Source organism: Lemur catta, chromosome 20 (genome assembly GCF_020740605.2).
Source record: "Lemur catta isolate mLemCat1 chromosome 20, mLemCat1.pri, whole genome shotgun sequence".
NCBI classification, from domain to species: domain Eukaryota; kingdom Metazoa; phylum Chordata; class Mammalia; order Primates; family Lemuridae; genus Lemur; species Lemur catta.
Window position 1 is genome coordinate 6,607,657 of NC_059147.1, and position 138,926 is coordinate 6,746,582.

Here is a 138,926-nt window from a genome sequence, read left to right on the forward strand (position 1 = left end):
CCAGCTAAACGCCATTTTGACTTGAAAGAAGAGACTCATGGAAGAATTGTGGTTATTCCGGCTCAGGTATTGGTAGACATTTTCTCGAAAATGTATGGAGTGTGCCTGTCACTTTGGGGAATACGATGCACCATACTTGTTGCCAGTGAGAGAATTCGAGGTTCCAGGATAATGGAGAAAAATGCCTGGGACAGAGGGATGTCTAGTAAATGCTGTCTGCCCACTCCCATCTCTCTCCTTCCTTCCTTCCCTCCCTTGTTAGCAGAGACTAGCTCCCAGGCTCTGGCTGGTGTGGGGTCTGAAAGGTAGTGTTGAGGACACAGGGTGAGCTGTTGTAAGGACAGTTCCCTAAATACAGCGAGTTAAACATGGTAGGAGGTGATTTCTCTCGTGGAAAACTCTGTGCTAGGAGGTGGTCTGGGAGCGGAGGGCAGTCTGAGCCCATGAAGTGCATCAGGATTCAAGTGGCTTCTGTCTTGTTCTCCACCCTCTCCGTGGCTGGAGCTGGGTCTCTGCACCGCATCTATGTGGAGGGAAGGAGGGAAGGGCCAGCACAGGTTGCTTCTGCCCACATGCCACTCGCACGTGGCCACACTTAGCTGCTGGGAAGGAGGGGGCTGGGAAGTGTGGTCTCCAGCTGTAGGGCCGTTCTAGAACTAAAAAGGATAAGGGGAGAATGGTTACTGGGGACGGATAACAGTGTCTGCTACAGTTGGAACGGGGCAGGGTCAGGAGAGGAAAATGTGAGAGTGGCCAAAGTGTGGAACCCGTGGGGCTCTCAGCTTCAAAGAGATGCTCAGGTGAAACCCAGAAGGGCCTCCCTAGACTCAGGGGCACTGCTACCTCTTCTCACCTTGTCGGTCTGTACGTGGGATCCAGGCCACGTGTCCTCACCTTTTCTCCAGACATCTGAATATGTAGCTCTGGAAGGGACCTTAGAGATCTCCCTGCAGTCTATAAAAGGGGAGGCTGAGCCCCCGAGTGGGGAGACTCTTGGCCAATGGCATACAGTGAACCAGAGTCAGGTTTAGGACTAGAACGAAGCTCTCCTGCCCCCGGGCCCATGGGTTTCTTGCCGTACCATGCAGCTCTCTCCATGATCATGTATTAATATCAGACCCATTCCCTCCGGAACATACCAGATAACTCCCCACCTGAGCCGACTACCTGATTCCTCATCCTTTAAATAGGGAAGGCATGGGGCAAACTTGTATCACACAGTCCAAAGGAAGAACAAGCACAGGGATGTAGTTTAAGGATGATTATTCAGAAAAGGGGTTTTTCCATCCTTTTTCATTCATACATCAGTTGGATGCAGTGCAAAAATCCCACTGAAACTGGCTCACACAATTAAAGGGGAGTTATTGGCTCATATACTCTCCAATTCCATATTTTTAGCATGGGATGCTTTCAACACCCCACTCCTGGTACTAATTTCTGCATCAGTTGGGATATCTTGTTGACAAGCAGCAACCACATGCTCTGACTAACTTGACCCTTCGGGGATTTTATTGGAGTAAGCCTAGGGGAGCTTCAGTCAGAGCATTGGAGAAAGGGCTGAAGAATCAGATCTGAAACTTGTGTCTCAGAGGATGTCTGCAGCAGAGGATCTGCCACCTAATGGTACAGCCACCTTCCAACCCCCAGTCTCTATACACGGGAATTCTGACTGTATGCCCACCCCTGTCTGATCATGACAGACAAAAACATCACGGTCACACCTTTCAGTTCCCCCCATAATTGCGTACTGTCATTATCCGTGTTTGATTAATAGATTGGTTATTTTTTCTCAAGTTTTAACTTATAGAAATATGTATAGACCTTATTGATGACATCTTTCTAATGCGAGGTAGTACATACAGTGGTTAGGAAATCTTGGCTCAATGCTTATTAACTACATAACCTTGGGAAACCTACTCAAATTCTCTTAGACTTGATTTCTTCGCCTTTCAAATGGGGATAAGAATTCCCAGTAGGGGAACTGAGATAATTAAGACAGCTAATGCATGAAAGGGTCTTGCAGGAGGGTGAGCAGTTGAAGTAAAGTGGCCATTTTTATCATTTAAGTTTTCCTCCCTCTCTCCTCTTAGGCTGGGCTCCCAGAAGCAGACTCCCAGAGGAGGAGAAGTGTAGGGGTGAGAAAGTGGGGCAGGAAGGGAAGGAGGCCGTGCAAGGATGTGACAGCAAGCAGAGTCCCACAGAGATCAATTTTGGCTCAATTCCACATGGGAGCTCTGGAGACACAGGAATCACAACTCGGAGTTGTGTGAGCAGGGAGCAAGGGAGCCGGGGCCCTGGTACCCCTGTGCTGCCTGTCATTGGTTGGGGTGTCTGGCAGGCTGAGGGCAGCCTTCTGACAATGAGATGCAGGTGCTGGCTCTTGGGAGACCAAAAACCCTAGGGGCCAGGAAAGGGGGCAGAGGGAATATGAGTGGAGCTCCCTGCCTGTCCTCAGTGGCTCAGTTTTATTCACATGACAGACTTGAAGTGGGAAATGATTTTTACACAGGAGCCAGGGCTAGAGAGGGCATTGAGGTGAGCTCAGCAACCTGTCCCCTGTGGGTCAGGCTGTGCTTGGAGCTGCCAATTTGCAAAGCACTTCCAAGTAGGAGGCTCAGCAGACCTGGGAAGGTAGTGCGCTCAGCTCAGAAGCCGGGAGCATTTGTGTAAAATCCCAGGCTGAGGGATCAGGGACTCTCCCCTGGAGACCTTTTGAACTTGGCATTTCACCCACAGCCACTGGGCTGGGTCAGGCTGCGCATACCGGCTCAGGCTCACAGCAGTAGGAAAGAAATGAGTGGCTGTCCCCACTGCCCACGTCCTGAGGGTCTAGAGGCGGTCTGGGGTTTCACAGCTGGCAAAAGGCCCACTCGCTCAGGTATTCTCTCAGCATGTCCTGAGTACCCGCAAGGCCCCGGCACTGGCCTCGGCCAGGGGGAGGCCTCAGGCCTCACGAGTCCACAGATGACTCTGGTCCCCTCTCTGCATCAAAGGAGACAGGGCGATCAACTGTGTTGGCAGTGCTGGGGGAAGAGACGTCACTTTCCACCTGTCATGGAAAGTCTCAGGGAAGGGGTGGCTTTTGAGTTGGCTTCGAAAGGACCTGCATTTACTGAATTGGAAAAGAACGTTCAAAAGGGCCTTATTTAGCCCATGGTCTAGAAGTTATATATGTTAATATTTATTTGAAAAACATTCATGTGGCATTTGCCACGTGCCAGAAAAAGTTCAAGAGCTTTGTGAGTACGAGCTGAGTTACTGTTTGCAGGGAATGTGAAGCTACAGGGACGTTTGTGGGGTTTGGGCAGCCTAGTGGGACCCTTGTCCCGTTTTGGACTCTGACACCTGTTCTCCTTCTGCATGGTGGCCAGGGTGTGGCTGGGCCACATGGGTGCTTTCCTCTCCAAAGCCTCAGGGCGAGCTGAAGCTTCCTGCCCGGCACGTGGTGGCTTGAGGAACCAGTGCCTGGTGTTCGGGTACCCAGGCGATCTCTCTCTGCTGCGGTTTTGTCCTCTTCTTGCCCCAGTCCCAGCTGCCTGACTTTTCCTGCTTTCTGTCCATTTTTCTCAGTCTGATTTTACAGCTACTTCTGAGTCCCTTTTCTTTTAGGGTCAATCAGGGTTGGATTCTGTTTTAGTCCCCAGAACCTTGACTGGTTCAGAAGAGGAAGCTGCGAGCTGAGGCCAGACATAAACAGAAACCAGAATGAAGAAGGTCTTGACTGCTAGACTGTTTGTGACCTCGTCCTTTGGTCTAGTCATTCTTAATCAGGGGTGTGCTTCAGACCCACCTGGTGTATTCATTAGCTATTACTGCAATAACGCTGCATAATAAGGGACACCCCTGACCCTAACCAGGGTTGACAACAACAAAAATTTATCTTTCTCACTTCAGGTCTGTAAATCAGCCAGGGTGACACTGATGAACTTGAGTAATACTGGCTGAGCTTGGGTCTAGGCTGGGGGCTGGGCTCAGGTCTGTTCTGTTTGTCTCTCACTCAGGCTGAAAGGGTAGTGTCTGTCTGGGCCAAACTCTCTCCTGGGGGATAGCGGAAATGCAACACAGAGAAGTGGACATATGCAATGCCTCCTAAGGCCTTGGCTTGGAGCTGGCACAGTGTCACCTCTGCTTGTATTCAACTGGGCAAAACAAAACACATGGCCAAGTCCAAAGTCATCGTGTAGGAGTGTCGCCTCTGCTCACAATCATGCTAGAGGGAGGCAAGGAGAAATTGTGGATAAATAATTTAATCTATCACACCACATTCTGGTACCCCGATTCCAGGGTGTCAGAGTGGAGTATCTGCATCCTGAAAAAGCTGCCCTGGTGATTCTGATGTTCGCTCTCATGCGACAGGCACTACTGCTGGGGACATGAGAAGCCGTTGGAGGCTTCTGAGCAGAGAAACGGTACAGCAGCACTGGGCTGGGAAGACAGCTTTGGGGAGCAGGTGGCTGTGGAGGCCGGGAGCTTAGTTAGTTTGCAGACGGTTGCGACTGACCCGGAAGGGGTGATGAGCACTTGGCCCTGGGGTTCTGGGCACCTCTTGCCGTGTAACAAACCACCGCGAAACTCAGTGGCTCAAAAATCATTTGTTTTATTAGCTCTTGTGACTTTGGGGGATGACCGGGCTCGGTGGGGTAGCTCTGCTCCGTGTGACACCCACTGGGACTGCAGTCACTGGGGACTCATTTGGGCTGGACATCCAAGACAGTGCGCTCCCATGGCCAGCAGCTGCTGCTGGCTGTCTGCTGGCAGCTCCGCTGGGGTTGTCCACTGACCCACACACGTGACCTCTCCACGTGGCTTGGAATTCCAGCGTGGCAGCGGCACTCTGAGAAGGAATGTTCCAGAAGTGAACATTGCAAGAGGGCAAAATCAAAGCGCCTTGTCCTCTTAAGTGCGAGGTGCAGTGTTTGCCCGGCTGCTCTGCTGGTGCGGCGGTCACAGAGCCAGCCCGCATCCAAGGGCTTCCTAGGGGGAGAGATGAATCCTTCGTGGCCACTTTTAATCCGTCACACCTGGGCGGTGGCAGTGTTGCGGGCAGGGATGCGGATCCAAGAGAGATTTAGGAAGGATGGATAGAACTTGGCGCCTTATTGGTCATGGGAGGAAGAACTGGGGCTGCCGAGAAAGTCTTGCCCTGAGCATGTGTCAGGATGGCCACTTCGAACCCTGGAGACACTGTGGGCTTCTGACCTGGGACGGCCCCTCGGCTAGGTATTGAACGCTCTGTGGGAGAGAAGGGCTCAGTGCCTTTGCCCAGGACACGTACAGTCACGCCAGCAGCCGGCAGCCAGCCACGTTGGCCGGCTTGTCACAGAGCACTGAGCGAAGAGGACTCCTGCAGAAGCCAGAGCAGGCTGTAGTCTAGGCGGGTCAGCGAGACAGACAGAGACTGGCCTCTGACTACCCTGAAGTGCCAAGTCCTTGCAGACGTTACCAGGGACTGAACTGTCCCCCTCCTGAGCAGCACTGGCCTCCCCCCAGTGGTGTCAGTTGATCCAGGCGATAGGGAAGTCTTGGTGACAACACTGCGTCATGGTTTCCCTCTGCCTTGGCAGCCCAGGGCCGCCTGGTGAGACGGTCCCATGGCCCTACTCAGTGGGCGAGAATCCGAAACTCACAGTCCTGGGCATCACCGAGACCAGGCCTTGGAGGGCAGTTCTTGGTCCGTGTGTGGTTTGTACTTTTCTTTCCTTTTTCTCTGAAGTGTCATTTCCTCTGGCTCTCTTGCCAAGCTGGCTTTCCTTCAGCTCTGGGGCTTCTGGTCTCAATGTCACCTGTATTTTGGGGCCAAGCGTGGTTGATAACGTGCTCCTTGATTGTTCAGTCTCTTCTTCCTCTGCCTTGACCAAAAGGTCACGTGTGTGCATGGAAAGACCTCCCCAAAGCCCGGGCTTGGTTCTGGGTGTGACAGGACCAGCTCAGGCAGGCAGCTGACTCAGCCACGTGCAACGTGAGCACCTGCCCGGGGTCCATCTCTCCCTCCTGGGTGCCAGGCCCATGGGGGTGAGATGTGAGGGAAATTATGGGGGTAGACAGTCCTTCTGAGTCCCAGGGCCACCAGTTATAAATCAGGTGACCTTGGGAAAGTTGGTTCGTAAAATGTGGGACATACTTTCTTCATCCATGAAGTGAGACTCAACCCCTCCAACAGACCCTGAGTTCTGCGCACTTGAGGGGTCAAGTTATGAGGACACTCTGCCTTCCTTGGGTGAGATAATGTCCCTCTTCCCCCTTCCTACAGGGGACTTGATCCTTCTGGTCCCATACTGTGGTTGGGGTGGGGCTGCCAATCAACTCCATCTGGCTGCAGGGATGGGCATCGGACTCAACTTGGACCAATCAAACTCCTGTAGTGATTGGTCCAGGAATATGCACAGGACCCAGGCTAGACCAATCAGAGTCCTTCCCCAAGACTTTTCCCAGCTGAGCTGGGGAAGAATCATTTTCTGTTCACTCTCAACACAAGGTTGTTAGATTATAAGTCTGAGGATGTTGGTGATCGGTCCTCCCAACACCTGAGTTATATTAGTTCACAAGTTTCTGTTTTGCTTAAGTTAGTTTCAGCTGGGTTCTGTCACTGTACCTTGTAATCAGACAGTCCTGAAGAAAATGCTGCTTTTTGATGCTTTTATAACAATAATAATGATGATGATGATGAGAGCCACTTTTATAGCACGCTGCTGTTTGCTAGACTGTACTAAGCACTTCCACCTGTTTGTCATGATGTACCCATCTGTGGCTGTCTGTGTGCCTGGTGGCACTCCCCGACTCCACCTACCCTCCTTGAGGTTGGTTTTGTCTCAGCATTGCCCAGAGCACCCAGCTTGGTGCCTGTCCTGCACTAGGAACACAGCAGCCTAATGACAGCCCCTCGGAGGGTCACACAGGACTTAGCATCCGTGTGAGACGAATGGGGTGGTCAGTGCAGCCCTGGGAGGGGCACAGACAGTCTGTCACCACACAGGTTCTACAGGCCACATGGAGTTGTTCCTCTGGCCGTGGGTTGGCAGGGACTAATCTTCATGGGGTGGCATGAAAGTGGGAGGGGTCCCTGTTCCTGCTCATCCTGCAAAGCCCAGCCTCAGCCTCTCCTTCCCTCAGCAGCCTTTCTCATTATTACCCTAACAGCTGCCTCCGGAATTCCTTCTGGAGCTGGGGAGAGGGGCGGTGAGGAACTTTCTGCTTCCACTAAGGCCCCTGGGGTGAGGGGAGACCTCCCCAGGGCTCCGGCCGGCGTGTGGAGGAAGAAGTGGCCTCTGTGCTGGACTGAAGGACGGGCAGGCGCCAGAAGTCGGGACAGCAGAGAGGGGAACGGCATAGAGACCCCAGACTCACCAGGCAACGCGGGGAGATGGCGGAGCCCAGGAGGCCTGGGCTGCGGGGTGGGGGGAGTGTGGACATCCCGGCACTAGCTCTCAGTACTCCAGCACACCTTGCTATTTTTTAGGAACAGAAAATCTGGCATTTTTACTGGTAATAAAAAATGTTTGAGATCGGAATTATTTTCATCTGGAGCTAGAGATATGCAGGATGTTGCATGTGCATTAAAACGTCGAATGGAGTGAGGGAGCACTGGTTTTGGAAGTGACCACAGCTCTCCACTGCGTGAAGCCCTTTCAAGACATCTTAGTGCTGTTTAGTTCCCACATCCCAGGTTTTTAGTGAGGGTGAGGAGCTTGGCAAAGGTTCGCTCGGCCCCAGAGCCATTTGGGGCCCTGTAGTTCCAGAGGACCCCATGGCATCCTCTTACAAAAAGGAAGGTTATGGGTTTAGGGGAGGGCAGGGAGGAAGAAGGGAGGGGCTCCCAGGCCCCATGCTCAGCCCTCCCCTCCCCTCCCCTTTTCTTTCTGAGGCCAGCTCCATTCTCTTAGGGCCTGACCTGCCAACCTCAGAGAATGTGTTGTCACCAGGCCTTCTTCCCCCCAGTGTCCTCCCTGGAGAGACCCAGGACAATGGATGGAGGAGCCTTGTCTCTTGTCCCTGCCCCACCAAGGGAACAGCGTCTGAGGGTAGTGGGCGGCAGGCAGCGTGGGAGCGCTGGCCCTTTGCTGCTGTGTTGCAAACGCTCCTGGAAAGGTCAGTCCTGCCGTGCTGCCCGGTGAGTTCTTCAAGGAGTTGGCCTGATGCCTGAAGAGTGCAGGAGCCATGGAGGGTGGTATGCAGGAGAGGGGCACGGCCCCTCCTGAGCATGTTTCCACTGATGGGAAGTCACAGAGACAATGATATTGACAAGACCAACCCCTCCCGAGAGCCCACTCTGAGCCGGGCACTGTGCGCCATTTGCAGATGAAGGAAGCGAGGGTGAATGGTTGGCCACGACCATCCAGCTGGCAAAGGAGGAAGTCAGAGCCGCCTCATTGGGCCTAGAATTCCTCTCCAATTGCTTCAGATGTATTTGATTCATTTCCTAGCAGTAGCTCTCTGAGGACAGTGCTATAATCCCCATTTACAGATGAGAAAACTGAGGGCAAATGGTGGAGCCAGGAAATGCTAATGTTCTACAAGGTCTTTGCTTCTCTCAGATACCCATGGAAGGCAGAAGGTCTAGGCAAAGAAGGAACAAGTTTCTTTATCAGAAGCAAGACTTGCTTCTGGGAAGAAGGATCTCAGGGGAAGCCTCAGTCTTGACATTCCTGGGCTAAGCCCCAGGGCTTCATACATACCTTGATGGTGAGCACTTAATGTGTTGTAATTTGTCTGTTCTGCCACAGGGTCAGCATGTACAGTTGTGCAGGTTATGCACTGTGCAATTCCAGGAGTTACATGGCATAGACCTGGGGGACCCATCTTGCAGCCTGTGAGACTGTGTACAGTGGTGGCCGCGTGCAAGGGCTTGGCTGACAAGCAGTGGGGTTTGGATCTAGTCTCTGCGACTTTGTTGAGTGGCTTTGTTATTCGTGTTGAGCCCATTTCCTCATCTGTAAGGTGGAGATGGTAATCACAGTCTCTGCTTCCTAGGGACTGTCAGAGTCGCTGGAGATAACAAACCCTGTACAGCCCTTCACACAGGGCCTGGTGCTAGTGAGGCCTGAGTACAGTGTAGTTTCTGGAACCTGCATCTCCCTGTCTGGACTTGAGGGCAGGCCAGGGCCCTGATTCATTCTTGCATCCCTGTGCCCAGCCCTGTCCGCACGTGGAAGGGACTGGTCGCCCATTTGCCAAGGGACTGGAGGAAGAATGCTGAGGGTGGTGAGGGTATTTGGGGGATGCTGGTGCAGCAGGGACCAGTCTGGCACCACCCCCCTGTTTCCCAGCGGCCTGGGGCCTGGTCGGGTTCTTTGCCTTCCCAACACCTTCCCTGCCTCCGACATGTTCTCTGGGACGAGTTCACCCACCAGAGTGGGTGCTGAGCACAGGCTGGGTTCCAACAGAGGCACGTTTCATTTGGCCTGCACCATGACTTAACATTTTTTAAATAATTTGGAGATTTCACCTAGAAACCTGGATTTCCAGCTATTCTTGAAAAAAATTGAAAGGTCTAGCAACCCTGAGCCCTTGGCCCATAGCTGATGTGGAGCAGCAGCTGTCCTTTCGTGCTGGGCATGTGCCAACCAGTTTGCCACCAAGTCTCTGTGCTCTACATCCCTCCTTTACGTCGCCCCCCCTTCCCCTGGTGAACCCGCGACCCCTGGCTCTCTGGAGCTCCCGGGCAGGCCCAGCGACCTCTCAGGTCTTGGTCTGGCAAGTCACGGCCACGCCAGGGTCTCCGTCTGTGGAATGGGTGTACCCCGCCCGGGAGGATCTGTGGGTGGGGACGCCCTCCAGACGTGCCGACGCTCATGGCCAGGACTCCGGCGCAGCGACCTGCCCACTTTCTTCCTCCCCCTGCCTCCGCGAGCTAGCGCTAGCGAGGCTGCTGCCTTGTTTTGGGACGCAAACATACACACGGTATTAGAACCCCAGATCAAAGGCGGCGTCCCACGGCCTGCCTCTCAATGGTCCCTTTGTGCAGGCGGAAGCCTGCGAGAGAGTTAGAATCCAGGCAGAGCGGGAGGGGCGGGGGGGGGGCTCAGTACAAAGATACTTGTCACCGGCAGAAGTCCGCAGAAATGATGTTAAAAGAGGCGCCAGGTGGACGAGGTACCCCAGCTCGCTGTTGGAAGATGCAAATGGAGAATTCTCAGCTCTGCGGAGGAGAAGAAAACACCTGTCCCTTGTGGTCTCAGAGGAAAGGGAGGACAGTGGCTGGGGGCATGGGCTGCAGGCTGCGTCTGCCCTCCTGCCCTCGCTGGGGGTGGGTGTGATAAGGGCAAAGACTTCTTAGAGCCATAAGGTGGTAGTGACCTTCTCTTGGGTCATAAGAAACAAAATGACCTTTTCTATGGGAGGGAGGGGGCCTTGGGGAAGGCCAGGAGATGCCGTGGGGGACAGTGTCACCTCTGGCCTGATGGCCTGTTTGTTCAGCCATTCAGGCCTACAGCAAACGTTTCAAAAGCCCCTACTGTGTGCAGGCAGGGCGAGGATTAACTCGGGGCCAGGCCCACAAGCCGGGCGCGTGCCCGCTACAGCCGGCAGGTCAGAGAGAGCTGGCATCCACCGCGCCCTCGCGGTGCCCTTGCGCTTCACACACGTTGTCTCATCTGTCTCTGGGGCTGGTTTGAACAAAGACGTGCTTTGAGAGTTCAGATGTGCGGGGAGAGGGGTGGTGGGCAGGTACTGAGGAGGGGCTTCTCCAGGAGGGGAGGAGGAGTTAAGAGGCCGCCGTGGTGCTGAGAGGTGCAGGAGACAGGCAGAACTGGCAGGTGTTGGCGCTTGCTGCCCTCTAAACTGTGCAGGGCCCAGGGCTCTCTCCTGGGCCCTCCTCTCCTCCATCCGCACTCACTCCCCAGGGATCTCGTCCAGCGTGGGGCTCTCCGTTCCATCCCTGGGCTGGTGACAGCCAGTGCACACCTCCAGCCCGCAGCTCTCTCAACTCTAGGCTCACAGATCCAACTGCCCACTTGATCCCGCTGCTCAGAAACTCAACAGGCCTCTCAAAATAACATGTTCCAAACGGAGCTTGCGTCCCGCTTGCCCTGTGGACCAGCTGCACCCACAGGCTTCCTCGCCTCGGTCAATGGCAGCTCCATCCCTGCCGTTGCTCAGGCCCGTGACCTTGGAGTCTTCCCTAACTCCTCTCTGTCTCTCCCACCCCACGTCCAGTGAATTAGTAGATCTGTCGCTTCTAATTCCAGAGCATATTCAGCATGCAGCTGCTTCCACCTGCCCCACTGCTATCACCCTGCTCTTAGGCCCCATCTGCTCAGGCGTGGCCTCCCACCATCGCCCCACAACCCACACTCTGTTCCCCACACCGCAGTCCAGTTGCTCTAGGTCACGACTGTCCTGTAACGGGCCCCGTCTCCCTCAAGGAAAGCTAAAGCTCTTGCCGAGGATCACAAGGGTCTCATGATCTGGCCCTGTCACCTCCAACCACATCTTCTTCCACCTACTCCCAAACCCTCACTCTCTCTGCTTCAGAGCCTGTGGCTTCTTTGCTGTTCCCAAACTATTCACAGCACGTCCCTACCTCAGGACCTTTGCACTTGCTGCTCTCTCTGCCTGGACCCACTGTCCCCTGACATCCTCATGGCTCCCTTCCACAACTTCAAGTCCTTGCTCCAAGCCTACCCTCTCTGATCTGTCTACCTGGAACTGTAACCCCCTGCCCTGATATTTCTTCCTTCTCTTTCCTACTTGATTTTTCCCCCATAGACACACCATCTGTTTCACTGACTTATTTATTTATTGTCTGTCTTCCCCACTAGAATGTAAGCTTTATGAGGACAAGGATTTTTGTCTGTTTTGTGGACATGAGAACCTGGTATAAATTAGGCTCCTGGAAAAATCTCTGTTGAATGACAAGATTAATAAAAAATGACACCTTTATTTCTTGGTTCCCTCCGTCGTGACATCTGTCTCTCCCGCTCCTCCCCAGTGTTACTCAATGCAGCGTTGAGCAACATGACCCCATTAGCTGCTGGGAAAGGTTAACGCTCTAGAGCCCCACAGTGCGCATGCTCCACAGGCCAGCCGCGCCGCCTCTCCGGGGAGCTTGCTAGCAATGCACGTGCCCGGGCTCCACGCGCGCTGCGTTTTCACCAGGTCCCAGCGGATTCGCAGGCACGCCAAATTCCCCGGAGCTCTCTGACCCCACCCAAGAAAGAGGGACTAAGGGTCTTCCAGGGACCCAGGGTCGGGACACACGGGCAATAATATTAGGGACCGAACAGCCTGTGTGTCTCTGTCCCGTGGTTTACTATCCTTCCTTCTTTCTAACGGCTCCTGCTCCTGCTTCTTTCTGCTTGCTCGTGCGCCCTCTCGGGGACCCCAAGCGGCTGCTCCAGCCTCTGGGACTGTAGAGCCCTGCAGCTTTGGAGACCCCCCGGAAGTGGACCCCAGGCCCTGGGCCTCTCTGTTCAAATTCTACAAAGACATCCTGATTGGTCAGGCTCACGGGCCAGGCATCCAATCAGCTGTGGCCGAGGAGAGAAGGGGTCATGGGTCATGCCTCACCAACCCGGTGGCAGGCACCACCCTGAAGCTGTGTCCCGTGTGACGGAAAGAGGAAGAGGAGGAAGCCAAGCTGGAAGGGAAGGCGGGTGATGCAGGCGGGTTACCCATGAGCTTCGCCAGTGACTGCTTTTCCTTCACTGCTTAGGAAGCCCCATGTTCCAGTGTGGAGCCTCCTGCATTGCAAGTGTCCACCTGCGCAGAGGCCTGGAAGGGGACGAATATGTCTTAAAACACATTAAACGCACACCACGGACACATGCGGATGTTCTCATTCAGGGAGCTCTTTCACACTGGCTCCGTCCTCACGGGGCGCTCCTTCCTACCACCCTCTTAGTCTAGGCCCCTGGAATTGTTAGGGCAAGTGTTAGCGGGTGGTCCCGAGGACAAACCAGGCGGCACACGGAGAGTCGGAGAATCAACGTTTATTCGCCGGCGGGCTCAGAGGGGTCTCGCCACCAAATTCTGAGCACCGTCTACCCAATTTTTTCCATTTTTATTAAGTTGGGGTGATCCAAGTGGAGGGGGTCTCAGGTGACTAATGCCCGCCAGGCAATAGGTTAGGTTAGTGTTTTGCACCAGGTAATTAGGTTTAGTGTTATGCTGATGTGCTAGATGTTAGGTTAGTGATATGCTAATGTGCCAGGGGTTAGGTTAGTGTCTTGCACCAGGTAATTAGGTTTAGTGTTATGCTGATGTGGGTCTTCCGTGAGGGGTGCGGGTCTCAGGTGGCTGCTGTGCCAACAAGTAACAGATGGGGGTTTTCCTTATCAGAGTTAGTACTTAGAATTTCTGATTGGAAGAAACCTGAGAAATCATCTGGTCTAGTGTTTCCCAAAGCATGTTTCATGAACACTTGAACTTTCCAAATAGAGGTCCCCGGTCTGGTTTAAGAAACCCTGCTAACAATGCCCTCTTCTTAGAGAATTACAGAGCTTGGCCACTCCATGAAGGCTCTGACAAGTCCCGCAGAGAAAGAACTTGTCTCCCTTGGCTAAGCCAGGGCTGCCCAGAGTTTCTCATGGAGCTCCCTCCTCCAGCCTCCCCAGAAGCCGATGCTCTGAACTTGCGAAAACACCCTAGATCTGGGAAGAGTTGGCGGCACAAAAATTCAATTCAATTCGACCGGCATTTAGAGGGGTCTCAAGCAGCTGTCTTCTGGGGCCTCTCTCCTTTAGGACCCAAGCAGAGTGACCTGGGACCGCATCCCTTGTTCTGGGGGAAGCCCAGCCTCCCCTGCCTCCTCTCCGAGGCCTGGTGGCTCCTCTCGCTGGCTGCCTGTCCCTCCCACCCTCCTCCTGCCGAGCATCCCCACTCTGCAGGTTGCCAGTGGCCTGTCGCCCCCTCAGGAACCTGTGTGGGGCTGTCTTTCTGCTTCCTTCCTCCTGTCCTGTGGCATTAACCTGGGGATGTGGTTAGGATTTTGCCAAGGACTTGGGGGAACGGAGGGAGATCACAGCATAGAGCTGAACAGGTGACAACTGCCCTTCGCATGTCAGTGCTCACTGTCCTGAAAGTGAGCTGGCCGCTCCCCACCTCACTGGATGTGCCCTTCTTAGGCCTGTACTATCACAGTCTTCTCATGCTGGACACCTCTCTTCCCTCCCTCCAAAAGGCCTGCTACATTCTCATGCAGAGCAGTTCAACTCTCCCCTCGTCATCTGGCCTCCAGGCCCCTTAGCAATGCCGAAATCACCAGGGAACTGTGAAGAAGCAACTCCAGGGACCTAGGAGGAACCAGCGGGAACATAGGTGCTAATTTTTCCCTTAGTATGTCCCAGATCTTATTCTTGGCAGCCCTCCCCTCCTCTAACTGACCACACACACCCCTGGGCCAAGGTGGGGCAGGATGGGGTTCTCGTCTTCCATGCAGAGCACCTACAGGCGGTGCTGTGTCGGGCACTGCATCCAGCCAGGCAAGTCAGGTGAGACGTCAAGAAGGCCGGACCCTGGGAGGGAAACTTAGCTTAATGGTTAAAAAATAAATGGAGATAGGGAGGGGGAAGGGAAACCTTGGCAATTCAGAGCAGAGAAGAACTCTTCAGGTTGGAAGGTCAAGGAGGGCTTTCTTTAGGAAGTGGAATTTGAAGGGGGCCAGGTCAGATGGCTTAACTTGGGGACAAGTGGGGGGGGGGGCAATCAACCAGGGTGATGTGGTTTAAAAAAAAAATCTCCCAGCGCTACATCTGACAGATTTCACCTAAGCCAGTCTTGCTAAATCTCAAGCCCCATGAAACCCGTTTCTGTTATAATCTCTCTCTCTTATCTCCTCCTTGCCTTCCTTTCCCATTCTCCTCCCCCCAAAGGATGGGAAATCTTCAAAGAAAAAGATGTGTCACTGTTAAGTATACAGCCCAAGAAATGGGCCAGATAAATTATTAAAACACATAAAAAGACAGTGAGTTGTGGGGTGGGAAGCCCTTGGAGGCCGAGTAGCCACCCCAGGTGGACAGCACTCTGGTGGCCTCTGGGGAGCCCCTCCGCAGAGCACTGGACGACATTTCCCCACAAGGGCCTTGCCCCAGGGGCGGGTGGGGCGGGGGTGTCCCATTCCAATAGCAGCGTTGTCCCAGGCGCCTGCTGGGCGGGGAAGCGCCAGGGTGAAGGTGGAGGGGCCTCTGTGTCTGGGCTGGACATTTGGGATTTGCTCCCCCCAAGACTCAGACTGCTAACTGCAGAGTTTTAGTTCTTGCTTTTATCTCTTTTTGAACTGCAAAAAGAAATTCCCAAGGGGAAGAGGGGATACTTTTTTCTCACGAAAGAAGAAAGCCACGACCGGTTTAAGAAAGTAACCAACTTTCTAGGCAGTGTGAGAAAGAACTCTCGGAGTTTTCCTTTGATTTAGATGTATCCGGGCACAGGTGAGGAGTAGGGGTGAGAAACCCAAGCAAATTCTCTTTCCTTTTGAGGGGGTCTGAAGGAAGGCTCCCACTCTGATTCAGAGACTCATAGCCCCTGCCTTCCTCCTACTTCTGACCCCAAAATTTTGCTCTGCTTTTCATGTTTCTATAGCTCAGGGGCTCTCACTTTGTCACTCTGCCACATCTGGGGCTGGGTAATTCTTTGTTATGGGTGGGCTGCTCGTGCATAGTAGGATGTTTAGCAGCAAACGTTGCCTCTCTATCCACTAGATGCCTCCAGACATTGCCATATGTCCCCTGGGGGGAAAAATGGCCTGCTGTCAGCTCCTTATGGGATGGAAAGAAAAAAAAATTGCCCATGGTAGCTGGTGTTGCCTTCTAACCTACTGCACTATTTACTCATTCATTGTGTTTATTGTTTCTTGCCTATCTTCCCCCACCCCAGGAGAGTATGAGCTCCATGAGAGTGGCAAGTGTCTATTTTGTACAGTGATGTATCTTAAGGGCCTTGTCACATACCTGCCACTTAATATTGTTTCCAAATGGGGAACTCTCTCTCTAATGGTAGAATGTTAGCTTTGGACAACTTGATACAGTGGAAATAAACATGGGCAATGAAATCAGCAGATTCAGGTTCAGTTCCTAATTGGGCCACTGACTAGCTGTGTGACCTTGGGCAAGTGACTTCACCTCTCTGAGTCTAATAGGTTCTGTCCTTTCTACAGTGAGTCTGCATCAGAGAGTGGTTGTGAGGTTTCTACATGATACAGGACAATGACTGGAACATAGTAGGTACTGAATAAAGAACTGCAATATAAAAATCACAACAGTAATATTTTCTTCTGGTCCCAGCACTCCACAAATGAAACCACCCTGCCAATAGCATTAATGTACCTGCTTATAAGATCAGCCTTCATTTCCACCAAAAACGGTGTGTAAAAAAGGAAGCTTAGAGGATGAAAGTAAGACACTGTGGGATGAAGAGATTTATGACTCTGGAGGGTCACGAGTTCCCAAAGTCCTTTTGAGACAGGGAGATGCTCCAGAGCTGTGCTGCCCAGTATGGGAGCCACTAGCCACAGATCACTTGCAAGGTGGCTAGACTGGGTTGAGATGTTTTAAGTGCAAATAAATACACACTGAATTTTAAAGACCTCGTGTAAAACGAAGAATGTAAAATATCTTACTATATGTTGAAATTATACTATTTTGGATATACCTGTGCCCTCAGTATCTGTGGGGACTGGTTCCAGGACTCCCTCAGATCCCAAACTCCTCGGATGCTAAGTCCCTTATATACAACGTTCTGTGGCATTTGCATATGACCTGCACACATCCTCCTGTATACTTTAAATCATCTCTAGATTTCTTAACACATACAATACATTGTGTTGTATGTGTTAAGAAATCTAGAGATGATTTAATGCTATGTGAATAGTTGTTATGCTGATTTTTAAAATTTGCTTTATTTTTTATTATTGTATTATTTTTAATTTTTTTCCCCAAATATTTTCAGTCCATGGTTGGTTGAAGCTGAGGATGCAGAACCCGTATACAGGGAAGGCTGATTGGATTGTAGTACATAAAATATACTGTTAATACTAATTTCACCTATTTCTTTTTACTTTTTAAAAATGTGGCTGCTAGAAAATTTAAAATTACAAATACGGCTCACATTATATTTCTATTGGACAGTGCTGCTCTAGGGAGACGGCAAAAAGGGCAGAATTGAGCCTCTATTTTACAGATCGTAAAACGGAGGCTCACACAGGGAATTCACTGCAAAGGGCAGGGCTGGTCTCCTCGCTCTGAGCTCGGGTTTTCCCTTCCCAACCCAAACTGCCTGGTACCAGGATGAGCTTAACACAGGCCCACGGGTCCCCGGCAGAGCAGGCGTGCTCTCTGAGAACCACGAAGGTGGGGTGGAACCCCTTGATGTCGCCCTCCCCTCCGCAGAGACCTCCCCAGACAAAACAAACAAGCCCTGGGGTCTGGCGAGCTGCAGGGGAGCGGAAACCAGGGAAGATCAAAGGCCCAGCGGTTACCCCCTTCCGGCCGCGCAGCTTGGCAGTGCGCCCCGACCCTGGCGGGCACCCACGGGCCTCGCACGGACGAGGACATGCGAGCGACTGGCTGACTCGGGGCTTTTGGACACTTGTCATCGCCAGGAGTGCGCTGGGCCCACACTGGCCCGAGGTGTAGCTGGGGCCTCTCCTGGACTCTGAAATAAACTAGAGGGGTCGTGGAGGGAGGGGGCGCGGGGAGGGTAACGAATACTTTTTGTAGAAGGCAGGTCCTGGGGAGACTGGGGCAGTGCCATACCGCGGGCAGCAGGCGCGCTGCAGCTCGGGTCTCCTCTCCTGACCTCAGTTTCCCCAGCTGTAAATTGGAGCCTTCAAGTCCCGCCAGGCGCGCTTCGAGGGAAGGCGCAGTACTGTTGGCGAGGGACAGGCTGTCTACAAAAGGCAGAACCCAAGAGGTGTGTGTCCCAATACGCGTCCTGCACGGAGCCTCCGCACCGGGCCCCGCCCCAGCCCTGGCCCCAGACCGCAGCCCGAGGAGGCGCGGCGCTGAGTCCCGCCCCGCCCCGCCGGCCCCGCCCCTCGGGCCCCGCCCCGCCCCTCAGGCCCCGCCCCCCGCCGCGGCCGCCCGGCCTTTGATGCGCCGCGCCGGCCAATGGGCGCGCGGGGAGGCGCGGGCCGCGGCGGCGGGCTGGGGGCTCGGCGCGCCCGGGCGTCAGTCGGGCCGCGGCGACGGCGGCAGGAGCGCGTCCCGGCGCCGCCTCGGGCTCCGCTGGGCTCGCGGACTGCTCCGGGAGGAGGGGCCGGGCGAAGCGCGGGGCCGGCGGGCCGGGCGCATGGCTTAGGGACGCCCCCGCCGCACCCCCAGCATGGGGAAACTTCACTCCAAGCCGGGTCAGTGCCCCAGCCCGCGCGCCGGCCCCCGCCCCGCCGCCCGCAGCGCCGCCGTTGCTAACTCTCTCCCTCTCCTTTCTTTCCGGCTCCCGCCGCCGCCGCCGCCGCGCGATGGTGCCTGCAGCCGCCGTGTGCAAGCGCAGGGAGAGCCCAGAAGGTAGGGGCGCGCGGGGCACCGGCCCCGGGGACGGACGGGGAAGCGCCGCGGACGCGCCGAATGGCCCAGCCCGCCGGATCTTACTACCAGGGCCACCTTCCACCCCAACTCCGGCCGCCAGTCCCCCAAACCTGTTCCCGGAGCAGCCTCTGAGCCCCCTCGGCTGTCCCTCCCGCCCGCTCCCCGCGGTCCTGCGCTCCCACCGCGGACCCTCAACCCCCTCCCGCGTCCCTACCCACCGCGCTCCCTGCGCCCCCTCTTCAGACCCTCAAGCGCCTCCCCCGAGACCCTGCTCCCCTCTTTCTGGCCCCCAGAGCCTTCTCCCGAGATCTTGGCTCCTGCGCCCCCTCTCCTGACCCGCAGCCCTCTCTCCTCCGCAGTACTGGCCTCCAGCACTCCCTCCTCCGACCCCCCAAACCCCTCCTCCTGGGGTACTGCTCGCCCCTCTCCTCGCTCTTGGGGCTTCTTTGAACCCCCTTCTCCTGATTACCTGCATCTCTCTCTTGGATTCTGTCTCAGCTCTCGAACCCCGCTTCAGGCCCCGGATGCCTTTGCCCTGCGCCCTCAGCCGCGCCTACTGCTCCCCTCCGCTCCCTCTCGGGTAACTTTTGGCCCCACGGCCAGACTCAGGGGCTTTATGTTGTCCCCGCCCTAGGTGACAGCTTCGCTGTGAGTGCTGCTTGGGCTCGGAAGGGCATTGAGGAGTGGATCGGGAGGCAGCGCGGCCCGGGCGGTGTCTCAGGACCCCGACAGCTGCGGTTGGCCGGCACCGTTGGCCCAGGCACCCGGGTACGATCCCTACCCCACCCCGGGGAGTGAGTAGGGTCTCCATGCCTACTCACCCCAACTTTTAGACTCTCCTGCACAGCTTCTGGGTCTAAAAATCCCTTCTTCGCTGTCCCCTGCCCCATCAAGATGATGGTGTACACTCCTCCTCCCCCTTGGGGAACCTAAAGGCAGGCTGGCACCAGTCTCCTGCCCAGTTGGGGACAGAGGGATGCCTGGGGGGAAGGTTCTAGGTGAGGAGGTGGTGCAGGTCCAGCTGATGGGGAAGCTTGGCTGTGCTGGAGGGATTTGGGGGCCTGCTCTACCTTCTTTCTGCAGCCAACATTCAAAGGTGGAGCTGGAGGGGGGCTAGGGAGAAAGGGGAGGTATCGGGGGTGTCTGGGGGAGGGCAGGGTTGTACTGGCCCCAGGATCTTGTGATCACCTCTGAGCGTGTTCCGATTGTCTGTGGCATTCATCCGTGCCAGCCATCCAGGAACCCCAGTAGAGCAGGCTGCCTTCGGGGTGACAGAGCCTGGGGGGCAATGAGATCCGGCACACCCCTTACTTGGCCCACAAGGAGAGAGAAGGCCTCATTCTACTGTAGCCTGGGCCCACCCCTGAGCCTTCCCCCCAGGGGTCCCCAAGGTTGGAGTTGTTCCCGGAGGAGCAATACGAGTGATGGGATTGAGTGAGTCCAATCCCAGCTCCTGGCCTGGGACTGGTGTTCACAGATGTCCTGTGAGCTCCAGAACTCTGCACGGGGCTTTCAGGTGGTCTGCGTGGAACTCTCGCAAGCTGAGGATCAAAGGATGAATCAACTTTTTGATGTGACATTTAATTTTTTTTTTTTTAACTTAGAGGGGGAACAGACTGAGTCTCAGGTCTGGTTAGTTCTTTGGTCTTGTCCATGGGCTGGGGAGAGGCCAGTGGAGTCTTCAGATGTGCGTGTGTTATTTGGGTGACGGGACCTGGCAGGTCACTTGCAGAGGCCAGGTGGGGAGGTGGGCCTTTGGATAAAGTCGATTCCTGTGTGTGTATGAAATAACCTCTGTGTCGGGGAGAAGCCCCCCTCTGCTCCTCCGCCCCTACTGCTTAGCTGGGGGCTTTCTCTTCTCCATTCTTCTTCATCTGTTGGCTGGGGCAGAATTGGAGCTGCTGTCCCCAGTAAAGGTCAGAACTTGGTGGGTGGGGGGCGCTGCCGTTGAGGCCCTTTAAAAACAGAACTACAAACTTCCCCTTCTTCCCCGACCATTTCTAGTTTTTGATCTACTTATTTATTTAAAGGCCAATGAAAATGATCCAATTTAGCCATATGAACAAATGCATTTGCAGCTCCAGACAGAGGCCAACTGAGTGGATTTCCATTAATCAAGTTTTGGGTTTTTTCAGCCTGTTTATTTTTACAAAGTATTCCTGCAGAATGACATTTATTTGCAGTCCCTTTTTTTTCCCTTTCCTAAACTGCCCAGCAGCTTGCTCCATGCTAGAGGGGAAACTTGAAATACCGCGAGGGCTTACTTCAATTGACTTTTATCTTCAAAGCCATAACAAATGTTACCCGCATGTTTTTGGTGGGTCTCCTTGGCATCCAGTCTGGGAGGATGGGAGGGAGGAGGAAGGAAGGAGAGGAAAACAAAAGTCTGTCGTTTTTAATTAAATAGTAGTGTTCCCAGCAAGAGGAATGTGAGCCTGTAAAAGTTGCCATTGGGGGAAGTGCGGGAGGGTGGGGAGGGGGCCCCAGCTTAAGTCTGTGGCTTTGGTGAAGTCACGGAATTTTGTTGCCTGGTTTCTTCCCCCAGCTGAGGACAGCATGGGATGTGCTCACCACCCCCCCTCGTCCCCTCTCTCATAGAAACGCTGAGGGGTCATTAGTGTTTGTTCAAAGTACTTTTGAAGATGTGAGGCACTGAGCCATTGGCGTGACATGTGTCAGGTGGTGGGAGGGTGGGCCCCAGCCATCAAAGCTGTTGGGGGGGAGCCTCTGCCTCTTTGAGAGTGTTCTTGGTGACTGGGACCCCGGACGCCTGGTTCTCACTAGCCATGGCCCCAGATGGCCCAGCTGGCCAGGCTGCAGAGGGGGGGGGCATAGCACGTCCACCCAGGGGGAGCCCGAGAGTGTTGGGGGCCTCCAAGCTGTTTCAAGTACCTGGAGGAATATTTTAAATCTTCAGAGTTACCTATTTTTTTTTTTTTTATTTTTTACTGGAAAAAAATAACTAGGACATCCAACCCGTGATTTCACAGATATTATTGCTTAGGATGAAGCTAAGTAGAAAGAGATAGTCCAATCTCGAGTCCACTCAGAGAGAAATGTTCAGTGCAGGCGGTCGGAACTGTGAATGTGGGAGGGGAGTGCCTGCAGCCTGGGGGGCCGCACAGCACACAGCGGGCAGCCCTCACTCTGGCTGGACTTAGTTGCCATCAGCTCCGCGAGGCGGCTGGCAGGTTCTTCGTGAGGTCGTCAAGATGTAGGAGGGCGTGGGCGTCTGCTGGGGCCCGAGGGCTGGCAGAAGTCCTCCAACCAGCCCCAGGCCCATTTTGGGGATCTGTCTCTATTCCATTACCTGGTCTGTCACCAGGGTGGCTGGGGACACATTAGTGCTCATCCAACTGGCGTTATTGTTATTGCAGTGATAACTGCTATTTATTGAGTGTCTGTATATGGGCAGCACTTTGCTTATGTTATCTTAATCTTCCCCATAACCCTCTGGAGCTGACAGCCGGCTGGTGTGGACTGTGTTTCTCCCTCTCTGGAGCACTTTCTGGGACGAGGGAAGTTGTGTGTGAGGAAGCCCTGTACCAGAGCATCCGCCTGGAGGGTGCTGCATTCACTAGTTCCTGGAGAGTCGGTGCCACCAGTGCTGAACGCTTTGAGAGGAGCTGGGCTGGGGCAGGCAGAGGGCAGAGTGCCTCCTGCGTACCTGCCTCCTCCCCTCTTGGTAACTGTTCTGGGTGGGGCCAAGTTGCATGCAAGGTCTGGGGGTGTGAGAGGGTGACCGCACTGGCACTAAACTAAGCCTGTCCTAAATACAGAAATGAATGTGGTCAGGCTCTGTCAGGATTAGTTGTCACCTTGTGCAAGCCATTTGATCTTTGCATACCTCAATTAGCTCATCTGCAAAATGGGTGTAATAATAGTCTCATCCCTTGTAGTGTTATGGCAGATAACTCTTCAAAGAGAGTGAAACCTGGGAAGGAAGGTACTGGGAGGTTCTCTGAGGCATTTGTAGGGGTGGAGATGGGGCCCCTAAGCAGGGAGGGGTAGGGCTGAGATGATGAAACCAGAGGCTCTCTGCCCCTCCCCCCTAACGTGACAGGCTCACATGGAGGGACACAGGCTAAAGCCTGGGCTTCTGCCCTTTCCATGGGGACATGGTGGAGTACAAGGGAGTATGAGCTCATGAGAGGCGTACAAGTACCGTGAAAGAAGACCAGTAAACTGAGCAACATACATGGCAGAGAACAATGTGCTAAACAGGATTAGAAAGTAAACTAAGTACAATAATCTCAAAGATACATGAAGCTGCAACAGGCAGTTACAAAAGAAAATCAATTGGAAATACCGGGTGTGGAAAATAGAATGAATGAATAAAAAAGCTTGATAGATGGGTTGAATAGCATAGTGGACGCAGGCATCAGGAGGAGAGCGTTTGGAGGGGCAGAACCTGCGTGTGTACGTGTGTGCATATGTGAGCGTATACAACCAGATTTAAAGCAATCCCCTCCCTACCCCCTGGGTTGACCCTTTTGTTCCTTTGTAGCAGAGCTGCCTCAAGAAATAGGCTGAGAGCCGTGGTGCAGGCAAGCCCACCTCTGGATCAAAGGCGGCTGCCAGGCGGTTTGGTAATTTGATTAGGAGGCACCTAGTGCATTTTGATATTTGGGAAGATTAGGAGGGTGCAGGCCCCGTTGGAGCCCGCAGGGACGTGTGGGGCTGGGTGACAAGCTTGGAGGCTGGCCCAGCTGCTGCCCGAGTGCTGGATTCCAGGGGAATTACCCTTGAATGATACCAGTTGGCACAATTAAAAGGCCCCGTGTCTTCACCATATGGAAAGTGTTAGGCTTCTTTACGTGGTTTCAAAGCTATGTGCTGGGAGGTGGACTTGACATTTGAGGTAGAGCATAAATATTTGGTGTTTCAGAATTAAAAGATGATTTGCTTTGGGGAAGGACTCAGGGTGGAGGTGTTTGGGCCTCTGCTCGCTGGCGTCGTTAAGTTCTCCATGGAGGGTCTCTGCCCACCGGCACCCAGGGCCAGATTCATAGCCTAGTCCAGGCGCTTTCTGTACTCTTGGAGTGGGAAGCAGAGCCCAGGAGAGCTGCAGCTGGGCAGAGTACCAGCTGGGGCTCCTGGTTTTCAGTAGGTCTGGGTCCCTCAGGATGGGTGGGTGGCAGGGCAGAGATGTCACCTTCCTAGTGCTTTAACTCATCTGTGTGGTGTGGTCTCTGGAAGAGGCTTGAGGAGTGTCTTGGCCTCGCCTTGGAACTTTTCTTCTTTGAAAAGGAGGCTGGATCGATCCCCAGAGCTGGCTCTGTGTGTGACCTGTCCCCTGGGGTGCAGGGGACAGAGTTTCAGGATCTGTTGCCCCAGTGTGTTCAGGTTTTGGTAGGAAACCTAGGGAGAATCTAATCCAGGAGGCATCCACTGTGTGTCCTGCAAGGTCCTTGAACTTGGGGGACGTTTCCTCCCCTTGTCCAGTGGGGATGTCAGAAGTGGGGAGACAGGATGGGGATGGAAGGAAGGACAGTGTTCCTATTTGTACCAGGAAGCTCAGACACCCTCAGGGAGCACACTGTCCCCTTGTGGGCTTAAAACTTCAAGGCTGAAGTGTAACAACAAAAGGATCGCTTTCTGAATAAAACTTCTTCCCTGCGTTCTCCCCAGGGCAGAGTAGACCTCACCGTGCATCAAATGATGGAAGGAAGGAAGGAAAGAAGGAAGGAAGGAAGGAAGGGAGGGAGGGAGGAAGGAAGACAGATTAGGTCACTGCCCGCCTCCTCCTCCCCAGCTCCTCCGCCCCACCAGCTTGTCCCCTCACTGCTGCCTCCAGGCTCCATCTTTTTCTGGGTCCCACCGTCCAGAGTGGAAGAGTAGAATCAGGCCTTTTCTTTCAGGGGCTCAGCTCAATTAATTAATATGGATGCATTATTCTCAATAATGGATTATTATTAATTATTAGTTAACAATTCCCTAACCGTGCCAGGCCCTGGGGATACAGTGGAGAATGAGAACGATGTGGTCCCTGTGGGCCTGTGGCTTCCAGTCTAGCAGAGGAGACGGAGCAGCAGCGGTACCAGGCACACGTGTAGGCGCTGACGCCTGGGAGGAGCCACGGGGGGGACTGGTGGGACGTGCAGGAGAACTGCTGAGGGGTAGGGGAGACAGCTGAGGGGCAGGGGAGACAGCAAGGGGGGAGGGGAGGGAGGGGAGGAGCGACTGGGGCCCCAGGCTGGCCGCTGCCCTTGCAAGATGGGGTGGTCGTGTCTGGGGAGGCCTCTGGGTGAAGTTGGGCCAGGTGGTCAAGAAGGGGCTGTGGGCCCCAAGGGCTTTGTAGCCTGTGGGGACTGGAAGTTCTTCCCGGTACCATTTTCTTGGAGAGCCCCACATGTTGGTGGCTCTTGGCACGTTTGAGCTACTTGTCCCTCTGGACAAGTGTGGGGTAGAGAAGGGTGGGCAGTCCATGTACTTCCCTGGTGGCCCATGGGGGGACTTGGGAGCATCCCCCCAGCTGGGTGAACGGGCTGAGAGCCCCTGCTGCTGTGTTGGAGGGGTCAGCTGTGAGGCCAGAGGCTCCACCGTGGGGGGTGTGGAGGACCTGAGCAGGGGGTGGGCTGCTCAAGGGCCGGGGGAAAAGAGGCAGTGACAAGCCGTCCCCAGAGAGAACTCATCCTGCCCCAGAGCAGCAGCGAGCCTGTGCCTGAGGGAAGATGACCCTTGTGCTGGCTTTCCCTATCCGAGAAGGGACGTGAGGGTGACCTGCAGTCAAGGTGCTAGTGCAGTGGCCCACGGGGAGACCCCCGGCATTGGTGAGCCCAATACCCCAGAGGCCTCCCAGCTCATTGATCCTGCAGCCTCATCCAGTGGCTGTGGATTCACAACGGGCTTTGCTTTAGAAACTTTTGGAATTTTTAGGTTGCTGGTTGGATTCCAAAGCAGGCACTTCCGGCTGCCTCCCCGACTTCCCTGCTCACTCACACATGCTCCTTTAGTGGCTCTTGTCTCTCACAGACATTCTTTCCCTCCCTCTCCCTCCCTCTCCCCTCCCCCTCCCTCTCCCCTCCCCCTCCCTCTCCCCTCCCTCTCCCTCTCCCCCTCCCTCTCCCCTCCCCCTCCCTCTCCCCTCCCTCTCCCTCTCCCCCTCTCCCTCTCCCCCTCCCTCTTCTCCTCTCCCCGAGGAAGGAAAAAATTCAGTCTGTCACAAACAAAATATCTGCCATTCCATCGGAGGGAGAACTGAGGCAGGAGCCCAGAATATCCTGGAAGAAACGCCAGGGATAGCTGAAGGCCTCAGTTGTTTAATCTGGAAGGAAGACTTTGATGTCACCCTGCTCCGTTTATCCTGGGAAGCTGCCTGCTTCTTTATGGCCTCAGCCTCTCCGCATGAAGAATGGCCGAGTTGCTTCAGGGGCTGGCGGGGCCTGGTGGCTCCCGAAGGGCAGCCTGGTGATGTTGCCGCCAGTGCCAGGCCCAGGTGGGGTGGGGAGCCTTTTCTAAACAAGCACTTCCAGGGACATAAGTGATTCTTTGATAGCTTCCTGGGAAAGCAGAGGAGCCTGTTTATCCGTGTGGGCAGCAGTCACGGGGCCCTGGGAGGAAAGCCGCAGGTCCCTCCACTGAAGTCATCCTCAGCCTCAGAGCCGCGGCACGCACCCAGGGGCTCTCGCCAGCGCGGCTCAGCCCACCGGCGTGGGTCCTGGGAGTGTGTTTGTTTAGAGGGCTGCAAGGAATTGGTCTGGGCTTTGCTTTCTTGTGGGGCTACATGGGCTGTGGGGTGTGTGTGTGTGTGTTTGTGTGGCCTTGCGTGTGGCCGATGCCTTTCAGAGGACCCCAGGGTGGGCCCCACAGTGGCGTGGCATCAGCTAATGGCACTTCCCGCCCTTCTCTGGGCTTTGGATTCTCCAGCTGAGAAGTAGGATCAAATTATTATAATTTAGCAACTCTGTTGAATGTGGTCTAGTCAAGTCATTCATGCATCTGTAGTGGGTACCGAGTGCCTACTTTAGGCCAGGTATACATTTGGTCTGTAAATATAGTCCTTGTTTTCATGGAACTTACAATCTAGTAGGAAAAGATAAATATTTTCATAAATTGTACAACTTAAGTTGTGATATGTGGCTTAAAAAGGTACTGGGTGTTTTGAGAACATATACTAGGGATCAGAATCCATCAGGGTGGTTATTCATTCCAGAAATACTTGACTGCCTTCTCTAGCCCAGGCACTGTGCTTAGGATGTTGTAGGAACGGTGAGGACCAGGACATGGTTCCTGCCTCAAAGAAGTCAGAGTTAGTGGAACTGAACTCTCATCGTTGTCTCTCATCTGTTTTTCTTCTCTTATTGCATTGGTTAGAATCTCCTGTACTCTGTTTAATACCATTAAGTATGCTGTCATGATAGAGTCCTCTTTTAAAATGTGGCTGTATTTGATGTGGTACTATTTTACTTTGGATCTTTGCAAGGATGTTTGTAAGTTAGAGGCGCTCTTAGTTTGGGAAGATCGATACTGAGCTATGAAGATGCTGTTAAGGGACGGTTAAGGGACCCTCTGGGGGCTCTGAGAGTCTCAAACAGGGAGTGCCAACCGGCCTGGGGTCAGAGGTGGTCTCAGGGGAAAAGCCAAGGCCCAAAGGTGAATGGGGAAGGGGCGGTGTCGTGTGTGCACCCAGCGTGTGCGGGAGAGCTCTGGAGTGAGGAGGGCAGTTTGTTCGAGATGTTTCTGAGGTTCAGCAGGCTGAAGAGGGGTCTGAGGGCCTTCTCAGCTGAGGTGTGGAGCTTGGTCTTTGTCCAGAAAGGAGGCAAGTGGCAGGCTCTGTGTTGAGGGGCCAGCGGGACGGAGGTGAGCCCTGTGACCTGCCATGCCGGGGAACGAGGAAGGAGGGGAGGGGAGGGGCTCTCAGTTGTAAAAGTACTTGGGAGGATAAAGAGGAAGCAAGTACTAGACTATATTCTGTGGGCTGGGTGATTCTGGAAGGTCTGCAGTGGGCCAGGCACTGTGCTCAGTGCTCTGGGGGACATCTGAGGGGCTCCTAAGAAGGCTGCAGGGAGGCAAGGGACAGGGAGAGATAGAATAGGATGTAAGGTTAAAGAGCAGGGACTCTGGAGCCCGGAGTCCTGGGTTTGAATCCTGGCTGCACCACTTTTCTCACTTGGGGATAGTTAGCGGGTCGGGGGTGTTCCTGCGGAAAACAGATGCACTCTAGGTAGTTTAATGAAAAGACTTCCAGGGCTTCGAGAGGTGAGAGCAGGGTTAGGGGAACCCTTGTGGGGGTTGAGGCCCCCAGGGACTAGCAACAGTGGGAGCTGTTACTGCTCCCGGGGCAGAAAGGGCCAGGGAGGAAACTGTTGGTGGATCCTTGTGGGGGCCACAGCTAAGGATGGAGGGGCGGGGGCAGCAGGAGCTATCACCGTGGAGGATTAACTGTCATCAGAGACATGGCGCGGAAATTCTCCGGTTTCTTGCCAGGGCCCCACTGGCTGCATCCAGAAGCCAGCAGGTGAGGGAGCCCCGGCGAACTGGCCCACAGGGGTTGGCTGCCTGGGGCACAGAGCGGCACAGAGGAGGGTGGGGGTGGGGAGGGCTGTAGAAGAATCAACTCTGTGCCTCAGTTTCCTCATCTGTGAAGCCGGGGTGACAACCACCTGCTTCCTAGAGTGGTTGTGAGGACTCAAACTGTAAAATGATTATAACTGCCTGGCACATAGTAAGCGCTCAGTACTAGCTAATTATTAAAATCGGAAAACCATCAGGCGCAGGGCCGTGGGGATTTGGCGACGACTTTTTGAAGGAGATGGGAGTGTAGTCGGGCTTTGAAGGATGGTAAGATTGAGATGGAGTCAGAAACTTGAGGACCTGCAGGGGCCAGAGAGGTCGTATTAATGAATGACGCAGGCTGAGTGAGAGACATCTGGGAGAGGTGGGGACTGGGGCACCCCGGGGAACATGTGCCCTGCCCCAAGGGGGCAGTGCCACTCAGCCCCAGCCAACCACTGCCATGAGGGAATGTAGCCTTGGCGTTGCCACCTCATCTGATCATTACAACCAATTAAAATTTTGAGACAGTTCTTTCTTTGGGTGACACAGATGGCTAGATGTGGCCTGTAGTACCCTGGCTTGTGATTGCCGATTTTGGTGGTGGCGGTAGTGGGGTCAGTAGTGGTGACAGCTCATACAAGTGCGTGTTCTACGTATGAAGTACTGTGCCTGGAGTCCATGCGTTTCTTGTGGAAGCCCTGCCACCGTCACTCCGCTACCATGCAGGGGAGGAGACGGGCTCGGCAAGTTAAAGGCACTCGCCCAGCCAGGAGGGCGGGATTCGGGCTGCATTTGAGATGGATCGTGCAGCCCAGACAAAGCCTCAGTCCCGGAAGCTGTGGGCAGCATGCTCAGTTTGGTGGGCGGGCGGGGTGGGGCAGTCGGGGGCGGGTAGGGTAAGTACAGTAAAGATGTGGGTTCTGTGACTTTATACCAAAGACCAGCATGTGCACTTGGAAGCTGCCAGAGGCATGGTTAGAACTCCCACAATCAGATTTCCTGGGTCTGAGTACCAGGTGCACCTCACTCTAGCTTGGTCGCCTCAGGCCCAAGCGATGGCTCAGCCCTGATCCTCAGTTTTCACATCTGTGGAATGGGTAGAGTAACAGTTCCTACCTGGCGGAGCTATTCTAAGGGTGAAAGGCATTTATTTCAGCAAACTGGAGGAGGAAGCAGATGTCGGCCCTCCTCCTGCCGCTTCCTGGTGTCGCTGATGATCACCCAGAGGTGCGCAGAGTGTGGTGGAAGGAAAGAACCCGGCGTGGGGAAGGAGAGAAGTGGGGATTCTACTTCGAGTTAGGGAGTGACGTAAGAGTTGTTGAGACCCGAGGAATAAATCGGAAATAGCCAGGTGACGGCGGGCGTATTAAAACCATTCCAGGCGAAGGCATGTGTGACTAGCGCGGAGTCTTCATCCCACTCTTGGGTGTCTGACCTGGGGCCGGGTTCTAGTCCTGTGGTCCCCAACCCCCAGGCCGAGACCTGGTGCCGGTCTGTGGCCTGTCAGGAAACAGGCCCGAGCTCCGCCCCTCCCAGTCCGTGGGAAAATTGTCTTCCATGAAACCAGTCCCTGGTGCCAAAAAGGTTGGGGATGCTGCTCTAGTCTCTGAGATGTTAGGGCAGCAGTGTGTGGTCGGGCAGAGGGGTGTGGGCAGCGTCTCTGGGGGCTGGGGGTGCTGCTGTGCACCCACCCTGGGTCCTTGTCTACCCGATGCAAACCTTCCGTGAGGTTTTATTAACGTCTGTGGATGCCACCTTCCCTCCTTTCCGGCCAGGTGGAGGAGGCAGGGAGGAGAACCTCTCAGTCACAGGAACAGTGTCATCCTGGAGCTGACTGGCTGGCCCGCGCGTGCTGCCCCAGCCCTGTCCTTGGGTGTGGAGCTGGCCTGGGCAGGTGCAGGCAGGGCGAGCCGACGGCGGCCGGCCTGGCTGCCCTCAGGCCGCAGCCTCCCGTGTGGGCACAGGCCAGGAGGTCTCCCAGATCCAGAAGGCCGCGTGGGCCGGGGGGCCTCCCGCAGAGGCCATGGCTTGTGGGGGCTCGACTGAGTGGGCTTTGGGGTGCTGGGTAGTGGTGCCACTCCCTCCCACGCCTGCCTTCCAGAGGAGCCTTGTCACAGGGCAGTTTTTGACCTTGACTTAGTTGTTTTCCCTTTCTTCCCCCGTCAAAGGCAAAAAGATGTTTGAAGAAAACTGTGGCCCGGGAGCGAGGTTGCCTTTTCAGCGGCTTCCTCATCTTGCTCCCCAGCCCGGGACGGCCCGGAGCACCCCTGCCTGGGTCAGCCCTGGGCCGCCATCCTGGTCCTTGGTGTTCCGCGGCTGCAGGCGCAGATGTCTGTTAGCCACCCCCTGTGTGCGTAGCCCCCGCTGAACCCTGAGTGCGGCAGCCCACGGAGGAGGTGGCAACAGCGTCGCTGCGGCTGCCGGTGGCGCCTCTGCTGTGGGCCAGGCCCTGGCCGGGCGCCGTCCACGCCACCCAGGTGTCATCGCACCTTGTGGGGTAGGCGTCATTATCCCCACTTTACCCACAGGGAAACTGAGGCTTTAGAGAAGTCTGCCACCTGGCCCGAGGCCACTGGGACTTGGAAGTGGAATCTTGCTCCAGCAAGGTTCAAATTCAGGTCAGTCTGCTTTTAGAGCCATCTTAAATCAGTATAGAGGAATTTGGTTTTTTTTAAACCGTATGTTACAGCCCCATTCAAGGCTCATGAAGTCAACTTAGTGACCAGCATTTAAAAAAGGAAATAGAAAAGAGTAAAAATATCAGAAAATATCATTTAAGTCAGAGTAAATATTATTTTGTATAACTTTTTGTTTTAGTTTAAAAAAAGATATATATATATATATATATATATGTATGTGTACACACACACACACACACACACACACACACACACACGCGCACACACTCGCACACACGCCCTGTACTCAAACCCCCATGTGTAGAGGTCATGATCAAACTGGCAGAAGAACACTGGTGCAGGCCCTGAGCCCTAATGCCTGGTGTCAAGCCCTAGTGGTAATTCTCACTAGTGGTGTGACCTTGGGCAATTTCCTAACCTCTCTGTGCCTCTGTTTGCTTTCTCGGCTCTAGAGCCTTTTGGTTTGTTGACTTTTTGGCCAGGGCAGATGCCCTAGGACTGCCGTGGGTGCTTTCTTGCTGACCCACTCCCTTTGCACGGGGAATGAAGAGAATGAGGAGTCCCTTGGCAGGGGGTCCATGGCCTCTCACCTGAGAAGCCATCATCTGAGCCTGGCCAGCAGCAGCTACATCTTGGGAGGAAGACATGGCTGTGTCTTCAGGGACAGGACAGAGCACTGGGCTGGGAGCCCTGAGCCTGGGGGTGGCCTCAGCTTAGCTATTGGGTATCTGCTGTGACCTCTCTTGGCCATTGTTTCCTCCTCCCAGAAATGTACTGAAGGAAAGGAGGGTGCTTTGTTCCTACTGCTGTGAAAAAAAAAGTCTAAAACTTACTCTTCAATCACATGAGGACTTGCTTAAGAGTATGCAATTTGGGCAGAGCTTGGCAGGGGCAACTTGTCTGTGGCTCCTGGTGGCACAGTTGGGGTGGCTCAAACAGCGAGGGTCCGACTGTAGCAGCTCCACGTGGGAGGCATATCTGGGGCCTCAGTTCTCTTCCATATGGCCTCACCTCGTGGTCAGCTTGGGCTTCCTCATAGTATGGCGGTATCAGGGTAATCAAGTTTACATGGTGGTGAGTTCCCCAGGAGTACAAAAAAGTAGAAACTGCTGCCAAACTGTGGATCTGGAATTACCAACAGTACATTTTCTTCTGTTAAGCAAGTCATAGGTTCAGCCCAGATTTAGGGGCAGGAACTACACAGGGGCATCCGTACTGCGGAGTGGGATTCACTGGGGGCCATCAGTGTGGTCTGCCAAGAGCGTGTGCCCTCCTGGAGAGAAAGCCGCTGAGAGGAGTCCATTGGGTTTAGCATCCTCATGGCCACAGTGGGTTTGGCAGGAGCTGTCTGGGTGAAGTGACAGCAGAGGTGACACTTGGGTGGGTCATGAAGGGACTGAGAAACATGTGCACGTGAGCAAGGGCATAGACTTTCAAGGACATTCATGGCTGCATCATTTGAAAGAATGAGAAATTTGTGACAATCCGAATATCCATCACTAGTGGACAAGTTCACAGTGGAGGAACCTTTTCATGGAGCTTTTTGCAACTGGTCAGAGCAGGGTGAACCAGGACCTCTCGTGGTGGCGGGAAGGAGGCCCCGAGATGCCGCTGAGTGAGCAGAGCATGTGCAAACCGTAAGGAGCCCGTGGTTCTGTTTCCTGCAGTGTACAGAAGTGTGTTTGGGGTATGTCTCTGTATGTTTGCAGGTGCAAAGGGGAAGATCTGGAAAGATACAACGTCAAAGACTGTTTCCCTGAGTAGAGAATTTCACTTTCATGCTGTACGTTTCTATATTGTTTGACATTTAAAAAAAATGACTACTTTTTGTATTTTTCAAAAAGCCAATATACTTTAAGTGTAAGGAGAGATGAGGAAGCAGCGTATGCAGACAACGCTGTGGAGAAGCTTCGCTGGAAGGGGTGGGGAGAGAAGGTAGCTGGAGGGGTGTGTGGGGTTGGGAAGGACTCGGGGTGTGGCCTGAGGACCACCCACGTCTGAACCTCCTGGGTGCTGGTTAAGATGCAGAGTCCCTGGGTCCCACCGAGCCTGGGGTGCTGGGTGACAGCTGGGCTGCCTGGGTCCTGAGGCAAAGGGGAGGGGAGGGTGCAGGGGTGAGGAGAGCTGAGCAGCGGGTGGCCCTCCCCATCTGTAGAGTAGTGGGGTCAAATGAGGGGCCCTGCGGAGAAGCCAGCACAGTGCCTGACTCGTGACAAGCTCCTAATCAACGGTTCTGTCTCTCTCTTCCCACTTCCCTGTGGCTGTGGCTCCTCAAAGCTGCAGTGGATTTCGAGCTTTACTGACCGTTATTGGCATCTGGACTGTCCTTAAAGGGCTGCCAGGCACCTCCTTGTAGAACTGGCAGGAAGAAGGGGATGTTAAAAGGCCCTTGGGACCGTGCTGACCAGTACGGCTTTCTGATGACGGGAGGGTGCTACGTCTGCTGTCCAGTCTGGGACCCGCAGCCACCTGTGGGTGTTGAGCACTTGGAATGTGTCTACTGCAACTCAGGAAGTGAATTTTAATTTCTTTCTTACCTGAGTGAATTTAAATATAAATTTAAATAGCCCCACGAGGATGGTGGCTCTTGCATTGAACAGCGCAGCTCTGGGCCGAAGGAGAGGCCCCTGTGCTGCGCCTGGCAGCTACGCCCGTCCCCAGGGAGGGTCGAAGGCGATGTTTACGCCACGCGGCGGTGGGAACAAAGCATCCCTCCCCAGTAAGCACGGGTTCAACCCTCCTTGGAGCCTATCCAGAGCGCGCTCCTTGGAGCATGGCTTTGTTCAATCCTGGCGGGATGCAGTCCCGGTTGGCCGCTGTCGCTGTCACAGTTAGGTCATGGCTGAGAATGACGGTGGACTTCCTTCTGGATGTGTGGATTGGAGCACCTTGTCCTGATGCCACAAATCAGGGCCTTCTTAGCCTTCTTGACCCTGGAGGTGCTACTTGGCAGCTGCTTCTGGGGTTCCAGGGTGGGGACTTGCGGCCCTGGCTCTGGTCTGGGGTGCTGGGAGCCAGAGCCTTGCTGGGGCTGCAGGCCACAGCTGGGGCTTGTCGTGAGGATTAAATGAGATCATCCCTGTCAAGCGCTGACCCGTTCACTCAGCCCCTGGTGTTGGCGCTGATGGCTGGGAGTCAGGGAGATGGGCCTTCCTTCATCCACAGCCCTGGACCAGCTCGTCCGCGGCTTCCTTTGCTTGAGTGCAGGGGTCAGTGCTGGGGGAGATTGGAAACTGGGGCCAGCTTTTCCCCAGCCAGTGTTTATCCAGGGCTTTATGGTTTGCAAGGCCTTCCTCACAGTGACTTGTCAGGCATTTACTATTCATAGAAACCTGGCCAGGATCAATACTATTACTATGGGGAAACTGAGGCCAGCCTGCAAAGGCCATGGGGCGGCTTCTGAGTTGCTCCCTACTGTATTCTCAGGGCCTTTGGCACTGCCTGGCACAGTGCAGATGCTCAAGGAGTATTTGCCAGGTGGGTGAGGCTCAGAGCACCCAGCAGCTTGGCCAGAGGGCGCACAGGGCAGGGGTTCAGGGCCTGTCCCTTCCGGTCCTAACCCCTTTTCACAGAGCCACGCTGCTGTGTGCCTTTGAGGAGAGCCTCTGCCTCCTCTTCCCCTGCCCTTCATAAAGGGTCCTCACCTTTTGAAGCCATGTACATGGAACAAATAGAAAGAAAATCCAAAATAGTACTAAAGGGTGTGCACAGGAACCCTCTCCCCGCCTCCATCTCCCGGCCCCCCTCTTTAGAGACGCCTGCTGTGACCGGTTCCCTGCGGTGGCCCTGGCCGTGCTCTGTGTCTGTGCCCACTTATCCCGGCATGGACAGCAGAAGAGCCCTCTGGGCCAACACGATGGGGAAGCGTTGGTATTTGTAGGTTAATTGGAAAATTCGTTTAAGGTGGGAACCATAAAAAAGTGATACAGACCTTAAACATTTTCTTTGAGCTTAAGACGCATGTTGTACGTCTGGTTCTGCACCTTGCTATTTTCCTTAACGGTGTATCTTGGAAATCATTCTGTATCAGTAGGTTTAATCTTATGGTTCTTCATGGCTGTGGAGCCTTCTGGTGTGAGGATGGCCTGTAATTTGTTGCACTGATTCCCTGCTGGGCATTTAGACCGTCCGTGGGCTTGTGGCTGTCGTTGGCTTTAGATCCGTGGTGTGCATTTCTGTAGTTGTGCTCTGTCCCTCCGCCCCCTGTGCCCCTGACATACATGCTTCACCCCATCATGTGATCTCCAGGGGTGGCTCTACTGTTTTTCTGGCAAAGCTAGAGTTTTTCCCCCTGTTGGTGTCTACAAAATTCAGGAGGGAAGCAGCTTGAGGGGGAGTGTAGTTAAGTAGCTGACTGTTGGGGAGAACTACTCATTGCCATAGGAACTTGGAAGAGCCTGGGTGGTCTGCCACTTCCTCCATGCAGCCCACATGGGTCACAGCCTTCCTTTCAGGCTCCTAGCCTCTCTGTGGTGATCGTAGGTCAATGATTCTTAACCCTCAGCGGGTGAATGACAAGGCTTTTATGGGAATCCACTGAATCTCACGGTCTCTCCTCGGATAAATGCTCTTACATCCTTGACTCCAATTTCAGGGCACCCACAGCCCCTGGGTTAAGAACTCTTGCCTTAGATTGTATGGCTTTATTTTTTTCTACCTCATCACATTATTTAAGATGTGGCTCTTCTCCTAATTCAAGGGGTCACAGAACTCTGGGCCTGGGCTTCAAACCTGGGTTTATGCTGACCAGTGTTAATGGTGGGACTCAGTTTCCTTACCTGTAAAATGAGGAACAGAATGTCCACCTCTTGGAGTTGTTTCAAGAATTAAATGAAATGATGCACAGAGACGCTTAAGGCTGAGCATGCAGTAAGTACTTTGTAAATGTAAGGCCGCTGGGGCTGCTGATATGTTCTGGAGGATTCCCAGTAAGCTCACTTCCATCTCTTTGGGACCTAAACCAGCACCCGGTTAGGGGCTCGATTGCTGTTTGATGGGTGAGAGGTTCAGAGGGGACATCTCATTAGTTTGCTCAGGAGTTCCCCTGAGATGATAATTCTGCATTTGCAGATGGTAAAACTAAGCCCTAGGGAGGTTTCAGCGACTTATCCAGGTATCTTGGAGTTAGTTTGGTTTAGTAGTGAGTGCTTTTACACTCTGATCTTGGGACACCCCTCACTTATTTTATAAGCTGCACCTCCTCCCTGGCCAAGGAGAGGCCACAGGTGACAGCTCCCTGGTGCATTATGGTCCCTTGAAGGAGTTTCCCGATCTCAGCTGAGTCCTTTTCAGCCCCTGAGCCCAGCCATGGCTCTGCTACCCGCCTGGCTGGACACCAGGCTCAGGGTGGGGAGTATTGTTCTGGTAGAAATGTGAACTGGTGCTTTGCTTTGAGTGTATTAAGACACAAAGTCCCTGTGGTTAACAGCAAATTAATCACAGCGTTAAGGAGGGAATGTCTTGGGTAGACATGACTTCATGAGCTTGTCATAAAGTCTGCCCCTGCCATATTTCACTCTCCAAGATTTTTGACTTTCAGAAAAAGAACTGCAGATAGAGTTACCAAGTTTTACAGAAATATTTTTACTGGGCAGAAGATTGCTTTATGGCGAGAGCCAGTTATTTCAGGAGACAAGCAAAGAGCCCTTTATTCTCACGTTCTGTGGGAGGAAAATATTATGCTAGAGAGCCAGCTTCTTGGATGGGCTGTTGGGGAGGCGGGGCCGCATTTCTGAAGTTGGGAGTGGGTGACATGAGATGGCTCTGGGAGGCCTGGGGTGGGGGGGCTGAGCTTCCGCCCACCTTCTCTTAACCCTCCCTGGGGATTTCGGGCTTAGTTTGCAGGCAGAGGGAAGCCTGAGGGCGCTGGGCAGGGAGGGAGGTGGTCAGCGCTGGGCTCCGGCCCGGGCTGTGTGGCAGAGGGGGAGGAAACTGGGGGTGGTGCACCAGCGGGAGGCCCCAGCGGGAGACAGGAAGTCTGGGTCAGAGCTGGTTCTGCCATTTACCAGGCACGTGACTCTGGCTTTTCTATGGGTGAATTGGGGATGACAGCAGTTCCTGCCTCATGGGCTTGTCCTGAGTGTTAAACGAGATCATCCATGTCAAGCGCTTACTCGTTTACTCGGTCCACGATGTCCTTGGTGACAGCCGGGAGTCAGGGAGACGTCCTTCCTCCACACCCTGAACCAGCGCATCCCTGGACTTCCTTGGCTTGTGCTGAGCGCGGCGGCCGTGCGGTGGGAGATCGGAGATCCAGGCTGCCCTGGCGAGCCGGAGGTTTACGGGCCTCATTCCCTAAACTCCAGTCGGCACCTCAGTTCGTGGAAGGGAGCGTTCTCGCCCGGAAATCAGGAAAGAAATACTGGCTTGATTGTACTCCGGGAGGATGGCTTTGACCTTTGTGGATGAAGGCTTTGTTCAACCCCCTTCCCCGACGTGGAGGCAGGACGCCGGCCAGGGGTGCGCCGTGCCCGCCGCGCCGTGTGCCTGATAAGGGCACAGCCTCGCCGCTCCCCTCTCCTTCTGAACATAATCCCTTTTAAGTCGGGGGGTTGGAGCAGGTTGATTTATTTCCTTCTCTTCCCCGCCTCCCTTTCATTATTTAGAATGTGAGGGAGAGTTTATCTTGTTCTCCGGGAGATCTATCGTTTCAGCTTTGGAATGGCATCCAAGTTTACAGAACGGAGTCTGGTGCCCAGAGTTTTCTGATAAATATTTTGGGAAGGCGGATTCCACTGGCATTATGGCCTATGGGTTGGGCAGTGGGTGCTTTTCCTTGACTAGCTGATTGAACTTGGACTCTTCTCAGACCATGCCCAGTGCACGAGCTTCGCGCTAAGACATCTTAGCGCCCAAAAGTCTTAGCTCCGAGGTTCTTCTTGTCCATCGGGAATCTACCCATTACTTCTGCACTCCCTGCAAGCACACACGTTCCTTGTTTATTCTGGGAACTCTGCTTCCTTCTTCCTTGTCACACTCCCTCCCTGCTCGCTCACTCCCTCCCTGAAGCCTTCCCTGAAGCTGCTGTCCTTGTTCTTAAAAGCGGTTGGCATTGCTTTGCTGACACCTCCTTTGTTCTGCCCTGGGTCCACCAACTCAAATAGGTGAGCCCTGGGCAAGATCCGTGGTCGCTCAAGCCTCAGTTTCCTCATCAAAAAATGGGATGGTAACAATAGAACCCATCTCCTAGGGTGAGTATGAGGATTAAAAGATAATGGGGCCAGGCCCAGTGGCTCACACTTGTAATCCCAGCACTTTGGGAGGTCAAGGTGGGAGGATTGCTTGAGCCTAGGAGTTTGAGAGCAGCTTGGGTAACATAGCAAGACCCCATCTCTACAAAAGACAAAAAAAATTAGCTGAGTACAGTGTCAAGTACTTGTAGTTCCAGCTACTCTGGAGGCTGAGATGGGAAGATCGCTTGAACTTGGGAGTTCGAGGTTGCAGTGAGCTATGATCAGGCCACTGCACTCCAGCCTGGGTGATAGAGCGAGACCCTGTCTCTCAAAAGAAAAAAAAAAAAAAAGAAAAAGATAATGGGTGGGAGGCCTCAGGGCCTGGCATGCAGTGGGGTTTGCTAAATATTTCACTCCCCTTCTCTTTAGGTGTTAGGCTGCATGAGGCCAGAGGCCAGTCCTCACTCGTCTTTGTGTCTCCTCATGAGCGTCTTAGTGTGATGCCTTGTCCATGGCGGGTCCTGAGAACCCGATAGGTGGAACCCGCTGCGTAGGGGTGGAGGTGACTCTCCGAAGCATTCCTTAGGTGGAGAAAGTCCCTCAGCGTGATGCTCGGGAGCTCTGCGGAGGACGGACCACGTTGCTTTGGCACAGTGGTTAGAGCCCAGTGGGCACCAGCCACCGTGGTGTCCTTTGTCCTCGCACGGCGACTGGGCATGTGCAGTGTGGCTCGCCCGGGTTGTGAATGCACAGGGCATTGCGAAGGCTTAGTGCGGAGGGAAAAAACAATGTAAAATTTCCTCTTAATAATTAAAAATGTTTTAACTTGTAATGATAGTATTTTGAAATGTCAATATTTTGGATACATTGGCTTAAATAACATTTTAAAGATCAATTTCACCGGTTTATTTTTTCATGTGGCTACTGGAAAATTTAAAATTACATAAATGGCCTGTATTCTGTTCCTGTTGGACAGCACTGGTCTCAGCCTCATCTTAATGAGGATGATATTGTCCTCAAGGAGGCAAAAATTGGGTTTTGGGTGGCAAAAAAAAAAATCTTATTCATTTTATGTATATGTGGTATATAAACATACATACAGATACGCAGAATATCTGTGGTATTAAAATTTCATGGTGGGGTAATTAGGAAAAATAAATACCTAAATAGGCTCTGTATGGGGGAGGGGATGACGAAAATGAGAAACACTGCTCCAGAGACGATACTGGCTCTGCCACTTGTTAGCTGTGTGACCTTGGACAAGTGCCTTAACCTCTCTGTGCTTCTGTGTCCTCATCTGTAAAATGGGAGTAAAAGTGGGCTTTAGCCCACAGAGCTGTTGTGTGGATGACGTGAGAGTGCCTGTGAGACACTCGGCTTTGTGCCTGGCCCACAGAAAGCAGGCAGCACACAGGACAGTCATTGTTATTCCTCTTATGTGCAGTAAGCGTGGCCTTTGGAGGCAGCACAGGGTAGGACTTCCCGTCCTGGAACTTACAGAGTGACCACAGCGTCTGTCAGCCTTGGCTTTTCTGTGGGGAGTGTGCATTGCGGGGAGAGCTGTGACATCTGTGTGCACTGTGCTGAGTGTGGAATGTGGCCGGAGGGCATTAGAGCCATGCAGCCCCCACCCCCGGGCATCACAGCCCCGCACAGGCATGGGAGGTTTCCGAGGGCAGGCTGGCGCGGCCCTTGCCGGGCTCACGGTAGACCCTCCTGGGTGCACGAGCGTCCACCTGTCCGGGCCGGGGGTGCTGGGCATCTGCCCCCTGGGGCTGACTTCAAAGGGAGGAGTGGGTGGGGGGAAGGAGGGGCTGCCCATCAACAGCCCGACACAGACAATTGGATTAAAGGTCCCTTTCAAGGCCTTAGAAATTGTCGTGACATGGGCTCTGGCCTGGGGACCGGAGACAGCAGCCTCCCAGTGTCAAACCCAGATTCCCTCTTTGGAGATGGCCATTCGAGAGGCACAGAGGCCTGGGCTCTGCCCCCCGTGGGAGGAGGGGATTGGGAGGGGGCAGGTCAGTGTGCAGCTGGGTTCACGCAGGAGGCTGTGGGGGTCGGACGGGCTTTGGGGGTTGTGAGCAGTCTGAAGACCTGGGTGCCTCTGCCTCCCACCTGTCCCAAACCGCCTTCCCCTTCACACTCTCATCTACCTGTTGCTCAGGCCAGAAACCCGGGGTCACTCCTAACCCCTGTTCCCTCCACAAAGAGCCACAGATTTTGCAATCCTGTGACTGTGTGAATCCCATAGTTGTCCATGGCTTGACACAGTCCCCATCTCGTCCTAAGCCACCGTTATATTGCAGCTGGAGGACTTCAGCAGCTGGTGACTTTGTCTTCACATTTCAGCCAGGCTGATTTTACAGTACCCAATGTGATCACATCATTCTACTTCAATCTGTCCTGTGACTTCCCATGTCTCTTAGAGGAACATGTCGATTCTTTCCCTTAGTCTACGAACAGAACACGATCTGTCCCTTTCCTGCCTCTCATCCCTGACTGCCCTTCCCCTCACTCGCTATCCCTGCCACCCACCCTGCTCCCACCTCAGGGCCTTTGCACATGCTGTTCACGCTGCTTGAGCTGCTTCACAGTGCTCTCTCCCTGGCTCTGCCCTGCTCACACTCAGGACTCAGCTGAGGCCCCACTCAGCTCCAGTTTCCTTCCACGCTGTGTGTAACACCTGCTCCTGCCACTTCCTTGGGGTGCTCGTCACCACTGGTCCTTAGCAACTTATTCATGTGGCTGTTCAGTTACTGCTCACCTCCAAGGGAACACACAACTCTGTGGTGGCAGGGGCAGGGCATTGTCATTAACCCCTGGGGCTCCATTGTCTAGCACAGTGCTTGACATATAGTGGGCGTCCATTAATAGAGAGTGAAATTGCTTTGCTGTGTGCTTTCCACAACTCCCTCCTCCTCTCTGGGCTTCAGTTATCCTGTCTGTAAAATAGGGGGGCAGGTAGTTGGTCTACGGCACTTCCAAGTTGCTTCCACGTTGGATATTTTTGCAGTTAACCCCGTATGTTACTTGGGGCTGGCAGGCAGGCTGCTGTGGGGGGTTGTTTGCGTCACCCTGTCCTCTGCGCTCTAGCTCTGGGAGGGGACTCAGGGGATCTGCCCTGGCCCCCTGGGAAACAGAAGTCCTCTGCGCACCAACCAGCCCATCCCCCAAAATGGAACCGCCATGGCTCCTCCTCTTAACCAGCTTAGACACAGCACAGCGCGGGGGCTGAGCGTGTCTCGGAGGCAGACAGACGGATCCGAGGCCAGTCTCTGCCCAGCCCAAAGAGTGCTGAGGTCAGAAGAGGGTAGGAGAGGAGGCTCTGGCATCAGATGAGTTTGAGTCCTGGGCCTGTTACCTAGCAGTTGTGCAACCTGAGGCAACTTCCCTAGTCTTTCTGAGGGCTCAGTCTACCCATCTGTGGACTGGGACTAGCAGTTGAATCTCCTTCTTGGGGTTGGTGTAAGAATTGGGTGAGATGTTGCATGTGGACCCATGTGACCTGGTATAGATGAAGAAGAGCTCAATAGAGCTGCTCTTACTATGAGTAAGTATCATTCCCTCCAAGAAGGAAAAGTCCTTTCCGGAAGTCCCTCCCCTGCCATGGAAAGGTCTTTGTTATTTCTTTCTTTGGTGGCAACCCCCCACCCCTACCCTCAGCACCACCCAACCCCCATCCCTCCTGTGTCCCCGCTGCACCTGTCTTGTCACCAGGTAGCTCAGTTACTCCAGCTGGAGGGTTGCCTTGGAGACCTGGTTATGCGGAAGTTGTCCTGTGGGCAGGTGGAGCTCCCTGCCCCTCCCCCATGAGGTTGCAGCAGGCCTGGGCCTGGAGCTCTTCCCTGTCCCTTTGATCTGCCCCGCAGTGTGAGCCCGCGCACTGGGGGAGAGCAGTGAGGGGTCAGATCACAGTTCTGCCTGCTCTCACCCCCTCAGGGCCTTCCCTTGTGGACCCTGCGTCTTGGCTCAGGGCGGGGAGAGGGTCCCATCCTGACAGCCGTTTGGAATCTGAGAGCCTTTGCAGATGTGCAGCTTCCCGGGGTGGGGAGAGGTTTACTCCGGCTCTGAGCACAGCCCCTGAGCTTGCTGAGTTTTCCTGGCAGCTGTTCCTAAGGCCGCCTCTTGTGTATCAGAATAACTTGGGGAAATTAAATAAATAACCTGGGTTCAATTCCTGGTGGTTCTAATTCAGTCGGCGTCTGAGAACTCTTGCAGCAATGGACCAGTCTGGCCCCGGGTCACGGGGCTGGTGGGGAGGGGTGGAGTATCAGGGTGTTGCTACCACCAGATGGGGGAAGGGCACTGAGCAGCACAAACAACAGCTGTGACTATATATGTGTGGGGTGCGGCCTGCGAGTCTCCTTTTAACATACATACATATATGTCTATATACATGTATGTGTGAATGTAGAATACATGTATATGTATATACACATAGACATTTTTAAATTCTATTTGTGTCTTCAAGAGTTTTTGAAGAAGGCGTTCTCACTCCCATTTTATAGATGGTAATAATGAGGCTCCAAGTGACACAGCACCTTCTTCCCAGTCCATGGGTATTGGATCCAATCTCAGAACTGCCTGTGCTCATTCTGCCTCACCACTGCATCTCTGTGGACTCAGTGTCCTCGCCTGTCACATGGGCATACTTCACTTGCCTTGCCCACCTCCTGGATGTGCAGCACTTGGGGGGGCTGGGGATTGGAATCGTGTGCACGCGTCACCCCTCCCCACTTGGGGTGATCTTCTTGAAGTCAGGGCTTGGGGTGGAGGTGTCCCAGGAGGGTCTGTTTGGTTTGGTTGACATTTCCAAGGGATGCTGGGCCTCCCTGGTGCCCCAGCTGAGCAGACGCAGCCGTCTTCCCCCAGGGACTAAATTTAGGATTCCTTGGGTCTTGGCGGGGGCCCCTCTTGTTTTTGGAAACTCTCCATTTTGTTCCTCCTGCTGTTGGTGGCTGAAGCCCAGCCACCGCCGGATGACAGCCCCTCGTGCTCTGTGCTTGCAGAGCTCTGGCCTGAACTGATCTCCTCGGAGCTAATTAGCAGCTGGCCTTGCAGTCCCCGCCCCCAGCAGGCAGGAGGGGCTGTGCCTGGGGTGTGCCAGGAGCCAGGGGGTCCCCTGCCCGCACCCCTGCCTCGCTGCGTCTCAGGCTGAGGCCCTCTGAGGGAGGCACTGGGGTTTTCTTTGGCACTTGGTGAGCAAATGGCTCCTGCTCCCTTTTCTTCTGAGCCCTGTAAAAATAAAAAGTTAAAAGACCCTAAAGTTTGAACAGTAAAACCAAATACATGAAACCAAGCTGTTTCCATGTGGGGGCTACGGACTGTGAACACCCAAGTTTGAAACTTCCTCTCCTCGGAATTTATGGAAGCCTTGGAAACTTTTTCCTTTTCCCTTTAAACGGCAGAATTGGCTGAGGGATTCTTTAAAGGCCTAACCCTGGTGCTTCGCACAGCTTGATTTAACACAGCTTGAATACAATAGTAACTTCTGAACCCGCGCTCTTCAGAGAGCGCTGGAAAGTTGTTTCGTGACACCAGTAAGTAGGTGTTTTTTTTTTCTTCCCTTTAGCCAAGGAGTATATTCTAAGATTTATTAGATTCTCCACTGCCCTCCCCCTAGTAACCCAGATTTTCGCTCGAAGTAAAGGAAACTTGCTCAGATGAAGTTCTTTAACTAGGGGCTAGAAGACGGGGAGGCCGGCCTTCTGGGGGATGTTGGCACTGAAAGATTCACCAGCGCCCAGAGGCCGGCTGGTTTCACGGCCGGTGGTTCACAAGTGGTTGCTTTACAGACCAGAGTGGGCTTGGGGCCTGGGCTTCAGGGACGTGAGCAGGAGGGCCATTGTATTTTGGGGGAGAAGGAGCCAAGTGGGGGTGGGTCCCTACAAAGCTTCTCGAGGGGCGTTGTCAGCCAGTGTTCCTGGGAGGGGCATTTGAAAGACTGTTAGACAGGTGACGCTGTGACAGCGCGACCCAGAGGGAGCGCTTCCTTGCCTGTCTCTTTGCTGTGTGAGCATCACCTCCCAGGGCTCCTTCCCAGGGCTGTGGGGTCGGGTTTGGTCTTCCGGGAGCTTGGGGGCTCAAGTGTTGACAAAGTGGGTTGCGTCCTTACTCATTTCCATCTGGACTGAGCAGAGGGCTTGGCAGACGCTGGGGCTAGTGATCTGCACACATGTTTTTTGGCTTTCACAGCATAAAAAATTTTAATTAGTTGCCAACATTTAAAAATTGAGACATATCCCATACAAATCCAGATAGGAGAAGATGGAAGATCTGAAAACATCAGGCCTAAATTTTGGCATGGCCGCCGTTTGTTATTCCCTTTTGGAACAGGGATGCTCTGTGGGAGCGTGGGACATTTGGCATTGTCTGGAAGCATCCTTCATTGTCACGAGTGGTTGGGGGTCAGGGGCCGGGGATGCTGCCAAGCATCCCACAGTGCACGGGCAGCAGAGAGCGTGCAAGGCAGGGAGTGGTTTGTGGGGGGAGGTGCAAGATAGTTCACAGCAGGTGGGATTGGTGGGAGGAGAAGGGACTTATGTGAACCCAGCTCTACCCCACGACAAAGAATTATCTGGCCCCAAATGTCAATTGTGCCAAGGTTGAGAAACCCTTCTGTAGGGCAGCATGTGGGCTGCAGAGCCCACCGAGCCCACCACCTGGACGTCAGAATATTCTGGAAGATTCCAAGTTCCTGAGATGAGTTATTGGCTTCTTAGCTTATTCCTGCCTTTTGTTCAAAGTTGGGACTGTGTGCTATTTTGCCTCACTCCTCCAAGTATCCTCCCCAGGCCCTGAACAAGCCCCGGACAAATGGATGCTTGGTGGCGGACGGATGTGTGTGTTCCTAAGCCAGCCCCGGGGCAGAGCTGGGAGAAGCTGCTGTGCTCACCGCCAAGTCCCGCTACGCCAAGCCATTTGGTCCCTCCCTTTCCTCCCCTCCCGCAGACAGCAAAGAAGATGCAACCCCCCCATGTTGACAATTCCTGGTTTAAATATTGATAGTTCATGACTCGTAAGATTACCCATCCACTGCCAAACTGCCGTGACCGAGTGGTGATCGTTCGGGAGTGGAAGCAGTCAGTGCCTGTTCCTTCTGACATTTCTGATTGTGCTTTGTGGAGAGAGTTGGGTTGCAAGGCAAGATTTGGGGTGTCAGCCTCCTGAGTGTCTTCTGGCCTGCGAGCTGCTGCAGGGAGTTCTGGGGGCCCCCGCTGGGGCGAGTCTGCTCTGATGGATGGCCTGAGCCCCCACCTTCGGAGGGCACCCCGAGTAGCAGGAGGCCGCCTGCCTCGCCGCCTCGTACAAGGCAGAGAGTAGTTTGTGGGAGAAGGTGCAACATACTTCAAAGCAGGTGGGCTCGGTGCGAGGATCAGGGGCTTATGTGAACGCAGCTCTGCCTCCAGCAGTTCTGTGCGTGACCTTGTGACTCTCACCTGGTGATGGGGACGGTGGGAGCACCTCCCCAGTGGACCGTTGGGCGGGCGGGCAGAGTACATTAGGTAAATTACTGGTTTTTTTTCCCGAAATGAGTTTTTATAAGTCATTTTTTGTTTTTTGTTTTCCAAAGTCACTTTGTTGAGGTATGATTGACTTGTAAAAAGCTCTACTGTTTAATGTGTACATACAGCTCCGTGAGTTTGGGGGTAAGTGTGCACCCGTGAACCATGTCCACCATCAAGGCCATAGGCATATCCGTCACCTCCCACAGTTTCCTCCTGCCCTTTGTTACGATTTACGTGTGTGATTGTGTGTGTGTGTGAGTGAGAGAGCGAGAGGATGCTTAACCTAAGATCTACCCTCTTAGAAAATTTTTATTGTATAACGGAGCCTTGTTAGCTATAGGCACTGAGCTGTGCAGTAGTTCTCCAGAACCTGTTTCTCTTGCATAACTGAAACCGTGTACCCTTAACCGTCACCTCTCCGTTCCCCCCTCCCCAGCCTCTAGCAGCCGCCATTCTACTTTCTGCTTCTATGAATCTGACTATTTTAGATTCCACATATAAGTGAGATCATGAAATATTTGTCTTCATAAGTCATTCTTGATCAAGCAGGCATAGCTAAGCACCCAGGGGTCTTAAATTTGAACTTTACCTGGGGGCATCCAGGTGGGCTACATGTAGGAGGTGGTGGCTGATCCAGCTTAGCAAGGTGGATTTCTCCCGCATTACATTTGCCTTGTGCTGCCCACCCTGGCTAAGATTTCTTTTTTCATGGTATGTTTCTTTCTTTCCACTCCTGTTAATTTAGATGGGAGAACCTGGTTGTTACAGCAAATAAACCTTGACATTGCAGTGGTTCAACACACTAGAATTTTATTTATCACTGTATATACCAGTCCAAAGCAGGTATCTTGGTTGGAAGGTGACTCTTGCCCTCTCAGTGAATTAGGGGCCCAGGCTCCTTCCAGCTGTGGCTTGTTTGCCTGCCAGGGCTTCTGAGTTCTCTGCTTTCATCTGGGGAAAGGGAATGAGAGAGTGGGAAAACCCTCCCCAATTCTTAAAATCCCTGGCTGTGACATAGCACGACCACTTCTGCTCACATTCCATTGGTGAGAACTAATCATGTGGCCCCACCCTGATGCAAGGGGTTCTGGGAAGTGTAGTCCCATCTGGGCCACCACCCGACAGCAACAGCCCCACCCGTGGCAGAGGGAGCAGGAATCTTTGAAGGCAGGTGGCCATCTCTGCCACAGGCCCAGCTTGAGTCCTTGTTCCCTTGGCAGGTGCGCTTGGTACCTGAGCCTCCTTTCTTCCTCAGCTGGCCATGTCCAGCTCCATGTTCCAGAAGCTTGTGACTCTTTTACCACGTGGAGGACTGCTTTTACCCTCGGGGCTGCCAGTGCTTTGCTGAGAGACTCATACCCAGGTGCCGATTGGGCGCCTGCACCGTGTGCATTTCTCACATTGCCGTGTCTGTCCACCGGCTTCTGAGAACCGTGTGAGAACAACGTCCCATCCCTCCTGATTCTGAAAGCGCTCGGGAGGCCTCCTGGTAGGCCCGTGTTCTCCCGGGTGGCTTGGGAGCGGCCTGGCTGCAGGACCACTGGCTGTGTTTGGGTCACTGCTTTGGTGACACCTCATCTCTTCAGGGGCTGCTTTTGTCTCTGACATTGCAAGTGTCGCTGTGACCCCTAGAGAAGTCACTTTACATCCACGGGCTTCATCTTTAAAAATAAATAAACAGGCTGGGCGCGGTGGCTCACGCCTGTAATCCTAGTACTCTGGGAGGCCAAGGCGGGTGGATCGCTCGAGGTCAGGAGTTTGAGACCAGCCTGAGCAAGAGCAAGACCCCGTCTCTACTAAAAATAGAAAGAAATTATCTGGCCAAATAAAATATATACAGAAAAAATTAGCCGGGCATGGTGGTGCATGCCTGTAGTCCCAGCTACTCGGGAGGCTGAGGCAGTAGGATCGCTTAAGCCCAGGAGTTTGAGGTTGCTGTGAGCTAGGCTGACGCCATGGCACTCACTGTAGACTGGGCAACAGAGTAAGACTCTGTCTCAAAAAAATAAAAAAATAAAATAAATAAATAAATAAATAAATAAATAAACAAACATTCAAAGCATGCCCTGGAGGCACGTCAGCCCGGCCTGCCCTGGTGTGATGAGGATCTCATGGGGCCGCTGTCGCCTACGAGCTCCTGTAGTCTGACCTGCCACACGCACGTTCTCTCGATCCCATGCCTATGTCTTCCTTTGTTAGTCTCTCCAGGTAGGTTTTCCGTTTGTGTTTTTGATTTGAGAATGCATCCTGTTTCTGAAAGGGACCTGAGGGAGTGTTACCATCACACCGTGATGAAGCTTCCCTGGATGGACTGGCCACTCTGGTCTCCCACTGTATTCCAGGCTCAGAGCTTACCCCTTCCCACGAGCCAGGGCCAGCCCAAGTAGGGGAGAGGGCCCAGTGCCTGGGGTGATGCCTTCGCACGGCAGAGTCTGCATCTTTGGGAGGCTCTCAGCGTACCTGGCACAGCAGCAGGTATGCACAGGGGTGCAGTACACGTGCTGGGGAATGCAAGAGACGGTACCCAAGAGAGCAAGAGGGCCCCAACCCTGCAGAGGGTTCCCTGGCCAGAGGGGCTTGTGGAACAGGTGACAGCACCAGTTTAAGGAGCATCCTCCACCTCTCTTGGCAGAGACTGCAATCTGGAGGGCTGAATCCAGCCACCACAGATGTTTTATTTGACCCACTCAGTTTTGTTTTTTTTTTTGAGACAGAGTCTTGCTCTGTTGCCCGGGGTTGGAGTGAGTGCTGTGGCGTCAGCCTAGCTCACAGGAACCTCAAACTCCTGGGCTTAAGTGATCCTCCTGCCTCAGCCTCCCGAGTATCTGGGACTACAGGCATACGCCACCATGCCTGGCTAATTTTTTCTATATATATTTTTAGTTGGCCAGATCATCTCTTTCTATTTTTTAGTAGAGACGGGGTCTCACTCTTGCTCAGGCTGGTCTCAAACTCCTGACCTTGAGTGATCCACCCGCCTCGGCCTCCCAGAGTGCTAAGATTACAGGCGTGAGCCACCGTGCCCAGCCTGACCCACTCAGTTTTGAAAAAATCTGAGGCAACATCTCTTACTTCTCTCTCTGTTGCCTTTCGCCATTGCTCTTGTACATTTTTTATTATAGAGGTATGTGTCTTTTAAATAATTGTTTCTATTTCTATCGTAGGAAAAGAAAAATGCTATCAAACATAGAGGGGAAAAGATGAACCAAGATGGTCCTTTGTTTTAGGAAAAATGAGAACGAGCATGTACTTCTTCATCTTCCTATGCAAATATTAAAACTGGCCCGCTTCACTTATTTAAATAACTCAGCTCCTATCGGATTGGACCTTGCAACATCTGGCCTATACTGATATGTTGCTTTCCAGAGACAATATTTCCCAAATGTATTATCCAACTAGAGATTGTAGGAGAAGAAAGATTCTATGCAAAAATAAGTTTGGGGAAAAATGAATGCAACAACCAACTAAACAAGTTTCTTTGCTGCAGGACTTCTCAGAGCCTTTGTTGTCCTAATGTGCATTGTGAATTTCGAGTATGGGATTTTAGTATAACTCAGTATTCCTTCAACTAAGGACCAGTTTCCCAAGCTTCTCTGGCCAGGGGACTCTTTGGCAAACTGTCCCAGAGGGTTTGAGCGCTTGCATTCACTCAGCAAATGAATTGCATTCCCTGCACGTACCTGCTGTTGTGCCAAATGCATCAAGGGGCTCCCAAAGACGCAAACCTTGCCTTTGCGAAGGCTTTGTCTTCTGCCAACTCCTCACTGAGATCTCAAGTCCTCGCTGCTGCGTGGGACCCCTGCAACTTGGATTGAGAGAGCTGGCTAAACAGCAGGTGCCTGCTGCTATCTGTGGTGGGTTTTGAGGCTCTGGGTGCTTTTTGGGCTTCCACAGAGCTGGTGATTTATTTTTCCGATCCAGATTGGTGATGCGCCATTTTGCAACAGCTCTCCGTGGCCATGAGCCTACAGGAGTGGGGCAGTAGTCTAGGGGGCAGCATTGGTGTGTGTAGGCATACATGCCCTTTATTGCTATGATTTGATTTGGAAAGGGCAGGTTGCTCAGGAGGCAAAGAGCATGTTGCTGACTGTTGAGAGCAAAGGGTTTGTGTCCAGGACCTGAATGTTGCAAGGACTGGTTGTTGGGCGGTGGAGTGGGGAGATTGCCTCGTGGGTCTCTCTGCACTGTGCACAGTGTAAGGTGTATTTCTTGTCCAGGAATGGCATTTGTCTCTCTGCCCAGCCATCGGCAGGCCGCTCATGGACCAGATGCCAGCCTTGATCTGCTGAGCTCCCTGGGATGTTTCTGAGAAGGCCAGAGTGTGTTGCCCGCCCAAGGATGTCTCAGCTAATTAGCCCATTAGAGCCAGTGGGCCTCAGATCATGAATCTGGAGCTGTCTGCTAATTATGCCTTGAATGTGATTTTAGTTAAATGATTACGGGCTCTCGCAGGGCTGTCCTCCCTACAGCAGTCCCTCAGGCCTGTGCCTAGAGCCCCAGCCAAGACGGGATTCATTCCTGTCCTGGGAGAGAGAGGGCTGCCCCCTCCCGGGGCCCAGGGGAGTCCAGATCTTGCAGGTGCTTGTTTCCAGACTAAAGTCTTTGCAAAGAATGTGATTGCCTCACGTCTGCCAGACGTCCCTGTGCGTGTGCAGGGAGAGGAACACTGCTATTCAGTGGTCGTCCCATACATTCATTCTGGAAGGGACCTCAGGGTCCTCTCGTGACCCAGCAGGGATTCTGGGGTTCAAAGGCTACTGCATTGGTCTCAGTGTTCATCCTGTGAGTTGTCAGTGGTTCAGCTGGGGGTGCAGCATTTTCTAACTCCGTGCATGTGCTGTGGGCCTGTCTCAGGCCTGCTGCCAGGTGTGGCTTAGGGCATAAAGTGCATTCTTGCTCCACTCAGGGCGTGTCCTGCTGTGGACCTGAGCGTTAGGCCGAGTGGGCTGTGTGTAGGAGGTAAGAGGTTGTGATAGATTAAAATGGCTGTAACTTCATTGTCACCCTTCCACGGAGAGGTAGAGTTTTTCCCCCAGCCTGAAGCTGGGTAGCCCCCGTAACTGCTGTCACCGGTCGAGTGCAGTGGAAGGAACACCTAAGAAAGCCACAGCTCCTTCTGCCTTTGTGCTTCTGAGAGTGCCAGGCTGCCATGCGCGGGGTCCCGCTCCCCTGCTAGAGAAACTGCTCGGAGAGGTCACGTGGAGAGAGCAAGGCTCTGAGGCAGAATGGGGCAAGAGAGTGGCCCAGTTGTCCCAGTGTCCCTCTGACTCAGCCTTCCAGCGGTCCCTGCCGTGGCGCCGGATGTGAAGGGAGCCGGCCTCCCGGTGGTGCAGCCCTGGCTTGCACCTGCCTGCGGCCACACGAGACTCAGGCTGAGCCCACCAGGAGCATCAGGAGAGATAACAAGGTGGTGGCTTTACATCATGGAGTTTGGGGGCGGTTTGTTATACAACGACAGATAACCGACACAGAGGTGTCGCTTAATGTCCAGCTGGCATGGAGGAAAGATGCCATGTCCCCAGCACGTGGCAGAGCATTGCCTCATAAGTATGCTAAAGGGCAGAGCAGAGCAATAAATGGTTCCACTAAGGGACGCGGTGCACAGGTGGGGCGGGAGTACATAGGGTCGTGAATTCTAGGGTTCAGATCCTGACTAAACTCATTGACAATCCCTCATTGGAAGCACACCCTTTGCTTTAAGTGAGTTTCTCATTCAAAGGAGGAACTGTTCACCCTGTTAATTCTCAGGAGGTTTTTCCCTATGTCAAAAGAGAACAGGCAATGTAGTTAGTATTATCAGTTAGCCTTTGCTGTGTAACAAACCAACCCAAGACCTAGAGACTAAAGCGAACATTAATTATCCCTCCCACGTCTGCGGGTTGGTGGGAGCAGGGTGGCTGATCCGGGCTGGGCTTGCTCATGCTTCTGGGGACGGGTGGCAGGTGGGCCAGTGGCTGCCTGGTCTGGGTAGAGTTGGCTGGGACCAGGTGCCTCTCCCTCACGTGTATTTCACACTCCTCCTCAGGCAAGCCCAGGCGTTTCTCTTCCCAGGAACGGGGTCTGAGAGAAGAAGTGGAAATCCCAAGCGCCTTATCAAGTCTCTGCATCATACTTGCTACTGTCCCATGGGCCAGAGCCCGTCACGGCTAAGCCCCAGTCTCAGGGTGGGAGGACTCCGCCAAAGGGCATGGATGCAGGGAGGCCTGAGCAATAGGTGTCGCCAATGCGGTCAGTCTGCACAGCTGGGTTGAGGGGTCTTTCACCCTTAGGCCGTGGAGTTGGGCAGAGTTGTTCCTTTGCTACTTTCCAAACGTGTAACTTTGGGGAATTACTTAGCCTGTTTCTCAGCTTTCTCATCTCTAAAATGGGTGTAATAATAGGAGGGATGTTGTAAGGGTTTAAAAAGAGGATGAATGTACAGCCTGTGGCACGATGTCTGGCAGAGTCCACACTTGGTAAACCTCAGCTGGTATTAAAGTCAAAGCCAGCTGAGAAGTCAGGGGCACGCGGACACGGGTGGCTACTGGGGGTGTTTGGTTTGTTTTCTTTGACCTCCATGGACAAACAAGGGTCTGTTCCATCCTCTCTCTGACTGTGGGCAGCAGGGGCCTCTTGAGACACCCCTTCCCCACAGGCTTGTCCTATAGCACCTGTGTGCCCGACGCTCTGGGCTGCTGGTGGCAACAAGGCCAGGCGCCCAGACTGAGGGTCCCAGACATGGGCCTGGGTACACGGATTCCTGACTGGAGGGACCTGCTGGGGCCCAGGAGTGGCATTTTCCTGCCTGTCCAGAAGGATCTGGGGAGTTGCCAGATTTGGGGTGTGCTGCTCAGGAGAACAGAGGGGGTTCTTTTTTGTTTCTTTTCCCTTAAAACTTATCCTTTCATAGGATTTTGTTCCAGTCCTTGGAGAAGGTCACCAAGGAGGTGAGTGGGAAAGCCTGTCATCAGATTCAGGTTTTGACCATGCAGTACCTGCCACCAATCAGGCACCGAGGGACCAAGGCGAGGTGGGGTTGGGGTTGCTAAAGTCCCTCACGGGCGTTTGCACCCAGTGTGCGGCTGGGACAGGGGCTGGGGACCCTGGCAGTTCCGGGTTCATCTGCTCGGGAGCTGACGGGGCCTCAGTGGGAGTGGAGGAGACGGTGCCCCGGCAGCTGGGCTCTGTCAGCCTCACAGAGACGTGGTCCCTGCTGGCCAAGGAATTCTGGGCCTGAGTCTGAGACGAGGCTGCTTTGGAAGCACATCCTGGGCCCTGGAAGAATCCGAGCGCCCTGGGCAGCGGGCCCGAGTGGGGACTTGGGGCTGGAATGCCGGGAAGCGAAAGCTGGCCTGACTTCTGAGGCCTGCAGAGCTGGCTCTCCCAGGCCTTGTTGGCTCCAAACTCCAGCCGCCAAGTTCTACCCGGGCAGGCATCCCCCTCCCCCAGCCCTGCCCTCCTCGCCCTTAGAGGCTCCCCGGGCTGCACTCTGAGGTCTGTGTCAATTGTTTCCTTCTCTCCAGTTAGAACTTGCTGGTAGTAATAATGGCAGCGGCAGGAGCAGCAGTGACAGCAGCTACCATGATATGAGAGCTTGCTGTGAGCCGCGGACGAGCCGAGCGCTTTCTGCGACTTCACTGAGTCTTCGCGCTGCTTCTGACCCCAGTAAGGCCTGCCCTTCCGTCGCAGCGCGCGTCTGCCTTTGTCCACTCTTCGCGTTTGTTTCTTCTTTGGAAGCCGTGCTTACGGCGTGCCAGACACTGCGTGAAGTGTGTTTCGTGAGATAGGTATGATCAGTGTCTTCAGGTTCCAGATGGGAATCCGGGCGCGGTGGGGCCAGTCCACACGTGGAGCTGAGGCCTGAACTCCCACGGTCAGGCTGGGACCCTCAGCCCTGCTGCCCCTGTGCCAGCTCTGTGTCCCTGTGAAGAATTCCCCTGGTCTTTGGCATGTTAGAGAACAAATTTCCAACAGAGTTTTCCATCTTCCCCTTGTTCTTTTGCAAGCAGAACAGACGTTGCAGTCACTCAAAGACGCTGGCAGGTGGGGTCTGGCTGGTCAAGGCGGTGGGCCATTGGCGAGTGAATGGGGCCTAATTCAAGGGATTTCCCTGCTCGAGGAGGCTTGGATCGCTCGGTCACAGACGCATCTCCTTGCTGGGGGCGGGGGTGTCTCCCCACCTGTCCTAATTCAGGGGTCAGTTGGCTCTGCCTATTATCTGAGGACCACCCTGTGCCATGCATCTGGGATCCAGGATAAGGGAGGTGCTTGGGCTGGAGGGTTAATAATGGGCCCCATCATCTGTTCAGACTTTCAAGGCCGCAGAGGTGTCTTGGGCTCCTGTGGGCCACAGCTGTCCACAGCCAGCTTTCGGCGGGGAAGGGAGGGCACAGTCACCTTCCGGTCTGCCTCGTGGATGTAGAAGACATCTTCCTGGCCTTAGGATTAGAGAGGAAAGCCCAGCGCATCAAGACTGATTCCTTCGTGAAACAGGAATTCTCTCCAGTGCACGCTGTACAGAAGGCCTCCCAACCTCTGCTGGAATACCTCCTGGGACAGGGAGCTCACTCCCATGAGTGGCCTCTTCCTTTGATGGATGGCTCCAGCTCCTAGAAGGAGAGAGTATTTGGGCCCTCCCTGCCATTGATGAGTCCTGCTGTGCCTTCAAGAGGCACCTAGAATTGGCCATTTCTCTTTGCTAAGGGGTCGTTCTTTCCCCCTGTGAAGACAGGAAGCTGCTTCTTCCACCCTCTGTCTCAGGTCACTTAGGGTCCTCAGCTGTTCCTTGGGTTCCTGCCCCGTCACCATTATGCCATCAGCTTGCTACTCCAAAGCTGTGTGCGTGGGAAGTATTAAAATAGGGCTTGATCCATGCTAAGTGTATCAGTGTCAGCTCTAATCATGCAGTCCTCTTTCTGGTTGTCCATATGCCACGCCTTATCAAGCTTGAATGTGTGTATGAATTACATGGGAACCATGTAAAATGCAGATTCTGATTTTAGTAGGTCAGGGGGGGCCTGAGACTCTGCATTTCCAGCAACTTCCCAGACTGTGTCGAGACTGCCAGCCCTCAGCCTGCACTGTGAATAGCGGTGAAATGTCACTCTCCAGGCGCCGTCTGTCCTGTTCCAATGGTGTAGAATCATCACCTCCCATGATATAGGTGTAATATTTCTATAAACGCAGTCTAACTTCGTGTTACCTAGCGGGGAAAGTCTTATCTGGGATATCAAGGTAACTGTTGTCCTCTGGCTTCTGAGTCTGACTTACAGAAAATGGCTGTGCAGGTTGCATATATCTTGATGGGTCTGAAGGAACCTGAGTGCCCCTGGGAGAGACGCCGGCCCTCTGGACTTCCCTCTGGCCCTAGAATTGGGCTGTGTCGTGTGACTAAGCCCAGCGCTGGGTCAGGAAATGGAGCCCCAGAGGGTCCTATAAAGCAGATTTCCTCAGGGCAGGGGAGGCCGATTCAGTGCACACGACTGAGGCAGCCCCGTGGGGGAGATGGGCCGGGGCCCTGGTGCTGCAGTGATTCCCTAGTGTCAGGTGACATCATTCGTGCAGGTAAAGGAAAACCTACACCCTTTCATACTTTGTCTATTGCCCACTTCACTCAATTTACCTATCTGATTGAAGAACCAATATTTCTTACATATTTAAATGCTAATTCAAAGTTAACATAAACAATTGGGACTGGGATTACAAGTTTAAAATGACAGATCAGATATCCTAATAGCAGATAACAATAGTTGTCAGCTTATCATTCATTGCACTTACGATTAAACCTGCTCCAAAGCTTTTTCTTTTTTTTTTGTTTTGTTTTGTTTTGTTTTTTGAGACAGAGTCTCATTCTGTCACCTGGGCTAGAGTGCCGTGGTGTCAGCCTAGCTCACAGCAACCTCAAATTTCTGGACTCAAGCAATCCTGCCTCAGCCTGCTGAATAGCTGGAACTACAGGCGTGCTCCACCACGCCTGGCTAATTTTTTTCCTATTTTTAGTAGAGACGGGGTCTCACTCTTGCTCAGGCTGGTCTTGAACTCCTGAGCTCAACCGATCCTCCGGCCTCAGCCTCCCAGAGTGTTAGGATTATAGGCGTGACCCACTGCAATTGGCCCAAAGCTATGTTGTTGATGCTGTAACTTTCACCCGTTGTTCCATTGCTGTTTGTGTATCTGACCCTGCTGGGCTGAGATCTGCTCTGGGCTGACGCAGAGCAGCTGTTCAGCGTAGTGGTTAGAACACAGCGTTGCGCACACAAGTGGCCTGGGTTTGAATCCCAGGGCTACCACTTTTTGGCTACTTGGTCAAGTTTCTTTCTTTCTTTTTTTTATTTCAGAATATTGGGGGTACAAATATTTAGGTTACATATATTGCCTTTGCCCCGCCAAGTCAGAGCTACAAGTGTGTTGATCGCCCAGACGGTACACGTCGCACCCATTAGGTGTGAATATGCCCATCCCCTCCTCCCCCCCACCTGCCTGACACCCAATGTATGTTACTTCCATATGTGCACATAAGTTAATTAATACTAATTTGATTGTGAGTACATGTGGAGCGTGTTTTTCCATTCTTGTGGTACTTCACTTAGTAGAATGGGCTCCAGCTCCATCCAGGATAATACAAGAGGTGCCAGATCACCATTGGTTTTTGTGGCTGAGTAGTACTCCACGGTATACATATACCATGTTTTATTAATCCACTCATGTATTGGTGGGCTCTTGGGTTGTTTTCACATCTTTGCAATTTTGAATTATGCTGCTATGAGCATTCAAGTGCAGATGCCCTTTTTATAGAATGTCTTTTTTTCTTTTGGGTAGATGCCCTGGTCAAGTTTCTTAACTGCTGTCTGCCTCAGTTTCCTCATCTCTAGAATGGGGAAGTAGCAACGTCTGCCTTACAGTTGTGAGTTAATAAACCCATAGTCAGTGCGGCATATGATTCGGTCCCTTTCCTTTTTGCTGTGATCTCACTGTGCCTAAAGGAAATCTAGAGTCTGGCTGGGCAAGGATGGTGGCTTGTGCCTGTAATCCCAGCACTTTGGGAGGCCAAAGTGGGAGGATTGCATGAGGCCAAGAGTTTGAGACCAGCCTGGGCAACATAGCTAGACCCCTTCTCTACAAATTGAAAAAAAAAAAAAAAAAGAAATGTGTCTTCCCAGACACAATGTCACAGGATCCTGGTTGTCGACCGGCTGGTTCCTGGTGAGCTGTGGGCCTGGCTGCCCGTTAGAATCACTGTATGAATGCTAAGGCCCCCGTTCTTTTCACTGTTCGTCCCCTTGTAACAAACTAGTTTAGGAATTTTCAGACATACACAGAAGTAAAGAGAATACAGAAATGAGTGTCCTGGCACCAGTCACCCAGATGCAACAACTAGCTGACTCTCTTGCCTGCCTTTTTAAGTGTTAAATTTCACTGGTGGCACAATGGAGGGTTTTGAGCCTGTGCCTTCCTCAAGGGTTTTGTTGGTTTTGCTTTTTCTACAGCCCAGCGTGCTCCAAGGGGCTGCAGGGCAGGGCCCTGGGCAGCCAGCGCTTGCAGCCCACTCTACTCAGCCTGGTCGGGCACCGTGAAGACAGGGCTGGCTGTGCCTCGCTAGTTCTGACCTAGTAGTGGAGGTGGTGGCTCGAGTCTGGGTCGTTCACGCTCCCTTAAAGGCATCGGGGAAATGATCGTGTTGGAGCCCTTTGTTGAATGCTCTTTTGACCCTGGTGTTATAGGAGACCTCTCCTGCCAGTCCAGCCTTCCCATTTTCGGAAGAGGCTCAACCTTTTCCAGGACTCTTAACTCAACCTCAAGTCCCCATGTCGATCCCTCAGTGCTTGCACACATGATACAAGAACATGTCAGTACCTCGTATGGGATTGGCACGTGCCTGGCCAAGAAAGTGGAAATACGCACATGTATTCATACCGTCCTATGTGCTAAAACCAACGAATGCTGAAGATCTTTAGAAACAGTCATCCTTCTTTTTCTTGGAGGAAAAGGGAGTTATCCTTCTTTTATATTACAAGTGTCTCTTTCTGTACTTTATGTTAACCCTTATTTTTGTTTGTTGCATAAGCATTTGTATAGTACTTCTCACGAGCTAGGCATTGTCCTGAGCGCTTTACAAATATTACCTAATTTAATGATGCCAGCATCTCCATGAGGTAGAGGTGATTTCCTGTGATACAGAGGAGGAAACTGAGGCGCAGAGATGTTTAGTAATTTTCTCAGCCTCACACAGCTGGTAAGTGGCAAAGTCTGGGCCCTACACCACTTGGCAGTGCTGTTTGCTGCTTTAAAACCATTATGAGCTCGTGGCCACTTTAAAATTAACCTGATAATTATTCCTTTTTGAGGTGCTGGTTGTCAGGCTGCGGCTGCTGGGGTCCTTCCTGGGGTGTTCCACGCAGGCAGATGTTAGCTGTTTGTCCCGGGCAGGTATGTTGGTGCAGCTGCTCTGACTGCGAGCTAAACTTCTCGCTCAGTCTGCAGCCTGTGCAGCGCCCCGGGACAGGGAGTTTGGGGCTGGGAGAGTGGGGTGCTGGGCTGATGCAGAGTCTGGTTGAGGGGAGCATTTGAACTGTACACTTTTCTTTCCTTCTCCCCAAAGTACTTTTACCTCCTGAGACGGACAGTCCTGTGGACTGACTGACCAGTGACTTTGCAAGTGGGTGATGGTTCTTGGTGGCCTGAAGACAGTGGAGGAGCAACGGTCAGGGCCTGGCTCAGTGGACCACTGACCCTGTTATGAGCCCATGGAATGAGCAGGAAAGCCTTTGGGGACACCCTATGGCCCTGCTTCCTCCCTTTGTACAAATGGGGAAACTGAGGCAGAACACCTAGCTCCTGGGCTAGCATTTTTTCCCACCATAACCATGTGTGTCCCTGTGAGCGGGACTGAGAAGGTAGGCAAGGCTTCAGAGGGTTTTGAGTGGGTTGGAATAGGGAGCCACTGAAGGCAGGAGTGTGCCATCTGGGCGCGGTGGCAGCCAGGGACCGGGTGTGGCAAAGCGTTGTCCAGGTAGCGGACCCTAGGCTGTGGGCCTGGCCACACTGGAAATCGGCGGGAGGCTGCCCTGGTTCAGGCGGGAGAGCTGCGTGGGAGGGGCCGAGCTGCCCAGGGGACTCCGGCCACTCTCCTGGCACAGCCAGGCCGCGTGTGGGAGGTGATAGCCTTGGTCTCAGGTTGGAGAGGCCCTTTGCACCTGCCCAATTTGCATTCTGGGCAGTGACTTGGCTGCCACCTAGGACCGAGCTGGCTGCGGTCTCAGGGAGACGCCGGGCCTGTGTTTTGAGCGCGGGCCAGGGCTGGATGCTGGAGGAGGCAGCCGGCTCAGGTCCAGTCCACGTTGGCTTCAGATCAATGAAAGCTGTCGTGGGGCCAGTGTGTTGCTGCCACTGCGCCTGGGGGCTCCTGGGCTGGGCGGAGCCTCCTGAGGCCACTGTCCCTGAGTCACGGGCTCTGAGAACATTGTTAGTATGTCCTGTGCCCGCCAGGGTGGGTCCTACCCCTGCTGCGTGCCCTCCCCACCCTGTGATTCACGGTCCCACTTGTCCCTGCTTGGCATCTCAGCCAGGATGGTCTCATCGGCGCACGGAGGAAATACAGAACCCACGGAGAAGAGGGAAAGGAGGCTTCGCCACTTCCTTCTCTGCGCTGCTACGTGTTCTGGGCACTGTGCCAGGTCTGTAGGGTGTTCGGTGATGAAGAAGGAATGATGGACCCTGTCCTCAGTGAGTTTAGCCTGGTGCGGAGACTGGCGGTTCCTGAGGAGTAGCAGCAACACAGAGCACCCAAGGCCGCAGGGGAGCGCAGAGTGGGGGCCGTGCTGAGCCTGGGGCTCCCGGGACCCCTTCTCTGAGGGGGCCATTGAAGCTGAGACTGGAAGAGTGAATTAGGAGGCGGCTAGGAGAAGAGAGGTGGGGGACATCCTGGGCAGAGGGCAGCGATGGGGGAGGGGAGGGGGGGTGGAAGGCCTTGGCCTTGGCCGTGGGGGAGGGGGGTGGGCGGAGCTGGCAGGGTCAGGTGTAGCTGGGGCATCCCCGGCCCATTTGCCCAGGACGGTTCCAGCCGCTCCCGTGTCTGGGCCTGGGTATTAACGCTGCTCCCTTTCACTCTCAACAGCATCCTGGTTCGGGCAGTAACATTGTATGGGCACCCAGATACCAGCACGGATCCTTGTTTTGCAGATGAGGAAACCAAGGTTCGTGGAGGCTTGAATTAGTTGTGTGAGGCCTTGGATTGAGGATGGCACAGAGGTGGACGGCAGCCCTCACCCCACACTACCTTCCATGGTGAAGAGAAACCTCGGTGTTCTCTGAGCCTAGTCCCCACCGCAGCACGGTGCTAGGAGTCGGGGGTGGGGGCGGGGAGAGGGAGCAGAACACATTCAGAGGCCCATGACAGAAAATAACCTCCAACTGGGTTAAGCAAAAAGGGGAGATTTAGTGGTTCGTGCCATTAAAAAGTCTAGGGGAGGTGTGAGCTTCAGGCATGGTTTGATCCAGGGGCTCAAATGCTGTTGCCAGAACCCATTTTCTCTTGCTTCACCTCTTGGCTCTGTTTTCCCCTGTGTTGGCTTTTTTCTTAGCCAGGATTTCCCTGTAAGGAGGTAAAATGTTCTCGGCAGTGTCGGATTCCCACTCTCACATCTCACCAGTGTCAGCAGAAAGAGAGCAGATGTCCTGGGATTACATCTCTTTGGCCTGGCTTGAGCGAGTGTCCAGCCCCGACCAGTCCCTGCAGCCAGGGAAGTGCAGAGTCCTCCTTGGTTAGGCCTGGGTCACGTTCCACCCCCTCGTGGTTGGGGGAGAAACCAGCGCTGCCTGTGCCACTCAGATGAGAGTAGTGGAGGGGTAGGGTTTCCAAATGAAATACAGGATTTGCAAATCTATCTCAAATACTACAGGGGAAATACTTCTACTAAACCATCATTTGCTGTTTGTCTGAGATTCAAATTTAATTGAGTGTCTTATGTTTTTATTTGTGAAGTCTGGAAAGCCACCAAGGACAATCAGAGTGTTACCAGAGCGGAGGCAGGGCTGCTGGGGGCAGGGGCTCCAAATCACAGACGCCCACTGCAGGAGCAAAGACAAGAACAAAGGGTTTGCTTCACCTTGGATTCCTCCTGAAGTTCTGGTCTGTGAAGTCAGCCCGAAATGCTGTGGGTGTTCAGTGAGACGTTGCTGGGGAGTGAGATACTCAGAAAGGGCTTCCTGTATTTGAATTAGGCACCAAAAGATGGGGACAGGGGTTCCTGAAGTGGGCGTGGGATGGGGTGGGATGGGAGAAAACGACCATTGCCATCTGCCTGCCGGGCCTGCGCCTTGGTGTTAGGGTCACTGGCTGCTCACCTAGCTGGACTGGCTGCAGTATGACGCTGCCTTCCTGGGCTGGACCAGTGTCCCATCTGGTCTGTCTGAGACTGACCACCTTGCTGTCTGTCAGCCCGTCTGCTCCCTGTGAATCTGCCAGACGGGTCAGGATTCCTCCCCGATGACCCAGGCAGTCCGGGGAGAGCCATCTAGGTCAGGTACCAGAAGCAGAGCCTGAGGCAAGGGTCGTGTGCCAGTGATTTGTGAAGAACATTCTCTCGGGGCAGACCAGCAAGGGAGGGGGAGCTGGACAGAGAAGGGAAGAAGCTAAGAAAAGGTGCCATTTCGGACGTGGTCTGGGCTTCAGCCTGACCCGATGGGGAGTTCTGGAGTGTGAATTATGCCTCCTTGTTTGTCCCCACTGAGAGGATGGGCTGGGCCTTCTTCTCCTGCCAGGCTCAGGGCCACCTGGGGTGGGGCACTGCAGTTCTCTGAACCTGCAGACACAGCCCCAGGGCAGCCTCTGAAGCAGCCCTGCAGGTGAGGGCCGCCTGAGCGAACCAAGTGGGGGTGGGCACGCACACCAGAGGGATCTGCATGCGTGTGCTGCGCCTCTCGGGAGGTGGCCACGATCAAGGGGCCCAGAGACCAGACACTGGGGAGATCCCGCATGCTGCGAGCACCTTGTGGGGGTCCTAACGCAAGTGGTCTCCACGGGCTTGAGAAATCCCGTGCATCTTTGTTTACATGGCATTCCCCAGAGACACGGCCCGTACCACGTGGAGACTGTGCCCGAGGAGCTGGGCCGTGGGCTCGGACGCACCTGCTCCCCGGCTGTCGGTGGAGGTGGGGGATTCTCGTCCTTTGTGTCTGCTCGCAGAGGGGACTGGTCTTTGCCGGCTCTGCTGCCGCCTGCTCTGGGGCTTCTGGATTCTAATTGTGGCTCTGCCACTCTTTGGCTCTGTGGCCCTGGGTAGGTCCTGCCCCTTTTTGAGACCTCAGTTTCCCCATCTAGACTCCGAGAGGTTTGCAAATGGGCTTGTATCAGGGAGCTTCCTGAGCCCCCTGATGTTCAGTGTGCAGTTTTCTTTGTGTGGCATTTTTCTGGGGGGACATTCTCAGAGGCGTTTGGGGTCACAGGTCAGAACCCCTGGACGAGAGCTCCAGCCTGGCCTGACACCTGTGGTCTGGGCGGATGTGGGGGCCTTGGGCTGCCGAGGACTCTTGTGTGTCCCCAGGAGCTCGCCCAGGGGTGCATCCCTGGAGCCTTGGCCTTCCTCGCAGGGGGACTTGGTCCCTCCCGACTGCACTGCTTTCTTGCCTCCCCTGTGACCCTCAGTCTCCCCATCTGTAAAAGGGGGGACAGCTCACTTGGGGGCCTCTGAGGGCTGCTGGGTGAGGTGTAGGTGTGATGGGCAGAGTCGCTCCGTGAATTCCTTCTTACCCCCAGGCCAGGACTGGGCTCATTAGACCTTCCGTGCTGACCATGCGGCCTCTCCCTCCACGGGGCCACCCCACGGTGACACCTGCACGCGATGCCGACCAGACCTGCAGGGGCAGGCGGCTGCCCTAGGGATCCCCACTGCTTCTTGCTCTGAGACCTCTGGTTACCTGAGAAGGGAAACAGCAGAATGTAGTGCGTGCTGGTTGGGGTGGGGAGGAGGAGAGCTGCTACCCCACTCTCCCCAGGCCCCCGCTGACAGCCCAGCTTGACACGCTCAGCTGGTCTCGTGTCATTTCTGGAATCAAGCCTTGTCTGTTTTACACAACCACAAAAAAGGGTCTTGCAGCCCCTCGGCCTCCTATGCATGTGTAGCCGAGAGCGGTGAGAAGCTTCCGGGTTTCTGGCAGTGGCCTCCTCGTGGGCTGTGCGCATCGGGTGGGTGTCGGGGAGAGTGCTGGGGTCTGGGTGCTCACAGGCCTGGGGCCTCCGCCTGCCCTCGCGGCTGGAATCAGGAGACTGCCCATGGCATGGCCAAGCTGCAAGGCTCCCCACTGCTGGGGCCCAGGCCCCCATAGCCAACTTACATGTGTGAGTCCTTCTAGAACCAGCGGGAGTCTCACTTCTGTTTGCTTTAGTGTGCTTTCTTGAAAATGTTTGGCCATCCTTTCTGATGGCAGAAGTAACTGTGCATGTTTGTGACAAACATTTGGATGGCCTGGAATCCGGCACCAGGCACAACCTCTGGGAACATTTTGGTGTCTCTGACTGGACGCACGGAGACATGTGCGCATGATTGCAGTGGATGTGATTGCATTCTCTCTGCTCTTTGGCAGCTGCTTTTTTCTTTCAAGAAAATGCAGGGAATGTTTTTCTGAGTCAGTAAAATAGAGCTGCGTTGGGTCATTCAGCACATGCTCATTGAGTGCCTGCTCTGTCGGGCATTGATACATGATATGCCCAATGGCTAAAAGTACTCAGGGAAAAATGAGGAGGGAGGAGGGGGAGAGGCTGCAGTTTTAAATAGAGAGGTTTGGGTGACAAGGTGATGGTGAGCTAAAACCTGCAGGAGGGACAGGAAGGAGGAGCTATCTGGAGAAAGAGCCTCCCAGGCAGAGCGGACTGCACGTGCAAAGGCCCTGAGGTGGGAACATGCTGGACGTGTTGGAGAAACAGCAAGGAGCCGTATGTCTGTGGTAGAACAAGTGGAAGGGAGTTGTGGGTGAGGTCAGGGAGGGGTGGGGCAGCCGGATGGGATGGGGCTGTGTTGGGCATTGGTAGGACTTTAGAGAATTGGGTGGGAGTGGGGCCAGGGGTGGGGGTGGGGCAAGGGCAGAGAATGGGAAACCATGGCTGTTGAAAAGGACAGTGGCCTGGAACGCACAGTAGTTGTGGAGGAGGCAAATGGTTTCAGGGCATGCTTTGAAGGTAGAACCGACAGGATGTGCTGATGGATTGAAGGGAGGGTCAAAGGACAAGCTGGGGATGTCTCCTGGGTGTCTGGCCAGGGAAGGAGGGAGCTGTCCTGTTTGCATCAGGGAGGACGGGTTTGGGGGGGTGTCAGGAGTCAGTTTTGGGCTCGTGAAATTTGAGGTGCTTGCTGAGCAGGCACCATTTGTTTTAACGGAACAGCCGCTTTGGGAAAAGCTAATTTTTTTTTAGTATAAAAGCATTGTGTGTTCTTGGTTTAAAAAAAAAAAAAGAAAAGAAAAGGGGTTAGGGAAGAGAAGAAACAACACAAAACTCAGTCCAGAAAGCAGGACAGCCGAGGACACAGCACCCCAGTTCCCACTCCTGAGTGCAGCGCATCCTTCCAGAAACGTTCTGGAAAATGTGCCCTTTTGTGCCTTACCATGGTGAGACTGTCCCCCCCGGCAGCGCCTGTCCCACCTGCACCCTGGGAGCCCCCACTCCCTAACAGCAGCTCTAGCTCTCTGGGCTCTTCCGTGCCCACCCTCTGTGTGGGGCAGGGTGGGGTCGGTGCCCCCATTTGACGGATGTGGACACTGAGACTTACGTGTCACAATTCTGGTGACGCATAAAATTCGAAGTTTCAGAATGGACTGAGTCCTCTGGCGGCCTGGAGGTGCGACCCTCGACTGCCCAGATTTGGCGGGGTGGGATGGAGTCGGCATCCACAGCAGCCCTGGGGGAGACAAAGGCTTCGCCCACAGTGGGGGGACGCGGGCTGTCCAGGCGGAGGAGACAGCTCGGGCCCGGGTTTGGCGCTCAGGGCGGTGGTCCGGCCCGTGAGAGGCGCGGGGCCAGGCTTCCCAGCTGCGCCGTGGGCTGGGGATGGGCAGGATGGCCTCTGCGGGATGGTCTCCGCAGGGCGCTCCAGGGCCACACGGGGTGGGCTGTGTGTGTGCACTTGCAGCAGGAGGGGCCTGGAGCCCGGCCCAAACTTACATTTCCTTGTCCTCTCCAGAAAATCAAGACCCCTGGGTGTATGAATTGGGAGGGTCTTGTGCCATCTGGTTGGAAGGGGCAAAGCATGAGGCCCAAACCCCTGGCCCCTGAGGCCAGCGTGAGCAAGTCCAGGCTTCTCAGGCCTCTGCCCTGGGCAGGAGCACAGCCTTTCCCCAAGGGGAGGTGGCCCCTGGGCTGTGGGCACTATTCTTTGGTCAACAGATGACAGTGCTGCCTGTCATAGGTGGCTTGGCTCACAGCCACCCTGTCGGCAGGGTGCACGCGCTGGACCCTGGCAGCAGACCCAGGGCCTGTCCCAGGGCCCAGCTGCTCCGTGATCACAGCCCCTTCGGCCTCTCCTTTTATAGCACTCGGCCGTGTGGGGGGGTGGGCCAGCAGCATGGCGGGGTCATTGGTGTGGCAGGCAGTGGCATGATGTGAGCATGACGGGGTCGTCAGTGTGGCAGGCAGTGGCATGATGTGAGCATGACGGGGTCGTCAGTGTGGCAGGCAGTGGCACGGTGGGCACAGTGGCACGTGGGCAGTGGCACGGCAGGCCAGCATGGGTCGGAGGGCAGAGACTCAGACAAGCGCTAAGTGCAGCCAGCCAGGGGGGTCACTTGAGCCCTTACGGGGTGATGGGGGCGGTGCCGAGCCAGTCTTTGATCAGCTGTGTGGCATCCCTGATGACAATGGGCGCAGGAAAGAGGACAGGAGGGGAGAGAATGACGGGCCCGGGCCCAGAGGGAGGAGGAAGCAACAGCTGCGATTTAGGACGTGCTGATCGTGCCGGGCGTGTGCTGAGCACTTTACACACACGCTCCCCTCTCCCCTTCACAACTGCCCTGGCGGGGAGGAGGTGTCATTTCCATTTTCTGCTGGGGAAACTGAGGCACAAACAGGTGAAATCATTTGTATGAAGTCACACGGTATAAAACAGTGGAGCCAGGGATCAAATCCAGACCCAATGATGACTCGGCTGCTCACTTAAACCTCTCCAAGCGTCGGGTTCCTGCTGGCCAGTGTGGGGTAATGACAAGGTTCCTGTTGGCCAGTGTGGGGTAATGACAAGGTTCCTGCTGGCCAGCGTGGGGCGATGACAGAACCCGGCTGCCCGTCGCAGTGTCTAGCTGGGGAGGCACCTATAGGCTTCGCAGGGCCCTGGGTGCACGTCCCGCACTTGCTACATGCTAGTTATCGTCATCACTGAGTCTTGGCATCCATGACCTCAGCGACCCCAGGCCCCGACAAGCCCATCGCTCCTGGAGTCCACCGTAGAGACGCCTTTGAACACTGTCTAGACAGAGGTTTCGGTCAGGCCAACAGCAAAGCTTCCGGCCCCTGCCCTGCCAGCTCTGGGTGATCTGCCTCATGGTTGGGTCACCTCCTAGGACCTCGGACATGCCACCAGTTTGAGAGTAGAGAGCATTCTGGGTAATGCCAGGGTTTACTGTTTTCTGCTGGTTTTCGTCTTTTTTTCTCCATCAGCCATTTTTCCTCCTCTATGCCCAGAAATCACGTTCCGAAACCGTGGGCCCGTGGCCAGATGGGAAGCACGCTGGGGCTCACCTGGCGCACCCTGCTGGCGTCTCTCCCCTTCGTCTCCCCCCTGCCCACTCGGGGGGCTCTTTAGATTGTGGGGTTCCCAAAGCAGAGTCCATGTCCTACTGAGGGGTTGGGACCTGAGGGAATAACTGGTGGACATCTGGTTTCTTAATGCTTCCGTATTTGTTTAATGTGAATTATATTAAAGAAAACCGCTCCGTGTAAGTAGGACTCACGCCTGTGATGACTGAGTCAAACAGAGAGTGCGAGAGCCAATTTAGGGAGAAGTATTAAGTACTCATGCAGCCCAGGTGGGTCCTTACCCAGGGGAAGTCGTGACAGTGGCACGTGGGTGCCGGCAGCTTGCTGGGTGACAGCCCGGGAGGTGGCCTTTGCTGGCCGTGTTCCAGAAGTGGGCACACCCATCTCCGTGTGCACCCTGTGGGGTCTCAGGCCCGAGGCTTGGAGGAAGGGGCTTGGTGGCTTCAGAGTCAGGCCCCCCCCGGGCTCTGAAGTTCTTCCCGCCAGCTCTGCCGTCCCACTCCCCGCTGGAGTCCCCAGGACGTGGGGGAGCCAGGGCTGGGGATCTACAGTTAGGAGCACATTGGTTACATCTCCGGCAGTTAAAAATAGGCAGGGAGAAATCTGAGGAATTTTAATTGCTACTCCACATCTTTGGAGTCCTGAAGGCCGGGCCCTTGCGGGCCAAGCACGACAGGCCTGCTCTGCGTGCCCAGTGTGGGAGCCGGCCTTGCCCTCCTCCTGTCGGCTGGCGGCCCGGAGTCCAGCCGGCCAGGGAGGGGCCACGGTGCGGCGGGTGGCGGAAGCTTCCAGGCTGGCTCCCGAGCTTGGCTGGGCATCTTGGATGCAGGTTTTAGGAGATGGGTTGCTGCAGGGGGCTGTGAGAGTCAGAGCTTTCGGTCCCAGTAAGGAAGGTGCCCCCGAATTGCTGTAAGCAGCGAGGCAGTTTGGCGGCTTCACAGGAAAGGCGGGCGACGGTGGGCCTGCCCCGGGGTTCCCCCGACAGGGTGCACCGTGTGCCTGCTGCGTGGATCAGGCGCTGTTCTCGTGCAAACAGACCCGGATCCCCGCCCTTGGGCAGCCTGTCTCCAGAGCCAGCCCGGCCTGAGGCCTGTCCCCGTGTGGCCACCGTCTGTCTCTGTGTGAGCGTCCTCAAGCGAGCCGTGTCCGAGAGGCAGGAGGTAAGGCGGGACGCGGCCTTGGCACCAGAGAAGGGTTCTTTCCCTCCAGCTCCTGGGGCCCGGCCACGGCGGGGGCACGGTGCTGGGCAGGTGGAACCAGCAGCCCCCGCTGCATGAGGTGAGCCCCAGCAGGCTCGGGGGGCTTCCGGGGAGTGGCTGAGGGCCCGGCCCCACGTTTGGGCAGAGATGCCACCTCTCTTTGGCAGCAGCACGTGGAGTCTGGGTTCTGGTGCCGTTCGGCGGGAGGAGCGTGTCTGTTTTCCTCCTATCTCCAGGGAGGAGGACATGCCCAGCGCCTCCTGTCGCCGGGCCCGGACCTCCAGGAGCCCTTCCTAGTGTCTGTGCCACCACGCTCTTCCCCGGCCCTCCCTTTGACAATGACCATTTTCGCGTCCGTGTGGTCAGGACGGGGTGGGGACATTCCCGGTGCCCTCGGCCCACCATGCCTGCGCGGAGAGTGGGCTTCGAGAGTCCGGGCTGGGCGAGGGAGCTGCGTGGGCAGACATAGCGGAGGCTCACAGGAGAGAGCTGTGTCAACACACGGAGCCTGAGGCCCAGAACGTGGACAGCCCTGGTTTTCCCTCTCTCGTTTCCTGGGTGTAGCCCTAGGGAAGAGACCTGCTCCGCTGGTGGCTGGAGCCCCAGAAGGCCTGTGCTCGGGGGCCCACACGTGTCACCTTGGCCTGGCGCCCCATCCCTGGAGGGCCCGAGCCCACTCTGTCTCCTTCTCTCTGTGAGACCTTGGACCTGCCACTTACCCTCCTGCTGAGCCTCCGTTTCCTCTTTGGTAAAGGGGGTTATTGTCGGGGGTTTTGTTAAATCATGTTTTAATGACCCAAGTTCCTTGTGAATATACTCGTTTGTTGAGACTGGGACAAATCTGATAAGGCTGAGGCCTGCGACCCCCATGCCGGCTCTCCGCGCTCCCTCTGCTCCGGGAGGTGACCGCGGTTGTCATCATCCTGTGCTCACCCGCACGTGGAGGGGCTCGTGGGACGTCGAGTGTTCGGCATTTTCCTCCAGGTGCCGGTGGCATCGCACCCCGTGTCTTCTCGCGTTTGCTCTCGCACTCGTGCTGCGGCGTGGCGCCCCGCGGTCAGCGTGGACGGGTCTTTCTCGTTCTCCTGGCTGCCGCGTGGTGTTGGCTGCGGAGATCCAGCAGTTCCTCTGATGGCGTCCGGGGCGTTTCTGACTGTGGGTCGCTAGGAAGCGTGTTGCCCTAAACGTCGCTGAGCTCGAATGTGCCTTCTGGCACGCACATGTGTGTCGTCTCAGGGTAGACATGTGGCGCTGGCTGTCCGGGCACTGGGGTATCGTAAGGACAAAACGCTGGGCGTGTTCCCGAGCACGTGTGGGAAGCAGCACACTGCAGAGGGGGGAAGCTGATGGGTAGTGTTCCCTACTTTGCCCTGACTCCGTCCTAGGTGTGCTGTCCACATTTTCTCATGGACTGCTCCTTGACATCTAAATCCCCATTTTACAGAAAAGGAAAACTGGGGCCAGAGAAGTTAAGTACCGTGTCTGCTGCCACTCACCTGCCGAGGGTTGGCCTGGGCCCCCTGCCCAGCTGCCCGACTGCCAGATCCACTGGACTCTGGGGAATGGGGCATCTCAGTCCTGCCTCTCGAGAAGGGACAAGAGGGAGGCAAGGACTTGCTCTCAGCGAGGCCCTGGGATCGCCTGGCCCGGCCGCGTCTGTAGTGAGCTGGGAAGAGGGAGTTCGCCAGGAATTTCCTGGGGCAGCTCCAGGGCAGGCTGCCTGGATCTCGGGGTTGCAGGGGTGGCCCGGGTCCTTCCCCCTCCCTGCTCTTCCCCTGGCGTGTTCCAGCCCTGTCCGCTCTTGGAATCTGTAAGTTGTGCCGTGTTCTGTGGGCACCTGGGGTTTGCTCCGAGACCCTGTGGCACCAACATCTGTTAGCTCTCAGAGAACAGAAAGATTGACGGAGCAGTGCCGGGGCAGCGGCAGGGAAGATATTAAGTCCAGGAGGACGAGGGCTCAGAGACAGAGAGGAAAATCCCCGCCCAAACTCCAGCCTGCTCCCCAAGGCCCCGCTTTGATGTGGTCTTCCCGTCCCCGGAGGCCTTATAAGGCATTGTGCCTACGATTTGGGGCTCTGGGCCGGTGCTGGCCCATATTCCTGGGGCCCAGGGAGGAATTCAGGAGGGAGGCACGTCTGGGCCATGTGGCTGAGAGGCCACTAAGCCAGGCCGCTGGGCAGGGGCAGCCTGGCACCAGGCCAGGTAGGTCCGGGGCTCTGGGGAGAAGGTCTTTGATCAGAACTTGGAGCAGGGCTGGGGCCCACTGGGGCCCAGGGGCCAGAGTGACAGCTGAGTAGACCAAAGAAGCAATGAAGGGCAGTCACTGCATACCAGGGCCCACACTCGGGTTTCTTATAAGAACAGTGGTTTAGAAGATACAACGATTTCAAGTGAAAAAAAAAAAAAAAAGAACAGTGGTGAAGGGTGTGGGCTCTGGCTCTGGCACTTACTCTCTGTGTGATCCTGAGCAAGTCACTTACCCTCTCTGTGCCTCAGTGTTCTCATCTGCAAGGTGGGGATAATAATGGTAGAAATACCTGAAAGGATTGCCACGAGGATGAAACACCGAGCACCGGAAACAGTGTGCTGGGCAGGCGAGGAGCTGCTTCCGCACGTCCGTGTGGGTACCTGGGGCAGGTGAGTTCTCCCAGCAGTGGAAGGAACACGTGGTCACTACTGATCCTTTGAGCCGCGCCCATGGAACCAGGTGCCATGCTAAGCACTCCGCACGCGATTGCGTCCTTGCTCCTCGCAGCCCCCCAGGACATCCTGAGTGCTGTCGTCCTGTCTGTCTGGGGGAGACCGAGGTGCACTGGGGCTCGGGTTCCTTCAGCCAGGGGATGCGGCGTGTGTGGCAGCGCTGGGGTTTGAACTGAGGTCTGACCACCCCTAGTTGCGTGCTCTCTGCGCTGTGGTTCCCCACAGCACTTGCCTTCCTGCAGCGTGGCTCTGGGGGCCTGGCCCCCAGACCTGGCGCGGGGCTGCCAGCCAGGGCTCAGCTTGAGGGCAGGGCCAAGTCCCCGAACCATGGGGAGGAGCTGTGGGGGCCTTTGAGTCCCACTGGACAGACGGGAGCACTTGGCCACTGAGCCCCTGGAACTGCTGCTGGACTGTTTCTCGTGTGCTTCTTTAGGCATGATCTCTGGTCCCTGGCCAGTGCCGGGACGCTGGGCCACCTCTGCCCCCGTGCCTGCAGGAGCCCTGGTTGACTGTCTGAGGCCAGGCTGGGGCAGCCGAAGGAGCTGGCTCGAAGCCTGGCTCTGCCTCTCACTGCCTGCTGACCCAGAGCCGGTCCTGGGCTCCTTCCTCCTCATTGAGACGCACGGGTGTTGGGAGGCCTTCCCGCCAGGATTCCCTCCGTGACCCTCGTATGCCGTGAGCGGTGGTAGATGATGTGGGTGGCTGTCATTAGATTGCTTTCCTGTCTTGCATGGTCCTTGAGGGTTGGGGCTACTTTCTTTGTGGGGAAAAAATGGTAAAGATTATACCTCTCATTTTACAATTTGCAAACCATCGTAATGAGCGTGTATTTCTTGAGAGATGGAAAGAGCAGGGCTGTTGCAATGATTAAAGAGGTTAATAAACACACACACACACACACACACACAGTTGGCCCTTCGTATTCATGGCTGTGTGCGTGGATTCAACCAACCACAGATAGGAAGTATTTGGGGGGAAATGTCTGTACTGAACATGTGCAGACTTTTTTTCTTATTGTTATTTGCTGAACAATACAGTGTAACAACTATTTATGTAGCATTTACATTGTATTAAGTATTATAAGAAGTCTAGAGGTGATTTAAAGTATACGGAAGGATGTGTGTATGTTATGTGCAAATACTATGCCATTTATATAAGAAAGTTGAACATCCATGGATTTTGGTAGCCTTGGGGAGTCCTCGAACTAATTGCCCATAGATACCAAGGGACGACTGTGCATGCAAAGTACGTAGCATGGTGCCTGACACATAGGAAATGTACAATAAGTGTCAGTTGCCTTATTATTATTGTGGTTTATTACTGTGCCCATTTTACAGACAAGTAGACCGAGGTCTAAAAGTGAGGCAGGCAGTGGAGCCAGGACGTGATCCTGTGCCTGACTCGACATCCCACATCACCTCTGGCCTAGTGACTGCAGGCTTGGGGCCCAGAGACGCCGCAGGCCACAGTCCCTGGGCTACGTGGCTTTGCAGGTGAGGTGAGTTTCTGCTGTAGCCGAGCATTTGCAGGGCACAGTGTCAGCAGACCTTGGCGCGGAGGAGCTCTCGCCACGTTCTGCAGAGCAGGGACCATTTAGCAGTAAGAGACTGATGCCAGAGCTTGCCAGAACTCTGTGAGTGTGTCAGAGAGCTTGGTCCCCCCAGCAGGGAGCACCGAAGCCGTCATCAGAGTGGTGACTGTGGTGCCGTGTACACACGCGGGCACTGTTGTTGGGGTCCCACACGGCTGCCTTGTTGGTGGCCGTGTTTGGGGTCCTAAGCTCTTCCGAGTGTGCCAGTAGAAAGACACGAGTACTCCACAGGCTCGTCAGTGCCTCACCTGGCTGCGGTGTGGCCGGGGCGGCGCGGGGGCCGGCGCGGGGTCCCCTCCCTGCAGAGGACCTGGCAGGAAGGGCTTTGCGGATTCTCCTGAAGGCCGTCTCCCGGTGCCCCGAGGAAGCACTGCCTGCCAGCGCGTGAGGGGGTGGCGGCATCCGTCTTTCCCCAGCATGAAAGATGGGCTTTAATTGGCTGCCGCGGCGTCCCAGCCATCTAACGATGCCACCTGTGTGCGTCCCTTTCCTGTCACTGTCTCCCAGCTCCCCTGTCAACTCGGGCTGTGTTAACACAAACAGCCAGTTTACAAGCCCAGGAAATGTTCGGTGATTATAATAATTGGCGGCGGAGGAGAGAGAAGCCGTCCTGACTGAGGAATAGAGTGGCGGGTTCTGAAGTAACGGGGACACGGGAGCCTGAATGGCCACATTTTAACAACCTCTGAGAAAGAGCGTGTAATGCCCTAGAAAGATTTGAGAGAAGAAAGGGAACAGCCACAAAATGTTGGCTGTTTGTCTTTAAAACAGACCCCCCAAAACAAGACGCCCGCCTCCAGCTGTGTCCACTCCATGAGCTCAGCAATGCAGAGCCCTGTTTTGCTTTTGTTCCTTGAAGTGAGGGCTGGTCTCTCCTTTAAGCACCCATCAGAGGTATAGGGGTTTTTCCCCCAAGGAGAGGATGTTTTTTTTTTTCTTTCTTCTTTTCACAAAGAGAAGTTGGTGACAGCTGCTGAGTTTGGGCTTTTTTATTGCTTGTCATTTTGTGGTTTGAGAAGCACTACCATGGCATCATTAGGAGCGTTAAGAGACATAAGTGTAACCCCCCTAAACCTTGTCTGACCCCCCCACATTAGGAGTATTTCCCAAAGTGTGTTCCTTGGGACATGAATCCCATGTGATGCTTTTGAAAACCAAAATCCATGGTCTAAAGAGGTTTGGAAAATGCATTATACACTAGCACTTGGAGATTCACAATGTTGATAACCACAGTAAAAGCCCTGATAAGTCCTGCAGTGAGGGACCTTGTTTAACTTTGTTTAAAACAATCTTCTTTGATCACAGAACTCTTCTTGACAGAATACCAATAAATACAGAAGACAGTTCGATAAGCCCTGGTCATCTAGCATCTTCTATATCTAGAGATATCCTGCTGGGTGGGTCAGATCAATGGGGCCTTTGTTGACATCCCAGAAATTTCCCAGCCTATGGACCAGCCAGACTTCCCTTGTCAACCTGACATCACCTGGCCAGGCTGGTGGGGAGTAACCCTGCCACGTGGGATGAGAGACCAGACATCTTTAACTCTCTGGTGGGGAGCAGGCCAGGCATGTGCAGGGATCGGGCTGGTTTCCGGAAGGTGTGAGTGGGTGAAATATGGGAGGCATGACTGAAAACCAGCTGGAGCCAGAGCATGTGGGCCCCTGAATGTCGTGCTGAAGGGCTTAGGTTGACGTTAAGGAAGGGGGGACCCACTTAGAGCACACCTGGCCCTATGGCTTCTTTGTAACCCCCCAAGACAGCCCTCCTGGGACCCTGCACTGGAGGAAGAAGGATCCAGAATTGAGGAATTGAGGTCTGTTCTTAGGGCCGGCAGGGGAGACTTGCTGGTCCTGGGTCTGTAACAGGACAGATGAGGCACATCGTCTGATTTGGTTTTTGCGGTTCTGGGGTGGCGGGCAGAGCTTCCTGTGGGGTTTCATGGTGGGCTGTAGGCTGAGCAACAGTTACTTCCTGCAAAAGCATCTCAGTAGTTAACTTTTCAGGCATGGTAGGATCTGCCTCGGTTGACCAAATTCCCACCGGAAGACTCAGCACAGGGTCCTCACCACACTGCTCTTGCCGTCCCCACCCGGGTTCCCACCTGTCCCCGAGACTCCCTTAATGCGCTGCTTTGTCTCCCCCCAGGAGCTCGTGGGCGAGGTGTTCAGAGAAACGCTCAGCGAGGAGGAGGAGGAGGACTTTCGGCTGGAAGGTACTTGCAGCCCATGGCTCTCTTCCCAGTGGCAGCGAGGCGGGGAGCGGGTGTCTGGCCGGCCGTGTGACCCCCACGGCACTCCAGAAAACCTGCAGCTGAGGCACAGGACGAGGACTTGTGACTGTCGGTGGGGCGGGCTGGGGGTGGGCTGGGCGTGAGGCGGGAGAGGCCAGGTGGGAGCCCGACCACCTGCTTCCCAGCCCGGCCCTGAGCTGTGCTAGCTGCGGGGCCGTGGACGGATGTGGAGCCTCAGTGTCCCCCTCTGCGGGTAGTAAGAGTAGCCGCTCAGGCTGCGCGAAGCCCCCCAGATGGGGTTAGGCATGTGGTTAGCGCCGCGTGCAGCTGCTGCTGTGTTTTCCCTTTCTCCATTCACGTCGCGCCCGGTATATGAGCCGTGTGCGTGTGCAAGAACACACACGCTCACACTCACACACACCCAGCCTCTTGCCTCTCGCGCCTGTAGCCCTCGTTTCTTCCTTGCTTCGCGGGGGAGCGCCGTATTGTAGAGAGAATCGGGACACGAAGGTAGAGCGCCTGCCAGCTGCCGGCCTGCTGATTTGACTCTGGACAGGCTGGGCCTTCCTGAGCCTCGGTTTCCACATTTGTAGAATGGGGACGAGGGCCTTTTCCCTGCTTTGCCCCCAGAGTTGGTGCAAGGAGTGGACAAGAACATGAAGCTGAGCGTGTGTGCCGAATCGGTTAGTGGTTCCATGTTTTGTTTAGAGTGAGAGAAAGACTCACCGAACGGGGCAGTCTTGGGAGAGTAAGGGCCTCTCTGCCGAGGCCAGGGTGGGCACCGGCTGGAGGGCTGGGGGGCCGTGGTGCAAGGGTCCTGGGGGGTCCTGGGGGGTCCTAACGGCCTTGAGAGGAGAGCTGTACTTGGTGGGTTCTCAGACGGTGCCAGGAGGTCCAGGGCAGCCAGGGTCTGCCCTGAGGACTGGGGCCACCTGTGGCCTGAGAGCTGCTATAAATGTACAATCTCAGGCTCCACCCAGGCCCACTGAAGCCCATCCGCATTCTAATAAGCTCCCGGGTGACTTGCATGCACACTGCACTTGGAGGAGCACTGTTTGAAGAGATTCACCCCGTTGCCCAGAAGTTGGAGGCAGGCTGGAGATCCAGGTATCCATCAAACTTCGCTAAACATGAGCAGGCTCCAAATTGAGGGGGAGGAGTGGGGCGGAGTCCCATGGACAGAAAGCTTTGTCCTGGCTGTGGGTGTATCCTCGAGTGCGTTTGCCTGTGGCCTTGTTGCTTGCACTGAGGGGCTCCGTGGCTTAGATTATTGTCATTCCCTGGGCTCCCCCAAGCCTCAGAGATGCCGGCGGAGAGATGGCCGGATTTGGTGCCTGGAGGAGGCCTGGGGCGTCAGGTAAAGTCTGCAGGATGGAGGCCCTGGGGGTCGAGGTGACCCCAGAGGTGGATTATGTGGTCTTCAGTGCTCACGCCATGTGTCTATTCATGTGCTCATTCCCGTGGTCGCCTAATAGCAAGTTCATCCTCTTGTCTGTCTGTCCTTCCGTCTAGTCCTTCCATCCACCTGCCCACGCACCCGTGGCCCACCCCTCCCGCACGCTCATCTATCTGTTGCTCCACCCGTCCTCACCACCCTCCTTCCACTGCCCACTCATGCACCAGCCTCTCCTGCCACCCACCATCCCCCGCCCGGCCAGCCAGGGTCCGCCCCACTCCCCCCTGCACCATCTGCGCAGCCTCCGTCACTCCTCCCTGGCCCACCGCGCCTTCGTCCGTCGGTCATCGTCTCTCTCTCCATCTGCCTTTCCCTCTGGCCACCAGTTATTGGTTCCCTGGGTAGAGCCAAAAACTAGGGACGTTTTTGTCCACTGAGGTTCAGACTGCAATTATGTAATTGACTTCGAAGGAGGCGTCCTTACTTGCAGACAGACGTGGCATGAGCTACAGACGTGGCTCCCCTGCCCGCCCTGGCGGGGACTTGGGGTGTGATCTGGGGCAGGCCCCTCCCCGTCTGTAACACGGTGAGTGCTCACGTGGAGCTAGACGTGCCGGGCACTCAGGGCGTGGGCACCTTGTGGGAGGATGAGCCACCCTGGGGGTGGCACTCACGAACGTCGGTTGACAGGTGGGGGAAACTGCGAGCGAGATCCCCAAGGGTCCCGGCTCTTGTCAGGGAAAGGGGGTGAGGTTGGCGGCACTTGTCCGGTCAGGGGTGGCCCAGGCACCTCACCACTTGCTGGTGGGACCAGGCATGTCGGTGCCACCACTGACAAGGCAGCGGGTTGGGAGCCACTGGCCTGCCTCAGTGTCCCAACTGGGGATTGGGCTAGGGTGGTGGTGGTCAAGCTTTGCAGCCCCTTTCTTCAAATAGAAGCTTACACAGAAGCACAAAATGTAAAATAGTTAAAACAGGCTTCAGAAAAATGCATACAGTATATTTTCTATATTAAAGAAAAGGTACCCCACAACCCCCGCTGTGTTTTCTTGGGGTACCACTCACGGTGGTATGTTATTGTGTGGACAGAGGCCTGGGCGGAGGGTAGCAACGTCTCTTTTCAAACACAGGAGGAGAGTAAATTGGAAAGGTGGTCAAAGGTGGCCGTAGTATTATCTGTAATTCCTCTTTTAACTTTTACAAGAAGAATGTAATCATGTATTCCTTATGAAATTAAAAACTAACGACACGATTTAAAAGTGAAAAACAATAAATAGAGCATCAAGAGTGGAGCTGCTCTGGATTGAGCCAGGTTGGCACCTGGATGTGTCCACTTGGACCTAGGGACCCCTGGGAGGAACCCTGGGCCCGGTGACTGTCTGTGGTTCTCTGGCCACCCTTGGTGCCGTGGTCTGAAGCCGCCCACCCCGGGACAGTCTGGTGAGAGCCGGTGCTACCAAGTCCTAGCCACAGAGAACCAGCCACCTGCTCTGTCCCCAGGCTGCGGTGTCCCTCTGTGCTGCTGGCCAAGGGAGAACAAGCTGAGTCCTGAATCTCTTCTTTGTCTTCGTGTTGGCCAAGTTCATTGCCTCTTGGCGGGCTGGAGAGCTGTTTAAGAGAGAAAAAAGGCCATCTGAGGCGTGAAGATAAAAAGAAGTCTTTTAGCCATCCCAGGAGAGGATGGCTTTAGCTCCCGCGTTGTTATGTAAAGCCGGCCCTAATCCAGCGTCTTAACCGCCTTAACTGGCCAGCTGGGAGCGTGAGGGATGGGAGATTAAGGCTGGGTTTGGTGCGGGGGCCAGGGCTGTGGAGCTCCTTTTGAACTGGGGAAAGAACAAAGTAAACATCAAAAGTCCCAAGCTCTCAGAGCTGGCTGGGCGTGGCAGGGCTGGGGAAGTGAGGCTTTCACGGGGAGAAGGGGAGAGGGGCCCCCTCCTGCTGGCCCAGCTGGGTCTGAGGACCGGGGAGGGGCGACCCCACACTCACCTCCAGCACCCACCCAGCGTCCCCGCCTCCCCAGCTGGGCAGGACGCCAGGTGGTGGCAGCCTGCAGCTCAGGCCCAGAGGGGAGAATCTGTGCCAGGCCCGCTCGGCAGACCCTCGTTCCCCTGCGTGGCCTCCAGGAATCACTGCGTCCCCTTCTCCCTGGGCCCCTTCCGCCTCCCCAGGGCCGGCTTTGCCCCACCCAGCTCCGTGTCTCTCCTCTGGCCTCTGCCCACTGTCCCTCCCCACCCCCGAGTGCCTGTTTCTTGTCTCCTGAACTCTTGGCATCACCTGTCGGAAGCCGGCTCTGCGGAACCCAGCCCAGCCTGCTGGTCCCACCCTTACAAAGAAGATGCTCAAAGCCACTGACGTCATGTGACCCCCTCCCCCTTCGGGGGCCAGCCTGTCCCTCCAGGCTCCCAGGGCAGGCCTTGCTCTGCCCAGGCGGCTGTCCCCGCCAGCCTGGCGTGTGGCCCCGGCAGCCTGGGGGCCGGCTCTGCTTCCCGGCCGAGGGTGGGTGTGCCTGGAGGACCAGCTTCTGCCCAGCAGGGCGGCGGTGTCAGGACGGAGACCCGGGCCTCAGGGCCTCTTCGGCTCAGCACCGGCCCGGACTCCGCCTTCCTCATCTGTCCTGCCTCTGTCTGACTTCCTGGGAACTTGCGACTTGGGTCCTCTGTCCCACGCGCACTGTGCGACCCCGGGGAGTCACCTAGCTTCTCTGTACTTGCGTTTGCTCGCTGGGGTCCCCGTAGCACTTGTGCCTCGGGGTTTTGCAAAGACAGTGAAGGGGCCCCGGGAGCAGCCCTGGTGCAGGCGAGGGCCCCGTGTGTGTGAGCTGTCGTGATTGCTGTCATGCCACGGGCCGGCACATGTTTGTGATCAGTCACCTAGTCCAGATCAAAGACGGCCTCTTTTCAAAGCTCCCCTAATCCTGTTAGAATCTCTGAATGCCTCCTTGTACTCGCAGGGCGTGGTTTAGGGTCTGGCATGCTATAAGTGCTCAATAAATACTCACTAGAAGAGTGAAAATCAACACCATAAAGTCACTGAAATCAGGTGACCTCCTCCTTCGGGCCACTCAGGCGGGTCCTGTGTTCCCATGTTGGGGCCCAGGCCAGTCCATCCTGGCTCCCTGGTGTGAGATGTCTTAGCCATTGACAAAGCTGAGGGGCCCTTGGGAGGTCTTTGGTCCCTTTCATTTGTAGTTGGAAAACTGAAGCCCAGAGAGGGAAAGTGGCCTGCCTAGGGTCACACAGCAGACTGAGAACAGAAGCCACGACTCTACCTCCTCCTCAGTCAGCATGTACTGAGCACCTGCTGCTGCTGGGGGGCCCTGCTGGGCCCCGGGTTCTCCGCCGTGAACCAGATAGACGGGCCCTGCCATCAGGGCCTTCACAGGGGGGAGGCGAGCGGTGAAGAAATAAACCAGTGAATGAGCACAGAAGTTTCTGGCAGTGGTGATCTGTCAAGAGGCAAGACCCAGTGAAAGGCAGAGTGTGGGGCCTATCTGCGAAGGTGATTTTTCAGCTGAGATGCAGATGCCAGGAAGGAGCCAGCCATGGGAGAATGTGGAGGGAGAGCAGCTAGGAGGAGCGAGCAAAACCCCAAGGTGGAAGGAACTTGGTGTTTTGGAAAGAACAGAAAGGAGGCCAGTGTGACGTGGTGAGACAGGGGAGGCGGGTGGGGAGTCGGTGAGCACCAGACCACGCACTTGGGCTGGAGGCTTAGGTAGGTGGCTGCCAGATTCTGGCTTCCAGCTGAAGAAGATGATTCCGGCTGCTGGGACGGATGGCCACGGGGAGGGAGGAAGGACAGGAGGAACCAGGAGGCAATGGCAGTAGTGCTGGCCTAGCCCGGGGGCTGTGGGTCTGGGGTGGGGGGTGAGGAGGGGGGAGGGAAAGGGTCCTGGGTGCCTTGTAGAGTTTTGGCGTAAGGAACTGAGGAAATGGCAGTGTCACGTCGGAGGTGGAGGTTTTGGCAGGTGACAGTTGGACGTCCAGGTAGAGAAACCCAGTGGGCAGCGGGATCCCTGGCGTGTGCAGTTGGGTGCAGGGCGGTTGGGCAGGAGAGGGACAAAGTCAAGACTTCCCGGGAGGTAGCCACAGAGGGTTGCACGTGACTCCCGGGCGAGGCTGGCTGGTGGCGCCCTGGAAGTCTGAGAGACGGGGGGGTCCACAGGAGAGCAGCGGGGACCCCTGGCCAGAGGGGCAGGCGGGCCACACCCCACTGGCTGGCGTCCCTCAGTTCAGAGCCCGTCCTGTCGCCGAGTGTCAGCCAAGCCTGACTCCACTCCCCTGAAGTCCCCCTAGAAGCCGAGTTTCAGCAGTGACAGGACAAGCGGACTTTGTACCTCGGCAGTTTCTCTCAAGTCTGTTCTTCATAAAAGCTCAGCTTGAACAGTGGAAATTCTGACTCGTGTCAGATACTGAGGAGGTTTTAATAGTTTCAAGTAGCTCGGGGTTACATTGTAAAAGTTGAGTTTCATCACGTGTTTTAACTTGGGTGGGGACGGGAGGAGTGGAAGGGACATGGTATTTTTAGCCCACGGAGGCTCCCCCTTCCTTCTCCCTCTCCCTGGGTCCCCTCCCGCCCTGAACAGATGTTTCCTCTCGGTCCTGTTCAGGCCTCCGAGCGGAGTAGCCACCAGCCTTCTGCTCAGACTCGAAAGAAAGGCCAGGATGCTGCGCGCTGGGAAGGGTTTTTCCCTTTCTCTGTCCCCTCAGTTACAACTGGCCCTTAAGCGAAATCTAGGGACAGTAAAATGCAGCCTGGGGAGGCAGGATTGCGGAGAAAAAGACCCCAGTGGCGTTTCTGGTCTCAGGAAGGGGTGCACACCCGCCGGTGGAGAGGCCCGAAGCCGCCCTGCCGGCACCGCACTGGTGATTGCTGTTTGCGTGGCCGCGACGGTGGTTTTTCCTGAAAAGCAGGAGCTCAGAGCGATGGATCAGTTAAGTTAGGACTCTTTCGGTTCTTTTGGAAACTCACCCCAAACTTGCTTAAGCTTTTGGCATGTGATATTGAAAAATCCTAGGGTAGATCTTGCCCAAAACAGCCTGGCCAGATTCAGGAGCTGAGACCGTGTCGTAGACACACACACACACACACACACACACACACACACGTACACACACACTCACGTACGTGCACGCACACACACACACACACACACACGCACGCACGCACACACATGCATGCACACAGTCTCTCTCTCTCTCTCCCCCTGCCCCCGCCCCGGCAGCCTGCGCCCCACAGCGGGCAGAGGCGGTTGCCCCCAGCCCTGGGCTTGCCCATCCTGTGAGCTCAGCATCTCAGGGCAATGGGATCCCCCAAGTCATGCTATTCCTTACAGATATTTGACTCTCACTTTACTGATCAGGGTGGATCTAGGTTTTCCAGGATCTGAAGCTTATACAACTTTGGGACTAAATCTAAAAATCTAATATTGCATCTCAGTCTCCCCTTAGCTCATTTCCAGAAATGCCTGTGTGTCCCCACAATGTCACCTGACACAAGGGGAGGCATGGGACATCAGAATGGAAAGAGATGACAGTCTTAACCGATTGAGGATAAAATGCCTGATTTTGAAAATGTTACACAAACATACAGCCACGAGAACACGTTGTGAAGGTCCATTCCAGCTGGCAAAGGGCGGGTGCAGTGGGGGCCCGGACGCGTGGCTCCATTGGCTCCGCGAGGGACCCGCATCCCGTGCAGACCCAGGGCCAGCGCAGCGGCGTCGGGATGAGCTAGCTGGGCTGGGCGGGGGTGCTGGGTACACCCCTGATGCGGGGGTGGGGTCCGGCCCCATACGCCACGCAGGCTGAGAGTGGGGGAGGGGAGAGGACGCAGAGGAGCACGGATGCCATTATCAGAAGGAGGAGGAGGCTGCTGGACAGGCAGGAACAGGTGCCAGCTATTGTGGCGTGACGGAGCGCAGAGACCCGTGGCTTAGGGAGTCAGGACACTGGGATTTCAGTTCTTCTCGTTCCACAGCTCCTGAGTTCAAATCCTGGTTCTGCTTCTTACCATTGTTGCATTTTGCTGAGGGGGAGGAGGAGGAGGAGCACCTGTGGTGTGGCAGACACTATGCTATATATGTTGGGTGACAGAAGAAAGAGTCAGACGGTGCATCGAGTGATGACAGTAACACCGTGACACCGGCTCACTGAGCAGGGACACTGAACCTCGCCCCGGAGGGCGTGAGACTCGCTTCTCCCAGGAAGGGAGGCTTAACCAGAAGAGCTGTGGGGCGAGCGGGGTTGCGGGGCAGAAGGGAGTCCTCGGCAGGGACGGCCGCGGGAGCACAGCAGGTCAGACACAGAAAGCAGCTCTGTGGGGACGTGGGGCTGACGGGCAACAGCAGCCAGGTCGTGGAAGACTTTGGACGCATCCTTAGGCAAAAAGGAGCCATTGGAGGGTTTTAAGCAGGGACGTGGCTTAATCAAATTTGCTTTTTAAGCTGAGTTTCCTCTTTTGTAAAATGCAAAGAGTAACACACTCTACGCGGGGATAAGAGGACTTAATGGAACAATGTGTGTAACTACCAACGTCACCCGCATCTCCAGGGCAGCCCACCCGTGTGTGTGACTGTGTTTACAAACTGATTCATGCGTATCTGGGACTCACTCCCTAAGGAGAGCCGGACGCAGATAATGCAAGAAACCATTTGGCCCGGAATGCACATATGATATCTTTCTCTTTTTACTGGCAGCAGATTTACCCGCCTAATTATATTTGGCACAGGCTAACATTAAAATTCATCTGCATTCCTTCTAACAGCTGCTGTCAGAAGGTTGGGGACTCAAACATCCTGGCAAGCTACCCTGAGACTAAAATATTTGCAGCAGATAATCTGTACGTGGACAATTGGAAAAGGACTATGGATATGTTAGGGCGAGCGTCCAAACTCCAGCCAGGAAGCTCTGGCTTGTGTTAAATCTTACGCTGTATTAACTGAGAAGAACTTGCCAGGTAACTGGGCTGAGGGAGGCGTCTGCCGTGCGTTTGAAATGTTAGTAATTCCTGGTCTTCAGTGGGGCTGATTTAGTCATAACTGTGTTTCAAATTCTGTTTCTTCTTTCAAAGGTTCCTATCAATCAGGCCTTTCTGGATTGTGTTAAAATAAGCTGCCTTTTGCTGATGTCACACAGGTTTTAGATTTCGCCTATTCCCCGAGCCAGGTTCTGGCGTCAGTCGAGGCAGGAGGCGTGGCAAAGCCGTCCTCGTGCCTACCTGTGGGGTGTCCTGCAGCTCAGCAACCTGCTGGCATGTCTGCTCTGCGCATGCGGGGGGCGAGCCGCACGCTGGGCCCAGCTCTCAAGAAGCTGCGTCCTGGCCGTGCAGGTGTGGAGGCTCCTGGGACGCGGTCAGAAGGTTCTAGATAGGACTATACAGAACTGCTCGCTCCAGGTGCGTTTGCACAAACCGGGAAAGGCGCCCGCCCTGAGAGACCTCTCTGCCATCCGTCTGGAAACCGTCATAAGCAACACACATGTCTCTGGTGTCTGTCCTGTGAGTGGCGCCTCCTGGAGTTGTGCAGCGGACAGCCTACTTCTCAGAGCCGGTCTTCCAGTGACCCCAAATGACCCCAGGCCGAGCCGGGAGAGTCCCGAGGTGCTCGTCCTGCCGGACTGCTCGGGAGGGGGGATCTGTTTTATTTCACAGCCCTTGTCATGCTGTTCGGGTGGCGCCATCTGTCAGCAGCCCAGGCTGGGTGGGCTGTGCCATCCCGCTGCCTGGGTCACTGCTGTTTGCCAGGGTAAACAGTCCCAAGTGACCGGACTCTCCCAGCAGGGGGTCCCAAAGGAGCTTCCCACTGGGCCCGTGGAGGGGTGGGAGTCTAGACCATGATCAAAGGTGCCACCATTCAGGTATTTCCTCTCTTCTTTCTCTCTCTTCCTCCCTCCCATCCCTTTTTTTAAACTGGGGGAGGGAAGAGGGAAGAGACTGTCTTTGATCTCAGAGGAGGAAAAAAGTCTGTTCTGTTCAGGCTTTTGGCTAACACAACAAACAGTGTTTAAAATTTAACTTTGCTTAATTAATTAGTAATTCTGTTTAATGCTGTCTGATCTCCCTCCAAAAGGTATTTTGAAGCTTGAGAAGGGAACATCAAAGGGAGCCGGGTGAAGATGGTCAAGTAATGCATTTAATCTGGCAGTTGCTGGGGGTGGAGAGCTGCCAGGCTGGGAGCTCGTGGGGGAGAGAACCGTCATTTGGTAAACACAGCCAGCCGACTCCTCGAGTGGCGTGGTATGAGGAGGGACAGGGAGCAGCTTCCAAAGAGAAGAAGCTCCACAAACCGCCCCCAGACTCGTTTGGGCTGGGAATTGGTTTTAGGAAAGCAGAGCTGACAGTTTCTTTCTTCCACGGCCACTGTGTATGGTTGGGCAGGTTGTGTACTGAGTAAGGGTTTCCAGTCAAGTGGCAAGTAGCAGGTGAAATCCAGTCTGCACCTTGCTCATCAAGCATGTACGCTGGTGGGGCTGCAGGGCTGCGTTCACCTACAGCAGCGATCGACAGACTTCCGTGAAGGGCCAGATAGCGTGTATTTCAGGCTTGTGGGCCATATGGTCTCTGTTGCGACTGTTCATCTCTGGTGTTGTAGAGTGAAAACAGCCATAGACAGTGTGAATGAGCATGACTGTGTCCCAGTAAAACTTCATTTACAAAAATAGGTGGTGGGCCAGGTTGGCTCACAGGGTGTAGTTTGTCAGCCCAGAGGTGCTTGGTAGGCAAGTGGAAGGCTTTGCTTTCCTCCCCCCTGTCCCTGTCATTCCTTTCTCTCCTGTCTGTTCTGTCCTGTCCTTTCTTCTTCCAAATTAACAGTATCTCTTGCACTTACTCTGACTTGCAATTGATGAGTGATCAGAGACCCCCTGAAATTTTGTCCCCCAAAAGATGATCTCCCAAGGAAAACAAAATTGCTGGGCTAAACAGGAATAAGAGACAGAGAATGGACTCATCCTGACTCCATTCCCTGGTCGGTGTGACCTGGGTGACCCGCGTGAGCACCATTCGCCCCCTCCCGCCTGCTGGTGAGTGCCACCCACGGGTGATTCTGTGCAAGGCGGCTGGGAGCCGTGGCTCTTTGACTTGGTTTGGTTTCGGAGGGTTCATATGTGGATGTAGGTGCAGGGCCCCTGAGACCCAGCCCCTGCCCCTGGCATTGGGGTCTGCATGGATTTCTGGCCAGTTGTCTGCCGCCTCTTCTGGCCACTGGGCAAGGGATGGCAAGAGGGTGAAAGGCCTTTGGTGGGGGAAGAGGGTGCTGACCTTGTCCCTGACCCCCAAGTTCCCAAGGCAGGAAGGATCACACTGCTGCCACCTGCCTGTGTCCAGCCCTATGGTGGCAGTGGCTGCCTGGTGGGTTTACTGACCGCTGGCTGCCCCACTGGTATCTGGATGGTGGTCTGAGCTGGGATGGAATGAGGGACCTGGGACAATCCAGGCCACGCTGGTCTTTGGAGAAGATATATGAGGAGCTGGGGGATGTTTTCCGTCCCTCTTGGGTGGGGAGAAAGGAAGGAGGCAGGAGAGGACCCAAGGGAAGACAGGCTGTCCGTGCGTGACAAGGAGGGGTGCTCCAGAGGAGAGAGCAGGGACAGAAGTTCCTTTTCTTTGGGTTTTATCAAGTGGAACATGAAAGGCAACATTGAACCTGAAGGTGGTTTTCTGATAACTTCCCTTTGAACTTGAAGTTTGGTTTCGATAAGCCTGGCCAGCTTGCATCTCCAGCCAGGACCTCTGCGGAGGGAGGCTGCAGCTTTGAAGATGGAGCTGGGCTTTGTTTTTCTTTCTGCTTTTTCTTTTTCTTCTTTTTATCCCCCCCGGGAGGGGTGAATAGAGGATGTTGCAGCCAGTGATATCACTGTGGTTTCTCCAGGGGAGCAGTTTTGGGGTAAGAGGGATCGTTTGGATGTCAGGTATGAGCTGGAACCATGGCCCATCTACATCCTTTGCAAAGCCAGCATTTATTGAGCACCTATTGTGTGCCGACCACTCTCCTCATTGGCCTCTCCCAACAGCCCTGCGAGGGCGAGACCATTGCATCCCAGTTTGTAGATGAGGGGCCTGTGGTCCAGAGAAGTCACGTGCCTTGGCCAAGGCTGCCCCAGCCAGTTAGCTGCAGGGTCAGAATATGAACCCAGGGCATGAATCCGGCTGTGTCCTCTCAGACGTGGCTCTCCTGCCCAGCTCAGCTGCACCCACTAGAGATGCTGGAGTCTTCCAAGGCTGAGAGCGTCACTAGTGCTGGGGACGGGGAAAGCCCTGGCTCCCCGACAGGGGGACAGTGGTGCCTAGGGCTTTGTGGCTGGTGGAAACAGCTGTGCACGGTGCCCTGTCTGGCCCTGTGATGGTGGCAGCCCTGGCTCGGCAGGGCACCAGGTAGATTGGGGATGGAGGGGTTAGGGTGGCCGGGCCGTGTGCTTGACTGTCCTTGGGTCCCTGGCCCATCACCTGCCCCCAGGGCTCAGGGTGCCACTGAAGTGGAACGGCCCAGCCTTTGAGGTGTTTGCTTCGGAGGAGCAGAAAGGGCAGGACTTGGTTTTACTGAGTACAGTATTGTAGAAGCAGCTGGCTTCAGTGACCCTGCCCGACAATGTCAGTGTCCCCGTCCTCGAGGTCTTCTGAGGAGTTGGTGTCTCTCGGGCATGTTCTCCGTGGGCCCCATGCTGTGAGAGCACCAGAACAGGAGCCGAGGTCCGGCTCTGAGACCCGGGTCTGCGGCTGGAGCCCCGGCCGCCTCAGGGAGCTGCCGCCGCCCAGGCACCGCGGGGGAGGCCCCGTGTGACGCCGGGTGTGCTTGGGGCTGGGGGAGGGAGGGAACTGTGGACGGAGCCGCTGTGCGGTCAGCCAGGTGCTGCTGTGGCCTTCCTGTCCCCCACCCCCGTCTGAGCAGGTGACATCTCCGCACCATGCTGCTCCCCACGCGGATGCTTTGTGTCCATTTCTACTCCAAAAGCCTCAGTTTTGGGAAAACTTAGCTACCACCTGCCCTGATTCCCAAAAGAGGCAAGGTGGCGAGGCCGTCCGGGCCCTGACTGTTACTGCCCATGGCCGGGGCCGAGCGCTGGCTGGGCCCAGGCGGTGGCAACTTTGAAGAGGCCAAATGCCAGCGTGGAAGGCAGCGAGTCTGGACAGAAAATCACCGTGGTCTTGGGGCTCCAAAAGTTCCCTCTGCCCTCATCTGCTTGCCCTTTGGCCTGACACCGTGCTGGGCACCCAAGTCTCAGGCTGCTGGGGGCCCGAGGGGCCACTGGGAAACCTGGGTGCCAGTACAGACAGGCGCACCCTGGGGAGGTGTGTCTTGGGGGTCTCCTCTCTGGCAGCCCGGGCATCACCAGAGCGTGGAGAGTAGAGCGATTTCACCCCCAGACACGGCGGGGCAGGAAGGCCCGCGTGGGCGGTAGCCCCCCTCATGCTCTGTCACCCGCCTCCCCGCAGTGGCCCTGCCCCCGGAGAAGACCGACGGCCTGGGCAGCGGGGATGAGAAGAGGATGGAGAAGGCCAGCGAATCCTGCCCGGGCTCCAAGAAGCAGCTGAAGTTTGAAGTAAGTCTCCTTTCCTGGTGCCGGGCCCTGGGGAGGCGAGATGGGCTCCCTCCCCTTGGTGCTCTGCGAGGCGGGAAACTGAGGCAGCCCGGATGGGAGGGCCCCTCGCCTCCTGGTGAACAGCCACCCTGGGTGGGAGGTTCCTCCTGCCACCTCCGGGCCGCCCTGGCTGAGGGCGAGGCTGCGAAAACTCACCACTGTCACCGTCTCAGCCCGGCCCCTGGCCCCCTGCGTTGGTGGTAGCCAGTGGCCCACGAGTGGACGAGGGGAGGTGGGACGATAGGACTCTGGCCCTGGTGCTGCTGTTACCTCTCTGAGCCTCAGTTTCCTTGGCGAAACCTTCCCCTAGAGGCTGTTCTGGGGCACGGGCGGGGGCTCTCGGGTGGGCAGGAGGCCTCAGGCAGGTCCCTGATGCTCTCTGGGCCTCAGTTTCCCTATGTGGTCAACATAAGGGGTGTGGCCTCCCTGAGCCCACAGCCCGTGCATCCCTGCACCCCCAGCAGTGCACTGAGCCTGTCTACACGCCACGCTGAGTGCCAGGTGCTGAGAGCGAGACCAGGCCGGCCGAGTGGAGCGCCCGCTTCTCTCTGCCTCCCCCTTCCCTGTGCCTGCCTTGGCCACTAGGGCTAGTCTGGAGTCAGCAGGCCAGGGTTCAAGGCCTGGCTATACCCAGCAGTAGCCGCCTGACATCAGGGCGAGTCCCTTAAAGTCTTGGTGGCCTCACTCACCCACTTTCAGATGGGGCTAGCGGTGAATTCTACGGCACCGGGACGTGTGGGCGCTGGGGGCTCACGCACCCAAAGTGCCCAAGACGGGGTCCCGTACAGAGTAAACGCTTTCCTCCCTTCTCAGCAACGCTGGCCGGTTGCCAGGGGACCCAGCAGTGAACTGGGCGTGGTTCCTGCCTTCATGGAGTGCACATTGGTGAAGGGACAGATAGGCAACCCAGACCCAGCCACTGCACAGCTGGCGATGTGTCGGGGACCTGGGAGCCTGGGGACGGTCGTCTCAGTCAGGCCGCAGGGGTGTGGAGCGATGGACACTTTGGTAATTCCAGATTTTCTGCAGTGCCCGGAGCAGGCAGCAGGGCTGTGGGGTGGGCAGGTGCCACACAGGGGGCCTTTGGGGGACAGAGGTCGTTTCAGGCAGAGGGAACAGCAGGGGCAGAGGCCTGGGGGCGTGAAGTGCCGGCACGTTGTGAGGGATGGCAGGCTGCCTCGTGTGGCTGGCGCAGGATGGGGAGCCGGGTTGGGGGGGAGACGGTACAGGAAACGGGGACCAGGCCGGACACACGGTGGGGGCCCTACACACAGGCACGGCGGGGCCAGGCCGTGTCTAGCTGTGGTGTTAGGGCTGCCGGCTTCTTCTTGGAGCCTGGCCCTGCCCTGAGCCCACCTGGGTCCTCGCAGGGTCTCCTGGGGGGCTTGGCAAGGCCAAGAGCCGAGCCTTTAGCAGAGGGAAGGCCCAGACCCAGGTGCCGTGCTTCCCTGGAAGCCTAAGTGTGTGTCCGGAGAGGGGCCGGCTGTGATCAGGACTCAGCCACAGTCAAGGAGGAGGACTGTCCTGAGAAGTCCAGGTGGGGGTGGCAAGGAGACCCCCACATGACGGGGTTGCAGGGACAGGTGGCTGTACTCACCTCGTGTTTCTGAACTTCAAACCCAAGCTGTCTTGGAAACAGGTAAACCCTCTGTGTGTGCACGTAAATGTACGTGCATAGGTGTGTGCACGTGTGTGGGTGTGTGTAGGCACGTGTGTGTAGGCTGTAGGTTGTGTGCACGTGTGTGGGTGTGTGCAGGCCTCTGTGTGCGTGTGAATGTATGTGTATAGGTGTGTGCACGTGTGTGGGTATGTGTAGGCACGTGTGTGTGTGTGTGTGTAGGCTGTGCATGTGTGTGGGTGTGTGTAGGCACATGTGTTGGTGTGTGAAGACTGTGCACATATGTGGGTGTGTACAGGCACGTGTATGGGTGTGTGCAGGCATGTGTGTGTGTGTAGGCATGTGTGTGGGTGTGTGCAGGCATGTGTGTAGGTGTGTGTGTGTGTGTGTGCAGGCATGTGTGTGGGTGTGTGCAGGCATGTGTGTGTGTGTAGGTGTGTGTGTGTGTGTGTGTGTAGGCATGTGTGTGGGTGTGTGCAGGCACATGTGTGCAGCACATGTTTCATGCCACATGAAGCAGTGCCTCAGAGAGCAGAGTGGCCCTCGGCAGGTGTCAGATGGGCATGTCACACTGAGGCAAGGGTGACTTTGAGCTCAGCGTGGGCCGCCCGAGAACTGCTGGAGGGAGCTGGCTTTAAGCTGCAGAGGCTGGGCAGGGACGCGGTGCCAGGCCCACCCGCCAGCGTTCCCAGGCCAGGTGCCTCCCCTGCGCCGGGGGCTGAGCCTGTCCTAGTGCGGGCAAACGCAGAACAGAATGGTCTGGGAGCATCTGTTCTTGTTTTGTAGAGTCTTACGAATCTTAAAGGCCATTTGTGGAACCTCTTTCCCCAAACCACGTGCTTTCTAGAACTCTCTATGTGGCACTTAGCCAGCCTCTGCCCACAGGCCTCCAGTGACAGAGCTCACCACTCCCCAGCTCAGAGTCGCTGGGATTAGACAGTTCTGGTTGCTGCGAATAATAGTGAAATTATTGTTGGATTAATCAATACAGCAAAAGCTGTAGCTACTACCATTAATTGGGCTTTTCTCTGTCCCAGTGTACCAAGCACGTCTCGTTTCCAGTTCCCCCAAAGCAGACCCAGACACGAGGCCCCGGGAGCAGGCAGTGAATGGGGGAGGGGTCCTGGGGAGCGGGTGCAGGAAGGAGGGAAACCAGTGAAGGGTGGGTTGGTGCGGGGTCACCTGCAGGGGGGCTCAGCCCTGTGGGGACTGTCCGAGGAGCCATATGTCATGTGCTCAGAGTTGTGCCCTGGAGGGGTGAGGCGCCCCGCATTTGCCCGCTGATTGCTGTCCCGCCCTTGTTTGGTGCCTCTGGGCAGGGTGCCTGGCTCTCCGGAGCTGCCCTGGAACAGGCCTGCCCAGGGCACGGGGGTGGGAGGTTGGGAGCTGTCCGCCACGGCCGCGGGAAGCTCGGGTGGGCCGAGGAGACGTGAGTCGGGTATTTGATCTTCCCAGCAACCCTTGTGGGAAAATACTGTCATTTTCCGTAATTTAGACGAGAGGAAACTGAGGCACAGAGCAGTGCAGTGACACATTCAGAGTCACTCGGCTATGGAGGGCCCGGGGCTGGCTGGCATTTGAGCCCTTCGTGTCCGTCTCCTCCCACCCTGAGAGTCCTGCCCGGGCCTCCCAGGGTGTTGCTCCTGTTGCCTTCTAGTTGCTTCCAGCCCTTGGGCCAAGCTTAGCCATTCTGAGGCTACAAAGCCTCTTCTCAGATCCCCCCTTCTTGCATTTCCTTTGTCTCTGAAGACCCGGGACCGCTGGCACCCCTGCAGGTGTCCCTGTGAGGCCGAACCTCCCCGGCCCGGGCTCTGGCCTCCCTCCCTGGCCGGTCCTGCCTCGGTCCTTGTACTCCTCCTGCACCCAGGGTCTGGGGAGGGCAGAGGACAGGTGGCTGCCTCCATGGCCTGGCCTCTGAGCCCAAGTGTGCACCACCGGTTGGTGTTACAGCCGGTAGGTGACCAGTCCCGCCTGTCTCTTTGTGTCCAGGAGCTACAGTGTGATGTGTCGGTGGAGGAGGACAGCCGGCAGGAATGGACCTTCACCCTGTATGACTTTGACAACAATGGCAAGGTCACCCGCGAGGTGAGTGCACCTGCGCGGCCTCCTGCCACGCGCCCCTTCCCCCGCACGGGCGGCCACGGCAGGCAGCAGCTGGGCAGGGAGCCGGGGCCGCAGGGCTGCTGGGAGCTTCCGGGAGATCTCAAGGGGCGTCCCAGAGCTGCCGCTGAGAGGGAAGAGGTGACAGGGAGGGAGACGCAGGGGCAGGCACAGAGCCCCAGGCCCTCCGCAGAAAAGGACCCCAGACCTAACAGAATCCTGTCCTGCTTCCTTCACTCTCTGGTCCCAGAGCTCCAGGGGCAGGGCAGGGGCCACCGCAGGCCACCTCCCCACACAGCCCTTCTGCCCGGCGCTGGGAGGCCAGCGCACAAAGGCCACTTGGCACCTCCCTGCAGGGGTGAGCACCCCCAGTACTAAGGGCCACTGATGGCTCTGTGGTCACAGCTCTGGTCATGGCCTGCCCCCAAGCCTGTTCTTCCTCATCCTCCCCCTGCGTGCCCGTGTCTGTCTCCCTGCTCAGGGCCCTGCCCCCACATGTCCCTCCTGCCGCCCGTGTCTGCAGACGGAGCACCAGCTCCGTGCATCTACCAGGTACGCGGCGCGAGGACACAGCAGGGATCAAATCAGACACGGTGCCTGCCTCGCGATGAGGGAGGGGAATCCAAACAATTACAGGATAAGTGTAAGCGATGATGCGTTCAGGGAAGGCAGTAACAGGACGGTAGGACGGAGGTTGGCGGAGGGTCGGGGAAGGCTCTTGGAGGGAGCCGGGCCCTGCAGCGGGCAGCAGGCACAGTTCCCGGAGGGCCCGGCGGGCTTGTGTTCCTGCCCCGGTCGCGGCAGAGTGTGCCGTTCCTGTGCACAGTGCGGGAGAAGTTGGCCTTTGTGCTGCCAGAGGGGAGACCTGGGTTAGAAAGGCCGCCTCCACCTTAGGCTGTGGTTTAGGGGCCGATCCAACGGGTTAGAGGAAGAAACGGTGACTGACTTTAGTCACTCAGCACTCTTTACCTGTGAGCGACAATACCAGCTCCAACTGGTAGACTTAAAGACACGAAGGAATGTATTGGCTCCCATAACTGAAAGTTAGCCTGGCGGCTGATTTCAGGTACGGCTGGATCCAGAGGCTCCGTGTCTTCAGGACCAGATGTTCTTGGCTCTGCTTCCTCTGTGCTCTCTCACTATCAGGCGGGCTCTGCCCTTGGCAGTAGCAAGCTGGTTGCTGACAGCTTTAACCTGTGGCCCATCCTCTCAACAACCCCCCGAATTCAGAATGTCAGCACAAGCTCCCAAACCAAGTCTGACAGCTGGGCTGGGCTTCTCGGTGCAGTGGCATCTTCCTTTTCTTACGTGGGCAGTGGTGAGGACCACTCAGCCCCTGCAGCTGCTGCCTCCATTTTTTTTCTGGTTTGGAAGGTGCTGAGGAGCCTCATGTACTGATCATACAAGGATTTGTCCCCCGCCTTAGGGACCTTGCAGAAACCCATGGGCAGACACTGTTTTCTGGCTCTGTATTCGTGTCTTCCTTACCCGCCTTGGTAATGAGAGGAAGGGAGAGAGGGCTTCCAAGGAGGGTGGCCCAGCGTGGCCCTGGGGAAAGAATGCACTGGATTGTGTTTTTCTCCTACCAGGGAGCCGGGAGGTTGGCTTCAAGTTGAGGGAGGACTCAGCCTGGTGTCCCCCTGTCTATTTGTAGCCCCAAAGCCACTCCTCAAGTCTGGCTGCAAATGCCTCTCCCCCCTATGCTTTCTGTGTGCCAGGGCAGAGGGGCTCCCACCCCAATGCACCTGCAGACCAGAGCCGGGGTCTGGGCCAACTTTCCAACTTGGAAAAAAGTACCTGTTCATCCTTCAGGTGTTCATTCATGCAAGAAATAGTTGTCACACCTTTCCCTGCATACCTGACCCTGTGCAGCCAGTGGGGTCGACTTTCAAGCTGGAACCATCAGGGCCTGCCTGTTCCTAGACCCCGAGACAGCTGGCACCCTGGGATCACACGCCAGGCCCAGCCTCCCAGGGTGTAAGACGCCTGGGCGTGATGATGGCGGACTCGGGCTGCCTCACCTGTGTGATGGAGCCTCCCCCACGGCTTCCCGAGGTGGCCGAGGGAGGGAGCAACTGTGGCTGCACAGGGGAGCTCAGGGGAGGAAAGAGGGAGGAGGGAGTCCTCTGCGGGCCTCGCCGGAAGAGCCGGGGTCGCTGAGCCAGCCACGTGAGCAGCGGGGTCCTGGGTCTCAAACTGGCGGCCCCCACAATTCCAGTCTGGCCCCAGGTCTTCTAGTCTGGTACCCCAGAGGCTTTTGTTAAAAATTAAATTAATTGCCAGTATTAAAGATTCTGAAGATTTAACAGAAGATTCTGGATTTTGGAGTGTTCTGGGATGACCCTCAGCCTGCATTGCCAAAGGGCAAGTCAGCTGAGCTGAGCGACTGCCAGCTCCCGGGGGCAGGGCCCGTGCCTCGGTTGGCCCCCACCACTCCGGTCACCCACCCACGTACCTGCCTGGTCGTGGCTGTGCCGGTGCTGTCACTGCCACCTCAGCCTGAAGGGGTCACGGCTGGTTTGTGAAGGGAGGGCCGAGCCCGTCTGTGCTCGTGAATAGCTGGGAAGAGATGAGGCCATCCCTGGGCCTGATCCTTAGAGAGAAGGTATCTTCTCCAGGGGTTTCTAACGTCACTGAAAGCAGGTTGCTGCCCCCCAAGACAAATGACCTCAGCAGACACCCAGACAAAGGGAGGCCCGGTGAGGGGACTCTGTACTCCTCTGACCCTAGTTGGAGTCTTTGAGACTCCCCACGGAGCATGGTTTGGAGGCCCCTGTCCCGGTTGAGGGGGTACTTGAGGCCCACAGAGAAGAGGAGATTTGGTCAAGTTCTCACAGAATAGTTTATCTTTTAGGGATTGTCTGAGTCAGCTCAAGGCGCCATAACGACGTACCACCGTGGGGTTAAACAGCAGACGTTTATTTTCTCGCAGTTCTGGAGGCTGGACGGCTAAGACCAAGGTGCCGGCCCGTCCAGGTCCCGGTGAGGGCTCCCGTTCTCACTTGCTGACGGCCGCCTTCTCGCTGCATCCTCACGCGGTGGGGAGCAGGACCTCCGATAGCCCCTCCTTGGGGAGGGGCGCCACACCTGTTGGATTAGGGCCCCTCCCGCATGCCCTCGTCCCGTCTTAGTCACCCCCTGCTCCAAATGCAGCCACAGTGGGGGTCAGGGCTTCAGCGTGTGAGTTGGGGACTGGGGGAGACACAATTCAGTCTGTAGTGGGGACACGTCTGCCTTTCCACTGTTTGTGCAGAAGGTGCTCATCAGACCTGAGGCAGACGCTGTGGCTGCCCCCTCCCATATTCTCCAGGCCCACCTCGGAGTTGACCTGTTGCCAGGGTGGACAGCACCGTGATAAGAGCTTTCTTGGGTGCAGGGCAGCCCGAGTTCAGGGGGTGTCGTCTCCCCGGGACACCTCTCAGCCAGTGAGGGAGGAAAGCCAATGCAACCCTTCCCCATGTGGCTGAGCCTGCTCTGAGGTGGGCTCCACGCCGTCCCTCGGGGGGCCCCAGTGCAGCCGAGCCCCCTGCCCGTGCTGTGACCCGCTCTTCCCGTTTACCCCTGTGGGTGTTTCCTCCTTTGCGCTCCCTGCTCCTCACTCCTGCTTCCTAGGTCTCCCCCGGCGTGAACCTCCGGCACCCAGGTTTCTGCCTCAGGCTCTGCCTTGGGGGAGCCAGAGGGGTTCCGCACTGCAGCCTCCGGCGGGCCCTGTGATTGCTGCGTGTTCCGTGCACGTGGCTGAAGCCCGCGTGGGTCCCCGCTTCCCTCCCCATCCAGGACATCACCAGCTTGCTGCACACCATCTACGAGGTGGTCGACTCCTCTGTCAACCACTCCCCGACGTCCAGCAAGACGCTGCGGGTAAAGCTCACCGTGGCCCCTGATGGCAGCCAGAGCAAGAGGAGCGTCCTTGTCAACCAGGCCGGTGAGGGCTGCAGGGCCCAGGCCGTGAAACGGTGCGCTGCCCTCTCTGGGGAGGGACCACACCTGGGGGAACAGGCAGGGAGCTGCTCTGTGGACACATGGGGATCGACTGGGTCCTTGAAGGAGTAGGATTAGAATAGGGGAGGAGGGGCCTTGCACTGGCAAAGCCACGGAAGAGGGTACGGGTGTGGCACGCAGCCATAGCTGGGGCTGGGGGGGTAGCGCCTCGAGGCCATCTAAGATGGGGGAGGAGGTGAGCAGGACAGGAAGCTGTGACACCCTCTATCCAGTCCTGGCCCGGGGAACCCTCCCGCGGAGGCCCTGCAAAGCCGCTGTGGCCAGTTCCGCAGGGCCGCGGCTCACTGTGGGTTTCCTGTGCTCCTCCACCCGGACTCAGATCTGCAGGGCACGCGGCCCCGAGCAGAGACCAAGCCCGCCGAGGAGCTGCGAAGCTGGGAGAAGAAGCAGCGGGCCCCCCTCAGGTACGGCGGGCACAGTGCGCGTGAGCACGTATTAAGCACCAGCGGTGTACCTGCATCCGAAGGACTCAGAGCAGGAGGCTCCAGTCTGTGCTGTCTTCCAGGGGCCAGTGATGTTAGACACACAAATAAAACTCTAAAATTTAAAAGATAACTAAATGTAGGTCTCCCACATCCCTTTATGCCGAACACGTCGGGCCCGATGTGATTTGGAATTGAGCGTTTGTGGGGCTTTAGAAAGGTATTCCCGGCATGTTTCTCATGTATCGCGCATGGGTCTGGGCAGCGCCTCAGGGTGTCCCGCGCTGCCGTTCCCGCCGGGCGGTGCGTGGAATGCCCACCAAGTGGGATAAACACGGTAAACACCTTCCCGTCCCTTTAGGGGGACGTGGCTGCCAAGGAAGTGGGTTATGAAAAATCTTTGTTTTCAGGCTTTTTGGATGTCAGAATTGTGGATAAGGGATTGTCAGTCTGCAATTATCTTCCACCTGTTATTTCTTTAATGGAAGGAAGGGAGGGCGGAGAGAAAAGGCGGACTGTTTAGAGAACAGCAGTGAGGAAATAGCAGGAGCAGAGCTGGCACGGGGTGTGTGAACCCCAAGTGTGCACCAGCGAGGAGATGACTGGAGTTGGGTCAGGGCTGGCGCAGGCGACAGCAGGGACACAGAGAGCAGGGACACAGCGTGGTGTGGGGAGGGGGCTGGGAATCGGAGGTGACAAGGCTGGCTGGAGATTGAGGGAGGGTGGGAAGATCACAGAGGTCCTTGAAGGGGAGGGGCAGGGAGCCCAAGTCCTGCAGGGAGAAAGGAGGCCTCTGGCAGCACCTCTCTCCCCTGCCCCCTCCACACACACACACATACACACACACGCGCACACACACACACACACACACACGGGCACACACATGCATGCGCACTAGTGAGGCCTGCTCTGGGCTTTAGGGCAGATCATGGAGTCTGCCAGCCTCAACTCCAGCAGTCTGGGGGACAGACCAGGGGTGAGGCCACCTGCCTGTAGTGTGCACATGTGGTTTGAGCCTGGCTGTGGGGGATCCTTAGATTTTGACCAATACCCCCCCACATTTGCTGCGGGCCTGTTCCCAGCAAAGGCCCTATCCTGTCCTCCCAGGAACCCGGGGAGGCCAGACTGCAGAGATGGTCGTTTCTCCCCCTGCCCTCTTCCCAAGACCAGGAAGGAAATTAACAGCAGGTCCAGACTTTGTCCCAGTGGCCTTCCCCGACCTGGTGCCGACAAACCCACTGCTGTCCCTGCCGTAGGTTCCAGGGTGACAGCCGCCCGGAGCAGTCTGACTGCTACCACCACTGCGTGGATGAGAACATCGAGAGGAGAAACCACTACTTGGATCTCGCCGGGATAGAAAACTACACATCCCAGTTTGGGCCTGGTAAGGGGCTCAAGCATGCTCTGGGGTGTCGGGGGAGGGCAGGGGAGGGGTGAGTGTGGCTGGACGGGCCGCGGGCGGCGTTCATTGCTGCTGCAGGCTGGGGAGATGTAGCTGTTATTGGACAGGTCAAAGACTCTTCTTGGAGGAATTGACATTAAAAATGTTTTCAAAATTAAAGCAATACCTGCACAAACTTGAACAAAATCAAATAGTATCTGAGGGCTTAGAGTATAATGGAAAACAACAGTTACCGTGCCCCATCCCCAGCCCTCCCCAAGGCAACCGTGTTGACTCCTGTGGCTGTGTGTTCCATGGAGAACCTCAGTTTTGCTGAGTAAAACTTGCTCTGTCTTTACCAGCCTGTGACCTATGTTGACCTCTTGCTTAATTTCGCTTCCCCCCAACTCCCTCTTCCCTTCCTCCTAGCGTGTCCAATTCCTGTATGGGTCACTTTTGCATGTTTTCGGTAATATACTTAGCATTCTTTCTTGCCCCGGTGGCCTTAGACAGTTTCAGGGTCTCTGTCGTGGTCTCTCTTTCTCAGCTCTCTCCCAGGAGGGGAATTTATTACTTTTGAAGACCAACTGAAGAACCAGTTCCTTCCACTTAGCAGATGGGAAAGTTCATTTCAGAGTTCTCCTGCGAGGCAGTCGGGGTGTGGGGGTAGCTCTGATCAAGAACAGCTGGCATTTATCAGTCTTGGAGAGCTGGGGGTGGGGGTGATTTCTAGGGTACAGTGCACACTGAGTCCTAGCACACAGTAGGTGCTCATTAAATGTCTGTTGAATTGGTTCCTAGGCTCCCCTTCTGTGGCCCAGAAGTCAGAACTGCCCCCCCGCACCTCTAACCCCACTCGGTCTCGCTCCCATGAGCCGGAAGCCATCCACGCCCCCCATCGAAAGCCCCAAGGTGCGGACCCGGGCTCCTTCCACTTCCTTGACACCCCAGTCGCCAAGGCCTCAGAGCTCCAGCAACGGCTCCGGGGCACCCAGGACGGGAGCAAGCACTTTGTGAGGTCCCCCAAGGCCCAGGGCAAGAGCGTGGGTGTGGGCCATGTGGCCAGGGGGGCGAGAAGCAAGCCCCCTCTGGGACCTGCTGTCCCTGCGGTGTCCCCCTCCGCCCACCTGGCCGCCAACCCGGCCCTCCTCCCCACCCTGGCCCCCCTCGGGCACAAGAAGCACAAGCACCGAGCCAAGGAGAGCCAGCAGGGCTGCCGGGGCCTGCAGGCACCGCTGGCCCCGGGCGGCGCCGTCCTCGGGCGGGAGCACCTGCGAGAGCTGCCCGCCGTGGTGGTGTACGAGAGCCAGGCCGGCCAGGCGGTCCAGAGACACGAGCACCACCACCACCACGAACATCACCACCATTACCACCACTTCTACCAGACATAGAGCCCCTCCCCCGGGCCCCGCCCTGCCATATGAAGGACCCCCTCCCCCGACACCCCAAGGCATTATTATTCTATTAATTATTGTTATTATGACGATTATTGTTATTAATAATTATTGTTACTCCACTAATATTTAGCTAGCCTTCATGTAGATATATGGAAACACAGAACTAAACTTTTATTTATATGTTGTGGGGACTGCGTAACTTACCAGGAAATGACTCCGGTTTGGAAGTGGCCTCGAGATGACAGAGGCTCCCTCGGGGCTCGGGAGCTGTGGTCTCCACACGCATTGGACCACGCCCTTCCAGAGCCGTGGGAGCCCTCGGCCCAAACTCTGCCTGCCCCCACCCCCAGTCTCTTCCAGGAGAACACCCTTACCTGGCCCGGCTTCCAGACACCCTCGAAATCTCCGAGAAGATAAACAGCTGCTACCTCTTAGTATGATTCTGATTTTATTTTGCCCTTAACTGATTGTAATGTGCTATAAGGGATTTCAGCGGACTGCAGACATGAGACCTCCTTGCTGTTGTGTTTTTATGTCCCAACCTAGAAACCTTAGCTGTCCTTTCTAGAGTTATCTTTCACACTTTTCCAGTGGGATCATACCCTTGCTCCAAACCAGGCCCATCCTTTCTGCCATGAACAACATAAAAATACTTTCTTCTTTTCTTCCTTCGTTCTTCTTTAGAAAGATACACACACACACACACACACACACACACACACACACACACACACACTCACACTCACACACTCTTAAGGACTGTTCCTGAAACCAGCCTTTTCATTTTGGAAACTGCTAGAGCGGGAGCCAACCACATAGACAAACATGGTTTTCCAAGGTCAGGCAATTGTGTGCTGTTGGTTGTGAAGGAGGATGTGGACGTCTCGTGTTTCATCATCGGCAAATTTATGTGTACCTACGTGGTTCTCTAACAGAGCTTTCCCTATCTATAGATAGATGCCATCTGTCCATTTCTATGTATCTTTCTGTAAATATACTCTCAGGTATCTTTTCTGGTGTGGAGAAATCAGTGGTTTGCTTCTCTGGATGCTTCACAAGCCCAGATGTGACCCTGTGTGCCTCCTATTGGAGGTGGGTGTCCCTCCAGTGCTTTCATCAGAGGTCTTTTCTCAGAATTTAGAATCTGACATTTTGGAGGGAAATCGGGACAGTGGCCAGAGTTGGGGTCCTGGAGGAGTGTCCTCTGCAGAGAAGGATATTGTCTGGCCAGAGCCTGGAGTAACCTGGAAAAGAACCACTGTCAGCTAGTTGGGGTCCCCATGGAAAGCAGATCACACTCTCGAATTGGGTAATGTGAGGAGAGTTTAATAGAGGGAGAATTTACACAGTGCGAGTTAAGGCTCTCAAGTGAGCGCAGAACCCTGGGGCTGGTGCTGTGGGGCACCACTGCCAGCTCTGCACCTGAGGGGTGGGGCGTCATCTTCAGCAGACAGAGGGTTAGGAGTTGGGTGAGACCCCTGAAGGAGCTGTGACCTTCGGTCGAGGGATGCCACCAGCCATGGGGACCCCCCAGGAAAATAAATACCCTGACCCCACTCTCCTGCCCCTCCTCAAGCCCCTGGGAGCCAGCAGGCCGGGAGCTCGCTGATGTGTGTCACGCGGGATCCCCTTTTCCAGAGCCTCAAGTTTAGGTTTAATGTAGTGAGTAAAGCATCGTTTCTGAAGGTAGTGGGCTGAGTTGTTGTGACTGTATTATTAATTTTACTAATTGATGGTGTGCCTGGGACTGGATTAGTTCGTTAATCCTTAGGATAACCCTACGAGGCAAGCAGTGGACGCTCAGGGGGCGTGTCTGAGGCTCAGAGAGGTTAAGTGACTCCCTGGTGACCACACAGTAAGTGGCAGAGCTGGGATTCTGTGAAGGGCGTAGCCACCAGGTCTGGCCCCCTTGTTTGGGGTTGCGGGTTTCTGTTCAGTCAGAACCCAAAGCAAACTGAGGTGCACGAAACCAAACTGGGGGAGGCAGGGAGGGAGCGGGCTTTGAGATCACAGGATCCGGGATGCTAATGAAGCTGAGCCTGGTTCTGGTCCCTCTTTCTGGATTTATACTTGCACCCCCATGTTTTGTCGTGAACCCTGGGCACCGGCATTCCGGGTTTCACAACTGGAAGGAAAAGGGTCTTCTCCTAGGGGGAAAAGCCCAGAGGAGGATTCTGATTGGCTGGGCTTAGATCAGATGCCCAACCATGGACCAATCACTGTGGACCAGCAGGGGTCACGTGCCCAACCTGCGGCGAGGGGGCGGGGTCTGTGCGGGAAGACCGGCTGGGAGAGGCGCTGAGCGGACAGGAAATGATGGCGGCCGGCCCGGGGTTGCTGCTCCCCTGGAAACGCGTGGCCGCCGTTATGATATTAGGCAGTTCCTCCGCCGCCTCTGCGAGCAGGTCCCCTGCCGCCTCCCGCAGGCCCACACCTGTCAGGATTCTGTTACTGCCTTCTAACTGGGATTTACCCAACTTAAATCATTTTTAAAACCAGTAACGTGCGCACACGTAAAAGATTCAAATGGTACAAAAGGTGTACAGTAAAAAGTAAACTTCCGGCCCAGGCCGGCTGGCATCCCTGATACCAGCTTCCTGGGTGTCGTTTGGGACCCCTCAGTGTGGTGTGGTGGTCGTGAGCACAGGCTCTGGCGCCAGGCTGCCTGGGTTCGATGTGACTCCCTCTCCTTGTAGCTCTGTGCTTCAAGTGAAATAGTGAACCTCAGTTTCCTCTTTATAACGGGGAGGATTTTGAGAGTACCTACCTCACAGTGAGACCCCAACGAGTTAAAACAGTGACTGGCCCCTGTGAGCTATCAAAGTGTTAGCTGTCCTTTACCAGAATAAATGCATTCATATAAAATATCTCCCTATTTAAATTTTAATTTTTTAAAATATTTCAAACACAAAGTTTGAAACAGAAAAATTGTGTAACAGCAACTGTGAGCTCACCACCCAGAATTTACACATGCTGACATTTTGCAATATTTATTTCAGATTTATTTTTAAGAAAGAAAACCGTGCAGTTACCGCTTAATTCCCCCCCACACACACACACTGTTTTATTTTTACACAAGGAGTAGCATAGTGTTCATACTTACACCCCTTTTCTCTGCAACCTAATATATTAGTATTTGGAAATCTTCACACCTCGGTCCTATAGCTCTGCCTTGTGTTGCTAGAGGCGCTGCCACCAGCTTGCCCATCCCCTCCTGGTGGGCAAGTGGGTCATCTCTCGTCCTGGGCTCTGATGGACACAACTGCACTGCGGGTGCCCACCAGCAGGAGCACAGCCCCGGAAAATGTCCACACGGAATTGCTGAGTTCAAGAGCAAGTGTGATTTCAATTTCGATGCTCTTGTAAATGACCTCTTAAAGAGATGCTACTGAATAATGAGAAATTGAAGGAATAAGAAAGAGGAAGGAAGGTTGAAAGGGAGGAAAGGAGGAAAAACTAGCAGGGGGCAACTGTGCTTCTTGGTGAGGCTTTGAGCACATTTTCCTGCAGGCTGGTGTGGGTGAGAAGTTAGTTTCGTCTTGCTTGCAAATCTGGGGACCCATTTCAGAGGAGCGGTTGCCCTGGGTCCCTGAGTTCTGAGCATGGGGGCTGCCCTGGGATCTGCAGAAGTTGTAGAGGAGACCCCACTTGTGGGGAGAGGATGCTGTTTCTGCCGATCTGTCACTGGGCACTGAGGGCTGGGTGTGTTCGAGGCAGACAGCTGGGTGAGACGCCCAGCTACCAGGGCCTGCTGTCATCTCCCAGAGCCTGGGAGGCTGGTACATTTCACATCCAGCCGTGCCAATTACACTTTTTGGCAAAGGAAACAGCCTGAGCGGTTTCTTTCGCTTTCCCCTCTTTTTCTTAGCATTTACATCTCAAATCATTACTGGGCCAAGGGGAGGCAGCCTCTGAGGTGGCAGGAGGAAGTGGAAGGCTGCGTGCACCTCAGCGCTGCGTCTGTCAGATGCTGGCACTAATAACCCGGCTTCTGTGAGGCCTGTCAGTGCTGTCAGGAATGAAAGGGAACTCCTAAAATGTGCTCAGTGCTAGGGGGCTGTGAATGCCCCCCACCCCCGGCCTTAACCTCCCTGTTGACGGGGCTGCCTGCCACACAGCAGACACCTGGGGACTGCACGGCCCGGAGACCCCAAGGCAACTTTACCTTGGGGTAACACAAGCACGCTCCGCACACACTCTCCTGGCCCCCGGCTCGGCTTCCCCAGGCCAGCTGCGTCCTTCTCCAGGTGCGTGAGGGGCAGAGCAAACACAGACGGCTCAGCCACAAGTTCACCGACTCCTAAAAGCTGCAAGTTTTATCACTTGCCACAGTCGTGCCCTTTGTTTGGGGCTCTGACCTGGTTTGGGTCTCAACACCTTCTCCCAAACCAGTGGAACCTTGAACCCAGAGCCCCTTCTCAGGGGCTCATGCCCCCGAAAGGTTTTCCTCATTAATGTTGGTAACTAAAAGAAATTAATGCGGTTTATACTTCGGAAAAAGGAGAGCTTTATTTCTCATAAAGGGTAGCAACCTGTTGGGTGGCCATTCCAACAGGTTGGGACGCAGAGCCCCAGCCAGGAGCCAGACACATGTGCTTCAGAGAAGTGGCCGAGGGGAACAGGGTTTTATATTGAGCGGGGTGGTCAAATATACATATTCAACAAGCTGTAGGAGGAGTCATGAATATTCATGAAGGGAAATCATACACATGTAATTGCGTTTTCTCTCTCCCATCCCATCATGTCTGGGAACTTCAGTTTTAAGGTGTTTCTGGGGTCCCCTTGGCCAAGAGGGGTCCATTCAGTTAGCAGAGGGCTTAGGATTTTATTTTTAGTTCACAGTGTATTTCCAGGCAAAGGATGTTCTGTACGTAGCATCTGCTTCTAGCACGAGAAGGCGGAATGGACGTGAGACCCATTTTCCAGTAGCAGAAGGTGACCCTGGGGAGGAAGTGGCAGAGCCTGGCCGAGACTCCCCACCTCCGGCTGACCGACTGGTGGGCTTCCTCCTCCCTCCACTTTCTTCCACGAAGTAGAAGAATCCTGGCACATTTAGCCCTTGAGCCTGGCGGAGACTCCTACCTAGACACGAGACCCTGCAGATGGGACTCTGGCATGGCCCAGCCTGCTGGCAGGGGCTGGGGAAGGCAGAGATGGGTACTCCCAACCAGTAATTCTCACCTAGGGGTACTTCAGAATCCCCTGGAGAGGTTTTAAAACACACTGGTGACTGGGTCCCACCTCTGATGGTGCCGAGGGATGACTTTGCAGTGTGGCCCTGGCATCAAAATGTTTCAAGCTCCCAGGTGACTTCCTATGCAGCACCGGGACCTCCAAAAACCTCATGAATGTTGGAGCCAGTGGCCGTGACCACGCCAGAGGACAGGATGGAGGGTTCAGTAACAGCCCTCGGTGTTTGGGCTGAGTTCTTTCCCTAGCTGCCCTGCCTTCTGGCCCTTGAATAAACCACCTCTCCTCCCTTGTCATAAAACTACAGGCACCCAAAGACAGAGAGTTAGCGAGACTCTGAATGTCCTCCAACCAGGGCGGGTCCACAGTGACCACTGGTGTGTGGACCCCACACTCTCTTCCCTCCCTTGGCTCAGGATTGGGATCTGAACTGAGGGAGATGTGAGTGGCCTTCCGGAAAACTTCTCTTCCCAACCTTCCCACTTTGCTTTGGAGCCTTGGTCAAGGCCAGCCTTGCGGAAGAGAGCCTGAAGCAACAAACCGTTGTCCCGCTTTGCCACACTGCAGACCCAGGCTTGGTTCCAAGCTTGTGGGGGCTCTGCCCTGCCCCTGCTGGGGTCTGCTTTGGGGACCACATCTGGGCAGACCCTTCTGGGTGCCATTGCCCAGCCCCTAAATCAGGGGAGAGAGGTGGGCAGGGAGGGGCATTAGAGCTTAGAAGAAGGACTAAGGTACAAGCAGCCCCAGAGAAGCTGCTGGGGTCTGCGGACGGGCCCTGGGGGAGGGGAAGAGCAGTCCAGGACCCCCCGGGCCGCTGAGCAGGACCAAGGCCTCAAGGGGTCCTAAGCACTGAGAGGATTACTCCTCACTCCCACCCTGGGCCCTGGCTTTGCCCTGCTCTGCTAAAATAACTCTTCTAGATATTTCTCATTGCAAAATTCTAGATGAATTCATCAGAGCTGACCTTTGCTATTTTTTATTTTCCAACAAGGCCTCACTTCCTGGAGCCAGCGTCGCTGTGCCCGGGCAGAGGGGCCGTCAGCAGTGGTCAGCATCCTGGTCTGTGGGCTGCCGTCCTCCCGCCCAACACGCCCCTGCAGGCAGGGCTGCGCCTCGGGTTTTGCTGTTTCCTTAGGGCGCGGCCGCAGCAGGTGGTTAATCTGTGGGAGAGAGGGATTGAGAAATGAAGGGAGGAGGCAGGAGGGGGGGTGAAGACTTCACATCCTTACTGCCCCGTTCATGGCGTCCTCCTGCCCGCGAGGCCCTGCCTTTGGCGTTGTACAAAGCAGCAGCATTTCAAGTAAATTTGGGAAAGCGACACAGCATTGCCAACTTTAATTTTGCTAAATAAGGATGTTAAAAAAAAAGGAGGAAAAGAATAGAAAACTGCAGTCTCTTATTGTTTAAATGAAAACCAAATAAAGGAAGGACATAATTTAGCTTTATTTAAAAAGAAAAAACTCTTATTGTGTTGTCTTGGTTTTTGTCCCCCCCCCCCGAAAACCAGCAAAAATTTGGTCAATTGTTCATTGTGCTTTTGGGCAACTAATTGTGGTAGGGCAAGAATTATTCTTCCCATTTTAGGGATGGGAGAGCCGAGACTCCAGGAGCGGGTGTGTGGTCCAAATGATACTTCTTTCTGAAGCTGAGCCCAGACCAGCTCTCGGGCCCCTTTTCCGGTCTGTGGCCTCAGCTGCCTCTGAGGGACATGGAGGTAGGGTGGCAGCTGTGATCTCTGGGGAGGGGGTTCCACAGCCTCCGTCACGGGTCAGTGACTGCAGAGGCCACTGCGTGATCCTGCTTGTGTGGGCAGGCCTGTCACGGCCCGGCCAGGGGTCGGCCCCCTGCGGTGTCTGTCAGTGCAGGGTAGAGGGGGTGGGGTCACACTCCCCAAGAAGCTGTGGGGGCTGGAACTCTGCCCCTCCCCTCCTTTCCTATTCTCTGCTCCCTCTGAGCCCCCAGGAGTCCCCCTCTGCTGGTTGGGACCATACCTAGCATGTCATGTTTGACCATCCAGGTTTTCAAAAATTTTGAATCAATTTCCAAAATCTAATGGTTTCACTGAAAAATTCTGGATTTGGGGCTTTTTTAGTAAAACTCAGAAAGTGTGCTCACCCCGGCTCACGTTCCCATGTGGCAGCAATCCGCAGGAATTGAGAAGCGGCTGCCCCTTCGCACGGGGCACGTGCCTTCCTCGGGTGCCCAGAGCCCGCGCGGCCTGGGTCACCTGTGCCTTCCCTGGCCCCGGGGCGAGTCTGCTCATGACCCCTGCGCAGCCTCAGTGCCTAACCTTTAGGGGTCAGTGGGGCCACTTACAAACCAGGCCCGTGCAAAGCAGAGCTTTAGCGAGGAAAATGGCTAAGGGAGGCATTTTGGGTAGGGGAGGATTTTCATGGGGAGGCCTTTGGGGCGGTCCTGGAGTCCCTCACTCCCAACATGGCCCCATCCCTCCCTCGGGGGGGGCAGGGGGGCTGGAGGCCCCTGGCAAAGGGTCCCAGCCTGTGGGAGACCCTGTTTGACACCCCTGAAAGAGCCAAGGGGGGTGGAAAGAGCCCCAACTCCAGAGACTGGCTGGATTCCATCTGGCTCCGTGACTTTCCCTCTCTGAGGCTCAGTTTGCTTTTCTGTAAAGTGGGCCTAAGGGGGCCTGCTTTGCTTCAGCGCCAGGGGCTTTGGGGGTTTGACAAGGCATGAAATGTGGGCGGAGACTCTCACAGACCAGCCTCCCTGAACCAATGCACCTGACTCTCTTGGAGCAGGGAGAGGAGAGGCTGGTGATCTGGGGGGGCTCTCAGGTGGGCACGTGGGGACTCCTGCTGCTGTCCTGACCAGCCCAGGCCCCGGCTGGAACTCCCGCCTCTCTGGGCTGCATCTTACCATTCAGCTCACAGTCTGGTCCTTTCCCATCTGCAGATCTGGGAGGATGCGGCTCCGAATTCACTGGACATGATGTTCCAGATCCTGCATGATTGGCTTAGTGGATAGAGTTTCAGAAGGTGGAAGGATCCTGTAGCTGGACCAGAGAATGCAGGCTTGGGGGCCCTGGTGAGCTGGGCAGAACGGCCCATGCTTGAGAGTATGCACTTTCCACCCAAGCTGAGTCCTGGTTCTGCTACTTCCCAGCTGTGTGACCTGGGACAAGTCACTCAGCCTCTCTGTTCCTTGGTTTCCTTTTCAGTAACATGAGGCTAATCAAGAGTACCCACCTCACTCAGCTGTCATGAGGATCAGATTAAATGGTCCAGTGAGTGTGAAGTGTTCAGCACAGAGCCTGGCACATAGTAAGCCCTTAATTCAAACACAAAACCAAAACCAAAACAAAACAGCAACAGTAGCTGCTGTTAGGAGAATGTGACCCCACAGGGCTTATGGGGAAGGAGGTTCAGTCCTGACCAATGACGGGTGTCCTGCCCCAACCCTGGCTGCAGGACCCCTGTGGGGTAGCCGCTGCAGCACACGGCCTCTGCCACACACTTCAGGGACACTGCCCTGTTGATTTTCCCTCCCAGGTTCGATGGGGTCATTCCATTCCTTGCAGACCTGACTTGTAGCGTGGACTTGGACAAACCCCTGCCCTGTTTGGGCCTTAAATTCCACATTTGCATAATGAGACTGCCGGAGTGCAGGGTGACAGCTCTGAGCCCCGAAAGGGTGGGGCTGTGATGGGGACAGGCAGCCTGGAAGCCACGCCCCACAGCCATTCCTCAGGGGACAGGGAAGCCTTTGGAACGGTGCTTGGCTGCCCTGCCTCTGGGGCTGCCCTAGCCCGACTGCTGAGACCAGATTGCCGAGGAGTCTAAATTGCTGTATCCATCAACTATGGAGTGCCTACTGTATGCTCAGCCCATTTGCTGATACCCTCAGAACAGCCTCGTAAGGAAACCGATGAGAAATCGAGTTCAGTTAAGCAACTTACCAAACTCGTGGTTAATGCGTGGCAGGGTTAAACACAGCTGGACATCGGTCCATGGTGACAAGCTGTTAGCCACTAGACCCACACTACCCAGGAGCCTGTGGACATTGACAAAGGTTGACAAAGACCAGTCCTACCCCCTCGCCTGCCATCACCCCAGCCTAGTCCAGGTATAGTGAGTGGAGGGAGCTGGGGCGGCTGGTGTGGCTGTGGCTCCAGCTTCGGCAAGACGGTGCCCTGAGATCTCAGGGTGCCCCGTGGTCCCCTTCATTCGTAGGCTGATCATGTTTGCAACTGCAGTGGATTCTCATGAATCGTGGTAGTTATGTCCCTGAAAGTCTCTTTGGTGGCTGAGTTAGTGAATACCGAACTATTGCTCCTAGTGGAAATACAGGGTTGGGTTCCTGCCAGCCTCTGCTCATAGCATTTTCCTCACCCAGTCAGTACATGACCTTGGTGTGTGTGTGTGTGTGTGTGTTTCTATTTAGAGACACCTGGTTTACTAAATATTCTTGATTCACTGACATTGAACTCAGCCGATAGCCGTAACTCAGGACTGCGCAGAGCTCATCTAAGGCACATCACAACTCTGCCCTTAAGAACAGCAGGCAGCGCTTCAGCACCGTGCCTGGGGGACATCTTAAACAGCCACACCACCCATGCCTGGGGACATCTTAAACAGCCACACCACCCACGCAAGGTGCAGAAATGCGGAAAGCACGGTGCTAAACAGACCGTGAGAAGGGCGTTTGTTTGCAGGATGAGAGCTGGGACGAGAAGGCGGCACACCCCCGTGCTCACCCCAGCTGGGGCTGTGCAGTCAGACGACTCAGATTTTTTGCTGCTCTGCCTGTGTCCACAAATGATGCGAATGCACCACGAGTATTGATTTTGGGTTACAGGTAAATATGAGCAAGTAAGTGAATTTGCAAATACAGAATCCGTGAATAGTGGGGATCACTGTATACACTTGTTTATGCCTCTGAGCATTTGGTTTCCACCAAAGCACTGCCTTTGCAAGATTATTTTATAATCCCAAAGGCCCAGCAAAGACAGGCATTTGTTAACTATGTGTTGAGAGCCTGAAGGATCGCACACTCCTGGCCGCCCCGCCCCTGGCCGTGGCCTGCGGTTGGCACTCGGTTCGTCTTTGTGGGCTGGATTCATAAACGCGGGCGGGCATGGAGCATCCCTCTCACAGGGTCCCGGTGCTCAGGCTCACTGGCACGTTCATTCTGCCACCAGAGAGGGGGAGCAGCATTTAGACAAACAAAACCAGGACTCTACTGGGGTATTCTGGGTGGCATCACTGGGCTTGGCCTGTGGGCTCCCAGCACAGCCCAGGTACGGGGCCCCTGGGTGACTGAGTGGCTCGGGTGCCCTGGCCAGATCTCCTCCAGATGGAGGGGCCCCTGGCCATCTTAGCCGAGGTCGCCTGATTCCATTTCCTCGGACTCTGTCCTCAAAAAGCAGCATCTGATTGTGATTTGGCCTAGAAATTCTTGGCCAGAATATTCCAGTGTGGTACGTGTGACCTTTCCTCCTGGCCTTGCTCCCTCCCTCTCTCCCTCCTTCCTTCCTTCACTGGGGAGAAGCAATTTGGCGTTTGTGTATCTCACTCAGCCTTGCAATGTGGTTTCGTTACTGCAAGTCCGTCTCTGGAGTGTGACACGCACACCCACACACGCCACCACCCCTGGTGGCAAGGAGCTGCCGAAAGGGAACTTCTGGGCAAGACGTGGGCAGAGCCAAGAGAGGCCTGAACGTGGCACTCACTGCTCAGCCCAGCTGGCCTCTCCTGGCCCACATCCGCCCACGCTCCTCTCCAGACGCTTCTATCCCTCGGTGCTTTCAAATACTTAGGGACAGATGTCATTTCTATCTAGCTTCACGGAGCTGTCAGTCTCGTGGAGTGGGGGGGCAGCTGTCACACACAAACGACATTGTTATGAACTGTGATAACTGCTGAGGAGACGTGAGGAAGTAACAGAGGGGACGTGAGAGAGACGGGGCTGGGTGGCCGCTGGAGGCCAGGACGTTGGGGACAGGCAGCAACGGGGAGGCCCAGGTGGGCAGGGCCGGGGGCCGTGGTGGGGAGTTTGCTCATTGCCTGGAGAGACGCATCGAGAAGGTAGAAGGGCAGCAGCAGAAGACGGGGCGTGACACTCTGGGAACAGTAGCCTGGGGAGGGGGCTGTCATTACAGGATCGGGTGAGCTGATGGGTGCGAGTTGTGTGTCCTGCTTGTGCCCATACGAGTGCTAAGGAGCCACTCGTTCCCCTACATCTGGGATCAGTACCACCGTCCCTGCTGTCGAACAACATCTTAAGCGAGGAAGGAACAAAAAGAAAAGTTGGAAAGAAAGAGAGGGCAAGGAGAGAGACGGCGAGAGAAAGAGGCCCCGCTTTCCTCTCTGGTAATTGCTGAATTGGCGCTCGCGGAGGCAGACGGGGAATGGCCAACTCCCGTCCCTCTGCCAGGAGAGGGGAGGCAGGGAGGCATGATATTGACTTAAACGTGGGGGATTTAAAAGGCCCCTATGTTCCCACTTTGTGCTTTGCTTCTAACAGACAGCCTGCGACCTTTGAAGTCGGGCTGGCCCAGTGGGGTGCAGGCTTCCGCGGAGACAAGATGCTAACGGGGGCGGGGGACGGGGGCCAGGGGGCGGCCGAGACTCTATTAGGCATGCTCTAGCAAAAAGAAAGGCAAATCCAATGATAATGTACATCTGTTTCAGGGAATTTATAAGCTTTGAACATTTTTTATGGGCAGATAAGTGGGTCCTTTTCTTACCATAACTTAGAACTTCAAAGCTGAGTGTGTGGATAATGCAAATTGCTGAAATATGAGATTTTCCCTACAAAGAGGTTTCCAAAAAAGATGAGGAAGAAAAAGAGAGAGGGGGAGAGAGAGAAAACGGAGGCTAATTGATGCCACAGTCTTTTATGTACATGGCAAAAACGGGACAGAAATTGATTTTTATGAAATAAGGAATTGACGGGAGAGATGCGGGGAGGCGGCGGCTGTGCGGCAGGTGCGGGGCCGGGCGGGTCGGGCCCTGGGGACACAGGCCCTCCCTCTAGGAGCCTTAGCGGAGAAGACAAGACAAACACCCTCACCTGTAGCGGGCACACAGGGACACTCAGAGCCAGCCAAGGCAGTGTCAGCCCAGGGCCTGGGACACCCGAGGGGGCTCAGAGGCAGGAGGAACCCTCCTGGTTTGGGGCAATCAGGAAAGGCCTCCTGGAGGAGGCCACACTTGGCCCTCTGTGCTTTTCTTGTCTCCCCACTGCTGCCCCCAGCAGGGCAGGGATGTAGCGAACACTCAATATATGCTTGTTGAATGAATGAATGAATGAATGAATGAAGTAGAGAGAAAACAGAGCTGGCTGGCAGGGAGCACCAGCCGGCTCTGCCTTTTCACTCCCGCCAGCAGATTCAGAGTACACGGGGTCCTTGTGGCCGACCCCACTGTCCTTCCTGCCTGCAGGTGGTTAGTCTAAGTGGCCCTGGCAGTGCCATCACCTTGGCCGGTAATGGGTTTAGGAAGGGTCATGTGACCCTGATCTGGCCACACTGAAGGGGCGTCTGTGGAGGCCTAGTGAGGTGTTGTCACGTGGCAGCCATCACGTCACCAGCCTGAGGACCGCAGGGCACAGACACACAGACCTGGGCCCAGGATGGCGCTGAGCGACGCTCACACAGCAACCACCCGGCACGTGCACCTCGGTTGCCCGGCTTGCTCAGGAGAAGATGCTGAGTGTGGATGTGGGTGCGGGCTGTTTGTTTTGAGGGGACCCTTGGACACGCGGGGAGGAGAGTGGGGAAGTGAGTCAGGAAGGAAGGGGAGCAAACGAGCTACTGGAGCTGAATCCTGGGGGAGCCCCGGAGCCCACGCAGAGCACCCTCAGAGCTCTCCGCCCACAGCGGGGGAGCTGCGGCGCTTGCCCACCGTCCCTGGCAGTCGTCGGTCCAGGGCTGCTCTCGGGCACAGGCGCGGGCGGCAGCAAAGACTCACAGGTGGTGACAGTTGGGAATCGGACCAGCAAACACAGTGATTCCCGCGGGGGATCCGCAGCCGGGCACCACAGGGTCTGTTGCTTGCGGTTTTTGTTGCTTGCAGCTGAATGCTCCCCTAATCTATCCCAGGTGACAGTCGAGGGCCTCAAAGGAAAAGGTGAGGGGTTTGGACGCTTTCCTGGGAATCCATGAGGAACCATTCAAGGTTTTGAGCAGGTGTCACAATGACCATGAGTACATTAAAGAGGCTCTTTTGACAGCAAAGAGGGTGGTGTAGAGGTGCCAAGAGAACTCTAAGGAGGCTCAGTCTGCCTCGACCTGACAACCTGCCGGCATCCTGGGGGATTTCTGCGGTCACCTGGACCCTAACCTCTCCATTTTATGACCCCACCCCTGCAAAACCCTTTTTCCCTCTTCTGTAGTCCCCGCTCCTGGGCCCCAGAAGTGCCCCATCTTGGAAGCCACAGAATCTGCCTTCTCCCTCTGTCCTCACTCCTGTCCTCGGAGCCCCTCTCGGTCCCTTCCTGGTGTCCCTTTCACTCCTTCATCTCCACGTCCTGCTTGCTCTGCTGTTGCCTGTGGCCTAGAGCCGCACTCTGTCCAGTACTCTCGTCTCCAACACCTGTCTTTCTGCCCCACCCACCGGATGAAAATCGACTCTAGAGAAAAACGAGCGCTCAGGATCAGGGCTCTGGGTCAGATGGACAATTGTCATCATCCCCACCAAGTTGCCACTGACTTTCTTGTCCCTAAATCCACTGGGCATTTCAGTAACTATCTTTCTTGACTTCTTGACTGTCTTTGTGACGCTTCCAGAACACCCTCTGCCCTTGGATTCTGTGCACAGGCAGCTAGCTGCTCCCCTGAATCCATTCTGCCTTTCTTCCTTGGTAATAGAACCTCTGGTTTTGAGTCCAAGAATATAGACTACAGTTCTCAGACTCTTTTGCAACTAAATTTTAGGATTAAATTCTAGTCAGTAGTAAGTGTCACGTGGCAGCTCCTGGGAATCTCACTTAAAAAGAGAGCTTGTTTCTACCTGTCATCATTGCTTTTCTTCTCTGTCCCTTATTCCATTCTTCTACCTGGAAAGCAGGTGTGATGGCTGGAATTGTAGGTACCATTTTGGACCATAAGGACAAGGACAATACCCTAGAGATGGTGAGGTGGCTGGAAGAAGTCTGCATCCCTGAGAACCTAGAGAACCAGAGCCTCTATTCCAGGCTTGGAAACCTACATTTAGACTGTTATATGAGGGGAAAAATCAACTTTTCATTTTTTTTAACCTCTTTCACTTGCAGCCAAACCAAATTCTAAGTGAAATCACTTTCCTGACATCAAACCCTGTTGGATTTTCTCCAGCATCTCTAGGCTACTTTTAGTGGTCGGCTTTACCTAATCCTTTAAAAATGGTGACAATGAAGCTGGTACATGGGACCTCTCTGTGCTATCTTTGCGACTTTCTGAGAATCTATAGTTATTTCAAAATAAAAAGTTTTAAAAATGATGTTGTTCAGATCTCCGTCCCTGCCCCCTTGCCTGCTTTGTGGACTCACTTCCTGGGATGTCACCCCTGCCTGTGGCCTCCATGACCATCTCTAGGCTGCTTACAAGGAGTTCCAACTACAGGCCTCAAAGCAAACTTGTTGTCTTACCCCAAAATGTGTTCCGAGTTCAGGAAATGGCAAGACAGTCTGCCAAGTAGCCCACAGCAGGAGCTCGGGTGTCATCCTCGACTCCTCCGTCTCCCGTATCACGAATCCAACTACCGAGACCCTTTGCTTCTATGTCCTAAAGAGATCCCCACTCTGCCCCTCCATCCCAGCGGCCACTGCCCCAGTACAGAGCCCTGTCCGCTCTCCCTGGGCCTGGGGACAGCTCCTTGTCTGGCCGTGCTCCCTCCCATCGGTCCCCATACTGCAGACACTTTAAAAACACCAGTCTGACCACGCCACTTCCTGCTGCAAACACATTTTTTGTCCTCAGGACAAGGGCCCAAGTCCCAGCCCAGCAGCCCAGGACCTCAGACCTGCCCCTGCCTGTCTCCCGAGTCCTCTCTCGTATGTCTTGCCTTCCCTCCCTGCTTTGCTGCCCGGGGCTTCCTAACAGTCTTTGAACGATGGCGGACTCTCCTTTCCCTTCCATCCCAGAATATGCTGCTCCTGCAACACTTGTTCCTGCCCCTCACCCAGCTACCCCTGGTCTTGGGCTGGGCTCCCCAAGGTATAGCCTGACAGACCTGGGGGCAGATGGATTGTTGGTGGAGTGGTGCCTGGGGAGGAGTGAGGGGGCAGGAGAGGAGGTGGCAGGTGACAGGGCCACACGAGGTGTGTTGCCGAGGTTGCCATGGGAGGCAGTAGTCGTCTGAATGAGAGCAGAAAGCTCTGGGGTGTCCACCTGCAAGACAAAAGTCTGGAGCGTGCCCACTGGTCCTGACCTGTGTCTCGGGGGTGCCTCTGGGGCGCTGATGCCCCCTCCCTTTCTGCAGGACGGGAGGAGGCCCTGGGAGTTGGCGGGAAGACCAGATGAGGTTCTGCCAGGATAAGGTGCGTTTGTGTTTGCTGGACTGTCCCCGGCAGCTGCAGCTGAAACTGCAGGTGGCTGTGGGTCCGTGGTGCATCTGCCTCACACCTCCTTCAAGACCGGCTCCTCCAGGAAGCCCTCCCTGACCCCCAAGCCCAGGCAGGTGCCACTCCTCCTGCACAGACCCCATATCACAAATGATCATCTGCTGTCCCTCCTTGGCTGTAGACTTCTGTAAGGCATAAATGAGATGAGATGGCAGGGCTTAAAACAAGGCTGAGGAAGCAGAGTGGGAGCAGAGGGGAGTGAGCTGTAGAGATGACTGGCACTTACAGAAGCTGCAGTCGGGCTGGAACAGTGCAGACGGGCTGGCCAAGCCTCGGATGTGGGGCGGGGAGGCAGCCACTTCTTTGCTCTGGGCCCTCTGAGATGTCTTGGTGTCAAATCCCACGGAGGCAAAGCGGCCCTTCAGGCAAAGCACTGCCCACTCCATCCTCACAGCAACCGCAGGAGGTTGGTGTTCCATCACGCCCATCTTACCAAGCAGGAGCGTAGGCTGGGACTTTGTGTGGTTTGTCTAAGGCATTTGACCCAGTCAGGTCCTAAGGCACGTGCCCTATGGCATTCCCTCCCCCGCCTCGTTCTCTCTACCCCCTTCTCTGGGCATCTCCTGACCACCCAGGAAGCAGGGGCTCTGGTTGGGCATCATATCCACTCCTGTCCCATTGGCAAAGCAAGTTACATGGCCGAGCCCATCACATCTGCTCCCATCCCATTGGCCAGAGCAAGTCACATGGCCCAGCCCATCACATCTGCTTTCATCCCATTGGCCAAAGCAAGTCACATGGCCCAGCCCAAAAGTAATGGGGCTGGGGAGCATTTTCCACGCTAAGGGGAAGGGGGCATGAAAATCCACTGGCAGCAATGCCGTCTGTCATACGTGCAAACTCAGGGTGAGGCCTTGTCTTGGCGCGTTAGATGAGCTAAGCTGGAGGCTTGGCTTGGTTGCTGGTTTGTTCTGCAGGGAGGGAGGAAATTGTTTCCCCTTTGCAAGTCTTAGTTTGCCCATCTCTGCAATGGGGCCAATGATGCCATAAGTCACTCGCTGGTGTGAGCAGGGAGGGTGATCCCCAAGGCTGCTGACAGTGAAAACGAGGGCTGCCCACAGTCCAAAGTGATGCAGGTGGCAGTGACCAGCCTCCTTTCCACGTCAGCCCCCAGTTCGTATTGGTTTAGACCCACTTCTGTCTGATCTGGGATCGAGCTTGACCAGGTACCCTGATGACAGCCACCCCAGCCTCACTGCTATCACGGTCTCCCAAGCCCCTGGCCTGCCCACAAATCCCGTGGCATACTTCAGGGGCCCTCAGGGGCCTCCCATCTCACAGCTGAGGGTGGGATCGGGGCTCGAGATGCGGGGCAGACAGTCAGGCCTCCCCATAAACAGTCAGCCAGGCGTCACCCGCCACCCGCCAAAGGCTGGTTTCAGATGCAGGATTATGAGCACAGAGAGTACAATTTCCTGATAAAATAGAAGAGGCGATTAAGTTAATGAAGGATCATTTTGCTGATTTGAAAACGATAATTAATAGGCATTAATTGTATATTTAGAAGTTTAGCGTGGCGCGGGCTCAGGAGCCGTCGTCAAACACAATGACATTGTAAGCGCTGCACAATAGACCAGGCCCAGATGTGCCTCAAAGCCCCTAACGAGAGCTTTGCAAGGGGCGGCTGTAATGATAAAAGATGCCACTTGCTGTTCTGCTCTTCCTTTAACGACATCCTTTCTGAGACGCTGCTTATCATGTGTGCTTTCATCTTCAGTTAAATAGCATATGGCCCTGGCTGATTAAAAGCCCCTCCTGGTTTTAATCAGCGACTCGGGATCAGGTTTCTAATGGTGGCAGTGGTGGCCTTCCCGGTGCCCTGGCAAGGTTTTCGACCACATCCACATGTGGAGAAAAGGCAATGGGGGTGAAGGGCCCTGTCTGAGCCCTGGGTGCCAGGACAGCTGCTGTGGCCCTCCTGAATGACCTGAGCCAGAGCGGGTCATGGGATGCCTTGGGGATCAGGCTGGGCTAGTTCACGTTGTCTTCAGGGGACCAAGTTGGATCCAGGCCGAGCCCCGCTGACCTTGGCTGTGGCTGGGAGGGTGGGCTCTCAGAGCCCCTCCTCCATATTGAAAACCTAAACTAGTGGTCCCCAATCTGTGGTGAGTTGTATAATTATTTCATTATATATTACAATGTAACAATAATAGAAATAAAGGGCACAATTGTACTTTATGTACTTTAAAGGTAATGTGCTTGTATCATCCCGAAACCACTCCCCGCCCATCCATAGAAAAATTGTTTTCCATGAAAATGGTCCCTGGTGCCAAAAAGGTTGGGGACCGCTGGCTTAAATGTTTGAGGGAAACTCTGCAGTGCCCACCCACCCAGGGAGGAAGAGGAGGGGCCACTGAAGAGGCCAGAACAAGACTCAGATGATGGAGTCTCCACCTGGCTCCATTGCCCCGTGGCTGGGGGGCTGCACCAATCCGAGGCTCACTGTTCTCATTGTTATCAGATGACCTCTGTTAGTCTCTTATTATCCCCATTGTACAGACGAGGAAACTGAGGTTCATTTGAGGGTTCAGAGCTGACTAAACTTAGTCTGTGAGTCAGGAAGGATGGTGGTGCTGACAAAAAAGGGGCGCAGAAAGGGGGGCTGGGGTCTGCCCAACCTCCCTGCCCCTCTCCGCTATGAACTCCTCGAGAGCTGGGACCGTGTCTGTCCTGTTCCTCACAGTAGACCCAGTGTTGCCACAGTGCCTGGCTCTCGGTCAGTCCTCAGCAGGTGTTTGAGGAGGGAACGAGGGATGCCATGGGGGGAGGGGACTGCAGCCAGTGGTGTCCAGCAGGTAAATCACAGAGATTTCCACTCATCTCCAGCTCCCACCTATGTCCCATGTGTCCCCGACCTCTTGCAGCTACACGGGCCATGAGGCTAGTTCTGGCCCACGGGCTGCAAGTGGAAGGGCCTCGGTGGCAGTATTTAAGAGCCAGTTTGTGTCCTTTCTGTTCTTCCTGTCCCTAAAGCCTTATGCTGAGAGGGCAGAGCTGAGGGAGAGCAGCGGCCTGGTGTGCTGAGCTCCCTGTGACAGGCCTTCTTCCTGACCTCCAGGGCTGGCTGGATATAGCTGCTCTCTTTGTCCCATGACAACAGGCCCTCAGAGATTTGAAGGCAGCTGTATAATCAGGACTGTTTTGGTTGCAAGTGACAGAATCTGCACTCAACCTGGCCTAAGCCTAAGGGAGGATTTGTTGACTCTTAATGGATCCAACAGCTAGCTCTGGGACCTTCAGGCATGGCTGGATCCAGGAGCAAAATCAGTGTCAGTGCTCAGTCTCCCTCTCTCATAGTTGAAAGGTGGAGGGTAAGTGCTGAGTGTGTGTCAAGGTAAGGGGTAAGAGTGGGAGTGTCAGAGTTCCTTGTCCCTGCTGCCCCTGTTCCTGAACCTGTAAAATGGGACTGTCAAGTTCAAGGAGGGTGACGTGGTTGCAGGATTCACAGGGCCACCTTCAGGCTGTCTGGTTAGCGGGAAGAAACCCGTAGAGACAACTGCAAAGATGTGACCCATCCCAGAAACTCTCCGTGTGGTATCCCACTTGAGCAGGCTTCAGTTTCCCCATCTGGACTTGGGACATTTAACAGGGACTCTTCTTGTTGGCATGTGATGAGTCTGGAAGGGGCTGAAATTGTGCCTAGAAGTGTGGCTAGATGTAGAAAGCTGTATTTGCCGAGTCCTTGGGGGGAGGTAGGGATACTGGAGAGAATGAGGTGCCTGAAGACACGTGGTCAAGTGATAAAAGGTGATCATGAAATGCTGTCTTCTGTCACAAATGAGAGGAAAAAACTCAACAGGTTAAGCAAAAAAGACAGTTTGTTGTCACATATTCAGGTGTGGCTTGATCTAGGAGCTCCAGATCAGCAGGACTCAGTGTCTGTCCGTTTCTCACTCCATTTCCTTAGTCCCTCCCGGCCACCTCCCTGGCAGCCCCAGGCTGGTGTCCCTGCACCAAGACCAGCAGGAAGAGGTGTCCCCTCTCTTAGCAGTCAGTCTAAAAGAGCCCCAAGATTGCTTCTCTTTGGTTCTGATTGGGTCATATGCCCACCTTGAAGTCGATCACTGTGACCCGGAGTGTACAAGATTCCTATTGGCCAGGTCTGAGTCACAGCCCCATAGCTGGGGACAGAGTCAACACCTCCCAAAGGGTGGTTACCCTAAAGCAAAATTGGAAAGCTCTGCCCAGGAGAGGGGAAATGCGTGCTGGCCCACCCAACTGACGTCAACTACTGGCGCCAAATTATCAGCCTGCCTGGGGTCCCCTCCTCTGCCCCAGCCTGTAGCCTCTACCCTTATCTCTACACCCCACCCGCCCCAGTCTTAAGAGCCACCCAGCCCAAGACGCCCTGTGATTCTCCTTCCTCCAGGCAAAAGGAAGGGGGCGGCGGCCAGATTCTCTCATTAGTTTCTCTGACATCTTTTGTCACCTATCAGGGGAACAAGCAATTCCTTTGATCACAGCAAAAGGAGAAAGAGTATTTAAAACACAGCCTGTGAAGATTTGCTAAGCAGAAGGTGGCAAAGGCAGTCAGTGGCAGTTTTCAAAGCAGAAACATGATTTCCAGGCGCCAGACTTGCTTGTCTGAGTATTGTTAAAAAGCATGTACTCCACACTCACCTGCGGCTGGGGTTTTTAAATGGGCCGAGGGACCCCAAGGTGTGGAAGGGGCTCCCCCAGGGACCGGTGGGAGGGCTTTCTGGGAGCAAGGCAGCAGCGCGGACTTTGATGCATCACACATTGGAGCCCATGGAAGCCAGAGGGTCCGCTGGACAGGAGCAAGGGGCTGGGAGCCGGAGCACTGGTGTCACCAACGGCCCCTCCCACGCTGAGCCCCGGTGTTCGTTCTGCACCAGGTCCCAGACCAGAGTTGAGAATGTCCCTGCCGTCTTCTCTAGGCCTCCTTCGTAGCTTCTGTCATATCCACCATCACCTGGATGACAGAGATTGCCTTTTCCCAACTGAAATGCATTTCATTTAAGAAGGAGCATTTATGTCACCACCATGAATGACAAGAAGACACAACAAAACAGTATCAGTCCGCCATAAGAAAAATAGCCATAAACATGCGCTCAGTGAAGAGCAAATGCCAGCGAGACGCTGTTGCAGACCGAAAGCTGCAAGAGGAGACCAGCTCGCTCTTGTTAAAAACGGAGGCTGGCAAGCCCGAGGGACGGGGTACCGGGAGGCTTCTTCCTTGCCGTGATCGGGGGGAGAACGGGCACTGATGTCAAATTCTGGGGTTCTGGTGGCTTCAGGATGGACCACTGGGGGGCCACACTCCCACCCTGGGTCAGTCTGGACCAGATGAGGCTGCTCTGTGCTGACCGCCCAGGTGTGCACCTGGCCGCACAGGTGAGCCCTGAGGAATGAGCAAGGTCATCACTTCCGTTCCTGAGAGCAGCCCTGGAGTGGGGAGGGTGGCAGGGGATTCCCCGCAGCCCCTCCTGGCCCCAGGGCTCTGCTGCCACTCTTTCTGAGGTGCCTCCCGGGGCCCAGGGACAGGCATGGGAGGGCCAAGAGGAGAGGAGTCAGAGGGCTCAGGTTTGGCCTGGTCCCCCACCTGCCCTGGCAATCTCCCCCTTTCTGTTTCTCTGCTCAGGTCAGAAGGAGATTTTGGAGGGAGGGCAGTGCGCAGGGTCTGCCTCTCCAGCGGATGCCGTGGCGCCGCCCAGCAAGTATTAATTGGACGCCTTCTATCTGCAGATGTCAGGCTAAATAACGTGCAAGTTCTTTTGCAAAATGAAACATGAGACGCTTGTTCAAAAGCGATTCAGAATTTCAAGGCAGTGATGGCAGAGACTGAACCAAGCACGGGGCCCGTGGGACTGCAGAGGGGATGAGTGGTGCCCCCAAGGGAGCCCGGGGCAAGTAAAGAGATAAGTGGGGGAAGGCGAGAAAGGCTCGTGGGTGACTTAAGACTGAGGAGCACCAGGGATGGCCTCCAAGGGGCAGACGTTGAGTCGGGAGACACCAGGCAGAGGGACCAGCAGGCACGAGGCCATGGTTCTGAGGATCGAGAGGGCGGACACAGGCAGGAGGTAGTCTGGGGGCAGAGGTGGCCAGGTGTGCAGGCTGGGGGAGGAGTTCGGACTTTACGCTGAGTGACTGGAACCCCGCCCCAGCCCCTGAGCTTTGAGCCGGGGAGTGAGACGGTCCATGGACGGCTCCCAAGGGTTTCTCTGACAGCTGTGTGCAGAACGGACGGGAGAGGCAGGTCCGGGCCGAGCGGACCGCGGGGAAGATTCTACAGCTGTCACGGGGAGAGGAGAAAGGCGCTAGGGCCATCATGGAATTGGGGAGGCACAGAGAAAGGGTGGGCCCGGGGCGTACTGGAAGGTAGAACCGAAAGGATTCGCAGGTGGATTCAAGGCCTGGCGTCTGCTCGCTCACCTTCCCGATGTGCACGCAGGTGCCAAGGCTGAGATAACGGGGAAACAGACCCATCCTGCCACCTAATCGGGGAAAGGAAGTAGAAAGCAATCTACCCTCTAAGGGTGGCCCAGACAGGTGCTGTGGGGGGGGGGCCCTGGGGTAGGACGAGAACGTGGCCACTGCAGATGAGGCTGGAGAAACTCTCTTTTGGTTCAGTCCTCGGGACATTCATTCCACAAAATCCCGGGGTGTCAGGTGCGCGCCACCTAGTGCAACCCTTCACTTACTTCGTGGGTTGAACTGTGTTCCCTGAAAATATATGTTCAAGTCCCAACCCCTGGTGCCTGTAAATGTGCCCTTATTTGGAAATAGGGTCTTTGCAGCTGTAATCAAGTTAATATGAGGTCACACTGGCTTGGAGTGGGTCCTAATCCAATGAGTGGCGTCCTTCTAAGGAGAGGGACACAGACAGAGAAGGCCATGTGAAGACAGAGTCAGAGACTGGAATGATGCAGCTACAAACCAAGGAATGCCAAGGATTGCTGGAAGCTACCAGAAGCCAGGCAAGAGGTATGGAATAGCTTCTTCCCTCAAACCTCAGAGGGAGCACTGCCCCACCAACATCGGGATTTCGGACTCCCAGCCTCCACACTTGCTTGAAGCCTCCTAGTTTGTGGCAGTTTGTTACAGCGGCTCTAGGGAGCTACCACAACCCAGCAGCAGCAAAACAGGCCGGGCACGTGAGTGGAGTGGCTAGCACAGCGGCGGCCCGAGCCCGAGACCCCCACCTGCACGAGTCGAGAGCCAGGGCCGGCTGTTTTCCCACGGGAGAATAACCAGGTGCTGTTTCCAGAAAGAGCCGGGCAGGTAAAACCCAGAGACACGCAGCACAGAACTTCCAGTCCGCTGTGCCTCACCTGGCCGCTCTGGCTCCTCATGACCTGGGAATGCTCTGGAGCATCCTGTCACGTCTGCACACACCTGCAGCCTGTCCGTCACCGCAGGAGTACAGGAGGGTGTGCAGACACCAGGAAAAAGCTACTCTAGGAGGTAGCTGCTCTGAAGGGAGCCAGTGACACAAGGGCTGTGCAGTGAGGTGAAGGGAGAGGAGTCAAGAGAGATGACCCCAGGGAGAAGGGCCCAGGGTCCCAGTGGACCCCATGCTAAACATGGCAATGCTATGTATGAATGGGGCCCTGATGTTTGATGACTGCACAATTCTATCCTACTGACTAGATGAGAAGCCAAGTACACCATTTTGAAAAATGAATGTTTAAAAGAAATGAGGTTTATGCCTTTGGAATGTGTGTTTTTGTTCCTGAACACTTGTAACAGGAGAATGAGCCCAGACGTAGAGGTAAGAGATCTGAGTTCAATTTCTGGCTCTTCTGCTCCTGCTTTCTGTGACCTTGTGGCTTGTTTCCCATCAGCAAAACTACCAGACTGGACCACCACAGTGGTTCCCAAATGGTGCTCCAGGGAGCCCCAGGGGTGCCCCAGATGGATCTAAGGCAGAGCTCCCTGGCTTCCCAGCCAGCAAGGCTTGGCGTTGGTCTCTCTTGTGTGGAGGGTTTCTGTATCAAATTTCATGTGAAGAAAGGGCTCTGTGGCTTTTTCAAGAAAAGTCTGAAATTTCTACTGTATTAGCTCTGTAGTCCCCTCACCCCAGTACCCCGAGACTCCCCATCAGAATGGCAAGCGCTATTCCAGTACACCTCGGCCCGCGTCGAAGCTGTCACAAAGCATCCTCTCTGCCGCTTGCTTCCTGTCAGCCGGCCTCGTGCGTGTCTTCTGGGGCACGATGCTGCTGAACACGGTCTTCACGCTGGGGCCCTGGGAGGCCCTGGGGAGAGCAGAAGGCGAGCGGGGGTGGGGTGGGGTAGCCCTCTCCTGAGAGCGGGGGCTCGGTGTCCCAAGGCGGGGGAAGATGGTCTGAGGGCAGCTGACGGGTGGGCAGGCAGGATGGCTCTGAAGGCAGATCCCAGCTCCACCTCCTACAAGACACGTGACCTTGGGAGAACCTCCTGTCCTCATCTGTAAAGTGGAGGTGGCAATAGTGCCCACCTTCTGGGGCGGCGGTAAGGGCTAAGTGGGCTAGGTCTGTAAGGGGCCCGGCCTAGGGCCTGGCAGGAGCGCGCTCACCTTACCAGGCATCGGTAGCCTCGGTGGGTATGTTGACGTGGAGGCTGCCTGGAGCCTCAAAGAGGGAGGTGGGTGGATGGCACTGATCATGTCCCAGCCAGGCAGCTCCTTTCAGGAACCCCTTCCAGCAAGCCCCCAGCCCTCACAGCTGTCCATGGACAGCGTATCAGTAAGCTATTTCTACATAACAAATAGCCCCAAGGTTCAGCAGCCTAAAACAGCAATAATTTATGATTTGAGTTCACCGATCACATGGTGGAGAGTTGGCTGATCTTGACTGAGTTCACCTGCGTGCCTGGGAGTCTGCGGCTGTCAGCTGATCACAGCTGCCCGAGGCTCGGCCCCTTGGGCCGTCTCATCATGTGTCTCCAGCAGGTACCCTGGCCACATTCTTTCCTCGGCAACAGCAGGGGCTCAAGAGGGCGAGTGAAATGCATGAGGTCTCTAGAGGCCAAGGCTTGGAGCTGGCACACCGTCCTTTCTGTCACAGCATACGGGCCAAAGCAAGTGTCCAGGACGGCCCAGATTCAAGGGGTGGGGAAATTAACCCTACCTCTTTAGTTCGAGGAACTGCAAAGGTATGTGGCGAAAGACAGGAAGGCAGGGAGGAACGAAAAACTGGGCCATCCCTGCAATTTGCCACACACCATTGTTTTAATGAGACGCCTGTAAGGGTCTCCCTGCCTTGCCAGCTAATTGCTATTCCTGATTCATTCCCATAGGTGAGGGAACTGTGGGTTTGGAGTCAGGGCACCATGCTAGCTGGGTGGGTGTCTGGATCATCCACGAGTCTGAGGCCTGATGTTCATCTCATCACACACCCACCTCCCCAGCCCCCTCGACACCCCTTCAGCACTGTGAGGGAGCCCAGGCTGAGTTCCAGCTCTGACTGCCGTAGTACTTGGTGCCTAATAATTTGAATTCATATTTGCTGTATCCATTCATTCTTTTATTAGAATATTTTTATTGTGAAATATAGCACACAGAAAAAAGTACATAAAATATAGTGTACAGCTTAGCAAGTTATGACCAAGGAAATACCCTGGTAACCATCACCCAAGACTAAGAACTAGAACACCCCCTGAATCCCTGAGACTTCTAACCGTCCCCTCCCTGTCAAAATCTCCTCACTCTCCCAGCAGTAATAGCCACTATCTTGACTTTTATTGTAACCTTTTCTGCTTTTTTTTTTCTTCTAGGAGTTGTGAGATGGTTAATTTCATACGTCAACTTGACTGGGCTACGGGACGCCTCCTTCCTCGTCTCTTCCCTTCTATGTATTCATTCATTTAACCGCGTTTGCCCGCAGGCCCCGGAGACCCGAGTTGAAGAGGCTGCTGCTCCCGCGCGCCCTGTTTTAAGAGTCGGGTTCTGCTGTAGGAGGTGGAGGACGGGGTGGAGGACGGGGTGGAGGACGGAGTGGAGGACGAGGTGGAGGACCAGGTGGAGGACCGGGTGGAGGACTGCGGCCTCCTTGGCCCCTGGGGCCTGTGGGCTGCGGGAAGGGGTAGAGGGGCAGAGAGGGAGCGGACGAGGTCCTGAACCCCAATTGGGGGTCACCCGGGCCCCCCAACACTTGCAGAGGGGAGTGGTTACAACAGAGGCAGCGAAGCATCATCACTTTCCCAGAAAAGCTCTTTCTAGCATTATCTCCAGCCCCTCCGAAGGGCTTTCCAAAGTCGTGTCCCCCCGCCCGCGCCCCCACCCCCAGACAAGCGCTCGGTCCCGGTTGTCCCTTCTCTCCAGCGCCGCGAGGCTGTCGGAGCCGCCGGGCGGCAGCGCCATCTGCTGGCCGCTTTTTAAACTGCGCGAGTAGATCCTCTGGGTCTGAACTCTCAGAAGCGCCCGTGCAAAGGGAAAAAGGTTAAACTATGAAAAAGAGTTTAAAATGCTAACAGCCAGTGTTGCAAAAGGTTCAAGGAAATGGGCATCTCTCACACTTCGCTGGTGGAGGAGTCAGTTGGTACAGCCTTTCTGGAGAGACAGAAGTTAAGTAATATCAAAACCATCAAATTTGGCCGGGCGCGGTGGCTCACGCCTGTAATCCTAGCTCTCTGGGAGGCCGAGGTGGGTGGATCGCTCAAGGTCAGGAGTTCGAGACCAGCCTGAGCGAGACCCTATCTCTACTAAAAATAGAAATAAAAATTATCTGGACAACTAAAAATATATACAGAAAAAATTAGCTGGGCATGGTGGCGCATGCCTGTAATCCCAGCTACTCGGGAGGCTGAGGCAGAAGGATCGCTTGAGCCCAGGAGTTTGAGGTTGCTGTGAGCTAGGCTGACGCCACGGCACTCACTCTAGCCCGGGCAACAAGTGAGACTCTGTCTGAAAAAAAAAAAAAAAAACAACATTAAATTTGTTTATGATTCATAAGTATGTACACTTTTTGTCAATTAAAAATAAAATAAATAAACTAAAAATTTAAAAAGAGTAAAAACAGTGTTTTTGATTCAGAAATGCACTGTTAGAGATTTCTGTAAGAGTGCATAAATACAAAAAGACATGTGGGTCAAAGTGTTTGCTCCCGTGTTGCCCAAAATAAGGAAAATTTGCAACATTATGGAATGGTTAGAGGAACCATGACATATGCACTAGGATATGATGAAACCATTAAAAATTACATGGAAGAATATTACTTATTATAGGGAAATGCCCATAATGTGTAGTTACAATTTAAAAAGTAGATGACAAACCAGTGTATTATACTAAGACATAGTACCTGTTCAAGGTCCCCCCGATGGACAAGCCAGCCCTGTTGCTGCACAGTGGGGGCGGGGGCTTCCCTCCCTGGAGCCTCAGGAAATGCCGTGTGGGTGTTTCCCACATGTCCTACAGATGGGGGGGCTCCCAAGAACGCTGGCTGCGGGAGCCTGCTGGGGTTGCTGGAGCTGCTATGGCCGTCTTGTCACCACGAGGGGAGTGAAGGAAAAGCAGAACTGAGAGACACAGAAAGTGAAAGTGAGAGAGACTACAGGACAAAGTGTGAGTCCTTGGAGCCAATTTGGCTTGAAACTAGTCTACTCCTGGACTTTTCAGGTAATAAATTCCTTCCCTGTCACGTTAACTCAGGTTTTTGTCACTTGTAACCACAAAGGTCTGTATGCCCCAAACACAAGCTCATTCACTTTGCAACGAGCAGTAGCTGGAGATGGGGCTGCGTGGACAGGCCTCGCAAGGCCTCTTTTTGTTAGTACCTGGAACTTACTCCCTCAGCCGGCAACGCCAGGGTGACACATCAGGACAGGGGCATCCTGGGCCCGCCCCCTTTCTGGGTGCAGACCTGAACTGAGGATCCCGAAGGACAGAGGAGGTTCCCGCCTCAGGGCTCTGCACCTGCTTCTCCTCTGCCTAAAATTGTCACCTCCCGGTGCTGCTTTGCATTCTCTGTGACGCCTTTGAACAGCTCCTCCTCTGAGAAGCCTTCCCCGAGGGACGTTATTCTGTTCAGCTTCTGCTTGCTCTGTCAGTGGCCTTTTCTGCTGTGTCACCTCCATGAGGGCAGGGAGCAGGTCTGTCCTGGTTGCTGCTGTATCTCCAGCTCTTTGGAAGGCCCAGGGCAAGTAGGAGTGCCACTGATCCTTGGTCCTGAGAGACAGATGGACAGCTAGTGAGGGCCTATGGGAGCTGACTGGGACGGTGGGGCTCAGCCTCTTTGGTGGAGGGCATTTCTTGCTCTTACCAGCAGGGCACAGCTGGATGGATGGTGACAGCCACCACAGGACATGCTGCAGGTTCAGGCTTTGACCAGCTCGGAACACTCCCTCCAGTTGGGGGTCCTACCTGATACCAGGTGTGAAGTCAGGAGCTGGAGCTGGGGGTTGTAAGTCAAGGATGGACGATCAAAGGCAAAGTCAGGCCCATGACTCAGGGGCTGGAGAGCGGGCAGTGCTGAGTCCAGGGCTCAGGCACTGGCAGCAGGGAGCAGAGTCTCCGGTGTGCTTGGGCGACACCCCAGATGTCTGGGATGGCACACAGACAGCACTGATGGTCTGGACCCTGTGCTCAGACAATTATTTCCTTTCGTAGCTCAGTATTTTCCAGTACTTCTCAGTAAATCAAGGAGAAGTCAGCGTGGTGATAGCAGGTCTCCAACACTTATTTCTTTCTGTCTCTCTCTCTTTTACAAAAGTCCAGCAGCCAGCCCAGACTCAGGGTCTGTCTCGGGCAAAGGCCTGCTAGGGTGTAATGACAGTGATAGGTTTTGTTGTGTTTATTTTTATAGCTACCTTCTAATTATAGTGAGTGATTCTGATTTTCAACTTAGGGTAGTTATAGGAAGTTTCTTTTTCCAATAACTTTGCATAAATGAAAGGAAACTGCTAACAGGAAAATGGCAAGCAGACAATAGAACAGGTGTGGCATCGCTGGGCCCCAAAGGGGAGGGGCGTGTGACTCTGCAGGAAGTTCTGGAAAGGCAGCTCTCCGCAGCCGCTGCAGGTGGGGCAGGAAGCGTTTGGAGGAGTGGCTCAGTGCAGCCTGACTTTTGAGCCCCCCGGAAGCCCACCCGCCCCAACCAGCAGGTGGAATTGGAACTGGCTTTGCTGCTCCCAAACAGAACTACAGGTAGGGCGACGCCCACTAGGGAGCAGAGCCAAGGGCGTGCTAGCCCTGGGGGCCACAGGCAACCTTGACCTGTGTCTCCCGGCCTAGGGTCAGGAAGCCAGGCCAGACTAGTGGCCCCTGCCCTGGCCTCGACCCCGACCCTGCACCCCCAGGTCCAGCTGGGAGCCCTGCGAGGGCTTCCTGGAATTTGAGTCCAGGATTATTCTGTTTCTGTCAGAGTCTATCACTTTGATGTGGACACCCCAGGTCTGGCCCTGGTGCTGTCCCTGTCACCATGTGACCTTGAGTGAATCATCCCTCCAGGCCTGGGATTCCCCATCTGTTAACAGAGATGAGTGAAATGATCATTAAGGACCCTTATGGGTGAGAGGACCAGGGACATGTCCCCTCCCCTCTCCTGCACTGCCCCCGATGTGGGACTCAGTGAGGAAAGCAAGGCATGGGACAGACGGGCCTGGGTTAATTTCCTGCTCTACCAGCTGTTAGCTGTGTGACCTTGGGCAAGTCACTTAACCAAGAGTGTCTTGTCATTGTCTGTAACACGGGTTAAGAGCATGTCCTGAGCAGTGCTATGAGGGACATCTGACCACAGAGCAGGGCTCCGAAAGCCCTGGGAGCTCTGATTTTTACCTCACAGGTAGCTGCGTGCACAGCTTTGTTTTGATCATGGGCTTGGCAGGCAAGAGAACAGCAGTGTCCCAGGGTGCAGGGTCTCACGAGGATGCCTAACCCCAGTCCAAAGGGGAGACCAAGGAGTCTGTGTCACAGCTGGCAGGAGACAGCAGGGCTTCATTTGAAGGAGCCCCTCTCGGGCTCCAGAACTTGGCGCCCAGAGCAGGTTTGCAGGGCTGGCGTGAGGCTGGCACGGTGCTCCCACCTAGAGCCCCCGGGCCCGGGGAGGGGCACCTGCAGGGAAGAGGCCTGGGTGGGGGGACACAGGAGTGGGGAGCAGCCCGGACTGCAGACCACCAGGCTCCGTGGGTAGTTTTCTGCAGGGCACCTTCAAGTCAGTTCAACACGGGCTTCTCAGACTCTAAGGTGCACGGGTAGGGGTCTCCTGGTTGGGGAATGGGGGTGTCAATCTTGTTAAAATGCAGATTCTGATTCAGCAGGTCTGGGATGGGGCCTGAAATTCCACATTTGCAACAACTCCCTCCGCTCCCCCCCCACCCCGTCCCAAGTATGGAGGGCGGGAACTCCTCACCTCTGCTGAGGGCCCAGCTTTTGAGAGGTCAGGGGAAGAGGGTCTGGTTCAGCTGCCGCCACTCTGAAGTCCCCTGGAGAAAAGGACTAGTACAGGTGGTGTGGGAGAAGGCCCAGGCAAACAGGAAAGTGGGGTACCCCGGTGGGGCTGCAGTGACCCCCCCACAGAAAAGCTTCCTGCGGGAAAAGGCTCAAGGAATTCAAGGACTGGTTCCAGGAACCCAAGAAACGAGTGGGTCTCTGCCCTCTGCAAATGGGAGATGCCAGGGGGGCTGCGTGGGGGGTCAGCCCAGGCCGTCAGCGCCCTCGGCCAGAAGAGACCCCAGTGGCCCCACAGGCCGCGGCTGTCGGCAGCACTGGGCAGTGCAGCACTGAGTGTCATCAGGAGGGGCCCCGTGGGAGTCTGGAAGCTTCCCTCTGCGGCCAACCCCTTTCATGAAGCCGGAGTAAGTCCCTTACCTGCGCACTCTGTGGGGAGCCACCTGTCTTCAGAGGTACTGATGGTGAGTCCCCCACGTGATTCTGTAGGTCCCTTGTACCCCCAAAAGGTATTTTCTCTCTGTGTGCATACCACACACACACATGCACATTTGTTCATATTCGAGCTCCTCTGGACTCAGTGGTACCTTACACTCCTTACTGGCCTGGGTCGGCGTTGACTTCCTTCAGAGAGAGTTTACGTCTGGCGTGCCAGGCACCTGGAGCACCCTGTCTGAGACCACTAAACATGACCGCTCTGCTCGCGGACTCTCGGGCCACACCGTGTGTGCTGCTGCCCCAAACGTGGTGAGCACCAGCCTGCAGCTCGGATCCTCAGAGCAGATTCCCACCCTCCACCCAGCGCCAAGTTTGATTCATACAGATTTTCTCAATGTCCCCTTCTGCAAGACAGTTTTATTCGGTATTAACCTTTACACTGGGGTCTAACTCTTTGGTTTCCCAGCCTTCCTGGAATTTCCTTTAAACTCCTCACATTGAGCATTTTTTCTTTCTTAGTAAATATTTGGTGCGTCTTACGGTTGATGGCATTTTAGATTTGATGAAATAACTTGTAAAATCAGTATGATCGGCTTCACCATGACAAATAGAGTCACAGCTCTCTAACTTTTTCATTTAACATTTTAATTTTCCATACACCCAGCTTTTCAATAAATTCGGTATCTCCACTTGAAGCATCTTTCCCTTGGAGTAAGCGGAGACCTGAGTACCTTTGTCCGAAGACAGTGTTTCTAGCCTCTAGGACAGAGGCTGGTGGGGCAGCTACCGTTGTTACCACGAGGTGTCGCTGTCCAACAAAGTCTGGTGCAGTCCGGCGTCGGCTTGTTCACGGCCGTGGCGATCCCTTGCTGGGCTGGATTCGCCGCTAGGGGGCGCCCCACATTACGGTTCCCAAGTCATGGTCGGCTTAGTTAACACTGACAAGCTCTCCCTGATGCTTGGGTCTTCAGGGGCTTAGAGCTGCAGACACACTGGGCCCAAACCAGCCTGCACCATCAGCTCCAAGCCCTGCATCCAGACTCCCCTTCACTCAGGGCCCATGGTGTCCTTTCCTGACACAGACCCCGGTCAAGGGCATCCCGATCCATCAGAGAGGTTCTGAGAACACTGACCCTGAACAGAGGAGGTGCTGAGGATTCAGTCTCTTCTCTACACACAGGACCCTTCGAGTATCCTACTCTGCCTCCCTCCAGGGCTGTGTCTATGTGACCCCGGAAAGCCACCCCACCTTATGTAATGAAATGTCCCCCGGGCAGTGTGTGAGGTCATCCTAGCCAGAGAAATAGTTGGTAAGTTCCCTCGCTAAAGACGCCTGGATCATAAACTCTTAGGACATTGTTGCTTCCTAGCCCAGCGTCCTCCCACCCCGAAAAGGATGACACACAACTCCTGTCGCAAGTGTGCGGGGGAGAGGCCGTTCTTGAGGGGCAATAGAGGAGCTTTTGTTTTGCTGCGCTGGGTCTACATGCTAAAGAGGAAGAGCTAAAGGGTATTAGGATGACATTAGGATAACGCATGGAAATATCCGTAAACAACGTTGAGGCAGGAGGAACAGAGAGAAGAGACTCAGGACAGCTGCAGAGAGCTGTCTGCCAGGAATGGGTTAAGCTCTCGCATAATGTGCAAAGCAAACCTCTCCTACAGCTTCTTACAAAAACACTGGTGGGGTCGGTATTCCTCTCCAGTGTTTTGGCAGCTGGGTTTGTGGTTTTGTGATGAAGTGGCCCTGGTATCAAGGGGGACAAGGACACAGTGGAGGCTCCCAAAGAGTCCCAGGAGCACCTCTGTTCAATACAGACAGGGAAACAGAGGACCAGATGAGGGGCTTGTCCAAAGTCACCCAGCAACGTAGAGCCCCCAGTGGCTCTTCCCATTAAAATGAACCCCAAACAGCCCCTGAGCAACGGTGACCCCAAATCTGCAGCTTCCCTGCGAGGGGACCAGGCTGGCTCATCACAGGTACTCTTGGACAGCGAGTTCCTTCAGGGTGACGCCCTGGTGGCTGGGCCTCCGGAGCTGGGTCTCCTCCAGCTTCTCCTGCAGAGACACGAAGTCCCTGCCCAGCACATAGGCCAGGCTGACCATGGCGTCCAGCAGGGGCGCGTAGTAGCGATGGCCCTCCTGGGCCTGCAGGCGCTGCAGGGCCCTCTCGCCAGCCGAGAAGGCCTCGGCCGGGCGCTCCAGGTCACGGTGGCACACCAGCATGGCACAGAGGGCCGGGACCACCGCCACGGGGCAGTGGGCCGTCAGCTTCTCCTGCAGGGGCACCACGCGCACCAGGATGTCCAGGGCCTGGGCGTACTGGCCCCCCCGCAGGCAGCCGAAGGCCTCGCTCAGCTCGGGCCGCGTGAGGAAGTCCACGAACTCGCGGGAGCGGCGCACGCAGCGGATGGCGTAGAGCAGCCCCAGGTACTCCTTGAGCGCCAGCTTGCGCTCGCAGATCATCTCCTCCGTGAAGTTCCCCACCAGGTGCTTCCTGGGGAAGACCACGTCTTCGATCTCCTCGCTGAACGTCTTGAGCAGGGCTTTCTGGAGCTTCTCAAAGTCCGAATAGCGCCGTTCCAGGACGGCCTTGTTGCTGTCAAAGCTCCCTGTCTGGATGACGATGATTTGGTACATCTAGGACACAAGGAGAGAGAGCCTTTGACTACACCCTTTAAGGGGGGCTTTCACCAGCACAGAGGCCCCTGCAAATGAAAGTAATGATGGTGACCTACAGCATACCCGGAAAGGGGGTCATCCTTGGGTACAATTCTGTTTTAACTCACTGTCGGCATCGGCCGAGCTATGAAAGCCAGTCATGAGAAGAGTCGACCCTGGGGGAGCAGACACAGTGGTGTGGAGGCATCTCGGGGGAGAAAGGGCACAGGGACCTGCCGTGCAGGAGGCCTGGGGGCTGTCTTGGCTTTACACTGTCAGAACTGGGGACCACACTTTTCTGTACTGGGACGCTTGTATGACAGCTGTGTTTTCCAAGGTGGAACACTTGGGAGTTGGTTTTAGCTACTGTACAACATCATTTGGGTACAGTGGCCATGGTGTTACATAGTAAGAGAATTATTTCTTTGCAATCCTCTTCAAGAGAATACTGATTAAGGACACAGACTTGGGAGCCAGACTGCCTGGGTTGTAACCCCAGCCCCTAGCTGTGTGGTCTTAGATAGGTAACTTAACCTCTCTGAGCCTCAGTTTTCTCATCACTGGAAAGGATAGGTGTAGCACCTACCTGACTGGGTGAGGATTAAATGAGTTAATGCACTGAAAGCACATGGAACTGTGCCCGCGTGCAGCTGGCATTCAGTGGTGGCCGCTGTTGGTATCCTGGTCCCAGTCAAGTGAGGGTGGCTCTGCTGTCGTCTTTGACATCTCCTTAGCACAGGCGACAACCCCACCTGACAGAGGGCGCAGTCCCCACGCACAGGGCTTCCCCCAGCTGGAATTTAATGAGAGCACGGAGCTTTCCTTGTGTTGACTCCCCTCCACCCTGGCTAATGCGGCAGCCTTGTACTGACTTTTACGGTGACTTTCTCTTTACGCCATGTGATATTGGTTTTCCATTTAGGGCACTATCTCTTTGAAATAAATGTATTTAGTGTTTTTAAAAATTGATCAATTTAAAGAAAAAAATAAGTAAATAGTAATTATAAATGATACAGGGATGTGGCAAAATCGGTGAAGAAAGGACACAGATGACTAACATCTGATAATGTGGGATGAAACTGGGTTATTTCCTTCTTAGGAGCCAGGAGCGTGACTCATACGGCTCTGATCCTCCCGGGACCTAGCATGGTGCCGGGTGCAAAATCTTGCTCTCTGCCCATTTTCTCCAGAAGAGCTCTGTGCGTTAGGGTCAACCCATTTCATGGCTGGGAAAGCTGAGGCCCCGTAAGACTTGCCCAAGGCCAGAAAGGAGGCGGCGAAGGGGTCCCATCATTTCCCCATCTCTGCTTACCACAAACTTGGAGATTTTTCTCTCCTCGATGCGGGCCGAAGCGATCTCAAAGAGCAGTTTGACGTGCTTCCAGCGGCATTTCTCGTTCTGCCAGTAGTCTTGCAGCTCCCGCGTGGTCATGCTGGAGTTGCAGCTCGGGCTGCTGTGGGCATCTGGAGGGACAACACGCTTAAGGATTTGCAGCAGGTCAGTGCGCTTTAGAGGCGAGGGCTTGGGGAGACGGCTGCGTCTGTCTGGGCTGGAACATCAGAGTTCCAGAAGAGTGGTGGACAGCACCTCCCCACCCTGCCACTGGGGCGCCCGCCAGACCTCTGGGCCCAGCCCGGCTGAGTCCACCCAGCCACTGACAGCCTCAGACAGCCCAGCAGCCCCCAGTGGTTTCTCAGCTGTGGACGCAGTGTGGGCATGTTGGGTCGTGCACTCTGCCTGCAGACTGGCCACGGCGGAACCCTGTGCCCCCAACAGGCAGGGACAGTGACGTGTCTGTTCTTGTGCTCCCTACAGCATGGGCTCCACAGTTGTGGCCCGGACTCCCTGAGCACATCAGTGGTGGCGGGGGGAGCTGTGAGGATGCTCTGTTCCAGCCGCAGCCGGGCTGGCCCCGCCTAACCTCTCCCCTCACTTCCCACAAGCCGTAATTCTTCTCGAACATGCCCCTCCTCTGCCTTGAATCCAAACCTCCTGGAAAACCACAGTGTTTCTTAAACCTCTCTTGAACCCTGCACCCCTCTGAGAAGTTTGAGAAAGCTTCGAATCCTCCCTACCAAAACTGCACAACTACTTCTGCATTTTGTCACCGAGTTTGCATCCCAGAATCTCCTCTCTCCGGGGTGTCCTCCAAGACCCAGCCCCATGTCACTTCACCCGCCCCTTGGCATTAGAGTAGGAGCCTCTCTCCCACAGCCTTTCTCGTGGCAGGTCTGGTTCTGTTTCTCTGGTCTGTCTCCCTACCAGACTCGGGGCCAGCGCAGTGTCTGACTGGTTCCTGTTTCCGCGGTGCCCTGCACAGGGCGGGCAACAGAGCAGCCTTCGAAAGGCGCATCTGGAGTCGTTGTGAGAAGAGATTTGCTCCAGGAGATGGCGCCACAGCAGATGCCATCTGCGCCCGGTGCCGGGCCACGCGCTCTCGGCGCTCACTGTTCCGGAATGTGCCACTGGCTTCCTACTGGGAGCAGCTACGTCTCTCACCCTGAGGGCTTCTTCAGGCCACGGCCGCATGCTCAGAAGTGTCCCTCAGCAGGCAGGATGGGACCGGGGGTGACAGCCTGGCTTCCTCGCCCTGAGGACAGGACAACTCCCAGATGTGTTCCCTGCAGTCGCCCAGCAGATCCTGCTGGACCCGCGTCTTGGTTGCCTACAGCGTCGTCTGTTCGCTGACCCTGCACCGGCGTCCTGCCCTCCCTCCCTGCGCCCTCACTTCCCCGTCACGCCTCCTAGGCCATCTCCCAGGCAAGCACCTTGCACCAAACCCTCGTCTCAGCGTCTGCTCCGGGATGACCAAAGTTCAACGAACTTCCCGGCTCCCTCGGTGCATCCATTAAGGTGACCCACATTTGTACTTCAGACTCTTCAAACCTCTTTCCCCCCGGCCCGGCCTCAAGCCCCAGGCCTACCTAAGTGCGCTTCAGGTCCGGGACGTGGGAGGTCCGGGCCAGTGGCTGGCGCTGCCTGCTCGGTCCTTGCCGGGCCCTGGGTGGTGGGTCCCGTCCAGCCGGGGCTCCCAGGGTGTTCCGGGCTCGCCATGCTCCAAGGCTGCCAGAGGTGTAAGAGAGGACAGTGAGTGCCCACCCGTGCTGGGGTTCCTGGTGGGTCCTGGGGCACCTCAATCCATGTCATAGCCCCTGCCGTTAGCACACCCACTGCTGAGACCACCACTTCCCGCCCCGATGGCCGACTGACTGCCAGATCCCAGACTGGGTCTGCCCGTCTGCCGCACAGTTCCCTCCAGGGCAGACAGATCGTTCTCTTAGCGTGATGGCCTTATGGCATCGAGTTGCTCTGCATTTTAAATGAGGTGAGTTCAAGTAAAAGTAATGGCTTTAGTAATTGCTGTGGAGAAAGATGCTGGCTTGTCCAGGTGGATGTCCTGAGACTTGATTTTAAGTGGCACGTGTGGGTGACATCTCAGCGTTCAGAGCAGCAGACGCTGCAAAATTTACTACTGGCTTTTCATACAGGCTTCATCCCCACCTAGGCTCTTCACGCCCTCTAATGAGCACCCACAGAAATCTGTCCTTACCACCAAGTGACAGGTGAGGATACTGAGGTCAGCCCAAGGTCACGCAGCTGGTGAGTTCAACGCGCAAAGCTGAATTTGTCTCAAACGCGTGCAACGTGCTGTCTGTGTGCCCTGCACTTAACACACACGCTCTCGCTCACTCTGACCACTGTCCGCGACAGGGACAGTTTCCATCCCTTTATGATGAGGGAACTGGGACGCGGTGTTGCCTGAGACCAGGAGCCAGTGAGTGCTGGGGGACACATGCCCAGGCTGGCCTGACTTCCGAATGCTCTCCCCCACCCAGGGGCACGCAGGGCAGAAGGCAGGCCGATGGGGGCCGACTCCTGTAGTCACCGTTTGTGACCTAGGAAAGGGAGCGAGACGGCCCGGCAGCAGGCAAGATATTTTTCTCTGTGCCTCAGTTTCCTGTCAGTCAGGCATAGTAACAGGCCCGTGTTGGCGAGGCTGGCGTGAGGATGAGGTCGGGCAGACTCTGGAAAGCGTAGCGCGGCCCGCGCACACCAGGCCCGTGTTACAGTCCCTGTTATTAGTGTCGGCAAGTGCTAGATGCTTTGAGAAACATTTGTGAAATAGATGACTCTAAACTAAGGTGGAAGTTGCAACAGAATTACAAATGTTTGAGACAAAATACAAAAAGGGACAATTAAAGCATTAGCTGAGACACAGCGAGGAGCTGGTGTCTGTACCACTTGGGCACAGAAATTCCAAATAAGTGGAGTGCCGGTGACGTCTCCTCTTTCCTTACGGGACCCCAGGGGGCTGCCAGGAGACCACAGGGGCGGAGCCAGGACTAGAACTCTGGTCTGTTGGGTTCCAGGCCCTGGGTCTGAATCCCTAGGCTGACTGTGGCCTAGAGAGAGGGGGAGCCACTGCTGCCCCATCACCCGCTTGCTGTGACCCAGAGCGTGGCCTGAGCCTGTCCTCTGCTCCAGGGGTGACAGCCTCCCAGAGCCGGCCTGGCCTGGGCGGAGGTGAGGCCAGCTGTGGCCAGGAGCCCGTGCCCCGGGGGAAGTGCTCGCGGCGTCAGGTGACAGGAACCTGGGCCTTCTCCAGGTGGCTTTGTAGAGCTGTCTAGTGGGCAGCCCTCAGGGACCCTCCACCCAACTTTGCCTTCTACAGATGGGCAAACTGAGGCACAGAGCAGGGCCATGGCCGGCCCAGGGCTGCCGGTGCTTGAGCACACTACAGCTGGCAAACTTCACTTCTCTCTCCCCCGGAGGGGGTCAGGAGACACTGCCACCCATCCTGACCACCTGTGAGTCTCTAGGCCTCAGTTTCCCCACCTGAAGAGTGGCCACAAGCCCTGTCCTCACGGTAAGAAGATGGGTGGCCAGGGGTGAGTTTCCTACATCCTGGTAGGTGCCCAAGCAAGATGGGGGGCACATGCTGTCTTAGCTAACAGGCTCTTGGTGGCGGGTGTTCTCAGGGCCCGGTGTTTCCCGTGGGCACTCCTGTGCACTCGCCTCAGTCAGCCCATCTGTAAAATGGGTGACGGTGAGTGGCATTGGCCTCAGTGGCCCTAGCCCTTCCGGCTCTGCATTAATGACCAGGCAGCTGCTCCCAGGTCCGAAGCAGGGCGGCGTTTGCTCAGAGACCCTGTAACACCCAGAAATGATGCCTTGGCTGGACCCTCTGGTAATGACCTGGGAAAGCTCATCATGAAAATGGGTCTTGGAATAAAAATTCAAGTCAGCAGCCAAAGCCAGCTCCCTTACGTTTTCTCTTAGGGGTCTAACTGGGAGTCACCCATTTAAAAAACAGTGGGAAGGAAAGAGTCTTGCATTGGTGCATCCAAGGGGTTGTGGGCAATTTCCTGTATCTCTCCAGGCTTCAGTTTCCTCATCTGTGAAATGGGAAGGCAATCCCATCTCTCTAGAAGCTCTTCAGGGAGAGCCACACAGGAGCTCCTGTGGGCCCTTCCCTCTCCCCCCACACCCTCTATAGCAAAGGTTTCTAGACTTTACAACAAATACTGCAAGTGCTGGTGCTGCTGGCCGGGGGCTTGCACTTGGCCCAGAGGACAGAGCAGCTTCCCAGCCCCTCCACCTTCCAGCCCTGTGCCTGGACAGGTGTCCTCCTCCTCCCTGTCTCCCAGGTGCCCGGACCCTCCCCTCTCTCTAAGAGCTGCTGCCACGCCCAGTGCTCCTTCCGAGGGGCACACAGGGCCACCTGCAGAGCCCACGCTACCTTTCTGAGGAGGTTGCAGGGGACTTTTCATGGGGAACGAGTCTCCAGCAGAGTGAAATAAGGCACTACCCCCAGCCCCCTGCCCTGGGGGACAGAGATGCAGGGACACTGGCTGCCTCTCGTGGGGGAAGAGTGGGCCCAGTTGGACACGTGGACACTCACCCAGCAGCCTTGCCACCAGCAGCTGCTGCCAACCTGGGCGCGCCTCAGAATCCCCTGGCGAGGTGGGATGGGGGTGCCAGGGGCTTATTCAAAAGCAGAGTTCCTGGCTCCCAACAGGTTGAGGGGGTGGGTGGGCCCCGAACTCTGCATTCTCACATGTTTCCCGGGCTCTGCTGGGGCAGGGGTTCCCTGACACCACTTTGTGAGAAACACAAGTGTGGTGACTTATTCCCTAGGCCCAAGGACAATCAGAGAGGCAAACCCCATCCGACAAACGTACAAGTATCTGCTGTTCCAAAAGGTGTCGAGGCGATGGAGGGCCTGGGAGCTGTCCCCTGCCCTGCCCCAAGGTGCCAGTGAAAGCCCCCCACACAGAGGCTGTCTCCAGCACTTGCCCACCCACCCTGCCCCCAACAGGTACCCAGGGACGGTCCCAGGAGGCGACGACTCAGGCCACAGCAGGAAGATGCCAGCTGAGCTTGGGATCAAACACTGACCTGAGGTCTCTGGGTCCTGTGTGAGTCCGGGGGTCCAGGCAGGGTGTCACATTGCCCCTTCAAGATCTCTGCTCCAAGCTCCGGTGACAAGCCCAGTGGCTGCTGCTTCGCTAAGTTCCCTGTTTGAAAACAGGAAATAGGCTGTGTGACCTGCAGCCTAGTGCCCCAGCCCATTGGCTGCGCGACATGGTGTAGAAAGCGAAACTGACAGCTCGCTGTACCCATGTCTCCTTCCGCCACCCCGCAGGGCAGGGCAGGATGGGGCAGTGCGGGGCCAGCTCTGGGCGGCCTACCCTGGCCTTGCTCTCGCGTCAGCCTTATGGTAACCTCGCTGTCCCTCCAGCGTCCCCTTCAACCCCTGGTGTTCAGACATTAGCTCCCAAAGCCCTTTCACATTCACCGTTCTACTCTATGAGCTAGGCATGGTGGGAACCATTATGCGCCAGTAACAGACGGGGAAACTGAGGCTGGGATCACAGAGCTGCTGGGACACAGAGCCGGTGCCTGACATGGGAGGCAGTGGGGCAGAATCACAGTTCCATCTGGTGCTTTTTCTCTGGGCAAAGCTGCAACCAGCACCACCAACAGAAAGCACCAGGGAAGCTAGAGCCCTGGGCAGTGGCGTGACTCACGGCCACCAGTATTTGTGGCCTTGAGGACAAGAGGCTGGAATAGGACAAAAAAGTAGAACCTCGCTGGCTCCCCTAGAAGTTTACCTCTCGCAGCCATGACTCCCTTGCTCCCTGTGGGGGGTCCTGGTGGGGTCACTACTTTCACTTTTCTTACAAACTTTCCACCTGTGAATCCGCCCTAAACAACTGAGTTTCATTTTACTTATTTTTGAATTTTATATAAATGGAGCCGCCACACTGTATGCACTCTCTAGTGTCTGCTTCTTTCATTCTACATTTATGTGTATAAGATTCGCTGATGTTGTGTGTGTGTGTGTGTGTGTGTGTGTGTGTGTGTGTGTGTAGCTGGAGTTGTTTTATTCCCCTTGTTGTGTTGCTATTTTATTTGAATCTGTCGCTATTTTTGCTTTGGCTATTGATGCACGTTTGGGTTGTTCCCAGGACAGTGTCATGGTCAGGGCTGCTGGTCATACACTCACACGTCTGCCCAAGCCCGTGAGTTTACCTGAGGGAAACTTCTGGGTCTTGGAGTCTGGGTAGCTTCTACTCTGCTAATCACGCCAAGCTGTTTTCCAGGGTGGCGGCGCCATTTTGCATTCCCGCCAGCACTGTACGGGAGTTCCAGGTGCTGAGCCTTCTCTCCTACATTTGCCATGCTCAGTATTTTTTACCGTGGCCATTCTAACGTGTGCGTGGTGGTGGCTCATCATGGTTTGAAGTTGCGTTTCCCTAGTAACTAATGAAGTTGAGCATCTTTTCATGGGCGTGTTTGCCATCCTTGTACCATCTTCAGTGAAGTGTCTGTCCCAGTCCACTGCTCATTGTTAACTGGGTTATTTTTTTAATGGTCTGTAGGTGTTTTTTATGTACTCATTTGGATGTATGTGCTTCTCAGTATCCTTCTCCATCCTGTGGTTGGCATTGGTACTCTCTTAATGGGGTCTTGTGGTGAATATAGGTGGCCAGCTTTGTTTTATTTTAATTTAATTTAATTTAATTTTATTTTTGAGACAGAATCTTGCTCTGTCACCCAGGCTAGAGTGCCATGGTATTGGCCTCACTCACAGAAACCTCAAACTCCTGGGCTCTAGAGATCCTCCTGCCTTGGCCT

The 138,926-nt window shown here is 55.2% G+C and overlaps 2 protein-coding genes and 2 long non-coding RNA genes across 10 annotated transcripts; 1 reads left to right on the top strand and 3 right to left on the bottom strand.

The window, feature by feature from the left end:
- The first annotated feature begins 18,035 nt into the window (after window positions 1–18,035).
- On the top strand, window positions 18,036–98,618 carry NKD1 (NKD inhibitor of WNT signaling pathway 1). Of its 4 annotated transcripts, XM_045533250.1 has the most exons (10): window positions 18,036–18,277; window positions 18,402–18,434; window positions 19,090–19,223; window positions 73,633–73,699; window positions 86,541–86,647; window positions 90,294–90,389; window positions 94,182–94,329; window positions 94,726–94,810; window positions 96,085–96,212; window positions 97,011–98,618. In XM_045533250.1, exons 1-10 carry the CDS (start codon window positions 18,253–18,255, stop codon window positions 97,598–97,600), a joined length of 1,413 nt encoding a protein of 470 aa, XP_045389206.1. In that variant the 5' UTR covers window positions 18,036–18,252; the 3' UTR covers window positions 97,601–98,618. The 4 variants fall into 4 exon arrangements, with proteins under 4 accessions (XP_045389206.1, XP_045389207.1, XP_045389205.1 ...); XM_045533251.1 differs by lacking the exons at window positions 18,036–18,277; window positions 18,402–18,434; window positions 19,090–19,223; window positions 73,633–73,699 and adding exons at window positions 57,556–57,680; window positions 58,816–58,927; XM_045533249.1 differs by lacking the exons at window positions 18,036–18,277; window positions 18,402–18,434; window positions 19,090–19,223; window positions 73,633–73,699 and adding an exon at window positions 57,973–58,927.
- Window positions 98,619–102,396: 3,778 nt separating this feature from the next.
- Window positions 102,397–105,691, bottom strand: LOC123625051. The gene is made up of 3 exons (XR_006730344.1): window positions 105,674–105,691; window positions 103,761–103,956; window positions 102,397–102,490 (listed from the first exon to the last, which is right to left on the bottom strand). It is a non-coding gene; the product is annotated as an uncharacterized LOC123625051 (long non-coding RNA).
- Window positions 105,692–122,812: 17,121 nt separating this feature from the next.
- LOC123625061 lies at window positions 122,813–128,517 on the bottom strand. Of its 3 annotated transcripts, XR_006730349.1 has the most exons (5): window positions 128,105–128,517; window positions 127,073–127,719; window positions 125,559–125,690; window positions 124,599–125,464; window positions 122,813–123,850 (listed from the first exon to the last, which is right to left on the bottom strand). It is a non-coding gene; the product is annotated as an uncharacterized LOC123625061 (long non-coding RNA). The 3 variants fall into 3 exon arrangements; XR_006730347.1 differs by having other exon boundaries at window positions 127,073–128,517; XR_006730348.1 differs by lacking the exon at window positions 122,813–123,850 and adding an exon at window positions 124,167–124,204 and having other exon boundaries at window positions 127,073–128,517.
- Window positions 128,518–129,544: 1,027 nt separating this feature from the next.
- On the bottom strand, window positions 129,545–137,331 carry SNX20 (sorting nexin 20). 2 transcript variants are annotated; one of them, XM_045533274.1, is made up of 4 exons: window positions 137,184–137,331; window positions 133,709–133,847; window positions 132,096–132,247; window positions 129,545–130,762 (listed from the first exon to the last, which is right to left on the bottom strand). In XM_045533274.1, the coding sequence occupies exons 2-4, from the start codon at window positions 133,836–133,838 to the stop codon at window positions 130,097–130,099; spliced, it is 948 nt and encodes a 315-aa protein (XP_045389230.1). In that variant the 5' UTR covers window positions 133,839–133,847; window positions 137,184–137,331; the 3' UTR covers window positions 129,545–130,096. The 2 variants fall into 2 exon arrangements, with proteins under 2 accessions (XP_045389230.1, XP_045389231.1); XM_045533275.1 differs by lacking the exon at window positions 133,709–133,847 and having other exon boundaries at window positions 137,184–137,306.
- Window positions 137,332–138,926: the final 1,595 nt, after the last annotated feature.

Coding starts and splice junctions, on each gene's coding strand:
- NKD1 (XM_045533249.1), top strand. CDS start 58,555: ATGCTGGAGGAGGCAGCCGGCTCAGGTCCAGTCCACGTTGGCTTCAGA. Junction 86,648..90,293: donor AGAAGCAGCTGAAGTTTGAA/GTAAGTCTCCTT, acceptor CTTTGTGTCCAG/GAGCTACAGTGTGATGTGTC. Junction 90,390..94,181: donor ATGGCAAGGTCACCCGCGAG/GTGAGTGCACCT, acceptor CTCCCCATCCAG/GACATCACCAGCTTGCTGCA.
- SNX20 (XM_045533274.1), bottom strand. CDS start 133,838: ATGGCGAGCCCGGAACACCCTGGGAGCCCCGGCTGGACGGGACCCACC. Junction 132,248..133,708: donor CGGACCTGAAGCGCACTTAG/GTAGGCCTGGGG, acceptor TTGTCCCTCCAG/ATGCCCACAGCAGCCCGAGC. Junction 130,763..132,095: donor GAAAAATCTCCAAGTTTGTG/GTAAGCAGAGAT, acceptor CTTGTGTCCTAG/ATGTACCAAATCATCGTCAT.